We start from the raw sequence: 144,179 nt of genomic DNA on the forward strand, positions 1-144,179 counted from the left end.
GAACACTGAACAATTTGTAATCAGTAACGTATGTAGATAATGGTGGGAAAATAAAGTTTACACATAATTTTTTTCAGATTACTGATCTCTGGTTTCATTATGCATGACAAAGTATGTAACAAACAGGTTGGATGGATCTCCTGAAAATCAGTGTTTCTTTTGAATGAACCTCACTGGATGAAAATAGTCAGAGTTGAAATAGATCCAAAACTGGAGTCTAACCTGAATGATATTCACACTCGTGGTAATAATGTCGGGATTTGCAGTTGCTTCTCTCTCTCTCTCCCTCTTCTGAGTCCCTCATAGTTTCCACCTACCTGGGTGTGGCTGTTCCTGGCAGTAGAGCAGCACACCTGTGACTTATCACCAATGTCCAGACCTTCATGAGGACCAGCTTTCCACTATTCATCGCCAGTTCGTTTGTACTGCTTGTCAGTATCAGTACCTTGGCTCTCGTAAACTCGCACCTTGACTTTTTGGATAACTCTGTTCTCTCCATGTTTCTAGTTCCGGTCTGCTGCCTGTTGCCTGATCATTTTCCAGCCCACCTGCCTGCTTCAACTACCTACCTTCTGCCGACTCACCCGTTCAGCCTGGTCATCTGGTCCACTGTCTCTACACATTTATTGTCAAATCTCTTTTTCCTTTTACCTGACGTCTGCACATTTGGGTCCTACAATAAAACATGACAAATACCCCTGTTCCTCCCTGGGCGTTTCCCACAATGCTCTCTCTCTCTTGCCACTGAGCGCCCTTCACATTTAAACATTAAATGTATACTGTAAGCATGTTTCCATGCTGTATATTGTGTTTCAGTAAAACTGCATGGTAAGTCCATAATTTATGCATGGACCTGAGAAATATGTTCAGAGTGCCTGTACAACCTTGGGATATGAGCTTTGTAATATTTCGTGTTTTTTACTCTACCCCCTCCTTCAAGCCAAAATGACACATCATATAATTACATAAACATGTTGGGATGCAACAAAAGCTACCGAGCTCTTCCATGCTGTAAGGCTAACAAACCCCTTTTCCTTTAATGACCCAACAACATTGCTTTGACAGACAACCTCAGGAAAGCCCCCACATGCCTTTGAGGGGTGTAATGAAGCAGCAGCCAGTCGGGTCTCTGTGACCTGAATCACTTGAGTCCTGCCTGCACTGAAGTTTTCTAAAAGAAAAGTTCAGTGCAGGCAGGACTTTCTTCTTTCCTCCTGCTTTCCTTCACACTGCTAACCTTGACGGTGATGTTTCTCATTTGGCATAGCCTCTGCCAGTCCCTGTTCCATGTGACATGAGGACACTGAGACGGTGCCTGCTGTTCAGTGTATTCAGACCCCATGTGGGAAACGATACAACCACAAATGTCAAAGATGTGTTTTCTGTGTATTTATTGCCAAATGGAATTGCCATCAAACCCATTCTGAATTACTAGAGAGCCTGGTCCTGTTTAAACAGCATAACAGAGTCAAGACAGTACAGTTTTATGACTGGCCCTCATCTTACTCCAATTAAAACAAGTCTATCTGGCGAAAGACTGACCTGGTTATATAATCATATTTTATATAAACATAGATCAGATGGATTTAAATTTATTATATGGCACAGATATAAGGGGCGGCAGTGGCTCAGTGGTAAAGCGCGCGGTAGAGCGGGGATTCCCTGCGGGGATTCTAATCCGTATAAAAAAAAAGATATGAAAATAGAATTGGAAGCAATTTCATTAACACTGCTTTCACTCCAGTGTACATTTAGTACTATTATAAGCACCACAACAATACATTTTGGTGCCTTTCAACACCAAGTTGTATTTTAGCATCTTTTTGTTTTGGCTTGACAAGCATACAGCTTTTTTCTCTGGTTACAGCAGGAAGATGTCTGAACCAAGCCTTGAAACACCACAATACAACACATTAACGTTCACATGAACTGTGGTGTTGAAAGGGGAGTTAAGTAGATATTTTTATCAGAATTGCTCATCCTACTTTATTCTGATACGTGCCTTTCACAGTGCTTGATGATAAAACTTCTCTTTATCTAGTGGAGCGAAGTTAGAAAGTATCTGACATCACCATAATCGACTGGTTTCCTGTCTCTGTGTCACAGTTACAACTTTCATATTGTAACTAATCACCTTTACAGAATGTACCAGTCAACAACACGTCTACCATCCTTCCCAGGATTGTTAAAGGTATTTGGTAGCAGCTCAACAAAAGTGTGGTGTATGAAGTTCCTCTTTTGAAACAAAGAGCCTTTTCTCCTGTGGCTATCACATGATACTATGACGGGAATACATTAACTGGAGGATAGTTTGATGAATGGTGTGGACCATGCCATCATCCCACTGGTCCACCCTCCTTTCCAAGTGAACTCTTCTGCTGTGTTTTCCACATGGCTACTGGTGAGGCTCCTGTTCAGAACAGGCCCTCCTGATGGGAAGAGATCATTTGTTTGCCACTGGCCTGTTTCCCTTGGCAACACGATTTGAAAATCTCCACTGTGAAGGCTATTCAAAAAAAGTAAAGCCAACAAGAGAAGCGGTGAGGAGTCAGTTTTTGCAGTCACACGATTACCCCTTTTTCACAGCAGCCCCCATGTTCAACACGATCGGATTAAATAACACATATTCTCTTCTAAGTGTTTGTTAGAGTGAACTTGACCAGCCTGTTAACTACAGAAGTTACAGGGATGATCACTTGAATGTTTTATAATGGACATGATGTGAGTACTGTTAAAGCTGCCGTTAGAGTGGACTGACAATAACTTGTATGTTGCTCAGAGCATGTTCCCATCTGCCACTGCAGGAAAAAGACCAGGATTTTAGAGTTTTCTGATCACAGTTGCAGAACAAGTAGCTGGGCAGAGGTCTTTCATTTCCTCACAAGAGTAGATCAGAGACAAGAAAGACTGCAGAGTTCAACCACCATACTGATATCAGTACTGAATCGTGCCTTTAAAATTAAAGCCACACATTAACTAACATGTACACACTGACAGATTCATAGAGTACTCGGCAATATAGGTAACATATTTAATGCATTTATTCATTACATACTTTTAAATCTTTTCCTTTTTTGTAGAGGTGTGTTGTCCAGAGGACATGTCCAGAGGAGAGATAGTGAATATATTGGTAGAAGGATGCAGAGTTTTGAACTGCCAGGCAGGAGGCCTAGAGGAAGACCAAAGAGGAGGTTTATGGATGTAATGAGGGAGGACATGAAGGTAGTTGGTGTGAGAGAAGAGGATGCAAAGGACAGGGTTAGATGGAGGCAATTGATTCTCTGTGGCGACCCCTGAAGGGAAAAGCCGAAAGGAAAAGAAGAAGAAGAACCACCATCTGTCCTTCTGCATTCCTTTCCTGGATACCAAACCTGCCCATCACCTCCTCATCACCTCTGTTTCCTGTATCAACATGTCCATTGAAATCTGCACCAATTACAACTCTCTCACTTCTATGTATGCTCTGCATCAATTCATCAAAGTCCACCAGAATTTCTCCTTCTCCTCCAGCTCACATCCTATCTGTGGAGCATACCCACTAACAACATTGAACATCACGCCTTCTATTTCTAGCTTCAGACTCATCACTCATAGGTGAACAGCACCGATGGCGGTCGTTGTTAATCCGGGCCTTGACTGATCCGGTATGGAAGTCATAGATTTAATTTGCATGTTTCGTTTGGCAAAAATTTTACGTCGGATGCCCTTCCTGACACAAGCCTCTGTATTTATCCGGGCTTGGGACCGGCACAATAAGACACTGGCTTGTGCCCTCTTGCGACTACAGGGTAATGGACAGGGTAACAGACAGGGTAATAGACAGGGGTAACAGACATGGGTCAACTTCTAAACGGCGTTAGAGTTAGAAGGGGTTAGAAGGCTTTAGGGTTAGAAAGGGTTAGAAGGCGTTAGGGTTAGTAGGGGTTAGAAGGCATTGAGGTTAGAAGGGGATAGAACAATATTCTGTGCAAGTCCAGTTTGATCCATCTCACAATGTTATAAAAAGTTACATGAAATTCCAGGATCTCCCCTTATGGATATCTGATAATTATTAACAAATCTGATATATCCAGGAAGTTTTATGATGTAAGTATGAATGTGTGTGTGTGTCTACAAAACAGTTTTGAATGTATATGCACCTGAAAGGGTAACTGAAGCTGGCTAACTTTTTTGGAATAATGTCACAGCAATGAAGAAAAGGGCAGAATTCCTGGCTCCTTCAGAAGATATAATGACTTCTTTCCTGGCCCCTGCATCAGGTCAGTTTTTCCACAGAGCTAGTCAGTAATTAGACTTTTATTTTGAAACGTCCCACCAGTCCCTCACGCGGCGCCACTCGACTTGACAGAAGTGAAGAAGTTGGGCGCGTTCAGCGGGTCTGAGTGGATGACAGAGGAGTGTCGGTGTTACCGGATCGTAGCAGCCCGCCCCTGGGGTCCACAGCCGTCAGACAGGAGCTGTTTCTGCGTGGGTAAGGTGGAAGTTCGTAACCGCTCCAACTTTAACATTTCATCAGCTTAGCGGCTTTTAGCGTAACGGAAGGAGGAGAGAAGTCTGGAGGCTACAAATGCGGTAAGTTGAGGCTGACCGTGTTGCGTTACCTCCCTTTGAGCGACTCTTTCTGGTCGAGTTTAACGACTTCGAGACATTCTTAAATCGCTGTTGTCACGTTGAAACATTGAGTGTGGGTGACCTCATCCTCCCGTCAGGTGGGGGCTCCTCAGAGGGGGGGGGGGGGTCACACCAACCAGCTGGAGGTTTAGCGGTGCGTCCAAATCCATTTACAACCGGTGATACTGCCGACTTAGAGCCACAGTGGATGGTTTTATTATCAGTGAACGGAGGCCACGGCGCCATATAATGTTACCCCGTACATTACATCCAACACCCCGCGGCGGAGCGCGTCGGGGTGTGCGCCTCGAGGCGTGGAGAGGACGCGCAGCCAAAGCCGCAAACCGAAAGTTGATTGTCATCAAAAAAGAGGACAAGTGATGCGTGACTTAAGGGTAGCACGTGATCAGGATTTATTATCCTACACATCACGAAGCATTTACTGATGTCAAGTTGTTACGAACTGAGAAATTTGCACCCGGGATAAGCAAAGGTTTTAAACTCCAGGGGGCCCAGGAAAAGAGAAAAGAGAAAAGAGAAAAACATTTGCTAGGTTTGCCTCTCCTGTCCAGAAGCTAATTAGATGTTGTAGTTCTTCTGTCTGTCCACAGATATGACCGTGAGATTCTGCAGAGTTCTTCACCATCTGTCATCTGTTTTGTGAGAAGTTTAGAGGATGATGAAGAGGAATAACCGATAAGGAGTTTAGTTTCATAAATGTGTGCAGAAAATATAGAAAACCACCTGTAATATTTGTTTTTGTGATGTTTTTATTTGTCTTGGAATCAGACTTCACTGTACTGGGATTTGTGCAAAAACATGGTTGTACACTCAGTCAGTGTTTTCATCTTGGGTTGATGCAGAGTAGTAACACAGATCACACTACACACATGTGTTCACAAAGGGTGTTCTACTCACTTCTTCATTTCCTTCTCATTAAACAGGTAATCTAGATTTTAGAATCTGCCAAAATCCTGTGCTGCAACAGGAAGGCTGTGTTTTTTGTGCCACGCTTGGATGCGCACAGTAAAGCTAATCAGCAGCCATTCCCGTCCACTGAACCCTCAAACTGTGAGGTTACTGAACCCAGACGGGTTGTGACAACACTTGAGCACCTTGTGATTGATCTGTCTAATGACCACAGAGGGGAAGGACTGCTTAACCGCTTTGTGCTTTTCCGTCAGATGTGCGCCTTAAAACCAAGCCTTTTGATCATTATGCTGGTTTTCCTGTGGTGTATCTGTTCTGCTGCTCCCTTTGAATCATCCATCCGTCCACCCACCCACCTTCTTGTAGACAAGACAATTAATTGTCTCCTCTTCATCCGCATATCTGCCTTGTGGGTCACAGGTCAGCTGGAGCCTATCCCCTTGGCTATGGGTCAAAGGCTGGATGCACCCTAGATAAGATGCCAGCTCATTGTGTCGCCCTTTTAATTATAGAAAGAGGTACAGTTGTACCTCAAGATGCGAGATACGAGCAATCATGCTGTCCGTATTTTTGTTCAAGATATGAGTGAAATCTGAGATACGAGCTGTGCTTCAGAACACCACCAATAGTTGGCAGATGGATACAGTACCAGCTTAGATGGGATCTCTTGACTTTTGTGTTTCTTTTTACACTTTATCATTGTTTATGTAACCTACAGTATATATAATTAATTATACACAGGTAAAGTGTGCAGGTTTATTTGTTGACCAAAAAATCTTTCTTTTTCACAATTTAGGAGTTTTGAGGCTTTTTCACAAGGCTGGAACAGATTAAAATGATTATAGTTATTTTAGGGGCGACAGTGGCTTAGTGGAAGAGCACGCGGTAGAGCAGGTTGTCCAATGTTTCAAGATCAGCAGTTTGAAAAAAACACCCAGAGGTGATTTGACAGTGGGGGGTGTCAGCTCACCTCTGGAGCACTGCCGAGGCGACCTTGAACAAGGCGCTGTCCCCCTTACTATTTGCTCATTTGGGCGCACCATGAAGGAGCTGCCCGCCTCCCCTGCATGCGTACAGGCCCCCTGTGTGTGTTTGTGTGTTCAGGGCCTGTACACACTAATATATGCGTGATTCAACTAACTAGAGTGTGTCACTAATTTCCCTGCATGGATTAGAATCAGTATATAAAACTGGGCTTGCACTAGGAGGTAGTATGAGTAAGCCACTGTGGCTCAGTATAAAATAATTGAGTAAGCCACAGAAAGCCACATTCTGTGTCCAAGACAGTGGCTTGCTATAATAGCAAGTAAAAATTCCCCTTGCTTGCTATTTTATATGCCTTTTTAAATTGATATGAAAAATCATATTATTGAATTAAAAAAAAACAAAAAACTAAACTATGGCATACCAATGGTGTTGTCAATGGTAGTCAAAGTTAAAATGTATTTCAAGTCCAAGTAAAAGTTGCAATTAAACATTGAGTAATATTTTGTATGACTGCATCTTCTTCACATAGTGAATACAAGTTTTCAATTGTTGGGGGGTGTAAAACCATGCTCGACGTAGGGGTGTGTGGGGGGGTCTGTGGGGCCCCCCGCGGGAAATTTTTTAGAAAATGGGGTTGTTTTCCTGCATTCTGGTGCATTCTGAGGGCAAAATCTTCTATTCAGTTTACCTACAAAAATACACTGAAGTCAATAGTTCAATCTTAACTATCTTTATTTCTGTCCTACTTGATGCAGGTATAAATGTGAGATTCAACAATTGAAAACTTGCATTCACGATGTGACGGTATGGTATACCATAGTTTAGTTTTTAAAAAAATTTAAATTCAATAATATGATTTTTCATTTCAATATAAAAAGGCATGTAAAATAGCAAGCGAGGTGAATACACATTTACATGCATCGCTGGTTATTCCTGCCAGTCACAGAGATCAAAAGTCTAAGACTACAAAAAAGTATTGATAATATCTTTCATTTACCTTCTGATCGGTCTGTCACCACTCCTCACCCCTCTCAGCATTCACCATTTGTTGTTCAATTAGAATTTTAACGCAAAATCTATAAAACACTCTATTCTCATTTTCTTTAAATCGATCGTCCTCGCCTTGTTGTACACCAATTTGCGGGTTTAGCTTGCAAAAAAAGAATCCTGTTTTTTTATTGGGCGAGAGGCAGTCATGACCCGAGTGCATATTTAATGATCGGTAGCGTTCAGGTCACTTTGGCTATTTCCGTCGGCATGCAGAAATAGCAGCATGCTATTGTTTTCTTATGTTATCGATCGGCGATTTCGCGAGTCCAAAAAGGTTTTTCCTAAAAATAAGAATGCCACCGTGGCTATACAAGCTAAAAACCTTTGTTTTTAGCTTGGAACAAGAGAGTTCAGTCACAGAACGGACTAAACTTTTATCTGGAGGTTCTACCGTAATTTCAATAGAAAATCTAAATCACCGAACTGGTATTTATTACTGGGAGATGTTCACAGATCTGGGAACAGTTGGAAAACCCTTTTACTCTGCTTAATTTACAAATGCTGGATAACTGGACTCGAATCTAGAAACTGATGGAACATTAGTACACAGATAAATTTAAAAAAGTGCATTCCATTAGAAGGATTGATAGTAAACAGTAGAAGGGAACAATGAGCAAGAAGAGCAGATGCTACCATTGTTGTCGAAATGGAGGTGTGTGCATTCTTCAGTATTTCCCTGTTGATATATATAAACTTTCAATAGTATAGTTTTGCTTCATAGGAAATAAAACCAGGGGATTAGGAGACATTTCCTTCCTGCAAAAGTTTAGCACAAGTTTTTTTATTGATACAGTTTCTTCTCATTATTTTTGTGTTTTGTAGTTTTTGCCCAGTCTTACATATTTCATTTTCAGAGACAATTAACCCCGTGTGACCCAATCCTCCAAAACAAGATACAGCATTGTAATCCACTGTGTCTTGGAGAAATATTGCTGTTGTTTGCTGATTTTTGTGATGACTTTTGATGATGGATTGTTTTCAAATTAGGCAGGGATTGAAAGTATTCTATATTAATATGGAACTGGAATGAGAATCCCCCAGTAATAAAGCTGTGCACTGTCACCGCTCCTCTATCTGGATTGTCTCTACTCCAAATACGTGTAACTGAGTAAAGGTAAACTTTGACATGGTCTGCAAACACTGTTGACTAGCAAATAAGGGTGTGTAGCTTAGGCGAGGACCTGTAGATGTGGTAACCAGGTAGCATCAGTATGTCTCTGCTGTGTCTGACTGTTTGGTAGGGCGTCATCTGAATTTATATATGTGGCACCATTCTGCAGGTTTTTGTCCTTTATATCAGGAACAGAACTAAAATCCACCAATGTCTCGTTTTTTTCCTTTGGTCCAAATCGAACCATATAGAGTGCCTGAGAAAACTGTCACAAAAAAACATTACAGAATTACAATCCAGACTGAACTTCCAGACTGAGAAGGAAGAAACTGAAGGACTTACAGATAAGAAACATTACTTTTAGTGTTTGAACAATGCACTAGACATATTCAAGCCCAGTGCACCATTTTGTCAGCAGCAACAGAAGTGCTTGCACCCATGCCAGTGTTGGTCTTTTCGTGAGGTGTGGTCAGTTGCATTGTTGGTGTATTGTTGTCATTTGAGGCAGCAGGAAGCAACGCGGACCAACAGAAATAAAGCAGATGTGCCTGCAGTTACTCATCATTACTGCGACTTTGCCAGTCTAACCTTGTGTGCAAAAGGAAGTTTCCTCTGAATAACTGGTGTTTTTTGGAAGAGCCTCATCATGAACAGAGAGTCCTGTGAAGCAGAGCAGTATCATGTGAATCATCAGTTCTGAAAATGACATTAATTACAGTTTTCAGTGTGAGTATTCGCAGGGTCTTCACCTTGCATGATTCAGAGTGAGAAATTGCCTTCAGAGGTTTGTTGCATAAGCCTGTTGGGTGTTACATCATTGTTTTGGGGGGCCCTGTCCGGAGAGCAGGGGCGTTATTTTGGTCTGATGTGTTGCTGCCTCCCACAGACCCCTCCTGAGGAGGAGTAGGGAGGGTATTGGAAGCAGATGCTTAGTAAGTCTTCTACTGGGACACATGGCTCAGAGCTGGTGATGAAGTAGGTTCCACCTGTAGGTCATTGTTTGCTCATAAACTGGCCCGTGTTGGAGGAATGGTTTGGGTGGACTTGGTTGCCATGCCATCAAAGGAAAGACATGAAAAACAGAAATGATTTATGAGCCTGTGGTCCTTCGATGAGACCATCTCTTCTATTCACTGTCAGCAAATCAATGTAAAAAAATACAAATAAGATCTAGATAAATGTCCTGTTGAAAACAAAAGTTCGTCTGTGATCCAGAGGCAGACAGAAGGCATAAAGCCTGTTCACCTGGAACAACTTGCTTTTAGTGGCTGTGCGACCTTGTAGATGTTCTTGTGTCATTCTACACCACCAGTTTGGGCTCTTCTTTCACCATTAACATTCCATTCTCAGCACATAAAAATGTCTCGAAGTGCCATTTTAAGAGCATCTGTGAGGTCCAATGACCTAAGAAACTGGACTCGAGGGGTGTAAAACATGTAAAATTGTTGGCCTGGATCTATATCTGATACAAGTTCTTTGTTAGAAGACTTCCACTTTATCTCAGTCTCATTCTGTTGTTTGGAGGCTGGAAAGAAAACAGTTTTGACTAATTCAAAGCTTTTATCAACCTTTGTTGCCAGTTTGAAAGAAATGCAGCAAATATTGGTTGTAAAATGATTTAAATTTTCCCAAATTCTACCAGTCATCAGTATCGGATTGCTGATAAATTGATATAATAAAGTTCTCCTGTGGCCCAGGAGCCTCTCTGTGGTCTCAGTGTGGTCTCAGTGTCCTACACACAGCACTATCTGATTGGTAATAGTAAAAGTTTTTAATTCTTGAATCTCACATTTATACCTGCATAAAGTAATAATGATAATTAAGCTTGAACTGTTGACTTTAGTGTATTTTTGTAGATAAACTGAAGATTTTGCCCTCAGAATGTACCAGAGTGCAGGAAAACAACCCCATTTTCTAAAATTTTTTCCGGAGGATGGCCCCCGGACCCCCCCAGTGGGGGTATCCCCCACACACCACACCCCACACAAGTGTTGGTTGTCCGTGCATTGCGCTGTTGTCTTGGACACAGAGTGTGGCTTTTTGTGGCTTGCTCAATTCTTTTCCGGGGAGCCACAGTGGCTTCGTCATACTAGCTCCTAGTGCAAGTCCAGGAATAATGTGATTTGCTCTGATGGTCAGATCTAAGAATGAAGGATTGATTTCTCCAGATGTTTTAGTATATTTATCTGACTTTTCATAGCCCTACCTGGAGCAATTGAAAAAAGCATCATATCCACCCATAACTTCTGTGCAGCCAGGTCCTGCCTGACTTTACTCTGACTGGGCTACAACACTTTTGGAGTCACAGATCTGTCATCAGTGGCGTTCGTGTGTAGGCTGAGCGTAGGTCAAAGAGACCGATGCGGTGTTTACAGGCGTTAGATATGTGAACAACATTTGTTGGGGCCCTGTATGAAACTAATTCATATTAGTCAGGGACTTCACTGGAATTTACTGAGTAACATCCACTAGTTAAATTGTGCACATTAACTAGATACATGCTCCCGGTTAAGTAGCCTGTTTTGTACTTCTTCATAGAAGTGTAGTTTTAGCCCATTCCTTCCTTTAGGCTCAGATCACGGGAAAGTTGCTTTTTCACACAACATGATCAGTGTCCACCGTAGAGCTCCTTCTGAAGGACAAAGGAAGCTCACCGACTGCTTGAATTCCAGGCGGATATCTCCAGCCTGTGGTGATGAAGTTAATTTGTTTCCAGGACCAGGTGATGTTCTCGGACATGGAAGGAAAAACGTGGATCTGTGCTCTTCCAGAGGTCATCTTGTAAGTACACAACTTCAGTTGCTCAAAGCAGATCCTGCTGTCAGTGTTTCAATGCTTTATACAAAAGACACACTACTATGCATTGCTGAGTTGCATGGCCCACTGACCACAGCCCGAAGACACAGTCTGAGTTCTCCTCGCCTGGGGTCATGAGCTGACCTTGACAAGGCCTCGCTCATCCCCAGTCAGGGGTAACCGTTTGTCACCACATCATCTGTAGCTATGATGAGGTGCATCAACAACACACACTGCTGTGTGCAGACAATTCCCAACATTCCTCCCCTTGCCATGGTAACGACGTCTTGATTACATTTTCACTTTTGTGCAAATAACTGTCAATGACATCGACGTGACAAGAGTTGTTGTTCTGCTATAGTTCTGGTTTCTGCTGTACTTACATCTGTGGCAAGGTGCTGAACTACATGTGTGTGTGTATATATGTGTTTATCTATGTACACATACAGTATATGTATATGTATATGTGTATATATATATGTATATATATATATCTATATGTATGTATATATGTATATATATATGTATGTATATATGTATATATATGTATATATATGTGTATGTGTGTATATATATATAATATAGCACTTGTCTGGTGAACACTTTTAGTTCGTGCTGATGCTCTCATCCAAGGTGAAGAAAGCGACACCCTCTCTGTGGCATTGATGTTCTGAAATTCCACAGCTGATGTTGGTAGATGGTAAAAGATTAGACCTCAGCAACTGTTGTGTTGACACAAAAGGCATTGAGTTGCCAAGTGCTCACACACACACACATACAGACCTGAATGGCCTTAATGTGTTCAATAAACTGAGTGCTTTAACAGAGACCCTGGTGGACTTTGATCCACTCGCCAACATGTTTATTTCCACTTGACTAATTTTGATCTTTGCATCAAGAAAATTTTCTATTTAAGCAAAATCAGGGAGTGTGGTGTAAATTATTAACCTTTTTAACAGGGAGTTATGTCTCATTGACAATGTTTCTGGTTTCCTTTTTCGTTTCAGTTTTAGATCATTTTCAAAACTTTAGATCACCATTAAAAATGTTTCTTGTCTTTTACAGTATTATGCAAAACATGGAGATTAGTCAGGAAACTAACACATATCAAATCACTTTATCTTGTGAGCACCTATCCTGGGTGACTGGGAACCGCTTCAGAAAATCAACCTGATTCATCAACGTCTATGAGGCGTCCTTTGCCTCAGACTTCTTTAAAATTCTCATCTCAGCAAGGATTCCTGTTCAGCTGGAAACACCATTTTTTGTTTAAAACATGTTACCGGCTATCATGAGCAGCTCCAGCGTCCTGCGTTTTGTCTCACAGGCTCTACTTGGTAATTGTTTATATAAAATAGAGTCCTTGAAATCTTGAAGCGAAAGAGGGCCTGATGGAAGTGAAGTCTTGTGGTACCTTTCCACTATCATCTAGCGGAGACCTGTCAAGATTTAAATGTCCCATATTATACTCTTTTTAATTAATTTCACACAGCTGTCAGACATCTAACTACAGTGATACCTCTACTTACGAATATCTCTACTTACGGAATTTTCTACTTACAAAATTTCTCAGCAGGAAAATATTACCTCTACTTACAAAAGAAATTTCGACTTACGTAATGTAAAAACACAGTATCGGCTGATACTCAAATCTCCCACAGGTTCCTGAACACAACATTCTCATAGCTGCTCTCCCATTGGCTATTACCTATTACGTATCTTCCTGGCATCCCATTGACTAAGAGGGATGCCACTCCACCTCTGTGTGGAGCTAGAAGTGTTTATGGAGTGTCTTCGGCATTAGTCACTCGACCCGTGAGGTAGTCTGATAGTTTTGCGCAAATATAATAACTTTTTGAGTATTCGCTATGGAACCCCAAGAAAGTGACGGAGAAAAGAGGAAAAGAAAAGACGAAAGGAGTTTTCTTGTCCAAAAGCTGTTGAGTCGATCCACTGGACGTTAAGAAAGTCTAGAAGACGTTTCGTCTAGAAGACGTTTTTGAAGACGTTTCGTCTTCAAGAACTCCGACCCGAACCCGACGGTATTAAAGCCTGACCCGAACCGAGCCCGACGGTATTAAAGCCCGACCCGACCCGGCCTGAAAGTAGTTGTCGACTTTTCGAGCCCGACCCGAATTTCGTGTCGGGTCGGGCCCGAACTCGGGCTCGGGCGTAAGAACTTACCTCTCCTTCCCCACTATGACTGCAGTTGTAAATCTGACTACAGTAACATTTGTGTGTTCCATAAATGTATGTGTGTATGACATTTTTCATTATGGCATGTGATTGTAGCCCCCGCGACTTGATGAATAGCTCTACATACTGTGTTCTTCCCGAGGTTTTCGGCATTGCCAACAGAATACATAAAAGTACCTATGAATGAATGAATCAATCAATCCATGATTTATTTAAACAAATAATTGATTAATGGCATTTTATCTGTGGCTTGCTTGTAACCCATCCAACGAGGGATTTAAGGACATCATAATAATTACGAACATCACTAAGAAATATATTAACTGTGGCAAAAAACGTCTTCGTACAAGCTGTGCACCAGGATCCACCGGGTTCTCATAAAACGGATGGCTCATTTCCCAAGAGAACTGATTGGTCAGTAGGCGGAGCTCTTATACCCGCTGAGCTCTGATTGGTCAGTAGGTGGGGCTGTTACACCCGCTGAGCTCTTATCCTGAATTTATCCTACTCCGGAGCAGGTTAGTTGTTCAGCATAGGTTACCGCGACAACGTAGCCTGTTAGAAAGATAGCCACCTTTATTGTACTGAAAGGCCAGGGTTAAGCCTGAAGTTATCTCGCCTAGCCGTAATCCAGCTTTATGGTACAGGCCTCTGGATGACTGAGAACCTATACAGACAACAGTTTTCTTGTCCATACAAACAAAGCAAGAGATCATAGAAAGCATGAGAAAGGGATGCGTTTAGTTGAACTCTACAAAGAATATGGCCGTAATGCATCTACAATCGCCATTAAAACAAAAGGACGTATAATTAAGGAGTTTAAGGCATGCGTGGGTGGTTGGAGAAGTTCAAAAGGAGGTCTGGAATTCATTCTGTTGTTCGTCATCGTGACGCAGTAGCGCGTGAACCAAAGAGGGCAAAAAACAATGGGGACAGCTGTTAAAAGGTAAATCACTGACATTATTATTCTTGACTCTATTCTTTGTTGTTTACGTTATGCACAACTCTCATTTATTGTGTAATAATCTAATCGGACATGTATTTGTTACATGTTTTGATGCATTTTTATGCTTTATAAAACATTTATGTCTGAATTTTTGTGCACTTGGAACAGATTAGAGCATTTGCATGGAAAACGCGTCTCTACTTACGTAATTTTCTACTTAGGTAATTTCTTCCATAACCAATTTCGTACGAAGAGGTACCACTGTACACTGATCTGTGGTCCTGAATTTCAGATGTCTAAAAAGAGAGGGGCGTGTTCTTGTTATATCATGACAGGAGCTCAGTGTGTGAGCACTGTCTTGTGGGCTGAAGAGATGATACAGGACCCGTTTTTCTCAATGTAGGAGTTGTGAGGCTCAGGGAACTGCAAGGTAAGGTGAAACAGATACGTTTCACCATACCTTGCAGTTCCCCTTTCTGCCACAACCCCCGCCGAGCAGCACCGCTGCGTTCATGCATCTCCAACACTCGTCTCCCCGTCTTGTTGTTGTTTGTTGTTCTCTCTGTTAGCATCTCAGAGCGTCATGTTTTTATTCTCATTTATTGTACAATAGCATGATATTATGTGCTTTTGTTGGTTTTCTAGTGATTTTGAGAATCCAATATTTGTGGCAGACAGACGTTGAGTTCAAAGATGTAAACTTGATGTTTTTTCTTTTTTAAACTGATTCATAATCTAGAATGACCTAACTCGGAATGATGTAAACTGAGATGTACTTGTCTTTTATTCAATTTTTGTATTGTTTTAACGTCCTGCTATTGTTTCTGGTCAGGGAATAGTACTTTCTTATTTAGAGCAGTAATGACATTTAAAGGACCTCAAACGATGATTATAGATTGATATTTAATAAATAACGACTTATTCAATTCAATTTACTAAAAGCTTCTTAGAACCAATGGTGTTAGTATGTGGAGGACTACCTGTTTGTGAAACCAAACTCATTAGAACTTTATCATATCTGACTGAATGATGAACAGCAGCAGAAACCTGTCTACTCACATTAGTCATTTCTGCTGTCAAGTCTGCCCAGACTGTTTTAAACCTCAGCACTCTTTTACAAACCCTGACATTCCTCTAACACACAATTGCACTCAATCACCCAGTCCACCCACTGCCCTCCCTGTTAACAGTTTTAACATTTGTCATCAATTTTGAACAGCATTGTTTTCCTGCATCCCGCCTTGCATGTATTTGTGAAAGATTCCCTGTCCAGAATGACAAAGATGTGACTCATGCTCCAACAGGATACACCCAAAGATGGAATTACACGGAGGTTGAAAATAAGTTGTGAGTTCAAATATTTAAAATTTAGTTTGTTTAGTTCCAGCTTGCTGGTCTTAGCTATGTTCTTGTGGGGAAAACCAGATCCATCTGGTGTTCTGCTCATAACTAAAATCAAAGATGTGTACAGTATGTGTTTACCCATGTCTAACAGAGCATATCAGATGTCTTTGATGCTGCTGAATGAGTGAGGTTATAATATGGGGTGTTATCAGATGGTTCAGGGTGCTGGATACCCCACCACGTTAGAGATGGGTGATGAGATAAAGAGGAGCCGCCGTGAAGTCCGACTGTTTGGAGCTGACAGAAGGGCATGAACACACACCTACACCTGGTGCTGCTTATCATTGCTCCTGGTTCGACGCCATGTGCGAAGGATGGCCTTTTATAGGAAAGCATTCATACAAGATTCTTGGACTGGTGGGTGTGAACGACTGTGCAGACCCATACATGCCCTCCTGAAAGGGGGGGTTAACCTTGCTGCACATTCACAGTGCTTCTAAATTCTTGTCATTACATCACCTATACCATTTTATCTTATGTGATTAGCTTAAGGGACTTCTTACTGTGGTGACTCGTCAAAGCCTAATCAGGCCACCATATTAATATAAAATATACTGTATGTATATATATGTTTGTTTGTTTTTTCCGTTTCTTTTCAGCCCCTTAAAATCTTATAAAATCTATTTGGGATTGTAGTATTCATTTTTTTCCGGCAACACCAACACTAAAAACTTTTTCCCTAGCATCAAACATATGGCTAAAGTTGGCAGCTAGCTGCTAAACAAATCAGAGCATCAAGCAATGGAAAGCCAAAGTTCACAAGGAATAACTTGGTGTTAAAGAATGAAAATATTGGATATACTGCATGTTTCAATGAAAATCAGTGCCAATGATTTTAAATACCTGCTTGATATAATGCACCTTTGACCAGTTTTGAAAATTTCCTGTGCTCGAGGATAATTTTAATCAATCTGTGAAGTTACCTGAAACATTTTTTATAGACATAAACATGGTGCTCATGAAATTCCAACAAATCACTTTTAGTTTCAGGTTTGTGTTTCAGTATTGGCCTTTGGATGCCAGTTATAATCTGCTAGCTGGTGTTGGAAGTGTTCCTTAGTCGCTTCAAATGGGTAATTTATGGCCCAGCACCAGTTCAGCTCCGGCCTGGAGGAAAACTACTTCTCAAAGTGTAAGAAAGAGCAATTTAGCACACTCTTATACCCCTGATGGAAACTGCAAGGATGTTTCCTGTTTTTCTATTCATCAGTTCTGGCTGCTGCTCTTCTGCCATGTGGGAAAGTTGTTCCCTTTGTCTCTAAGATTCTCTTTTCTTGTTTGCTTCCCACCTCTCCAATCTCTTTTTCTTTCAGTGTAATGAGGACAGCTGTAATACATGTTAGCGCAGCCAGACCAGCTCCAGGTAGACGTGATCAGAAGGTCTCTCAATCCCATGCCAGGCCCATTCTAGCTTGTGCCTATTGTTGCCTGAATGGACCAGTACTTGTATAACCACCAAACCCACCCTGTGGTTTTGTGGACTGTGGTTCCTCAGTGCCGACAGTCACCTCAGTCGGGCCATGTGACTACTAGACTAGTACTTCCAGTCCTGCTCTCGACAGTCTTAGTCTGTCCTCTTCCTCCTACCTGCCTTTTTTTCATCACATCTTTCATTCCTGCTGATGATGAGGTGCTCAGACTGTGGATGTGGTTTTTACTAGGGATACTTCCAGAATTATGAAAGCTAATGTCTCCCATACATCTAACAACTCAATCTCAGCCTCTCAACCCGTTTTATCCATTTCGTCTTTGGTCCTTTCACTGGATCTGTTATCTCATTAAGGAGCTTTGAAAGCCTGTTTATCTGCCCAAATATGCTTTGGTAGAATTTGGGGTCTGGTTTGAGCAACAGCAATAATTCTGCCATAAACTAGATAATGTAGGTCAGGGCAGGGAAGTACGACAGTAGTGAAGCCATCATGCCATCATTGAAGGGTTCTGTCTGGATTTGGGGCTTGTATTTCGAATGAATCTGCTGTTGTGTTGTTTTCTGGTACTTTGACATCCCTACAGTTTTCAGACGTTCTTCCACATGCTAAGCTCTTTATCTAACCTTTTGAAGTTTCTTATCTGCTCTTGAGGGATCTATTTGTGGCTGCAGGAAACTTCGAAATCTTGCTGAAAGGTGCTCATGGGTCAACATTCCCCCTAAAACCTCAATTTGTGTGTGGGCTTGATGTGCAGTGCATCACAGGTAGAAAAAATGAGATGGTAAAATATTTTGTAAGAGAAAGAGTCCTTGATCAAACTCACCAGGGAGTGTCTGGAAGCAGTCTGCAAGACCACAGCGTGGTAGAATGTACTTTGTTGTGGTACTAATGGGAGTGAAAGAGCCACAAAGTCAAGGGGAGATTTTCAGGTCTGTGTGCCAATTGTTGTGTTCAATGAACACATCAAGCATTATCAGTTGTATCCTTTTGAAAATGGAACACAAAAACTTGTGGTTGTAGAAGAACGTAGTGTCCTTAAGGAGGGTTTTTTAAACTTCAGAATTATATGTTGTCATATACAGTATGTTGATTATATATTGACATGTTGCCATGACCTCATGTAGTAGGACTAGAACTAATAATTTTGTCAGCGAAACATTAAGTCCACAAGGGATCAGAAAATAGCCCGTCTTGTTTTTCCCAAACAATATCAAAGAGTTGCTGAAAGAAATGAAAAATTCAATGTTTGACATTTTGTTCTTGAAAAATTCCTTTTGGGATAAATCAGTGTTTTTGCTATGTGTGATACTGCAAAAACCAAACAAGTACCCTCCTGTCTGATGTCAGCTGGGATAGGCTCCAACCTAAACTTGTCACATAGGCCCTGATAAGACAAGATAATCGTCTTCAAGAAGGTATAATAGAAACAACTTACACTCATTTAATGGATGTGGAGTTTTTTCCAATTTTGCCTAAAGGTGAAATAAAAATAAATCTCAATACTTCTTGCGTACAATATTATGGCTTGTTGAATCATAACTGCTGCACCGTGAGAACAGATAAGTGTTCAGCTCCTTGTTTAGCTGCTTCAACCTGTTGCTTTATGCTTTGCTTTGCTCCCACTGTACTCATAGAGGCTCTAAAAAACTCATCAGGTCTGCATCACCCGACAGACAGGCTTGTTGTCAGTTGCTATAAAATGATTCTGTGACTAGATTGATGAGTGTGTATTATTAAACAGTTAATTATTCCTGTTTGTCAAATGTGAGATATGTTGTTTTTTCTGGATTATAGTTGGTTAAGTGCTGTATGTTTTCTAATGTTTTATTGAAAGAATTAATATTATTTAATTTAAAAAAATATGCTTAGTATAACAAAATTTGTTTATAACTTTTGTATTTTATTGGTTTCATTGACATTTCATTCTATCTTTTGACGACATTCATCTAAGTCATTATTCATTTGTTATTTCTGTGTTCCAGTATGATCACGCTAAGAAGCGTCTGTTAAGCTACTGGGGGTTGGTCAGTTTTCTACACTGCTGCTACATGTTTCAGGGCAATGAACTTTACTTTGATGTGATCGTTTGAACTCTTATTGTTTGAAGGGCATCAGAATGCCTGTGTCTTTTGATTTTTTTTCCTTGACGAAAGTCCTCCTCCTTTTTAACCCTAACCCTGCTACTGCTCTTGATCCTCTGTTCTAGCCTCATAATGAAAAATATGATGTTCATAATGAGTCAGATTATGTTCTGCAAATTGTTCTTTGACAGACTGATCTAATATGGTCCAGTAGTTCACTTTCCCATTTGTGATTTCTTCTCAACACCTTAAACAGACTATCAGTGACACAGGTGGTGCAGGTCTGTGTGTGCTTCTCATGCCACTAGAAGGCTTCAGGGCTGAACAGACTCATCTATACTAGTTTATCTCTTGAGTCTTCCAGGTCTGTGTTCATGGCTGTTGAGAGTCTTCCTTTGCAGCAAAGGAGCTGAGTGTGAGTTTGTCTGTCTGCCCGTTGTCCCTCATGAAAAGGAAAGGGTTTACTGGCACGCATATTTCCAGTTTTTCTGCATCCCGAGGCATTGTTGTGGTGTATCTGGTGAAACTGTTGATGGAAAAACAGGCGAAGGCTTCTACCCACAGTTGTCTGTGTGCTGACAGCTTAGAATTTTTTTGGGACATGTGAGCAATCAGCATTTAGCTGTTGCCTAACAAGAGGCAGAATTAAAATCATATTTGCTTTGACATTTTTTTAAATACTTTGGGACACGTAATATTCTGACTGTTTCTGGCAGTCATGAATCAATTTTAGGGTTTGGTTTTTACACAGTCATAAAGTATCTTGGAGAATGAGGTGGTGTCAGACATATAAAGCTGACACCATAGTTGTACTTCGTTTTCAACACTAGATGGTAGTCTTTACTACTATTGAGAGTATGTAACAGTTCCATGGCTGGTCTATTTGTTTGGAAAAAAACAATAAATTATACAATTTATAAATTTAAACAATTTATTATATAAAGTATAAATAATTGATTTATTATTATTCATAATTTATTTTGTATATACATTTTTTATTACAAGTTATATATAATTTATTGTAAAATATAAATAAGTTATGTAAATTATATAACATTTATTATATATGTTATATAAACCATACTATATGTGTACATACTATATGCTTTGGTATGTATGTGTATGTGAATGTGTGTGTGTGCGTCTGTGTGTATATACATATATGTATGTGTATATATATGAATGTGTGTGTGTGTATACATTAATATGTAATATACACACATATGTACTGTGTGTGTGTGAGTGTGTGCGCGCGTTTGTGTCTGTATGTATATAACATGCACAAGTGAAATGAAAACTATAAAGCTGATCCTTTTCTGTGTCCCTCTCCCCTCCCCCGTTTCCTCAAACTGGCAGTTTCCCAGTGTTGTTTGCTTTGCCCAGTTTATCCTTTGTTCAGTGTCCAGTTGAACCTCAGCCGTGTCTTTATCTTTAGTGTATGATTCCCTCCCTTCCTCCCCTCCATCTGTCTGTTGTCCTTCACTGAACCTCGACGGTATAATCAACTTGATAAATTAGACATTTGTCCGCTTGTGGAACTGTTCATGTCATTTTTTTATCACTTTGGAACTCTGACTGTCTGATTATTAATGTGCGACTGGATTTTACCCACCATGATAATCAGACAGTGTTTTAATGACATTAGTCTTCGGTGGTACGTCTTGTTGGTTTATTTACCTTACTCCTTATTTGTGTTTGTCCAGGAAGTATCACCCCAGTTGCATTTTTTTAATGCCAGAAATGGGGACACCATGATGGAGTAGTGGATAGCACTGTTGCCTCAGATCCAAAAAGGTTCTGGCCTTTTTTCATTTCTATGGATTTTGCATGTTCTCCCAACTATCCCATAACAAAATGCTTTGAATATGAGTGAGTGGTTGTTTGTCTTGTTTGCGTTGGCTCTGCGCTGATCTGGTGACTTTTCCACGACCTATCCTGCCTCACACAATTAGCTGGTGGAGCCCCCCTTTGACTCTGCACAGGATCAGCTGTGACAGGAAATGGTTTAATGGATGGTGATCAAACATTGATGGAATAAAGGAGCTTGTTGTGAAGAATATTTAATGTCAATAATGTCTTGATGTTCCAGTAAAATGACCAACTGTTACCGAACCAACAGATAATACATATTGGAACTGACCATTGTCTTTCTGCTTGGCTACCAACCTTTTGATGTTTGCCTTCAAAAAAAGCCTCTTGTCTCTTCAGTCACTGGGATGATCTGGCCCTGCTGTTGGAAAGCACCATTCTAAATTTATCACTCAAACGGCCACCCCTCGGGTTCATGCCTGCTGCTGATCTAACCCCGTCGCAAGCACCTCCAAAGGAGGGTTGTAGATAGAAAGTGGGTGGGGGGCGGTTGGTGTTAGCTGACAGGACTTCTGGACCTGTCAGTCTATCTTTATGTTCCAGTGCTTCTGTCCCACAAGGTCTGACCTTCTTGTGGAAGTCTTTCAGCTAACTTCTAACATTGTGAAACACTTGAACCGGAAGGAAACTTGAAAACATAACCACCATTTCAGGTATGTAGCTTTCTTTTGTCTGTCAATGTCAGGAAAATTGTTTTTAATGGACTTATTATTTGCTTTCTGGAAACTCTTGTTTCTGATGATACTTTCACGTTAATCTTTCTGACCTAGTGTAGCAACAAATCACAGCAAACCCTCCTTGTGTCACTGACTCATCACTAGTTCAGACATTCATTTTAAAATGTGAAGTTTATTCCAATCTCTCATCTGGAAATGGCTCGGTGGATATCTGCACCTTTCTAATTTATAAGTGTATATGTGAGTTGAGGAAATAACATGAGATTTGGATTTTGGGGCGTCTGAGTGTCTCCATCTGTGATTCATGTAGCGTTGAGTGACTACAGTTGTTCATTGTGCTGCACCTGCTCTCACTCTTATCAGGACAGACGGACAGAAATAGAGTCCTGCCCAACAAGCCGACACAGTTGGTGGGAAAATGTTTTCCTAGTTTTCCCACCAACTTTAGTCATCATTTGTTTATACTTGAGTTTCAGTGCTTTACTCAATATCTGATGATCTGATTAAATGTTATAATTTACCTTATTTCTCTTTTTAATGTGTGATTAATAATAGAATAAAATGCTAATTTTAGTTTCAGTGTTTATAATTAAATCTGACTCATGCATGCAGGTTTAGTTTTACCATCTGCTTCAGATATAAGGGTGCTCTATATCAGTGGTCCCCAACCTTTTTTGCGCCACGGACCGGTTTCATCTAAGACAATATTTTCACGGACCGGTCTTCATTTGCTCGATAATCGTTAATGACGACAGGACAGCTGTAGTCTAATAATAAAAAATCCGCAGTGGTTTTTTGTAAAATGCAGACATTAACAGACAAAAAGTAACCTTCTTTTCATAAATTGATAATCGATATCTCTGTAAACAAAATAATTGTAAGAAATAATTGTATTAAAAACTCGATTCAAGTGACGGCTTAAACTGATGAGGTTTATTTTGAAATATAGCAACTTAAAATCAGTGCATTCAATGTCAGAGAGATACTGATCATTTCCAATAAGGGTGAACAAGTCAATCAAATAATAATAATTACAATAATGACAATTAGTGGTGGGGGACCGCTGATCTAGGGGTAACGGGAGACAATGACGCCTGAAGTGTGTTCCGGATGTCCGGTCTACTCCACAGTTTGGTTTTCTTTACGGTCACTGCAGAAAATCCAGCACAAGAGGTTGGAAATGGAAGCAGGGTTTTGGATACTTTTTGGGCGATCTCAGGATTATCTGCCTTGACTTTAATCCAGAACACTGGCGCAGTTGTGGGCACTTAATTTAGTGATAATAGCTGGTAACCCGGGCGTGGCGTCGGCGCAGTGGGTAACGCTGTCGCCGCATAACATGGCGGGTCGGGGTTGGAGTCCTGCTCAGTTCGGAGTTTGCCTGTTCTCCCTTTGTCTGCGTGGGTTCTCTCCGGGTTCTCCAGCTTCATCCCACCTCCAAAAGCATGCGCCTCAGGTTAATTGGCTGGTCCCAAATTGCCCGTGGGAGTGAGTGTGTGTGTGCGTGGTTGTCTTTCTTTGTGTGTGGCTCCGCAGCACACTGGCGTCGTGCCCAAAGTGTCCCCCGCCTCACGCCCTATGCCAGCTGGGATAGGCTCCGGCTCCCTGTGACCCGCTGCTGTTGATAAAGCGGTAGAAACTGGATGGATGAGCTGGTAAACTGTCACGTGACCGAGACCTGTCAAGTGGGACAGACGCATGCATTCATCTGCATTCGTCCACACAGACGTCACTTTTCAGAATAAAACATCTTTAGACTGGTAATCAATAAAAAAAAGAAAGTCAAACGTTCTGTGCCGCCAGGTACCTAATGCCCCGCGACCAGGTACCCGGTCACGACCCGGTAGTTGGAGACCACTGACATAGACGGATGTAACGGAGAATCAGGTAATTTTTCAAAATAAAAAATCTTTTAGACTCCGAAATAAATAAAACGGAAGTAATGTAAATTATTTTTTCTTTCTTTGCGGCCCGGTACCGGTCCGCGGCCCAGGGGTTGGGGACCACTGCTCTATATCACACTGATTAAACCGGCTGAGCACTGGTCTGATTTCTGAATCTGAGGGAGTTGAAGCCGAGCAGTGATGTTTTCTTCTCTTCTGTCACATATTGTCAGTGGTTGGCTTCTACTCTGGATGCTTTCAGTTGTTTGTCGTGATGGCAGACTACCATGGAGGGAGTTGATTGGCTCCCATCAGAGCAGCTGATCTCTGACTGTGAGGTCATGAGGATTGATGTGTGTGTGTTTCTCTGGGTCGAGGTATTCACCATCAGAGTATGGTTCTTATTTCTGTGGATTTGAACTCAGGCGGTGATGTCTTATTTGCCTGTCAATGTGGAGGGCTGGTCTGTTTACCAGGTGCTGATTGATCAGACTGCAGCAGCGTGTTTGTAGTCGTGGAGTGAATGTGGATTAATATGTCACTATGGCTGGACATGCCTCACACTGCTGTTCAAAGCCTTAATTTAGCCTGAACGTCCTCTTGTCAACAGCAAGAGACAAGTAGGACAAGTTAAATAGGGCTCATACTGACCTAACAATTTGATTTAACTGCTCCGTTGCCATGGCTGGATCCACGTTGGGTTTCAGCTCTGTCTCTTTGCAGGGAACTTCACTTTTTGAATAAATTGCTCAGCTCAGATCTTTGCTGCACCAATTGGCAGCTACTGTACCAATAAGTGTGTGATTGACAGCACCTCAGCTAACAGCTGTATACATTATTCATATATATGTATATATACTGTATATGTATATTAGTGTTGTCAGGCGATTTAAAAATCAAATTATTTACAGGATTTGTAATTAATCTAATTAATCGCATTTTAATTTCATACCTGCAAAAGGCCCCCAAATAAAGAATTTGAATTCTAGGACATTACAAAATTGTAATGCATGACTAATTTATAGAATACACCGGGATGAGAAGATTTGAAATCCACATTTTTATTGGTTAAGTGTGCTTTATAAATGAAATTCAAAAGAAAAAAGGCCAAGCACATCAGCAAACCAATTAGGCCAGGTGCATTTCTCAAAAATGCAATACAAATACAGTTAAATAAAATAAGGCTGAGTCTCAAATAGGCACATAAGCAGACTCTCAATCAAAATGAATACTAAAGCTGACTCAACACAGCAATTTAAAATGAATAGTATAACATGCCTCTAAATAAGGCTAAAGGGTAAGCTAACGTTTAACTCTGTGTCCTTGACATGTTTTGCATTTAAATGATACTTTAGGCTGGAGCTGCTTCGATTATATGAAAATTTTTCAAAAGATACTAATAATAATAATAATAATAATAATGGATTAGATTTGTATAGCGCTTTTCTGGACACTCAAAGACGCTTTACATCGGATCCATTATTCATTCACTCCTCATTCATACTTGGTGATGTTAAGCTACGTGTGTAGCCACAGCTGACCTGGGGCAGACTGACAAGAGAAGTCTACAGCGTAGATTGGCAACGCAGAAAACTGCGTTTTTGTTGATAGTCCCGTCTTTGTTCTTTTTAGAAATAAACTTTCCGCCTAGAGGTCCGAGTGGGCTTCCCTCGCTGTCCTGTGTCGTGTCCATCGCTGTTCTCAGTAACTACTTTTGACTAGTGGCGCAGGTACGGTGACGTCACTGCAGCCTACGGGTCCCTCAATGGGCCAGATTTGCCACTCGCCACTCCGTGTATATATATCCGTATATATATTCATTCATTCATTCATTTTCCAACCCGCTTAATCCGCTAACGCAGGTCGCGGGGTAGCCAGTGCCTATCCTGGCAGTCTCAGGGCGTGAGGCGGGGGACACTCCGGGCACGACGCCAGTGTACCGCGGAGCCACACAGAAACAAACAAGTATTCACACACACACTCACTCCTATGGTCAATTTGGGACCGGCCAATTAACCTGAAGCGCATGCTTTTGGAGGTGGGAGGAAGCCGGAGAACCCGGAGAGAACCCACGCAGACACGGGGAGAGCATGCGAACTCCGCACAGAGCGGGACTCGAACCCGGGTCCGCCGTGATGTGAGGCAGCAGCGCTAACCACTGCGCCACCGTGCCGCCCTCCGTATATATATGTGTATATATATTTATATATATATCCGTGTATATATATGTATATATATATATATCTGTGTGTATATATCTATCTATCTGTGTATATATATGTATATATCCGTGTATGTATATATGTATATATATATCCATGTATATATATGTATATATATATCCGTGTATATATATGTATATGTATATACTGTGTATATATATGTATATGTATATACTGTGTATATATATGTATATGTATATACTGTGTATATATATGTATATGTATATACTGTGTATATATACATATATATGTATATATACTGTGTATATATGTATATATACTGTGTATATGTATTCTGTATATATGTATATATGTGTGTATATATACATTATATACACATTTATGTGTATATATGTGTATATATAATGTGTATACATATGTGTATATACAGTGGGTACGGAAAGTATTCAGACCCCTTTAAATTTCTTGCTCTTTGTTTCATTGCAGCCATTAGCTAAAATCAAAAAAGTTCATTTTATTTCTCATTAATGTACACTCTGCACCTCATCTTGACAGAAAAAAACAGAAATGTAGAAAATTTCGCTAATTTATTAAAAAAGAAAAACTGAAATATCGCATGGTCATAAGTATTCAGACCCTTTGCTGTGACACTCATATTTAACTCACATGCTGTCCATTTCTTCTGGTCCTCCTTGAGATGGTTTTACTCCTTCATTGCAGTCCAGCTGTGTTTAATTAAACTGTTTGGACTTGGGAAAGGCACACACCTATCTATTTAAGACCTTACAGCTCACAATGCATGTCAAAGCAAATGAGAATCATGAGGTCAAAGGAACTGCCCTAAGAGCTCAGAGACAGAATTGTGGCAAGGCACAGATCTGGTCAAGGCTACAAAAGAATTGCTGCCTCACTCAAAGTTCCTAAGAGCACAGTGGCCTCCATAATCCTCAAATGGAAGAAGTTTGGGACGACCAGAACTCTTCCTAGACCTGGCCGTCCAACCAAACTGAGCAATCGTGGGAGAAGAGCCCTGGTGAGAGAGGTAAAGAAGAACTCAAAGATCACTGTGGCTGAACTCCAGAGATGCAGTAGGGAGATGAGAGAAAGTTCCACAAAGTCAACTATCACTGCAGCCCTCCACCAGTCAGGGCTTTATGGCAGAGTGGCCAGACGGAAGCCTCTCCTCAGTGCAAGACACATGAAAGCCCGCATAGTGTTTGCCAAAAAACACCTTAAGGACTCCCAGACTATGATAAACAAGATTCTCTGGTCTGATGAGACAAAGATTGAACTTTTTGGCATTAATTCTAAGCGGTATGTGTGGAGAAAACCAGGCACTGCTCATCACCTGCCCAATACAATCCCAACAGTGAAACATGGTGGTGGCAGCATCATGCTATGGGGGTGTTTTTCAGCTGCAGGGACAGGACGACTGGTTGCAATTGAAGGAAAGATGAATGCAGCCAAGTACAGAGATATCCTGGAAGAAAACCTCAGGACCTCAGACTGGGCCGAAGGTTCACCTTCCAACAAGACAATGACCCGAAGCACACAGCCAAAATAACAAAGGAGTGGCTTCGGAACAACTCTGTGACCATTCTTGACAGGCCCAGCCAGAGCCCTGACCTAAACCCAATTGAGCATCTCTGGAGAGACCTGAAAATGGCTGTCCACCAACTTTCACCATCCAACCTGATGGAACTGGAGAGGATCTGCAAGGAAGAATGGCAGAGGATCCCCAAATCCAGGTGTGAAAAACTTGTTGCATCATTCCCAAGAAGACTCAAGGCTGTACTGGATCAAAAGGGTGCCTCTACTCAATACTGAGCAAAGGGTCTGAATACTTATGACCATGTGATATTTCAGTTTTTCTTTTTTAATAAATTCTAGACTTCTGTTTTTTTCTGTCAAGATGGGGTGCTGAGTGTACTACTGTACTGTATTACTGAGAAATAAAATGAACTTTTTTGATTTTAGCAAATGGCTGCAATGAAACAAAGTGAGAAATTTAAAGGGGCCTGAATACTTTCCGTACCCACTGTATATATACTGTATATATATGTACATGTATATATACTGTATATATATGTACATGTATATAGATAGATAGATAGATACTTTATTAATCCCGGAGGAAATTGCATATATCCACTGCTCAGGCATTATATATACAGGCATTATATATACATATATACTGTATATATATGTACATGTATATATACTGTATATACATGAAGGTAGTATGGTGTGAGAAAAGAGGATGCAGAAGACAGGATTAGATGGAGGCAACTGATTTGCAACTCCTGAAGGTAAAAGCCGAAAGGAGAAGAGAAGGAATGGCATAATGAAACATTATTGTTAGTCTTTGAACTGGCCTCTCCTGTTGATAGATTACAAGACTCGATTTTTACAAATTTTACTGTTCATACTATCCCAATAACTGTCTAAAAACAGGTCTGGGTGACTTACTGTCAACAGGGGTGCCAACATAAACAAATCAACACACATGTCAATCAATCATGACTCGTCAAGTGATAGACTGGTGATCTGTTTGCACAATCACTAATTATAACTGCAAATTGTACAAACCCAATCAATTGACCTGTCTTATCACTTTTGATATTGTTTACTTTTCGCGAATGCTGTAATTGCATGATAATCTGGTCATAAAAACATTTATGCAATACCTCCAGTAGCTCCAGACATGAATTCATTATCCACTAATCCTTTGGAACTCAGAATAAATACTATGGGTTGTCTGAAAATAATCTCACCTTCAAATTTCTTTCAAAATCATCTGGGGTGAAGTACTCATGGCAGTTTCTTGGATCTTTGGTCATTTTGACCCTGTTTATCCTTGCTTTCCATTGCTCTCCAATCTTTTCAGAAGGTATTTTGAAGAAAGATAGGTTCTTATATTTGTGTCTAACTCTTGTGGTGTTGGACCATTCTTTCACCTCAAAGGTAACCATGATTTTATCAGATGTATCGTTTCATTGATTGTATTGTGTTGTAATGGCTGCCCTGACTGATAGAGCGACAGGTGTTGTTGGTGACGCATGACCCCACATGACTCCTGCTGGGGAGCCCGATAGGGGAGCTGTTGCAGCACCGATTTTATGGTGTCCTGACACCAGAAATGATGCCAAACATCAGGAATTTTTTTTTCATGATAAACAAAATATATATTACTTTACAATCAGTTTCTTAAACCTTTTAAAGGATTATTTAAATTTAAACTGAATTTTTAAACACTAGTAATAATAACAATAATAATAACAAACTAGTGTTGATGCTTCTTGTCTCTAACCGGATCCTCGTCCATCAGTCTGTGTGAAGCCTCAGGCGTCCCAGTGGACCCCATGGTGCTGCTGTGAGCTCTCTGCAGCACCCGGTCTCAGGAAGATTAGACCCGGTGGTCTCACATGGGAAATTTTAAGTGCATATTTACTCTACCACGGCAGCTTCCATTTATTTTAAATCCAGCAGCCCCAGTTTAAAGTCCAATTAGTGGTAATTTATGATGAGCCACTAATAGCACATACATAGGACTTTGAGCTGGGGTTGCTACCCTTGACTTTGACCTCAGGTTTGGACTCTGACATGAACTGCTATGTTTGTGGATTCGTCAGACTGTGGACAGGCAAACATGACAACCACAAAATCGTGTTTGGTGTAAATTGAAAAAAAATCACACACAATAAAAAAGCAGCTTGTTTTGTGTTGACTATTTTTTGATCTCTCTTTTGCATGATGTTTTTTCTTCTAATTCAGGCACTGGATTTCTTCTGCAGCTTTTCAAATTGTTGTGAGTTCATGAAAAGTATATGGCACAGAGAGAGCTGACAACTCACCCTGTCAATAAGCAATGCATTCCTTAGATGTATCTGCAGAAAGGCTTGTTCAGTAAAACATTTAGGAACAATTTCTAAATTTTAAGCAGAATAAGGACTTCTGGCAGTCTATAAATTCTTGGCTTGTTAATTTAGCTACAGCCTCATCAATTCAAAAGTAGTTCATATGCTACCCTTTGGATTAGGAAGTAGGCCTCATGCTTGCTTGTAAACCATTCATTTTAATGGTTGCAGATTACGTACTAACCAACAAACACACTGTTTATTTCATAAGGCAGGGATTTGTCAAAGGATAAGACAGCGACACCATGGTCTCATGGCAACATGCCTGTCGTTCTTGCTGCTGAAGTTAAGCTGAAGATAAGCTAATGGGAGGGGTTTAATCAAAGATCAGTTTGAATTAATACAAGTTTACCTCTGCTTTCAATGAGTCATTTATTTCAACATAAAAACCAGCATCTTGGAGTTTGGTTCATGAAGTTCCCCAGCAAATGAATCTTATCAGTAAATGGGGCGGCAGTGGCTCAGTGGTATAGCGGGCGGTAGAGGGGGTTGTCCAATGTTCCTAAGATCTGCGGTTCGATTCCTGCTCCTGCCCAAAAAAACACCCGGAGTGCGAGCTGACAGTGGGAGGTGTCAGCTCACCTCTGGATTACTGCCAAGGCACCCATGAGCAAGGCACTGTCCCCCTTTACAAGTTGCTCATTTGGGGCGTACCATGAAGAAGCTGCCCGCCAAACTACCTCTCATTGCATGCCTATAGGCCCCCTTGTGTGTGTGTGCATGTGCTACAGGGGCCTGTACAAACTAACATGTATGCATGCGATTTAATTATTCACTAACTAGAGTCTTCTTCTTTTCCTTTCGGCTTTTCCCTTCAGGAGACGCCACAGCGAATCAATTTCCTCCATTTAACCCTGTCCTTTGAATCCTCTTCTCTCACACCAACTACCTTCATGTCTTCCCTCATTACATCCATAAACCTCCTCTTTGGTCTTCCTCTAGGCCTCCTGCCTGGCAGTTCAAAACTCGGCATCCTTCTACCAATACATTCACTATGTCTCCTCTGGACATGTCCAAACCATCTCAGTCTGGCCTCTCTGACTTTATCTCCAAAACCTCTAACATGTGCTGTCCCTCTGATGTACTCATTCCTGATCCTATCCTTCCTGGTCACTCCCAGAGAGAACCTCAGCATCTTCATCTCTGCTACCTCCAGCTCTGTCTCCTGTCTTTTCTTCAGTGACACTGTCTCTAGACCAAACAACATCGCTGGTCTCGCCACAGTTTTGTACAAAGTTATTCACTAACTAGAGTGTTCTCTTAATTTCCCTTCGGGGATCAGGATTAGTATATAAAATATTTTTTTTTAAAAATCATTGCAGCTTTCCATTGCAATTCCTCCACTCTATTAAGAATTCCCATTCTCCAAGATGACAGTTCTTGGGAAGGTGTCCGTGGCACCCGGAGATGGAAACACATTCCCTGGCGAAGAAATGTGGTGCTGCAGACTTCTCCTGACCAGATGTTCCACGTGGATCACTCTAAAGCCAGCACATAGTTATTTAACAGCTGAAGATTTGGTGTGCTAAGGAAGCTGTGCAGTCATCTTATTATAACTCAGCTGCAGATGTTCTCCATACAAATATCATGAAGTTTAGAAGCAGAAATGAGGCGGTAATTGAACTGTAAAGCTTTGATGATAACACTTTAAGATCGTCGTCATCAGGGCATCTCCTAAAACTCGAATGTCTTGAAGCAAAATCATGATGGCAATAAACATCATTTACTATCTTTGATTTTCTTTGTAATGCAGTGGTTTTGGACCAAAGGAACAGTAGTGTAGTGGGTAGCGCTTTCGCCTCAAAGTTAGGTTTTTCTGGTTCAATTCCTTTCTGTGTGGAGTTTGTATGTTCTTCCTGTGTTTGCGTGGGCCTTCTTCAGGTTTTCTGCTCTCCTCCAAACTCTAAAAACATGCAGCTCGGGTGAACTGGTCATAGCTAATTGTCTGTAGGTTTGATTGTGAAGACAAGATGATGCCAGTCATGTCTTCAAGAAGATGAATGATGGATGGTTATGGGCGACAATATCTTGCGCACAGGGCTAAGTCTTTGCTCCCTCTGTTGGACCACTTGGAGTCACCCAACTTAAGACTTCATATCTTGCCGTATATTTGGAGAGCCATGATAAGCTATGTTAGATGGTGTCTGAGTGTTAATGGGGTGTCCAATGGACAGAGATAGTCTGCAGTGGTTTGTCTATTAGCAGTATGTCTGTAGACTTGTAGGAGCTATATTTATTGACATATTTATGACATTTGAGTAATTCTGTTAAAACTGTTAAATATTGTTTTTGGTATGTCTGTTTTAGTACATTGCATTTCACCACTTTTTTTTAGAAGTGAATCAAGAGCTTTATGCACACTGGATGTGGTTATTCCTCAATTTGATTAGTTTGATTACCCGCACTGTATTTGATGGAGCCTTGCAGGAAAATCAAATGTCAGTGATTGATGGTGAGTAAGACAGCATATCTGTGTCCCCTATGTTTACTGTATATGAGGAGGAGGAGGAGAAGGAGGAGGGAGTACATGCACGTCTAAATTAAACGGGATGACATAAGGTATTAAAATGGATGGAGACTAGAACTATGATACAAATAAAAAAGGGATAAAAGTCTCAAGTGTGGAATATAAAAAGTAAAGAATAGACCTTAAAACATGAAAACAAAAGTTAGAAGGCCTTTGGTTATAAAGGAGTGTTTAACAGTGATTTAAATGAAGAAGAAGAAGATACACTTTATTGATCCCCTCGGGGAAAGATGCAGGTTTAGCAGCCCGAGGAACTCTTGCTAAATCAGCATTTTCTGTTCATCTTCACTAACATCATTTGTCCTCAGTTCTCCCATTTCCACTGACTTTTCATTGTCTTTTATCATTTAAAGATGAACATTTCTGTTTCATATTCCCTGACAAATCCCTTCAGGAATTATGATGTACTTGTTACACTGGCTCAGGTCACTCAGACACCTTTCTAACACATTTGTATGACTTAGAAAGTCATGTTAAACCAGGCCTACAGAGAACAGAGGTTGTTTCCCCTCAAATTTAAATATTTGAGGGACTTTCTTAGATCGGTGTGAAGGTCTAGAATAGGAGATGAGCTGTGCTAAAAGCATCAACATATCTCTCCTCTTTCTCAACCTTCTCTCTTCTGAAAGGCTTTCTGACTAAAATAGTTGTTCTTCCAATCAAAACTTTTCTCCTAGCAGGCCTCTCCTCATTCAAGGTCATTTAAAGTGCAAACATGGAGTGTCTGGAAGTGTTTTTCTAATAATGACCTACCGACTTCTTGCAAGTGTTAGCTTAGTGTAGAGACGTGACTTCACTATAATGATATCAAACATAGATTTATTTTGATAAGCCTTCAGTGTCTTTCTTGTCCGGATGTTTCCCTTTTTCCCCAGCGCCATCAGACCAGTGACTTTCTGTAAAGCTGCATTTTCAAACTTTCAGCCTGTTTTGATCAGATACAGATCAGATAAATCTCATATGGAATCAATGAAATAAAAGGAAATTATAAAGTGTTGTTTTGGTCTCTGCTAGCTGATCAAATATGAATATCAGTTTGATGTCTTCTTAAAATGACCACATTTTTAATTGAAAAACTTTGTTGGACTGAAATAAAAACAGATTTAATGAACACAAATATTAGTGTCTTCAATTTTAATCTTAGATCCTTTTTTTCTTTTCAGAAAATCTTTTCTAGGTGTCTATTGTCATCTGTGACATCTGAACCTGTGGTGTTTGTAATCTGTCAAATCATTTAAATGACATGTTTCTGGTTTCAGTGTTAAGTTTTAATGTCAAATTTGCAGGAGGTTGTGACTGTATTTTAACATGAAAATATCACCACTGAAGTTCTGAACAGCAAAAATTGTCAGTCGCCAGCTTTAATCTTGAAATGTTAGTCCTGCAAAGGTATTCAGATCCTTGATGGATCTCAGATTTTTCCTTAAATCTCTATAGATCTGACATGTCCATGTCATATTGTCATGTCTAATGTGTGGTGACAGAGTTGGTGTTGATTTCATCCTTGTTGCCCATTGACCCAGTTTCTGTGTGCTTTGACCTCTCTAAATATTGTAGACTGTTTTATCTACCTGCAAGTATTAACACAACCAAACTAAAATTTCAAGTTACGTTTGGTCAAAACTTTGTCTCTAATTTATCAGGGATTAGAAATAGCTTTTATAGTTGTGTTTATGCTCAAATTAAATGCTCAGTAATTTTGCACCGCTTATGATGCTTTTCAGAGAAAACAAATGTCCTCCAGTCATCAGTTTGAAGTGCAGCCTCTGTTCAACTCTGGCTCTTGTTTTGCTGAAATAGTCCCTTGTGATTCAGCACCACACACACTCACATTCCTCAGACTTGCTACTGCATACTTTCTTATTATGACTCATTATGTGAGCACAGGGCTGGATGCCAACTCAAGTCCTTTTCTATAGCTGACTGTATAATACGTCTCTTATGGAGATGCATGCTTTTCTTAGTGGCCTGCCTTACAACACTTTGTGATGAACTCCTACAATTCAACACAATGATCAGAGAACAGCTGTTGTTCATCGTCGTGGCGACCTGTAAGGTCTTGCCCATCCTTGGCAGGAAAGTACTCATCGCTGCTGATGACAGGGTGGAAACCGGCAGGCGGCTTTGTCATTCTGATGTCATTCTTGTAGTAAATGAGACACACATTACAATCGCTAGATGGTAGATGACAGATAAGTACAGACGTGTTCAAATGGTGAACACGTCTGGTCAGATATCGAATTCTGTTTGATTGCCATTTGACTAAAATTGTAAGCAAAATATATCTGGTCATTAAATCTGTTTATACTGTCCTTTTTTAAAAACTGCAACAGGATAGAGCCGGACATTGAGTGATTTGTTTTCTAAAACTAAAAGGATATGATGATTGCCTGAACCTCGTTTTAACATCTACACTTGAATTCTAAGGTGAATTACTCTATCTCTGTTTGGCTTTAGCAAACTGGAATGAGGGCCAAGTTGTGACTGCTACTTTATTGTAATGGCCTTTGAACTGTTATTGCTGTAAATCTAGATAAACACATTAAGAAATTTGATTTATCTGTATTTTTCTCTGAAAATGGGCAAAGTGTCAGGAACAGTAGATTAATATCTATTATCTTCCTTTTCAAATCGCTATACGGGTCTGCTCCTAAAATGGCAGACATCTGCGATTCTGTTTTTGTAAGAAAAAGAAATTCTAAAATGTCTATTTCCTTCATGAAATGTGACTCTGATTATTTAGTATTGTCATAACAACATAGGGAACGTGACAGGCAAATAATACTCAGTTTAATAACAATTTTAAATATACATGGTATTGCAATAATGCTGTTAGCTCCAATGATGTGATTATTCATGTACAGTATGTACTAGTTACTTTATCATCCCATGTATTTATTTATTGAGCTGTGTGTTGGACCACATATTATCACAACAACAAACGTGTTTGAAATTCATAGGAATGACCAGTTTTGGTAGAATAAATAGTAAATCTTGAGTGTTGTCCTCAAGTCAATTTTTACTACTATATATTTTTCTATAACTTTAAAAGAGAATGAATATATGTTGTGTCACATCTCCTCAATGTTTATACACTGTCAGCTATATTCTGCTACTTTAAATGACTGTTGGACCCACATGTCCAGGTCTAGTATCAGGTCCGGACCCGATCCAGCGTCCCTCTCGGCTCTGTGGACGCGGTGATCATGTGATCAGGAGCAGCTTCATTTTGCTGTTCCCACTTAAAGGTTTGTGACATGACAAAAAGAATGACAAAAAAAGTGAAGAACTCTGTGGCGGTGTGGGTGCTGCTGCCCATCTCCACCATCATCCCCTCATCTCCAGAGTGAACTGGGGTGTGTCCCAACCACACACACATCTACTCCGTCTACACTCCTGTGTGGATGCTGGTCTGGTTTTAGAGGGTTTACAATAAGCTTCACTCTTCCTGTTGCTATCCTCGCCACTCTGCAGCCATTAAATACACACACATTTTTAACCGTTTCCATCTCCTGGAGCTGCTTTATTCCAAAGCGTGGCTGTTTCGCTTTGACAGTTTTTCCTGTGGATGCTGCAGAAAGATAAGACACACGTCACTGAGGACCAGCTTTGGGCTCTGTGCCAGCCTCCCAGCAATGCAATCTCACTCCAGTGACTAGCAGGCATTGTTAATGCACAGCTGAGTAGGCCTTGAGTTCAAAAGCTTTTTTTTGACATTCACTTAGAGAATAATCATAGTAGGAAATGTGTTTAATCCCACTTGGACACGCTGGGAATATCACTTTATATGTGCTTTGGGACACATAAACACTTTTAATGAGGGTGTTAGGTGGAGGATTGTGGAGCAGTCAATAAATCAACCTGGTGTCTTCCCCTTTACAGATGTTCTGGTGTTAAGCTGAATGTTACCTTTACTCAGCAATCTGTCTCTTTCATTACCATTTGCACTTTCTCTCTTCCTGACTTCTCTTTTTTCCTCCCAACCTTCACTCCCTCTCTTTCTCCTGCTCTATTTTGTCGCTGTTTGGACTGGGATTTCTCATCTGGTTGAGAGACTTACTTTAACTTCCTCGTCTTTACCGGACCACTTTTATTTCCACTTCCATTCACCCTATTTGCTCAATCCCTTTTCCTTCCTCTTCTGGCTAGATTTCTTTGGCTCCCGGTTTCATTTGTTAGCCAAGGGGAGGCAGCGTTCTCCTGGGACACTCCTAAATATCTTGCTCCCTCACACATTCACGCTTTTTTTCTTGTCACAAAGCCTGTTAGGCCATTTCTGCACTATAGCATGCAGGACACTGTTCTATAATCTGTAATGGGGATGGGGCCTAATTTGTTTGACTTACCTAATGAGCTTAAGTGGTGCTGAGCAGCTTTTAGCCCTTTGGATTGTGGTAGTAGTTAGCTTCACCGTTAGCCAGAGCAGGAGCGAGGAGTGGATCTCACGAGTGGCAGCGCTGCAGTACAGCTTCCACACCAGGACCAACTCTACTCGAACCAGTGCTGCAGCTGGGACGTTTCTTCACACTCTCCCCTCCCTCCCTTCATCCCTCCCTCTTCCTTCTGCCTCTCTCTAACACTACCTGACACCTCTCTGCCCCTCATTATTGACATACTGCTTTTTGTTGCTGCATCACCTCTGAGGCAGCTGCCCCACTTTCTTCCCTATTTTTTCATCATTGTCTCAACTGAGCTGCAAAGATGTACCGGAACCCGTGGATCTCGAATTACCTTACTCACGTCAAGTTTTGCAGTCCAGGTAAGAGCAGTGACTTGGGCCTCTGCAATAGAGGGCAGAGCTGAGATTTGACAAGTGCTTTGGGGTCAGGTTATAGTCCTATCTCTAATCAGAAAGTGGCCAGCAGCAACCTGCAGCCTCCCATCCTCTCTGCTTAATGTCCTGCACCTAACTCGTCGTCTTCATATTGCAGCTGTAGCCTCCAAGGACACTTTGTCGCAGAGAAAAGGGACTCTAACAGCAGTGGGGCTTTTTTATGGAGGAAGCTTTCCACGGCTCTACAGCTATTTGGAGTCTGATTAAAGAAAGAGTTGTTTTATGAGATATTATGGCAATTAGCCGCATGAATTTACTGATGTCTGTTGTAACATTTGGAATATAATAGTTATTCCAGACATGTAGCAAAACCGCACAACATTCAACCTGGAAAATCTTTGCAGAAAAAAATATTTCTAAGAAACTGCTGCTAAGACTGGTTTTGACTATGACTTCAATAACTTGGAACAATTTGCATTGACTATCATCTTTGATAAAATCCCAATTAACCTTCTTTGATGAGCTACTCTATAGAATAAACAGAATTTTACATGAAGGATGGGCTTTTTCGAGGTGCATACCCAGATACCTGAGATACAAAGGACATGTTGTAGTAATGCTTTATACATTCTAATTGGAGGACATGTTTTAAGCCTTGCCACACTTCCAGATCTCTAGCTTATAGTGTAGTACCTTAGTGACTGATTAGTACAGTCACCATAAACTGGACACTCACAAGCATTTTGATCTATCATCTCTTTGGTATATTCATCTAACCATTATAAATCATTAATGATGCGTTGATAAAAATGTCTCCATGTCTCTTTTCACAAGGTCTCTCATTCCCACCTGTATATGTAACATATTATGAACGAGAAGTGAGCTGAGACCTGGCTTCCCTGTGCTGGGAATGGAAACCGGAGCAGGTGGCCCACAGTTGGACATGTTTTCAGGGGAGGGGGTGAGAGTTGAAGGCTGTTTTAGGGGTTTGATGTTAGACTTGGAGTTTTTTTTCTGTTTCCAAATCAGGTTGGTCCTTGACCTGCTTTATATTATAAAGCAAATTATAAATTATATTTTATATTGTTTAACGTGTCAAAGACACTTAAGTCAAGCTGTTTGTAACTATTGTCTCTAATTTTTGATCTTCCATCTGTTTTTAAATCCTTTACTTAATCCTTGAGGCTTTAGTTCCAATTTGAGGCAGAGTAAGTCAGTTACTGTTCATGTGATGTAATGCGGACAGTTCAAGAGTGACACATTTCCTCTGGAGCTCACCGTAATCTCAAGAATTGAAGTTAATCCTGTATCTCAACTCGGACATATGCTCATATATCTTGACCTGAACCTCAGGTTAAAGTAGGGTTTCTGTACTGATACTACTGCTCAGTCTTTGTGCTTCACACTTTTGATACCTTCACATGAAAGGCTTTTTTTTTCATGCTTCAGAGCCCAATTGACATTCCACTGAATCGTGAAATCAGTTTTATCCTCATGTTTCATCAGCGTCAAGCCACTTTTATGGCCTCATCAACACACTGAGGTTCTCTATGGGAGTGACCAGGATGGATAAGATCAGGAATGAGTACATCAGAGGGACAGCACATGTTAGAGGTTTTGGAGATGAAGTCAGAGAGGCCAGACTGAGATGGTTTGGACATGTCCAGAGGAGAGATAGTGAATATATTGGTAGAAGAATGCTGAGTTTTGAACTGCCTGGCAGGATCCTAGAGGAAGACCAAAGAGGAGGTTTATGGATGTGGTGAACGAGGACAAGAAGGTAGTTGGTGTGAGAGAGAAGAGGATGCAGAAGACAGGGTTAGATGGAGGCAACTGATTCGCTGTGGCGACCCCTGAAGGGAAAAGCCGAAAGGAGAAGAAGAACACACACACGGCATTCGGTACTGAGGAATTCCTCATTCCCTCCTGGATGTAGCAGCCATGGTGTTTCTGTAGATTATATCCATCAATGACTCTGAGACATCTGTCATCATTGTGGAGGTTTCTATTCCTGTGTCTGGAATGACACATGTCTTGGAAGGGGCGACCCAGATCGGTCACATGCCGGTATTTACAGACTGTATGAGGTGTAGAAGGAATCCAGGTCCAGGTTGTGGAGAATGCTCCAAGTTTGACCTCAGGATCTCCTGAGAGAGTTGCCCTTGAGGAAATGATGCCTTGTTCTGTTCACACTAGCAGCTGACCAACCTTTACTGTTGCATCTGTTTTTCGGTCTCACCTTTGCTCAAAGGGAAGTTCTGGAAATTGTCAAAATAATATCTTGTGAAATATTTGACCCTTAAGACTTTGGTTAAAGATAACATCTTGATTGCCACCTACATTGTAGAGATGTGGCAAACATGAATTGGTGAAAGGTGTCAGCAGTATGAGCTCCCTAAAGCTTTCCTAACACCCCATTTAGAGCAATTATCATGTGGTTTTCATTAAATCAGCATTTAAATTCTTTGTAGTGTAAATTTATTAAATAGTATTTATTACATCTGTTGCTGTTTAACATCCACATTTGCTAAATCAATAGAGAACTGTAGCTGCATAGTAATGTTAAAAAGGATTTATACCTGACAGGATGGAAGTAGAAACTAAGGTGACATTGGTCCTGTTCACAATTTAAGTTAATCACTTTACAGCTTTGTTTGTAATTCAGCATCTCAGATTCAAAGGTAAAGAGGGAATGAAATTAAATGCAGAAACATCTACTTCAATGATGATTTGACGAGAAGGGTGAAACACAAACAGATGGAGCTGCAACACAAACTCAAGGAGTCACGAGATAAAGGACAGACTATCTATCTGTGTTATAATGTTATTCAAAAAGGATCTGTTAAGAGATACTGTGGAATACTTATTATGATGTTCATAGAATCATTGATGAGCAAAGAAATGGGCTTAAATATGGGGCTCAGGCCAGAAAAGTATTTAGAATTACAAAAAACTACTAAATTCTAAATGACCATATATGCAATCCCAAGGGACAACATGTAGTTCAGCCTTTTTCATTGTAAAGGCAAAGGGTTGATGTGAAATATAGATGGTAATTTGTCCTATAAGTTTTATCACGTCTTCATGAGTTTTCACATTGCTTATAATTGCAGGTGTTACTCAGCTAACATGTTGAGTTTTTTGAGAGGCAACTTGTAACAGAGATTCAGCTCTGACATGACTAACTAAACAGCACTCGGATTCATCCGCCAAGGAGGTCAGTCTACCTGTTGTGTATGCACCTAAAACTAATAGTCCCATGATAGTTTAGGTCCTCATTATATGACTCCTTGACCATGACAGCTTGCCCCTAGAATGAAGAAAATCATTGATGTCATCAGTTTGATAATCATTCAACAATAACAGTTGAAAGTGGTGGTTTTCTTTTTGGACATGCACCAAATTTGACTCTTAATATTTCGCTGAAATCTGATATTAATTCAAGTGTGTCGTTATTGTCTGTTCTCACGCATTTTGTGTCATGAGATCCAGACCATTACTAGGATCCAAAATCAGATTCTGATGTTTAGTAGATCTAATGGAGAAGTCATGCTGTAAATTTTGTCCAGCATTTTAAACATTATTCATGGCATATGAAGCAATGATTTTATTATTGCTCAAGGCAAGCCCACAATGGTGAAGACTGGATCCAGATGATCTGGAGTGCTACCAAAATCCAAATGGTTTGTTCCTGTCACCAAACTGCACCTTGCCAAGAAAGGGTATTAAAGTTGACAAACAAACATACAAACGAATGCTGAGAAAAACATAATCTTCAATGACTGTATAAATTGGTGAATGCTATGTGTGCGGGATCTATAACTCTTATTCCACATTCCAGATACTGATTAGGATAGTGTCAGGCTAACCATGGGATCATCGTCAACAAAAACACCAGCTCAGATTAACAGGATTATCATTCAAGGCTGGGAAGGAATGAGTTGTGTTTTCATCAGCGGTATTCCATCCAGCTGAAACAATACACGACTATCTCCAAACATCTAGGCAGGCCACCCTCTCCAAATAAACCGTCTTTCTTCTCGGATCATGTTTTGTTTGAAAAGGAGGGATTTGTAGCATCAACTCAAACATCCTTAATAAGGACTAATAGATTGTGGAATGGGCTGTCAGGGGTGGTTGGCCTCGAGGGAGAAGTTAGGGTCCTGGGTGGAGTAATGGGACAGGCCAGGCCCGTCGTGTGGCCCTGAGGATGAACTCTGAGTGGATAGAAGTGGGACCGCATGTTTGTCCCGGGATTGCACAGTTCTGGCCACTCTGAGGTCTGAGGGCAGCCAAAACCGCACGTTTGAAGTTTGGAGTCAGTGACTGAGGCAGAAAGAGACATTCTTTCAAGGGATCTTCCAACGAACTTACATTTTTCACAACACTGTTTATGATTCCTAATTCCCACTCATGTCCTGTCATTCTGGGAATGGGCCTGTGTTTCTCTCTATCTCTGTGTGAAAGTCAGTCCCCATCTTTGGCCTTTTCCTAAGAGATACCAGACATTAGTAGCTTAGACCAGCGGTTCCCAAACTTTTCAGTCCGTGCACCCACTTCTACCTCCCGACTTAGCTGACGCACCCCAATGCCCAAAACATGGAAAAAAAGAAAGAAAAGGCGTAGTCTTTATAGTCATATAGATATCAAGTTTAATAATATAAACTCCTGTTAACACAGAATAGATTGTCCAATAATGGGCCTAATGAGCTCTCACTTTACAAATGGTGGAGAGAATAATAGTAACAATATAAAAATGACAATAATAATATTTTAAGTCAAAATGGTTGCCAAATGAGCCGACTACAGATGAGTGATGAACAGCAGTTATTACTATGCAGGGCTCGAAATTAACTTTTTTTCTTGGTAGCAATGGTGCTCCCAAATTTAGAAGTTAGTAGCACCAGCAAAGACTTCAGGAGCACCTACCCAAAAGCAAGGCAGTGACGGAGCGATAGAGACACTCCGTCCATCTCCGTTCCTCCTCTCTCCCTCGCCTAGGAGACCAGCCGCAGCTGCGCTCTCATTGTTTCCTGGCAGGAACCGCAGGAGCGCGGTCTCACAAACAAAGGCGCACCAGATTTTTTCCCCTAGTCGCACCGGTGCTCCCAAATATATTTAATAGTCGCACTGATAAAAATTTGGGCGCATATGCGACCAAAATGGGCACGATTTCGAGCCCTGCTATGTAACAAATAGACCTATTTAACAAACAGTTATTAAATGGTAACAAATATGCTACTCCGCCACAAAGAATCAAAATAACATAGGCCCGTGTTCAACATCATGTTTTCTGTTTCAAGTACGAGTCTTTGTGTTCTTTACCCTCTTTTCCCGATGAAGTGTCCGGGTGAGTTTTCTGTGTTCTGTGCTCCTCATTTTCAGTTTCCCCTGTCTCGTCATCATCACTCTTTTTCCTGCTCGATTTCTTCAGCCTGGTAGACTGCACAGCTCTCAGTTGTGGCCAATGTATCCTGTCCTCTTTCATTTCTCCTCCCAGATTTAATACCAGACAGACTGCCCGTTTTCAACCAGTTACGCATTTCGGCATATTATTGTTGTTGCTATCAGAACAAGCTAGCACGTAGCTAGGAGAAAGCCAAGTGCATTTTGGGTATTTTTCTTTTAATTTAAAATTTTCCCAAAACGTTTTTTAAAACGTTACAAATGAAAATTACAAATGATTTCCATGGATGAATTTAAATATTTAAACTGTTAACCCTCCATTAAAAGGTGTTCAAATTATTTATTTAATTATTTATGTATTTCAAGGTTCTCAGCTGCCATTACACTCACGCACCCCCTAGCGGCAGCTCGCGCACCACACTTTGGGAATCCCTGGCTTAGACTGTTTCCTCTTCATTGATCACATAGTGTCCTAACAGGGAGATTTTGCTTCCTCTGTCTGTATTTGTATACATGGCAGTGCTGCCCAGTTTCAATGACGTGCTTCCCTCAACTTTGCATTGTCCCAACTTCACTGCATTGCAAATTTGAAGTGTGATCAGATTTTACAGTTCCTACACACTGTCATCTGTCACGGCTTTTAAGGTACAATCTATTGCGTAGAGTCATAGACTAATACTTGAAATGGAGACAGTGAGAGTTTCTGGATGCAAGTGGGATGATTATTTGCATGGGGGGGTAGATGGAGGAAGGGTTGGAGGGGAGCAAGTCTCTTACATTTATTATTTGATGTGATTCAGTCATCGAGTTAGAGCACACATCTTTTCTCTGTGGAGGTCCAATTAATTAATGTGGTTCTTTCCCAAAGACATTAACACAGACTGGCTGCTTCACCTTAAGGTGTGTTTCAGTAGCACATGTCTGTTCATGAAAGGTGAAATTGAAGGGTTTGTTATTCAAAACTAAACTGGATGAATAAGAACTGACAGAAAATGTATGTTCTTCTCTTCTCTCTGCAGGACTTGGGAGCGAGACCCCTATTAAACCCAAAAATCCCCGACTGCTCCAGAGAAGAGCCTTAAGGTAAGTTGCATACGCGCACTTGGCGTGTTTCCCAGATTTTAGCAAACTACAAAGGCAACACTAAAGCTGTGCTTACTTAATATAGAGCAGCAAAGTCTTGTCACATTTATGTCCTCACACATATGTACATGTAGCTGTACTGTAACGTGTGTTTTTGACCAAATCCATGACATTCTGCTAATGCTTACACTGTCAGTTACAAACAATCCAGTTTCCCACAGCTCAACCTGGTTTCAATAACAAATGATATTTTTCCTGCACCCCTCAGCTTTCAGAAAGAATTCTCCATTGACAAAAAAGACGACCCTTCCAAAAGCATCAAGGATATAGATGTCAATCTCTTGGCTGGTCTTCCCAAGGGTGAGAAAGGTTTTTTTGTTGTTGTAAAGGATGTCGGCTTTCCCAGGGTATCTGAAGTCATTCTATGACAGCAAACCTTTTCCCTGTTAGATTCATGACAAAGCCAGTTTTTCTTGAAATCTTCCAATTTTGTTTGCCTCTGCACTTCATATTTTCTTGACATTATTTTCTAATTACTAGTACTAAATCCAGGTCCAATTAGTAAGTAACTTTTTCTGTTTACGGCCAGGACCTTTTTGGATAATGGGCTTGTCATTGTAAACAGCGGCCTGCTGCAGTTAATGACAATGCTATTAGCTTTGAAAGGGCATCCAAATGGTAGAGTTATAAATTTATTAACCACACGCTGAATTATAAGAAGCTTCAATTTGTTTGTGGACTTGTTTACAAGCCTTGTGAACTAAATTACAGCTTATAGCTATTGACAACATGTTTGACCATATTTGAGAAAATATTCTAATGGGCAGAGCTGGGATTTATGTCCCAATTGGATTTGATGAAGTACCCAAGGAAAACATCCTTGTTCAGCTCTATCTTCTGTTTAGACACAGTCGGTGGTATGGCGTAAGAAAATTTGAATAAGAAAATGTCCAATTAGATTTGAACAATTGTAAATAAGTAACTTCATGTAATTTAATTTAGTAGCATGTTGACTACTGGATTTGGATTATATTGTATGCTACTGAACTGCAACTCTGTCAATAATGGACAATGATGTTTTGATTAAAAACATTCCAAGCAAAAATTACATCAATAGAGTAAATGTCTAACAATGTGTTAAGTTTTTTAGGCTCAGATAAATTAATAGTTGTGTCCTTTTACTCAGCTGAGTTATGTTTTTTTATTCTTCTTTTAGTCTCTGAATTGAGGAAACGTTTTGAAGGCATTACCACAAGTGCAAGTGATTGGGAAATGAATAGGTGAGAAGCTGATAATTTGTCTGTAAAATGGTTAAAAAAAAACATTTTAGGGGAGTTTTCTGCTGATAATATAAATACAAGACTGAGATTCTCTCCTGCCGTTTTGTAGAAAGGAACGTATTGCTCGACGGCTAGAGGCTATAGAGGGTGAAGTGCACCCTTCTCTGCTACCGAGCTTGGTTGCCAACCGACTTTTGGAGGAGGACCTGCCACGATACACGAGGGCGTCTGACCCCTTTGAGCCCTGTGGTGGTGAGACAGCTTCAGTACATTGACATATTTTAAACCAGTTTTAGGTTTTTAAGGGGCCCAACTGACTTGTGTCCTCTCTGCTCCCTGTAATTACAGTTCAGCAGTATGGCACGGAGGGGTTTGAAGGGTCAGAAATGCACCTGGCAGCTCCAGAATACCAGTCCAGAGATCGAGGCAGGCTTGACTCGAAGTCTGCCATCCTTGCAGAGTCTCTTCACATTTCAGGCTCCACCATCAGTGCCCCAAACCTGGAGTCCAAGGCTGAACGCATTGCACGCTACAAGGCAGAGCGGCGCAGGCAGCTGGCTGAGCGCTATGGCATCTCTTTGGAGCCGGAGCCTGACCTGGACTCTTCCTCCCACCACAGCCGCACTCGGAAGGAGTCGGATGGCTCTGACAAGAGAAACAGAAGGGATGCAGTGAGGGAGGGAGAGGGAGGAAGAGACATCACTCTGAATTCCCACAACAGCACCTCTGTTACAAGCCCAAGAGTGGGTTGCACAGCCCAGCACCACAGCCATCCAGAGCTGGGTTATGAGATAGGCCGAAGCAGGGTGGACTCCCTCTCAGAGAGGGAGAAGCTGATGAACTTGGAGAATCAGCGCAGAGCTGCTGCTCCTCCTGAAGTACCAGCCTCTTCCTCTTACATGGATGTGTCCTCAGTCTCCAGAGGGCCTGCCAAGGACTACTCAATCTCGGGGATGCCATCCAGTTCACCCAAGCTTAACAGGGGCACCTCTCTCTCCTCGCCCAAACATGGAGCATCTCCTGGCGATCTGTTCATTGAGCAGCAGGCTCAGAACATCCTCAGCAGACAGGGGTAAGTGATATTAAGTAGTTGACCGGGATAATGACTGTCTGTCCTAGAGGTTTGTCTCCCTTGATTGACACATCTTCAAGGGTTAGAATCAGTAGTCTTTCTTTTCTCTAAACCCGCCCTAGGATCCGATCCCAGGTTACCCTCAACATACACAAAGGTCAAGCATGGCCTGCATGTGGCCAGAACACTGCTGTTTCATTCTGTTTCCTTCTGCACATGTTTAAGGTTGCAGGAACATCATGGCTACATGACTGTGATATGAACAGTCTTTGAACCCAAGTCTTGATAAGCACTACAGTTAGATTGTAATACATGGACATTGGAAATATGAGTACTGGTTGTTTGGTTTCCAGAGACTTGAGGTACTGCTGTTAAGAATATTAAATTACTGTTGTTTTAATATTACAAATGAACTGTAACTGACTAAACTGTTGCTTGTTATGAATGATGCTGTTAGGATGAAGTCAATCTCGTGCTTCTAGCTTCAGTCAGTCAGTTATTAGTTTGGGGGAGTTTGTCAGCTGTTGTATGAACACCCATTGGAGTTCCTTGTTTCCTACCAATTTGAAATTTTGCTGTGGTGAGGTTGTCCTGTTACTCAAGCTGGGTTATTTATTTGTATGTTCCACCATGACCAAAGTGAGAACAGCCATACAGGAACGGGATTGTTCCTTCCCATCCATCATTTAAATAAAAAATTCCTTCAACATCACACTCTACCTTTTAGGCAGTGACGACAAGGGGTCAGGATGGACCAGACCCAGGCGGCAGAAGCTGGCTTTGGGGATGTGGAATGTCACCTCACTGGCGAGGAAGGAGTCGGAGCTTATGTTGTAGGTGGAACATTACCAGTTGGATCTGGTGGTGCCTACCTCCACGCATAGCCTTGGTTTTGGAACCAAACTTCTGCATAAGGGTTGGACCTTCTTTTGCTCTGGAGTTGCGTCAGGTGTGAGGCGCAGGGCGGGTGTGGGGATACTCCCAAGCCCCTGGCTGAGTGCTGCTGTGTTGGAGTTTACCCCAGTGGACGAGAGGGTCGCCTCCTTACGGCTTAAGGCTGTGGGAGGGACAACTCTGACTGTTGTCTGTGCACAAGTCGAATAGCAGCTTGGAGTATTCGCCCTTCTTGTAGTCCCTGAATGAGGTCCTTCACGGGATCCCTGTAGGGGACTCTATTGTTCTTTTGGGGGACTTCAGTGCACACCGCGGCAATAATGGAGACACCTGGAAGGGCGTGATTGGGAGGAATTGCCTCCCTGATCTAAACCCGAGCGGTGCTATGTTGTTTGACTTCTGTGCTAGTCACGGATTGTTCATAACTAACACCATGATCGAACTCAAGGATGCTCATAAGTGTACGTGGTACGAGAGCACCCTGGGTCGGAGGTCAATAATTGATCTTGTGATCTTATCATCTGACCTTCGACCTTGTGTTTTGGACACAAGTGAAGAGAGGGGCAGAGCTGTGTAACTGATCACCACCTGGTGGTGAGTTGGTCCGTTCGCAGGGGAAACCTTTGGATGGACCTGGTAAGCCCAAACGATTAATGCGGGTGAACTGGGAACGTCTGGAGGAGATTTGTCCACGAGGCCTTCAATTCACACTTCCGAAGGAGCTTCTCATGCATCCCTGTGGAGGCTGGGGACAGCGAACCTGAATGGCCGATGTTCATAGCTTCTATTGTTGAAGCTCAAGCTGAGAGCTGTGGTCTCAAGGTCTTTGGTGCCTCAAGGGGCGGTAACCCTTGACACCGTGGTGGACCCCAGTAGTCAGGGAAGTCGCCTGACTGAAGAAGGAGGCTATCAGGAGCATGTTGTCCCTGCGGCAAGGATGACGATCAGCACCTCCAAATCCGAGGCCATGGTCCTTAGCAGGAAGCTGGTGGATTGTCTTCTCCGATTGAGGAATGAGGTCCTTCCACAAGTGAAGGAGTTTAAGACCTTCAGAAAACTAGGTCAAGGTCAAATTACAACTTTTGTACACTCAGAAACCTGATAATATAGAAAGACGAGGGAGAAGGCCAGTGTGAGTAAGACCATAGATCAAAGCTGGTGCTTTGATCTACCTATACACTGGCTTTGACCTACCCTGAAAGGTCAAAGCTATGCACTTGTCAGGTGCTACTTACACCGTACCCTGACCTACCCTTCGCGGGATGTTGCAGTCTGTGACTGCCTTGGTTCTAGTTCACCATATGAGTATGGTGATGTCGTGATGAGGAAGATGTTGGAGATGTGTTGGAGATGTGTGTATGGAGCGGTGCTGATGTGTGTGGTTTGAGGCGTGTGTCAGATGTGGTGCCTGCTTCAAAATATAAACTTGCAATATGCAATACAACGTTTTACGACATTAGTATTTGTATCTCCAGAAGCACCTGGCACATCATTCAGAATCAGCATACCTTATTGATCTCTCACTGGGGAAATACTTTTTGCTATGGTTGTACTGCCCCAGAAAAAAACAGAATGTCAGAATAAGGAGATTTTAAGAATGAAGAGCCATGAAGAAATTGTAGTTAATTGTGAAAATCAAAGCCAAAGTCAGTCAGTTTTATCGTCAAATGTACCATATATACATGACATACAGCACAGATGAAATTGCAGTCTTCTCAGGCCCACGGTCGACAGGCAGTACAACACAGGCGGTACAACACAGTCGGTACAACAGGCGTTACAACAGGCAGTACAGCACAGGTAGTACAACAGGCAGTACAACACAGGTAGTACAACAGGCAGTACAACACCGGCAGTACAACTCAGGTACAACAGGCAGCACAACATAGGCAGTACAACAGACAGTACAGCACAAAGTATAAGATGAAACACAAAGGGACGGTAAACATCTCTATACACTTTCTAATCCCATAGGGGAAGTGACGTGTGCGCAGTCCCTGAGTTTGCGGGGGGAGAGAGAGAGGTAGTCAGGAGCTGGGGGGGCAGGGTGAAGGTAGAGTTCAAGGTTGTGGCAGGAGGCAGAGCAGGGAGGGAGTTGAGCCTCCTGACTGACTGGTGAAAGAAACTGTCCTTGAACCTGCTGGTTTTGGCCCGCAGACTTTGCAGTCTCCTCCCTAGTGACAGCAGGCTGAAAAGGCTGTGAGAGGGGTAGGTGGGATCACCTGTACTGCCAATGGCTTTGCGGATGAGGCGGGTGTTATAGATGTCTGTGAAGAAGGGAGAGAGACACCAGTGATCTTTTCAGCTGCTCTCAGGATGCGCTGCAGAGTCGTGCGGCAGGAAACGGTGCATGCGCCGTACCATACAGTGATGCAGCTGGTCAGGATACTCTCGATGGTGCTTCTGTAGAAGGTGGGTATGATGGGTGGAGCTCTTGCACTTCTCAGTTTGCGAAGGAAGTAGAGGCATTGTTGGGCTTTTTTATCCATTGATGCGGTGTTGCTGCCCCAGGACAGGTCCTTAGAGATGTGCATACCCAGGAACTTGGTGCTGCTGACCCTTTCCACTGCAGCACTGTCGATGGTTAGTGGAGCATGCTGGGTGCGTGCTCTCCTGAAGACCACAACAATCTCATTCGTCTTCTCCAAATTCAAATGGAGATTGTTGTCCTTGCACCACATAGCCAGGCAGCTCACCTCATTTCTGTAGGCTGTCTATTTGTTGTTGTTGAGACCCACCACAGTTGTGTCATCTGCAAACTTTATGAAGAGGTTGGAGTTGTAAGTTGGTGTGTAATCATGGGTCAGCAGAGTGATGAGGACGGGGCTCAGTACGCATCCTTGGCGGGGGCCCTGTGTTCAGTGTCATGGTGCTGGAAGTGTTGCTACCAACTTGAACTGCCTGTGGCCTCCCTGTCAGGAAGTTCAGCAGCCAGTTGTATACGGAGGTGTTGAATCCAAGCTGGTCTAGTTTATGGATGAGCTACTGGGGGATGATTGTGTAGAATGCTGAGCTGAAGTCGATGAACAGCATTCTCGTGTATGAGCCGTTGGTCTCCAGGTGGGTGAGGGTCGAGTGTAGGGCGGTGGAGATGGCATCATTGGTCGAGCGGTTGGACCGGTAAGCAAACTGAAAAGGGTCCAGGGTTGAATGGAGGGCAGACTTGATGTGGTACATGACTAGCCGCTCGAAGCAATTCATGAGGATGGGAGTGGGTGCATCGTGGCGGTAGTCGTTGAAGCAGGGTGGGGGCGACTTCTTCGGGACTGGGATGATGCAGGTGGCTTTGAGGCAGGTGGGGACAACAGCCTGGCTCAGTGGATATTGAAGATGTTTGGGAAGTCATCTGTGAGCTCGTTAGCACAGTCTCTCAGGATACGACCAGGAATGTTGTCAGGACCTGGGGCTTTCCGTGCGTTGGTCCTTCTGAGGACTTTCTTCACGTTGTCCGGAGAAGCGTCATTGCCTGGTCGCCAGGAGAGGATGGAGTCTTCTGTGCCAAGATCCTGTTGTCTGCCTCAAAGCGTGCAAGGAAGTCATTTAGCTGATTCAGCAGAGTGGTGGAGCTGTCGCAAGACTGTGGAAGGGACTTGTAGTTCGTCATGGACTGAATCTCCTGCCACAGGTTCCTGGCGCCTCTGCTGTTGCTGAAGTGGGTGGCAATTCTCCTGGATTACTGCCTCTTGGCCACTCTGATGCCTTGTGACAGGTTGGCCCTAGATGTCCTTATGCCCACCTCGTCCCCAGCTCTGAAGGCAGCGTTCCGTGCCCTCAGGAGCCTGTGGACTTCCCCTGTCACCCATGGCTTCTGGTTGGCTCGAATGGAGATGGTTCTGGTTACCATGATATCATCCATGCATTTCTTCATGTATGCAGTGACGGTCTCCATGTACTCCTGTAGGTCTGTGCTGTTTTTGTGGGTGGCTGCATCTTTGAATACACTCCAGCAAATAGAGACTATATAAGAGGATAAAATGTATACACAGGTATGTACAGTCATTTAAATCTAAAATAAGAGTCATGAAGCTATCCCCTCAAAGAGTTGCTTTTTTTAAATTATCTGACAAAGACTACAACAGACAGCAATCCGTAGTTTAATTTCTGTTGCATATGTCAACTACTAGATGAGTTTTGTCTCTGCTGTTAATTACAGATAATAAAAGTGGACTTTAACCCCTAATCTATGGTTCTAACAGTCAAAGATGGGTCTATGCATCTCACTTTTCCACCATTCCAGTCAGATTTCAAAACTTTGTCTGTATGTGTGTGCGTGTGCCACGGTCAGTTTTCTCACCCACAGCTTGGCTTGATCAAAATTGGAGAGAAAGACAAAAGAGAGCATTCCCTCTTCTTCCCCTCAGGATATACAGTATGTGGAACAGGAATATCTCCAACTCATCTTTTTAACCATGTTCTCTCTTGGACTTGTAAGGTTCAGGTTTCACCTGGAACTTGTCTCTTATTTAAAACATTCTTACAGTTACAGTTTGGGGGTGCTATCTTTAGAGTTAACTGTGTCCTGTACATTGTTTCTGGTGTCTGTAGTGTAGTTATAGATCTTTTGAAAGACCATTTGTGGAGATTTATTCTTTGTAGTGTGAAGGATGTTCCATGGAAAAATGTTATATGTGGCATTTAGTAAAAAAGTAAGCTCACCTTTTTAAATTTTCAATGAGTAAATCTTACTCTCTAAAAAAATAGCCCTGAAAATAACTTACTCAGTGTAATGTCACCAAACGGCTGGAATGAGAAGCTTCTCTGCGGAGTTAAGGTAGTTTTCTTTGAACATCCTGTTGGTGGTAAGCTCAATGTGAAGTTAATGTTGTGTGTAATTTAGTGGTGATTTTTTTCCAACACAAAGACTGAGCACTGAATGTAGACCATGACCCACTCACTCATATCTCCAATGGGTTTCTATCGGTACAGTGTGAGGTCGAATCTGAGTACTGATTGGTTCCTCCAGACTGATGCTGAGGGCGATACCCATTCCCTCATCAACTGGCCTTCAAGGTACACCCAGGCTGGTTGTATCTCACTAACATCATGTGCTATGTTGCCATTCATCTGGATCAACCAACACCCATCCTCCTCCTCCTCACCTCATTTACAATCCGGCTCCTTGACTGATGAATATCTGCATGGAGCTCAGAGAGTCAGCTACCATCACATCACAAACTTCTTCATTAGCTCCTGTTCCCTTTGCTTCGGGCTTTAACATCACCTCACATGCATACATTGTTGTGTTCAGTTTCCGTTTTGCCATTCAAAAATATGTTTGAAGGAATATAAATGAAACTAACTCACAAACAGTTTGGTTTTTTTGGTTTAATTTTTCCAGGGATGATATAATGCAGATTGTTTTAGTCAATGAGACTGAAGAACAGCATCTGGATCAGATATTCATGTGCAGTAAAAATAGAAATGTTTGTTTCCCCAGTGAGTTGGTACATACATGTGTCAAAAACTGTGGACACTCAGTATGACTGAGCTACAACATGGCGTCATGCATGCATGTGTATGACATTTCTAAGTAACCCAAACAGCTCCAAAACTATTAATACATTGCATTTCTAAACATGACACCTTACGGGTATAAATAAAGGTGACTGACAATCGACCATGAGTTGAGATTAATTATCAAGTAGATCTAAGTTTCCAAACCAAACAGGAACATTATTTTGTTCCAGTTCAAAAAATACAAATGCAAATGAATATTTGGCCTTTTGTGATACTAGATGCTAAGAGCTACTTTCTATCATTTAAAGTTAAGGACTAGGACAGGTCCTCTATTCTTGCCATCAGATGGACACCAGATCATGTAGATGATTTATGAGAGTGAATCTGATCAAATCAGGCAGATGAGTTGAGTGATCCTTCAATCATACAAAGTACAATGGTCATGTTTTTCAGTGTAAGAGACAAGCGGTGTGTTTATTCATGCTGTGCTGGCCTAACTAAGCCTTTGTTTCCTTGAAGAATCAGAGTTAGGGAGAGGCTTGCCAGGGAGATGAGTCACAAGAGGAGTCCAGAGCTGGCAAAGGTGACAGAAAGCCCAGTGAACTGCAGACAGTTTCATCAGCCGACCCAGACTCACTATCGCACAGACCCATCGTGCACGCAGCAGGGTTACCCCCATGCTCATTATCGCTCTCAGGCTCAGCTCCACCGGACTGGGCCACTTGGAGGACCAGAAGTTGGGGGTCATCCAAGTTACTTGTGCATGACCTCTGAGCCCACATCCAGAGCCGGGCAGCAACAGGAAGACGAGACTGAGGAGACAGAGCCTGTGAAGACAGAGGGTCTTCTTCGTAGTAGGAAAGCAGTGCTGCCCTCTGAGATCCGCCGCAGGGAGAGGAGTACTGAGGACCCACAAAGAGGAAGGGCAGAGGAGGAGCTGGGGATGGCCAGAGCTTTGAGTCACAACCAGACACAGGAGGCGCATGGTCCAGCTCGAGGCAGAACTTGGCTGGATGAAACGGAGCGCACCTCTCATTTGCAAGTGTTTGAGAGGAGGCGCGAAGTGCGTGAAAATGCCATTTGTAGCCACAAAGGAGTGACCACCACCCACATCCAGCCCAGAGTGGATCATGCAGGAGCAGGAAGCTCCATCCCCAGCGTGAACACCGGGGATCTACGAGTGCAGAGTCAGAGGAACCAGCAGCATCAGGTCCATGACGCCCCAGATGCTCGGGTGTCTGTGGCCCAGCTCAGACATTCCTACATGGAGAGCACCACTGCCCCCCCAACCGGCATTAGGAATGAGCTGTAGGTGGTAAAGTAATACGCTCCTCATGGGCTGGCTTCTGTAGAATGCTAAGCGATGCTTGTGACCTAACATCAGCTGCCTTGTGAACGACTAACACACAACTAAGCCTGGACTGAATAAAAGATCAGCAATTATTACATCCCGCTTCAAAGTGGTGATGTATTGTAATGGTTAGCGTTCGTCTGTTCGTTAGTATGTCCACCAAATATCTTTGCAACTGTTGCAGGTAGAAAGATGAAACAAAAAGCAGATTACTCGAGCGTTAAAGGGGATGAAAATGAGATGACCTTGACCTTGAGAAAACTAGGTCAAGGCCAAATTTCAACTTTTGTACACTCAGGAACCGGATAAGATAGAAAGACAAAGGAGAAGGCCAGTGTGAGTATAAGACCATAGACTAAAGCTAGTGAGTGCTTTGATCTACCTATGCACTAGCTTTGATATACAGTGGTACCTCTACTTACGAATGTCTCTACATACGAAATTTTCTACTTACGAAACGCCGCAACAGGAAAACATTGCCTCTAGTTACAAAAGAAATTTCGAGTTACGAAAGATAAAAATACAGTATGGGCTGCTACTCGCAGCTCCCAAAGGTTCCTGAACGCAACAGTCTTATAGCTGCTCTGCCATTGGCTATTACCTAGCATCCTAGCATCCCATTTGCTAAGAGGGGCCTCTATGTGTAGCCAGATAGGTGTCTATGCAGCTTCCTCGTCGTTCGGCCCTCGACCCATTACGTGTTCTGATAGCGTTACACAAATATACAGTATTAACTTTCTGAGTATTCGCTATGGACCCCAAGAAAGTGATGGAGAAAAGAGGAAAAGAAAAGACGAAGAGTCTTTTGTCCATACAAAAAAAAAAGCGAGAGATAATAGAAAAGCATGAAAAAGTGATGCGTTTGGTTTATCTCGCTAGAGAACATGGCCGTAATACATCTACCATCGCCACGTTATTAAAACAAAACGAAGTTTAAGGAGTTTAAGTCATCACGTGGGTGGTTAGAGAAGTTCAAAAGGAGGACTGGAATTCACTCTGTTGTTCACAATTCTGTAGAAGAAACATTCATGCACCTGTCAGCATAAAACCCACTGTGGTGTTTCCATGTGTGCACGCTTTAAGGACAAGTAAACCCGCATGGCGTTTGTCAAACAAGAGAGGGTGGGGGTGACTGAATATGTTCTGTTTACATATCTGCTCGCAGTCCCTTTCCATCTCTCCCTTATCATACTCTATTTTTCTTTCCTCTGGGTGCTCTACCTGTTGGTCCCTGTCTTTGGATGGCCCAGTGAAGTTGAGGGGTACAGGGAGCTTGTGGGCTTTGAGGCCCCATGGAGAAGGGCCAGGGAAAGGGGACGCAAGCCCCAGCAGTATGTCTGTCCTGGGGAGAGTAGAAAAACCTCAGAGAGGTTTAGGACGCAGCCTGTCACGTCTGCTGAGCGCCAGGGGACTGATAGGTACTCTGCAAGAATGCATGACTCTGACTCAGAGTGATGCATGCTGGGAAACTTCCATGTGATCACGCATGTCAATTAAACTATAACAGACTGTTGATATATTTCTTTTCATATGGAATGTGTGATGATTAACCTTGCTGGTTAATCATCTCGTGTGCAGTAAATCATTCTGTAGAATGTTATAAATCCATAATCAGATCAACCCCACCATCGACCACGGGGCCGTGGGCGTCTCACACCCACTCTCTCCTTCATTTTGACCCTCACGCTAACAACATTAGCCAGCAGGGAAGCTTAAGGCACAAGGTCCATCTGATTGGTCCTTGGCAGTGGTTATTACATGTGACCGTAGCAAGGAGGAATGAATTGGCCCTTGTTGATAATCACTCCTTGAGACCATAGAACTGAGCAGAGCTCAATAATTCATTCTAATTCTCCAGCTTTGCATGTCTGGCTGGACGTTTTCATTGCTACTTGCTAACACTCACTGTGATGTTCCATGCCGTCGCTTCTCATTGCGTCTTCACCTCCAACACCTCACTAACTGCTAACATTGACTTCGGCTTTGTCTCGTCAAAGCTGCTAACTTTTTCTCTTTGCATTTCTGAAGGTCCTGTGTGAGTTCAGATCTTGCTTCTACTGAAGGTAAGACTTTTGTTCCAATAATCAACACAACCAGAATTTTTTCATAAATGTAATCATTAATATTTTAACCATTTTAAGCATTTCTAGTTGAGTGATGATCAATTACACATGAGCAGCAGTAAAGGTGATATTTGGTTTTTGTAGATAATGAAAAAGTAAGGGACAATGTTTTTGCTTGGTGGTGAAATATGGACAATTGATAAAAGACATGTTGATAGCATATTTAAAGTCCTAAATTTCAAATGTTAACAATGTTAATGTTAAGCTTGTTATTCTTAGACGTCTACACAAACATGACAGAGTAAAAAAGTGCTTGGTCGGGAGTTGTCTGTCATCTATCGCCAGATTCTTTGCAGTTCTGTCAATTCAGATTTGACTGAACTTGTTGGCTGATTGACTTCTGCTTTTTTGCATTTGTGTTTTAACATTGGTTTTGAATGTTCTTGTTGTGGGGAGAGTAAATGTGAGTTTTTCCACTGCTGCTCAACAGCTGTTTTTACCGTCTAGGATTTTCAGAACAGACTGTGTGAAATGACTTTTCTCTGACAGGCTTCTGCCTTCTGCCTTGTCTCACTTTAGTCACAGTCCTTACCAGAATACACAGATTCAGTTAGCTGAGGAGAATCATGTGGAATTATTTGGAATGTTTAGGGGGTGGGGGTGCTCTGCATCTTCTCACTCAAACTGTGGGAATTAATGAGATCATGGTGACATAAAAAGCACTCACTCAGCTTTATGGCTGTTGCAGGGTTTAGCTGTAGAAGTAGAGTCTATACAGCACTGATGCCCAAGCAGCCAAGGGTGGAATGTCTTCTCATGAGCGCACACAGTGATGGCTTTTAGTGGTGACAGCAGGGAAGGAACGGAACACAGTGCATCGGTCAAAGGGAGTAGTGATGTGATTGTGATGTCATTCTATATGTCTACATACGGTATGTGTGCAGTCATATTGCTCACAGCTCCCCAACGTATGACCTGTGAGACAGTTAAACGGTTTAATGCTCCTAGCTATAAAACAAATGAAGCTTTCATGAATTAATAGTATAGTAGAACCTCAAGATACGATGGTGCTTCTCAAATATTTTCTGTTGCGCCCCCCCTAGCAAGAAGAAAACGATTTGTGCCCCCCACTCTCTGCCGCGATTACAAATTATATCAATTGACTATAAAATTTTTAAGCACAGCTCTGCATAACATTGTATACTTATTGACATGAAAGAAAACAAAAAAGGAAAAAAGGAATATAGTTAAATTTATAAGAAAGAATAATTTTATTAACAGTATTTTTACTCTATAACAAACAAGTTTTAAGTGCTTCAATTTGCCTGAAATTGAAAAACCTAGTTTGAATTTTAAATATTTTTGACCAACTTATTGCACCATTTGATACTGAAAAATAAAATTAAATAAAATCAATAATAATAAAAAAAATTCAAATTTCAGTTCAGCAACATTAACTGAAGAGCAGAATATATAAAACACCTTAGCCTACAAAACAAAAATGAAAAACAATTTGTGGTGCTTTTTTTTTAAAAATCAAAATGAAGTCAGGATTAATGGCTACAATGAGCTCGTTTAGGCAGTGCACAGCTTTTTGGGTTTGAAGCATGAAACTGAACTCTCAGCTCCTGTTAAACGTTACAGCTCCTCTGCTATGGTGGGGGCTTTTTGCACTGAGCAGTTTGGTACCCCACCTTATATGATGCTAACAGAGATTACTGGTTTACTAAAGTAGAATTCACAAAGTCGAATGATGTCCGGCAATATTTTACACGTTTTCGCTGAAAAAACTCCAGCGACTTATCAGCGTGATTGGGGTGTAATGTCTTTACATTCCACTTTAATTTATTAGGCTTCATGCTGTCCGCTGCCAGCATTTTTAGACACAGTAAACACAGTGGTCTCTCCTCATCTCCCCCTGTAGTCATAGTCACGCCCACTAGCCCACGCTACAGACGCTTCTTCATTCTGTAGTTCCTCGAGCTACTACTCCCTGCACACACATGACAATGAGAGCGCCACAGCCAACTACTGTAGTGGATGTGCAATTACACTTTATTCTAGTACGGCAAAAAAAGCATGTTCAGCAGGGTCACATGCACACCCCCGGCATCGCACCGCGACCCCCTAGGGCCTAGGGGGTTAGGGTTAGGGTTTGAGAAACTCTGAGATACGAGCTGCTCAACATTCAAGTTATTTGAGATGGAAGCCGTCGCTCTGTCCATATTTTTTGTTTGACATACGGGCAAAATTTGAGATTACCGGTGTTCAGGACACCGGTTGTTGGCGGATGGATACAACATCAGCTGAGACCGGATCTTGTTCTCATTGGTGGAGTAAAAACGTAGCTCGTGTGTTCTCATGACTTTTACGTTTCCTTTCATACTTTTTCATTGTTTATGTAATTTATATATAATTGTATACAGGTAAAATCTGCATGTCTATTGGTTGATAAAAAACATGTTTTTTGTCATAAATAAGTGGGTTTGGGGATTTTTTCAAGGCTAGAATGAATTAAAATGGTGTTACTCATTTTAAATGGATAAATGTTCAGTCACAGAAAGGGATTAAAATCGTATCACAAGGTTCTACTGTTTACTGTACCCTCACATAAGATTAAACATTCAAACAGATAACTAAATACACACTGGAGAGACTATCTCTCCCGGCTGGCCTGGGAACGCCTTGGGATTCTCCCGGACGAGCTGGACGAATTGGCTCGGGAGAGGGAAGTCTGGGCTTCCCTGCTTAAGCTCCTTCCCCCGCGACCCGACCCCGGATAAGCGGAAGAGAATGGATGGATGGATGGCACTTCTTGATAAATTTGCTTGCACATAAAGAACAGTTCATTAAGTTCCTTTAAATCAAGTTCCTACCATAGAATCGTATTAAAGGAGCATTCAGTATATTTACACTAAGTCTACTATATGTTTAAATCCTCCAGGTGTTTCATGCATGTGTGCCACGTTTAGCAAATTCATTCTCTAAGGACTCACCTAACAGTGTAATGCTGTTTTTTTATCACATGCAGAAGACACATACTAATAATAAATGGACCTTAACATTTTCATGCATCTGTTGTTGCAGCTAATGAAGAGAAACTGGATGAACTGTCCAAGCTGAGCGTAGCAGCCAAGCGATCGCTCTTCAGGGTGAGCCTCAACTGTTTCTGCGCCTCCAGACACACAGATTTTTCTTTTCCTTCCTCTCATTTCTGTGAGAATTTAAAAATACACATAATTGGGCTTCTGAAGCATTCCACTGGAACAGACACTTTAATGGAGTGGATCTGAGAAATCGACCTCAAATATGCTCTGAGTTTCAGTTTTTACTCAGTTCATGCTTTGTTGTTTACCAAACCAAACAGTAAATATCCTTTAAATTGACTGAACTGTATGTTAATCTGCTCCAGCAGCCAGCTCAGGAAAAGTCACTATCACTGAATGTAAATGTTGTTTGTGAAGCCTGTCTCAAATCAGTTTGATTATATTAAAGGTGAATGTTTTTTTGTTTTCCATGTTTTTCCCAATGTCACCCTTGAGGAACTGGAGAAGAGCTTTGATGGCGGAGCCCCTAAAACCAGGTCTAGGAATTCTGCGGTGGACAGGAGACTGAGACGGACACTAGACCGATCCAGAACTCAACCTGTCACCACCGAGGAGGTAGTCATCGCTGCCACGTGAGTCTTTCTTTATTCAAAGTCAGAGGACTAGCTTAGTGGTCCATGAGGAGGAAATATACCTCTGATTACTTAGAAGGTTGATCTGGCTATTGCTCAGATTAATAGTCAGCACATGCAAGAAATGTGACATTGATTGATTATTGATGATGTTGATGTATCTTATCAGCTTTGCTGTTGTTCAATGTTTAACTAACTTTAAAATCAGATGTCTCTACAAATGTGTAAAATAAACAGACAAGACAGTGTGTTTTTATATCAGTCTATACCTGGTAAAACCTGTGTGTGTGTGTGTGTGTGTGTGCGTGTGTGTGCGTGTGAGATATTAATTTATGTGCCTTAAAAAGCCTCCATGCGACTCTCTGAACCCCAACAAGTGTCATATCCTCCCTGAGGTCCATTCCCGTCTGTCACCTGTGTGTTTTCTCTCGTCGGTCTTCTCTCTGTTTGACTGTCCTCCCTCCTCTGCAACTGTAGCGCCCCCACTCACGTGACACAAACACTGAGTGTTCACACTGCTGTAGCACAAGTCCCCAGCCCGACCCTAGTTTACAGCACTGTCCCTGCATACAGGTACATGGCATGGATGTGAACGCTCACCATCAGTGTGTGACTAACGTGACTGATTCTCACTGAATGCTGCTCAGTCTCGACACAGTGTTGCTGCCAGAGTGCTAATCCCACTAGGACCTGAATCAGGTCCTAGTAAAGTGTGTTTGTTTGGGTTGTGGTGCCCTCCTGTGTGACTGGAGGAAACTACACAAAGCAATTGTTAAAAGAAGATTTAATACAAGTGTTTTAATGGTAGGCATGACTCACTGTATTTGTAACAGCCCATTTCTAGCTCTATATCAGTGTCATTAAATGCACACAGTGCTGCCTGCTGTGTAGCTTGCATGAGCTCCAGCCACGGTTACCAGATTTCTACTTCCTCTTTGTCTCTTGGGTGTTATTTTGATCTCAGCCTGCAGGCATCCTTGCAGCAGAACACCAACACCCAGGAGCAGGCGAAGGAGGTTCAGGAGGTCAAGGAATCTAAGATAGCGACCACAATGGAGGGCAAACACAGGAGCCAGGACCAGGACCCAGAGGAGCCCGACCTCTGCACTCTCAGCTTGGCAGCGAAGATGGCGCTATTCAACAGACTGGCTCAACCCCCCACAAGGGTGACGCGCACCCGGGGGGACACTCGCCAGCGCAGGGCCAACACTCGCTACCAAACACAGCCCATCACGGCCGGAGATATGGAGCAGGTAGAGATAATCCTTCAGATGAACGTATTTCTGCTATTTCACCGGGAGTCTGTTTTAAATCAGATTATTCTGACACATCCCTGTGTCAAAGGTAATTCTACATGTTTGGGCTTAATCTGGACAAGAATCCAGATTTTAAAAAAACAAAAACATAATTCAGATCCAACCTGGAGTCTAATCACTCTGAGAGCAACATGCATTAAGTAGAGACTTCAGGAAGTAGCTGCGCCCAAAAGTTCCACACATGACTCCTTGTCACAACAGTTGGATTATGTTTTGTGCCGCAGATGCAACAAACACAGATAAAGACCACTAATGTGTAGAAGTGTGTGACAGGTACAGTACGACCTATGTGTTTACAGTGGAGGGCACCTCTGTAGCATGTACGTGTTTCTGCTGCAGGACTCTTCAGACATAGACGTCAAGGATGAGCCGGACTTGTCTCACAGCCCCGTAGAGCTACAAGTAAGGTTCCCTGGAAAACAGGCACCACATTTGCTCTTCACGGAGGATGCTGACTCAGCTCAGAAATCAGCATCCATTTCTGTGACTGTCACATGCTATACGCATAAAACATTGGACTTCCGGCCCGTAAATGTTGTTTGATGTTATTACAAGTTGCCTGGTATCTGAGTAAGTTGTGACTCAGGCTTCATCTCGCTGCTGTTGTGTGTGGACGGGTGATGCTCTTAGTGATGCTCTTAGTGATGACGGTGATGCTCTTAGTCGGGGATGTGAGGAGAAAAGACTGTCTTCAGCTCGCCTTCATTAACTGGAAGCAGCTACATTCATCAGCTTGTTTGAGTCAAGAGTAAAGTAAAGAAAGAAGAACCAGGCCTGAAAGGATTGTGCTAGATTTTTATTAGTAGTCTTGTGATTTCCATGGATGTTACTTGTTGCTTTTCTTTAAGTACTCAGGAAAAATGTCAGGTTGGTTCCCATTTTTCATATGAAGTACGGGTTAGAAGTGTGTTCTGGCTGCAGAGGCATGATGGAGAGGTTTGGCATGGCTTTGTAATACAGTGGACTGTTGTTTGATAGTTGAGAAGTCCAGTGAGTCAGCAATCAGTGATTAGTCAGTGATTTGTTTTTGACCTCTGTGGTAAACTGACCTGCTCATTCTTTTCTCCTTCTGTGTCGTTGTTGCTCAGCTTCACGTCAGTACAGCCACCGGTTCAGGACACATCCCTTCTTCATCACCCTCCTCTTCTCTGAGAGCAGGAGGCACCGTCTCTACTGACCACGCTGGAGATATCCACCTCATCAGAGCAGCCCCCCGAGTGGAAACCCTCGCTCCCTCCAGCTCCGACATGTTTCTGCCCCCTCGTCACTCAGACGGTACAGCCTGGAGGTTCCAGAACTCCATGGATTCCCAGAGGTATCGAATTTTTTCCCAGGAAGATGATATGGGAGGAGGGACGCTAATGCCGGCCTCTCCTGACAGAGAAATCCGGCCTGCTGCTCCGCCACAGACCGGAAGAGAGTGGGGGGGGCCGGACGAGGAGGAGCAGCAGTGGATGGCCAGAGAGGGGGACGCCCAGCAGGGCTCAGACAGATACATGCCCCAGGAAGAGGGACAGTATACAGACGTTCAGAGGAAGAAGGTCCTCATTGGAGGTAGGAAGGAATCATTCAGTAACTTTCTTATTATTGTCATCAGACAACTTGTTTGTTTTTGTAGGAACTCTGGTTTGCTTCTTCCAGCTGAGCCTTGAATTTCTGTTTGGAAATTTAATGCAGGGGATTATTTTTATAAGTGATGCTTATGCTTGGCTTCTCATTGATTGTGAGATATCTTTCTTTACAAAGAATCATAATCTACATTCATGGTGACATTATCTATTTAGCATAACCTAATGTACAAGTGTACAAGTATAAGTGTACAAGTATATTTAGTGGAAAGCAAGCATGAGGTATCTTTCAGAGACATAACAAATGTGTTGTTGGTCAGGTGAAGGGGGATAAAGGCTAATTTGATGCATTCTAAAAACACTTAAGGCGTGATATAAACCATGTAATGGTCTAAAATCTGTAGTGTGAGTTATTTCAGTGTGTGCACTCAGTAAGGGTTGATACTTACTCTTTGAAACATTCATGGGTGTCTTTTGGACACGACATGAAGTCAATCCTCAGTGACATCTCCTGTGCCATTTAAAAGACAGGCTGACCTGCAAAGCATTACAAAGAACACAGTCACATTGGTTGTATCATAACTATGAGACTGGACAATATTTGATTGTGGGAAATACACTGTAGTTAAATCACTAATGAGGAAACTGTTAATTTTATAAATGCTTCACTGCTGGCTGTGCCATTTATGCACAAGGGACATCAGAGAAATGAATTTGGTGAGCTGTCCTAAGAAATCATGTTCTCTCTTTCTCTCTATATATACAGTATATGTCCCTACCTTCTGTATATGTTTGAATAAGCTCACTTGAAAACTTCACACTGTCACACTTAACTCCACCCACTACCTGCTCAACCAATCGCAGAGCATCTGCCAGAAGGAATCACATGAACAATATGGCGTAAGGCGTCGGGCAGCGAAGCTTTTTGTTGCGGTTACGGCTTTAGTCCACACGACAACGCAGATATCCGGGATGAGAGCGCTGGCCAAAATGAATTTTTTTTCAAAACGCCGGGTCTGCGTTGTCGTGTGTATGTGTGTGTGTGTATACTGTATATATGTGCAAACATTTGAAGTTAAAAATAATTTCCCTATAGGAATTAATATTTTTTTATTTTTTTATTTTTTATAAACAACTGTGTTTATAGTCCACTGGGACTGCCATCACTACAATGTACATGTTTTGTATACTTCCTTATTTTGCTGACAGTTTTATTCACAGGCTCTCTGCAAAATGCCACACACTTCAAACTCATGCCAACTGTTATTTTAGCATCCAGTAGACATCGTACTAGAGCAGTGGTTCTTAACCTGGGTTCGATCGAACCCTAGGGGTTTGGTGAATCGGTGTCAGGGGTTCGGCAGAGATGGCGGTAAAGACAAGGTGTTTTTGCCGAACATACACGAATCACTGTGTACTTTTGACACATCGTGTCAATTCGTGATGACACGCCCCCCTTAGCCATCACTGGCTGCAGGTGATCACGCTACATCGATTAGCCTACCTGTGCTACATGGGATTTTGCGCACTCAGAAGTCGATTTATGGCTGTCATGATGGTACGTCATCTGATTGCTTTCTTAATATTTTAATTCATAGTAACTATGTTGGGCAAAAAAAGAAAGTGGTCGGACGAATATGTGCAAAGTGAGTTTACATGTACTGTACTGTATAATAGAACATGATGGGAGTCAGCGTTCTGCATGATTTGCAGAACGCTGAGCAACTCTAGTCTCGCACTGGCAAAAATAAAGGAACACCATCCATCCGTAATCTACCACTTATCTGGGGCTGGGTCGTGGGGGCCACAGTCTCAGCAGGGATGTCCATACTTCTCTCTCCCCAGACACCTCCTCCAGCTCCTCCGGGGGGAGCCTGAGGCGTTCCCAGGCCAGCCGAGAGACATAGTCCCTCCAGCATGTCCTAGGTCTTCCTCGAATTCTCCTCCCAGTAGGACATGCCTTGAACACCTCCCCAGGGAGGCGTCCAGGAGGCATCCGGAGCAGATGCCCGAGCCACCTCTGCTGGCTCCTCTCGAGGCGGAGGAGTAACAACTCTACTCCGAACTCCTCCCTGGTGACTGAGCTCCTCACTCAATCTCTAAGGGTGTGCCCAGCCACTCTATGGAGGAAACTCATTTCAGCTGCTTGTGTCTGGGATCTTGTCCTTTCGGTCATGACCCAAAGCTCATGACAGTAGGTGAGAGTAGGAACTTAGATTGACCGGTAAATCGAGAGCTCAGAGACTCAGCTCCTTCTTCACCACGACAGACCTATACAGCAACTGCATCACTGCAGAAGCTGCACCGATCCGTCTGTCAATCTCACATTCCATCCTTCCCTCACTCTTGAACAAGACCCCAAGATACTTAAACTCCTCTACTTGGGGCAATGACTCTCCACCGACCTGAAGAGGACACACCACCCTTTTCCGGTCGAGAACCATGGCCTCGGATTTTCCTCATCCAACTTGCGTCACACTCCACTGCAAGTGCAACGCTGAAGGTCCAGGTTTGAAGAGGAACACTTCCATGGAAAGTAAAAGAAACAGTCTTTGCTGTGAAAATGACATGAGAGTAGCACTTGCCAAGGTTAAGCCATGCATATGGTCTCATTAACAACAGCAGAAGTCTCACTGATTTGCAGGTAGGTAATTTCATGTGAGTTCATGCACTGTCTTGGTTTTGTTCTTTGAAAAAGGTGACATTAATGCACAATTCATTAAATACACCAATGAAACATATACTTATGTCTTAAATTTGATTTTTTTTTTTTGTACTAAAGAAGGTTTCGGTGAGTGAGCATATGAAAGGGCAGGGTTCGGTACCTCCAACAAGGTTAAGAACCACTATACTAGAGCAAATGAATCCTCATAAAGCATCGAACCGCAGTTAACCGATTGGGATCAAAAGCTTCAATATTTCAGGGGCTTCTTCATCCCATCACTAACTATATCCACCATCTAACATAATGTTTTGAGAAGAGAGTCCAAACAGCATGAACGACACAGAAAATGGAAACAAATTCTGAGTGAAACCAGCTGGCTAGCACGAACAGTCTGTCCAGCTATGGTTCCTGTTTGGAATGGGACAATCGATGTAGTATCCAAAATGCTCCTCGGGCATCTGACAAAAACGGTCTTTAAGTAACTACATACAGTTCTGTTCATGTAGTCAGCTAAGAGAACTATCACTTCTCTAAAATTTCTTTTCCACCTGCTCTTTTGACAGGTGCCTTTTCCTTTAATGTTAGCTCCTTTCTCAATCTCACAATTAGCTCTCTTTGTCCAGTTAGCCTGCTAACATTAATCTACAGCTTCGCAATGCCCACCTAGCGCAATCCAAGATTTGTCAACACAAAATGGTTATGTCACCATGGATAGAAAAAGTTTCGCTTACACGACAACACAGACCAGGCGTTTTAAAAAAAATCACTTTGGCCATCGTTTTCATCCCGGATATCTGGGTTGTCGTGTGAACCATTGTGGTTGCGTAACCGCAACAAAAAGCCTCGCTGCCCAATGCTTTACGCCATATTGTTCACGTGATTCCTTCTGGCTGGTGCGCTGTGATTGGCTGGGCGCTGTGATTGGTTGGGTGCTTGACAGGTAGTGGGTGGAGTTAAAAAGCGTGAGAGTGTGAGGTTTTCAAGTGAGCTTATTCAAACATATAGGTAGGGAGATATATATCTGATAAACAAATTCTTCCTGCATCAATAAATATTTGGAGTTTTATCCTCATCATCATGTCAAACACAGCTCGTGTATCCACAGCGCTCATAAACAAACAGCCTCAGCCTTTATTTACAGCCTAACAGATATTCACCGTCACCAGCCAACATAAAGCCTGCATGTGAAAAACCTGTCTGTGACATAATTACGTCCTGTCTGTAAACATATGTTATGGTCGCTACTGATTTTTGTCCCATTTGCAAAACACTGTGTTTTAAATTCTTCGCAATGTCTACTAGTCAATAGGATCAACCCATGTGTTTACATAATGAACAAGGGAGTCACATTCGGCTGAGAAAGCGGCTAAATGCTCAGCGCAGAGAAATCAACAGTTATCAACAAGAAAGTCAAACGCAAGAAAAATAATAGCGGAATACGTAGTAACGAAGTTACCGAAAGAAAAATTTCAGACTGCTGACCGCTCCGACCCTGGATCAAGACAAACGCCTGTTAACGCGTGCGTGGAGGGAGTTGTTGATAGGGAATTCTCAAAGGGGAGAAAAGGGTGGAGATAGGGAGCTGAGAGCTATGCCCTTTAACAAAGAGCTTTTCAGGGCGGAAGAGATTTTATTAATATTCAATCAAAGAGGACTACGGATGACCTTGGGACAGCCGCACTCATTCGTCTGTGTGTCATTCTGCACAGACGTCACTTTTCAAAATAAAACATCTTTAGACTGATAATAAAAAAAAAGTCAAATGTCATTCATTCATTCAAACAGTATTTAATGCCCCGCGATCTGGTACCGGGTCGCGAGCTGGTGGTTGGGGACCACTGATGTAAACGTATGTTACAAAAGAATAGGGTAATTTTTCAAAATAAAACATCTTCCAAACTCCAAAATAAATAAAACAGAAGTAATGTAAATTATTTTTTCTGTCTGTGCGGCCCAGTACCAAGTGGCCTGGGGGTTGGGGACCACTGATATAACACAAAAACATTCAGCTACGCCTCAAGAAAACATCCTGCCCTGGTGCAGTCAGGACAGGAAGGGATAAAGCTGTTTAGCATCTCGCATATTGGTTAGCATGACAGATGTGTGTTGGTGTCGCTCACGTCACACTATGAGAATGATGACTGGACCTTACATCAAAACCCTGTTTGAGTTGGAGAACTGGATATATCTGCACTGACTGCACTGTAAATCTCACCCATGATGTAGTGACAGTATATTATTGATTTTGGTTCTTTGTCTGTCTGCTGGTGCTCACAGACTCCACTACAGTACCCTCCAGAGCAGCGTCTGGTTCACCCGGGAGTTTGCATCAGCCCCCATTGGCAGATGACTCGGGTCAGCCTGAGGACGGAGATGAGCTGAGCGACATGATGACAGCCCGACACATGTCCATCAGAGAGAGGTGAGTCCTCCCATTTGACCTGCTGGCTTTCACTTTGAATTGCTATTTTCCTGTTTTGGGACGTCTAAATCAGTGTTTTCCTCCATGAAAATTAATGTTTTAGTCTGATTCCTAAAAGGACTCACACTATCATCTTGGTCTGAAATAATATTTTCCTGTTTCAATTGGTCAGTAAGTAAAGGTAACAATGATGTGAAAGAAGAGAAGATTCAAGTTTATTTTCTGCTAAAATTCCAGGTTTTATAGAGGCAGAAAAGAAGATAATAAGAAAAAAGAGGTTGTTAATTTCAGGCACTGGAAGAAAGAAAAGCTTGTTGGATCTGCAACAGAGAGAATGGACATTTGTTTTCTGAAACTCTTATATGCTAATAAACTCAAACTATGACTCTTTAGTGAATTCAGTGATGATGATTAAATCAGTGAATTCCTTGATGATGATTAATATTACTGGTAAGTTTCCCCAGAAAGAGAACAGTTCTGTGTGCCTTGCAGTCAGAAACACATGTTGGTCCACTGGGAACAACATGTTGATTAGGAACTCAACAAACATTTAAAAGAATACATTGCTGTTATTTTCACGCACCCCCAGTTTTCACTGAAGCTTACCCCTAATGACCAAAGCGATTACATAAGACTGAGTCGCATGTTAACAAGGTCAGTCTGCTGGTGTGACACTAAATGGATTGATGAAATAATGGAGGCTTTAAAGGTTTAAAAGGGCTCCCAGTCTGCTTGTTGGCCCTTCACTCTCTTCCAGTAGGTCAGGACATCTCTGTAGGGTTTACCACAGACACAAGCTGTCCCATATACAGCTGCATTGAGCCCCGGAGATAGGACAGGGCGTCCCCTCAATGGGTCACAGAGGGGTTGTTGTGAGACGGACAGAGGGCAGCGACACCACCCGGCCCGTTCATTATGGCTCTCGTCTGCTTCCTGCCCCGATATGAGCACTCAATAATTGAGCCTGTGTTCTTGTCATACTGCTCTTCAGCTTGTGCGTTCTCTGATCCTCCATGTTGGGGTTTCCAGCTCTGTCTAAAAGCCTGTCTGTTCAAACGACGAGTATTTTTTTTCTTTTTTTTTTTGTCTGCATGTATTCTCATAGTTTAACCCCATAAAAGGGGGTGAACGTTTTATGAGGTCAATGCTCGTTTTAGTCTTGCAACAAAATCTTTTATATATTTTAATCCCAGTATGTGACCATCACCGGTCCTCTCTGGGAACTAAGATGTCAGTCTTTATTTGAATTTCCTATTGTGAGCCAGAGAGGGAAGTGCTGCACCTTTGTGTGTTAGTAGGGAAACCAGACAGAGAGAAAACACAAACATTGTAGTGGATAGAAAGGCAATGCTGTTGGAGTGAAAGAGATTTTAAATGATTTCATTATTTCTCAGAACTAATACCTTAATACCAATGTTATAAGACACCAGATTAGCGGAGGTCCTGATAGACTAGGCCACCATAGAACAGTGCAGAAGGTAGATAGAGGGCATGAGATTGTGATGTCTGAAGAGAGAGTCATCACGTTCTGACGGGACTCAATGGTTCTCATCAATTGGACTTGACAGAAGCTGGTAATCCCTGAGCCAAAATGCATGGCGATGGAAACTAACTCCCAGAGAGGCTACCAGAACCCAGCAGGGCCAGGCTAGCAGATGACCCACAACCCCGGGCAGCCAGGAGCATCAAGAAGACATCACCTGAAGAGCTACCGGGGGAGCTGAGACCCACGTAGACCCAGAGACCAAGAGGAGGCAGCGGCTGCCACCAACAGGTTGCCCAGGACAAGCCCAGGGGGCATGGGGTACAGAGGCCCACCGGCCACCTGCCATCCACCCTCTCACCCCCCCAAACTCCCGCCCACATCCACCATGCCCACATCAAACCTGACCACCCAACCCCTAGGATACAAGAAGGCACCTATGCCCATCCCACAAGCAGTCCAGAGATTGGTCCACACCAACCCACCAGATACAGCAGAGATCTCCAGCAGGCTGCAAGCCCTCCCGGTGTTGCCACCCACGGAGGCGAGCCGACCAGAGGTGGCTAGCCCCGGAACACCACCGGCTACCCCAGCCAGCCCACGCCAGGCCCCATCAGAGGCCCTCCGCAGGCAACCAGCCCAAAGGAGCCCCCACTGAGCCCTGCCTATACCCCAGGCTCATCGAGATAGCAATGCCGACGCCAGCCCATACCTCAGCGTACAGCAAAATGAACAGACGACCGGCCACCAACTGCCGACCCCTGGCCAATGGTGGCAATACAACCCCAGCCACCGAGCCGACTGGCCAGCAGATGAGTATTGCAGCACCCAAAGCCAATCAGGAGGCAAGGTCCGCGGGAAAGAAGCCAAGCCACCCAGCGACCATCCTGCCCTGAAACGCACCACAGGATCTCCCACTCACCCCCCGAGCCAGCCACCTGTAGCTCGATCCCTGGGCCAGGCCACACGGCCCATACACCACCCCAATCCCACAGCAGGCCTCGACCCTGCTCACTACCGGCACGGGGCAAGACAATGGCCACGACAGACGACTAGCGACCCCCAACCGGCAGCCGCCAACAACCATCAATAACCCCCAAACACCCGCAACCAAGCCGAGGACCCCAATAACCCCACCGGGGCTGAGCCGAGAGCCCAGACCAAGCAGCCAGTCCCCAACGCCAGTCCCCAGCTACAGGTCCCTGGCCCCATAGGGCTGAGCCACACCAGAAGTGACATCACATGTGGAGTCACCACTACCCTCCCTGTTAATGTTTCCCCGAATCCCGACGAGGTAGCATTCTCCCTACCCTGTGCTAGTAACCTGTGTGGAATGTGGTGCATTAAAAGTCTGGAGGGAAGCCCAGCACTCTCCAGACTCCTCCAGACATCGCAGGGCCCCCTCAAGAGTGTGTGTGTGTGTGTGTGTGTGTGTGTGTGTGTGTGTGTGTGTGTGTGTGTGTGTGTGTGTTGCATTAAAATTTGAGGGGGGTGGGGGTAGTGGGTCGTATACGGGGATGATGCAGTGCCCTAGAGCACGCCATCCACCCCACAATAGAGCTCACTGTTCTCTCCCCCACCCGTTCTTAAATCCCTAATTATGGTGTCCCAACATGTGCCTATAAGTTTCTATATATAGTGCAGTGTTAGATATGTGAGGTGAACATTAGGAGGCAATCTAGTGTGGGTCCGGCCTGCATGGACAGGGCCTTAAAGGGGACCGGCATCACAGCCGGCCAAAATCAGTCCAAGCCCACAACCCGGCTCGGCCACGACCACCAGGGCCCCATCACAGCCACAGGCGGCCAGTGATCAGCAACACCATCAACCAGTCCAAGCCATCAACCCACCCCAGGTCAACAGCAACCTGGAGATGCTCCACCACGGCACCACAGCGGGGAAGGAAGGCGACGCATAGCCTGCTCTACCAGGCCCGGTTGTGGGGCCACAGAGGGTCAGCCCATCAGCACCGAGGCCAGCCAGCAGCCCAGAGCCATCGCACCATTCAGGGGTGGCAGCCGCCGAACAGTCAAGTTCCCCCCTACGACTGACTCCGAACCAACCCCCGGTGCCCCAGCACCACAGCACGCGCCCATGAACCGCCACCACCGGCGGACAGCCAGCAGCCGGTCCACCCCTGCCGCATTGAGGTACTATGCAGCGCCACCATTGGTCCATCAGCCAAACCAGAGGCCGGGCGTAGGCCCAGCCAAACAGTCCGTGAGCCGAGTGAAGACGGCGGACCACCAACAGAGTTCGACCCCAAGCCAGCTTCACCAGCTGGCAGTTCTCCAACCCCTGGAGCATCCAGCCGACCTCCCACCGCAAACCGCAACACGGAGACCGAACCAACGGCCCTACCGGAACCCTTGCCGCATCCATACTGCCAGTACAACCCTCCCACCCCCTGGCCCCCCAGACCCACAGAAAACCAGCCCGATGCAGGGTGAGCCGCTAAGCCCGAAATCTGGGCCGCACGCCCATGTCCACCGTGGCCCCCACATCAAACCAGGGCAGGCTCGCATACCCACCACCCACAAATCGGTGGGCCGGAGCGTCCCCCCCTTCTGTTTTTTGATAATAATACTTGACTTATAAAAGTGCTACTACATACTGTACTATTACACCATTGTGATGGAGAGATCATAATGACTATAAGGTTTTGTCTTTCTTCCTGCTAATGCTTGTCTGGAGGTTTGGGTGTGATTTTTTTTAAACAGGTGTGTCTTCGATGTTCCCCCTGCCTCAGCTACAGCGGCAGACGTCTCTGAGGGATCTGTATCTTTGACTGTACTTTAGTGGTCACTAGTCTCTTTATCTGATCAGGACCTGTTTGCTGAGCATCAGTCACCTTCTCTGTAATATTCCCGTAGACTGGGTGGCGTGGGGCCGGCCTTGTTTTTTGTTGCCTTTGGTGTTTTGACAGGTTGGAGTAGAAAAGCAGAGCTGATGTTTTTGTAAATGCTGACCCTCCAGTGACCCTCAGTGCTGGCTGTCCTTACATGCACCGCCATATCTGATGACCACATGGGCTGAAACTAAGTGTATTTTTAAAAATATATTCCCATCACTGGGCGGCATGCTGCTGCAGTGGGCAACACTGTTCTCCAGCGTCCTCACACCACTTAAAACATGAAACTTGAATTGGACAAGCTAAATTGTGAGTAGGTGTGAATGTGACCATGTTTGTATTCATGTCTGTATGTGGCCCGACAAAACTGGCAACTCATCCAGGGTGTATCCCGTCTCTCGCCGGTAGCCAGCTGGGATACACTTCAGCAGAACAGATGAGTTGATGTCTCCCACCACAGATGTAACATAGACACCAGTTATATACCATACAGTACTTTACTGCACTCAATGACTTTATCCTGATGTTATTATAGTCCTTTTTTTATATTCTTAATGATATTAATGATCTTATGTCGGCTGTTTCTATTAGAATAGTTTTTACTTTATCTCAGGTCTTCTGATTATTCATAAATGCGACACTGTTGCCTTGACATTCTGTGTTTGTGTTGTGTTATATACATGAGATGCATAAAAAGATGCCATGTCCCTCTGCCACTGCAAATCAAATCGCTCTACAGGCATAAATAAAAGAAACTTTGAACTTTGATTTCTGTCTGCTTAATTCTTATAATACAAGGCAGAAGTCCCAAGGGAGAAAATGTTTTAGAAAATGTATGTGTGGAACGAATACATAGAGATAGACAGATTATTTAGATGGATGGATGGATAGATACACTACAACTACTGTAAGAAGTAGAAGATATATACAGAATAAGAGAGACCTATGCTGATTGAACATTTTATTTGTTTTTAATGAGTTTTTTAAAATTTCATTTTCAAACTGTTGTGTTTTGGAGTAATGGTGGCCCCACAAATGTCATTTGGTGTCACTCAATCATGCTGTGTGTTTGAGCAGCTCTCATCAGTTATTGCTCCCTTCTCTTCCTCCATCAGAGTGGCCTTGTTGAAGAAAAGCGGTGAGCAGGACTGGAGGAACAGGATCAATAAGAAGCAGGGGGGGGGCCAGGTGCACGTGATCGACCAGCAGGCTCAGCTCCAGGAGGTGGAGCAGAGTTTCAAGACGAAGGTAACCGCCTGATCCTCACACTCACTGCTGAGTGAATGTGTCTACTTTCTACTAAAAAATTTGGAACCCTTCAGAGATCTGCTCTCCACCATTCCACTTTAAACCCACAAACCTTGAATTCACCATTGACATAGTGGAGGTGGAGACTTGCTGAATGTGGTCTTAGGTACAGTGTGACATCATGACATCCAGTATTAGCTGTGTGTCTGAGTTGTGCAGCAGAACGTTGAGACCAGTTTTGGTATCTCTAAACAGAGAGGTTCTTCATTGTCCTGTCTGTGTTTGTTTCACCTGTTTCTCTTTCCTGTTGCTCTGTTTCTAGCAGTTGTTGTTTTTGTGCTTGGACAGTTAATCTGCATGTAGCTCTGAATGCACTCTGCTGTATTTGGATAAGTCAAACACAGTTTCATGCTCCAGTGTTGCTATGGATATGAAAGTGTATTGCTACCAATATCAAAATGAAGGACAATAATGTCATTTATTTGGAATGCCTTTCATTCGTATGCAAATGATGTATGATATCACAAATTGTACGACAATTAGTGCTTTTTATTTCCAAGTATTTATTCAAAATATTTGTCCAAATATCAAAATGAAAGTTTAAAAAATTGGGTTTGGAAAATTTTGAATATTAATTACTCATGTAATTTTCATTAGTTTTACTTTCATTATTAGTACACTGAAAATAATTTACCATTGGAGTTCAATTTAAATTTTTTAAGCCCTGAAATTAATTTTAAAACTGTATTTTTGCCCTGCATCATCTGTATAGATGCAAAAATATTTTTAAATGTGATCAAATTATGTCATTTCAATATTTAAACCATAAACCTGTAGTTTAATTTTGCTATTGAACATCAGAAATTATCTAAATCAGTGCACGAAGTCAACTTTTAAAATCTAATTCTACTAAATTAATTTATACATTTTTAAATTTGTTGCTTTTTGTGTTTGAAACCTGTTTTCCTGTCACTTCTCTGTTTTTTCTTATGTAATATAATTCTTCTGTCATGTCTCTGTTTGCATGTACTTCATCCTCTAAACAATAAATCCTATTTCACCCTCTGCATGTCGGCTTGGTTTCTTTTCCTGAAAAAAAAAAAGGGGGGGGGGCGGGGACGCTACCTCTCTGTTTAGATATATCAGTTGGCCTCGGTTTCCTCCAGGGACTTAGCTCTGAATTTAAACATTCAGACTTTGTTTCAGGTCAGAGTTTTACTATTGATTCTTGATGCTGATTGGCTGTTTTAATCTGCCTTTTCTTGATGTTTTCCATTTCATTAATTAGATTTAACTGGTTTTTTATATCAAGTTGAGCGATTGCGGTTTTTTATCCTCCAATTCACAAATGGGAAAGCAAGAAGGTTAAAACAAGAATGCTGTTGCATTCATGTCTCTTGTTCCATCATACTGCAGCTTTGATATTTTTTCTCAACACACCTCCTCAAAGGGGAATTAAAATGGATGGAGCTGCTCAGCAAGTCAAAATGTTTAAGATTTTAAGATTTTCTCTGCCATCACTCATTGTTAACGGGTTACAAAGAGATAGTTCATTATATGGTCCTCATTGATGACCAAACCTTCAGGAAATGTCCCTTCTCTACTGTGGCTGCTTAACTGTAGGATGAGGAAGGCCTCACGAGGATTGATTACTTTGCAGTGTCTGACCAGCTATGGGTAAGGATAAAGCTAAAGGACCAGTCACACTCTGAGGGTGTATTTATCAAGTGTGCTCATGTTGGATTAGCTCAGTCGTCCAGGTTCTTCACATGACCTGCAGCTCCTAACAGGCTTGATAAATACGCCCTGGTGTGACCTGTGTGCACATGTGGTGGTCTGTGTGTGGGGTTGTGTTCCTCTAATTCATCCCAGCTTTGGTTTCAGAACTATTACTGCCTCTAGGCATTCCTACAGTCTGACATGCGGAGGTGTGGATGTGTTTGTTCTTTGTTTCAACATAAGCTGTTTGAGAGCAGCAGTAGGTCTTCAGTCAGGTCAAAGATCAGAACTGTAGTTACATTCAAACTCAACCAGTTGGGATCACAGCAATGGGGTTGTACTTGTGTGGAGCTGTTGTTTCATGGGGGGTTCTACTGCCTTTGGGCTGCACTGAGCTCATGTTCGTGGGGAGGTTGCTCTGGATACAGGGTTTCACATTTAAATAACACTGGTCGAAGAAGGAGAGGAGGAAAGTGTGTTTGCACGAAGAGAGAAGAGGAGCGCCAAGAGTGTAGGACTAAGAGTAGGGATGTTGAATGTTGAAACTATGACAGGAAAAGGTAGATAGTTGGTTGACATGATGCAGAGGAGGAAGGTAGACGTACTGTGTGTCCAGGAGACCAGGTGGAAAGATAGCAAGGCTAGAAGTTTAGGAGCAGGGTTCAAGCTGTTTTATCATGGTGTAGATGGGAAGAGAAATGGAGTAGGAGTTATCTTGAACGACTTTGTTAGGAATGTCCTGGAGGTAAAAAGAGTGTCGGATAGAGTGAGTCTGAAGCTAGAAATAGAAGGTGTGATGTTCAATGTTGTTAGCGGGTATGCTCCACAGGTAGGATGTGAGCTGCAGGAGAAGGAAAAATTCTGGTTGGATTTTGATGAAGTGATGCATACCTAGAAGTGAGAGAGTTGTCATTGGTGCAGACTTCAATGGACATGTCGGTGCAGGAAACAGAGGTGATGAGGAGGTGATGGGTAGGTTTGGTATCCAGGAGAGGAATGCAGAAGGACAGATGGTGGTTGACTTTGCAAAAAGGATGGGAATGGCTGTAGTGAATACTCTCTTCCAGAAGAGGCAGGAACATAGAGTGACCTATAAGAGTGGAGGTAGGAGCACACAGGTAGACTACATCTTGTGTAGACGGTGTAACCTGAAGGATGTCAGTGACTGCAAAGCAGTGGTAGGCGAGAGTGTAGCCAAACAGCGTAGGATGGTGGTGTGTAGGATGGCTCTGGTGGTGAGGAAGAACAAGAGGACAAAAGCAGAGCAGAAGAAAACATGGTGGAAGCTAAAAAGGGCAGAGTGTTGCATGACTTTTAGGAAGGAGTTAAGACAGGCTCTGGGTGGCCAGGAGGTGCTTCCAGATGACTGGAAAAATACAGCTAATGTGATCAGGGAGACAGGTAGGAGAGTACTTGGTGTGTCATCTGGAAGGAAAGTACAGTAGATAAGGAGACTTGGTGGTGGAATGAGGAGGTACAGGAGTGTATACAGAGAAAGAGGTTAGCTAAGAAGAAGTGGGACACTGAGAGGACTGAAGAGAGTAGACAGGAGTACAGGGAGATACAGTGTAAGGTGAAGTTAGAGGTAGCAAAGGCCAAACAAGAAGCTTATGATGACTTGTATGCTAAGTTGGACAGTCAGGAGGGAGAGACTGATCTAAAGAGGTTAGCAAGACAGAGAGACAGAGATGGGAAGGATGTGCAGCAGATTAGGGTGATTAAGGATAGGGACGGAAGTCTATTGACAGGTGCCAGTAGTGTGATGGGAAGATGGAAAGAGTACTTCGAATAGTTGATGAACATGGAAAATGGGAGAGAACAAAGACTAGAAGAGGTGACTGTTGTGGACCAGGATGTAGCAAAGATTAGTCAGGATGAAGTGAGGAGGGCATTAAAGAGGATGAAGAGTGGAAAGGCAGTCGGTCCTGATGATATACCTGTAGAGGTTTGGAAGTGTCAGTACAGTGGCAGTAGAGTTTCTGACAGGATCTTAGATAGTGAGAAGATGCCTGAAGAATGGAGGAGAAGTGTGCTGGTGCCCATTTTTAAGAACAAGGGAGATGTGCAGAATTGTGGCAACTACAGAGGAATAAAGCTGATGAGCCATACAATGAGGCTATGGGAAAGAGTAGTGGAAGCAAGACTAAGGGCAAAAGGGAACATTTGTGAGCAGCAGTATGGTTTCATGCCAAAAAAGAGTACTACAGATGCAGTATTTGCTTTGATGATGTTGATAGAGAAGTACAGAGAAGGCCAAATGGAGCTGCATTGTGTTTTTGTAGATCTGGAGAAAGCTTATGACAGGGTGCCCAGAGAGGAACTGTGGTAATGTATGAGGAAGTCTGGAGTGGCAGAGAAGTATGTTAGAGCAGTGCAGGACATGTATGAGGACTGTACGACAGTGGTGAGGTGTGCTGTAGGTGTGACAGAGGAGTTCAAGGTGGAGGTGGGACTGCATCAGGGATCAGCTCTGAGCCCCTTCTTGTTTGCTATGGTGATGGACAGGCTGACAGATGAGGTTAGACAGGAATCTCCATGGACTATGATGTTTGCAGATGACATTGTGATCTGTAGTGAGAGCAGGGAACAGGTGGAGGAGAAGCTAGAGAGGTGGAGGTACTGGAAAGGAGAGGAATGAAGGTTAGCCGCAGTAAGACAGAGTACATGTGTGTGAATGAGAGGGACCCAAGTGGAAGAGTGAGGTTACAGGGAGAAGAGATCAAGAAGGTGGAGGATTTTAAGTACTTGGGGTCAACAGTCCTGAGCAATTGAGAGTGTGGAAAAGAGGTGAAGAAGCGTGTCCAGGCAGGATGGAACGGGTGGAGGAAAGTGTCAGGTGTGATGTGTGATAGGAGAGTTTCAGCTAAAATGAAAGGAAAGGTGTACAAAACTGTGGTGAGACCAGCGATGTTGTTTGGTCTAGAGACAGTGTCACTGAGGAAAAGACAGGAGACAGAGCTGGAGGTAGCAGAGATGAAGATGCTGAGGTTCTCTCTGGGAGTGACCAGGATGGATAGGATCAGGAATGAGTACATCAGAGGGACAGCACATGTTAGAGGTTTTGGAGATTAAGTCAGAGAGGCCAGACTGAGATGGTATTGTTTTTGTTAGGATTCCAGCTTTAACATAACAAACAAGGCAGTCAGAGACTGCAACATCTCGCGACACCCCTGAATTCAAAATTTTACCTTGAACTACTTGCATAGGTCAAAGATCAAAGCTAGTGCTCTGATCTACTGTCATAATAAAGCACTAGCTATGGTCTCACACTAGCATTCTCCCTCTTTGTATCTCATCCGGTTCCTGAGTGTACAAAAGTTGAAATTTGACCTTGACCTAGATTTCTCAAGGTCATAATCTCACTTTCATCCCCTTTGCTCGATTGGCAAGAGTCTTCTTCTTTCCTTTCGGCTTTTCTCTTCAGGGGTCGCCACAGCGAATCAATTGCCTCCATCTAACCTTGTCTTCTACATCTTCTTCTCTCACACCAACTACCTTCATGTCCTCTTTCACTACTTCCATAAACCTCCTCTTTGGTCTTCCTCTAGGCCTCCTGCCTGGCAGTTCAAAACTCAGCATCCTTCTACCAATATATTCACTGTATCTCCTCTGGACATGTCCAAACCATCTCAGTCTGGCCTCTCTGACTTTATCTCCAAAACCTCTAACATGTGCTGTCCCTCTGATGTACTCATTCCTGATCCTATCCATCCTGGTCACTCTCAGAGAACCTCAGCATCTTCATCTCTGCTACCTCCAGCTCTGTCTCCTGTCTTTTCCTCAGTGACACTGTCTCTAGACCAAACAACATCGCTGGTCTCACCACAGTTTTGTACACCTTTCCTTTCATTTCAGCTGAAACTCTTTTATGACACATCACACCTGACACTTTCCTCCACCCGTTCCATCCTGCCTGGACACGCTTCTTCACCTCTTTTCCACACTCTCCATTGCTCTGGACTGTTGACCCTAACTACTTAAAATCCTCCACCTTCTTGATCTCTTCTCCCTGTAACCTCACTGTTCCACTTGGGTCCCTCTCTTTCACACACATGTACTCTGTCTTACTGCAGCTAACCTTCATTCCTCTCCTTTCCAGGACAAACCTCCACCTCTCTAGCTTCTCCCCCACCTGTTCCCTGCTCTCACTACAGATCACAATGTCATCTGCAAACATTATAGTCCCTTTGCCACCCAGGTAATGTGCTTTTTGTGTCATATTTCTATCTGCAATGGTTGCAAAGAATTTTGGCGGACAAACGGATGGACAGATGAACTGACGACCACTGACAATCGCAATACATCACTGCTTTGAAGCGGGATGTAACAAGGCAGACAGATACTGCATTAGCACTAACTATAATCTATGGTCTTACTCACACTGGATTTCTCCCTCTTTCTGTCTCATCTGGTTCCTGATTGTACAAAAGTTGAAATGTAACCTTGACATAGTTTTTTCGAGGTCATCATCTCATTTTCATCCCCTTTGCTGCCCGAACGAACGGACGAACCCTGACAATTATAATTCATCATTTGAAGCGGGATTTACGAACAAAGGTGACATCTTCTGCTAGTTCAGGTTTATTTTTCCTAATTATACGTCAGTTCTATAAAGGTCAAGAAACACAATCGATTCTCAGTGCTCTCGTTTGCGTTGTGTCTTTGACATTTTTTGACAGGGACGCACGATCGTCCCTGGAAGCACTTCCATTCAACAAAAATATTCACAATTTTTTCTATTTTGCCACTTAAATTTTGAACCTGCAAATTGCCATTGTGTTTGGATCTCGCGCAAATTTCTCTTCATGAGACTCACTTGCATTATTCTGCCTTATTAAAATCTACCAAATGCCGTCTGGCAAACCGCAACAGGATGTCTGCTCATTTTACGCGCTGCAGTGAGAGAGCAAGGAGTTAGCTAGACTCTCCACAGCAATAGTGTCCTGTTGGGCTCGTCTGTCTGTTAAAGCGCTTTGAAATGTCTGCTGATGTGATTGAGCGCCTGACAAATAAAGGTTGATTGATTGATTAATTGATTATCACCATGCCTCCAAAAAAGATTCAAAAGTTGGGAGAAAAAAGCAAGTGATGATGAGTCCTTTCTTGCATAAAAAACAGTCGAAAGTTAATGAAGAAAAATAAATAGATATTACTGACTGATATTATTGAAATGTGTGTGGAGAAGGCTCTGTCAGCTTTGTGCAGTGTCCACAGGAGAATAAAGTGCACTTTAAATTAATTAAAGACAAAGAAAACCATTGAGTGAAAAGCAACAGAGAAAAAAAACTTTATTACATCTTTATTTCTAAAAAAAGTTTTTAAGTGACTACCAGGCTTTAACATTTTGATAAAACTAATGTATAATTTTACTCTTTTTTTCTTTTTACTTAAACAGTTATGTTATTAATAAAAACATTAAAACTAAGTTTAGTTTTTTATATTGCACTATTGGCAAAACTCAATCTTTGCATAAGCTTCTACTGTATATTCTCTTATTACATCCCGCTTCAAAACGGTGATGTATGTGATTATCAGTGTTCCTGTGTTCATCCGTCCGTCCGTCTGTCCACTAAATATCTTTGCAATCATTGCAGATAGAAAGATGAAAGATCTGACAGTGGGAGGTGTCAGCTCCCCTCTGAAGCACTGCCGAGGCGCCCTTCAGCAAGGCGCCGTCCCCCTTACAAGTTGCTCATTTGGGACGCACCACAAAGGAGCTGCCTTCCACTCTACCTCCTCTACATGCGTACAGGCCCCATGTGTGTGTTTGTGTGTTCAGGGCCCGTACACACATATACAGTATATGCATGATTTGAACTAACTAGAGTGTGCCACTAATTTCCCTACCGGCATTATAATCAGTATATAAAATAAAAAATAAAAAGAAACAAAAAGCACAGTAGGTCACAATCAAATTTCAACTTTTTTACACTCAGGAACCAGATAGGATAGAAAGACAAGGGAGAAGGCCAGTGTAAGACCCTAAATCAAAGCTAATGCTTTGATCTACCTATGCACTGGCTTTGATCTATGGTCTTACACTGGCCTTCTCCATATGCAGTACTCTGCACTAGTCAGGTACTACTTTCAGGGTACCTTGACCTACACTGAAATTAGGTCAGGGTAAGTCATGGGATGTTGCAGTCTCTGACTGCCTTGTTACTTTTGGGATGCATAAACGTCATGTTGGGATGCACAAATTTTTGTCGAAGCACATTCCAGGAATGCACTACTTTCTTGAGGTAAAATGAATCTGTACTCTAGTTCTTGATTAAGTTATTGATTACCGTGTAATTTTTGAGAGAAATATTCCACTCCTAATATTTTCAGCTCTCATGCTTTAACCCTCCATCAGATCCTGACACCATATCTATGATATAAATATGTAGGGGTGGATAATGGGCAGTGTGTGTGTGTGTGTGTGTGTGTGTGTGTGTGTGTGTGTGTGTGTGTGTGTGTGTGCGTGCGTGCGTGCGTAGGACTTGGTGTTTGCCTCTACCTTCTCTCCTGATCCACCCTTCCCAATTGCTTCACCTGACGAGTCAGACTTCCAGGTAGGTTGTTGCATTGGCTGCTGCTGCATGCACCCCCCCCACACACACACACTCTGGTCGTCACCTGCTTCACTGCGCTCTCGTAATAAGACACTTCACAAACCTCATTGTATTTTCTCCATTCATACCGATGTGGTCAACTGGTTCCTGTCCCATGAAAACTTCACATGTGCTCTGCAGTGTAGCCACCCTGACGGCAAAGCATGGCAGCTCCTGCAGCTTCTGCTGTTTGTGCAAAGCATGGATATTTTCTACCACCCTTTCATCCTCATCACTCCATCCTCATCCTTTCTTACCTTTCTCATCCATCCCTGTGGTTTGAAGGCCACCAGATTCCCCCAAGCTATGCAGGTGGATGAGAGACACCCCTTGAGATGGAAGGTGACCCATACTGTATGTTCATACTGTATGCAGTGTTCTCACCAATGGCCAAACTCTCCTCTATAGTGGCAGTGACACACATACACACATTCACAAACACACACATAAAGTAAATTATACCACAGTCACATACTAAACAAGGCAGTCAGAGACTGCAACATCCAGCGGCTGACCCTGACCTACTTTAAGGGTAGGTCAGGGTCAAAGCTCCAGGGTAGGTCAAAGTTATGCACTAGCTTTGACCATAGATCAAAGCTGGTGCATAGGTAGATCAAAACAATAGCTTTGATCTATGGTCTTACACTGGCTTTCTCCCTCGTCTTTCTATCTTAACTGGTTCCTGAGTGTACAAAAGTTGAAATTTGACCTTCACTTAGTTTTCTCAAGGTCATCATCTCATCTTCATCCCCTTTGCCGCCCGACTAATGTGCTTTTTGTTTCATCTTTCTATCTGTAACGGTTGCAAAGATATTTGGTGGACATATGAACGAACGGACGAAAACTGACAATTACAATACAATATATCAGCGCTTTGAAGAGGGATGTAATAAATATTCACTTGGTGGATTAACATGTCTTCACCTCTAAAATGATGTGACGTTAGACCTTGTTGTGTGGTTTTTTTCTTTTCTTTTAGTTCGACAGTACAAAATTCTCTTATATAACTTATGACGAAGGGGACTTGTTTTAGATTAAAATAAACAAAAACAGATCAAAAACATTGACCAGTTCTCATTGATCTCTTTTAGTGCTGTGCTGTATACTTGTGTTCATGCTTGTATACAAGAGAAGATGCCACAAAACAGTTTCAGCTTCCAGGAGTTTACATTAAAAGGCGTAAAAAGATCTTTTTAAGCCTGTTTTGGATCTCAGTGCTATAGAATTGTTGTTTAGACCATATGAAATATATACAGTCTTTTGATGTTTGCTTTCAGCTAGTTTCCCGTCACAAACATCAATTAATTGCCACACACACTTTATAGAAGCTCAAGAGGAGTGGATTTGAACTGTTTTTAAGTTTTGCTTGCTTTCACATTTTCAGGAATATTTTCACTTCTGCGATTTCCATTTCCGGTTAGACATCCTCTGTGATCCCCCTCAGTTTTTCCTGCAGCATTGTTCAAGAGTTAAATATCAGCAAGGAAGTTTATAGACAATGACAACAAATGAATACTCTCCACTGGCTGACCTTTTCCTTTAGGACCACAACACCACCTGATCATCTTCTCCTCTCTTTCGTGTATTTTAAATTTTAGTGTCATTTGTCCTCATATTTTAAAAGAAGCTTTTATGTTGCCCAGAAAAAAATCACAAATTACTGTTGTGGTATGAGAGTAAAGCTGTCTTCAGAAGAGTCCATAAGTGAATTATTCCATCTGTCAGGTCCAAAGGGGTGTTCAGTATCTTTGATGCTGCCTCTCTTTTCTTAGAGGATAGCTGAGGCTGAGATGGACTCCCAGAGCCTGGAGACACACATGTCCATCCAGGAGAGGAAACAGCGGATCGTTGCACAGGAAGAAGCCTGGAGGAGCCGAGGCCACGGAGCTGCCAACGACTCCACACAGTTCACTGTGGCTGCCCGCATGGTGAAGAAAGGTCTGGAGACTTCGCTTTAGTGTGAAATGTAACACCATTATTGTACAGACCGCTTTTTCATTTTAACCTACTGGTCTACTGATGATGTGGTAAATGGGGGCCCATTTCAGATCAAATTAAGGGGGGCAGGCAAAAAAGTGAGGAGCACTAGTGAATGAGGGGTAAGGTTAAAAAGAGGAATTGGGATTGGGCATAAGTGTTTTAGTGGCGTCCACATTTGTGCCCAGACTGTCAGGTTCGGCCACAGGAGAATACTGGTTATTTTTTGGGGGATAGTATATGGTTTGGTCAGATACCAGCTTGTGATTGGTATGAGTGGCACAGGAAGGATCAGCACTGGAAACATACTGGGACAATAACGTTGACTGGATTGCTGGATGATCGAGCTTGTCTGTGTTCACACCTTAGGGTTGGCCTCCCCGACAACCCTTCAGTCTTCAGTGTCGTCTAAAGCCAAGAACAGCAGCCCTGCCATCTCTAAACCTCAGGAAGGTCAGTCACACGTCTGTCTAGCAACCACCTCTGTTCTCCTGGTTACCGGTTAACCAAGTTAATGATGAATGAAAGACACTGCTGCTTCAGTATGATAAGCCGTCACATCCTTGTCTCTCACCAGCTGCACATTTACCAAATCCATTTCTGCGCATTAAAGGAAATGTTGTCCAACAGACGGGCAAATTCCTTTGTGTTCAGAGCTTCTGATTAAGCTGAACCCACAGAAGATCATGTGTTGTGCTGTCATATCTTTGCTGTGATCTGCTACATCTGTGTGTGTTTGTGTGTTTGTGTGTGTGTGTGTGTGTGTGTGCACGTGCGTGTGTGCGTGTGTGTGTGCGCGTGTACAGAAATCAAAGCCATACCAGATCTGAACCTGGAGTCCGACCTGAAGCTGGATAAACTGGAGTCGTTCCTGGGGAGGATCAACAGTAAAGGTCGGTGTTGTCAGAGACACTGAGTCAGCGTCACTGAATGTAGTATCAGGAAACACAATCCATCACTTTGTTTTTCCACAGAGGTTTTTGCATTAACTTAAACCTGTGGTGCCTCTCGGTCATAGTACAGACAAATGAATGTGTTCAAAGATCGAATATTCTTTAATGAAGTGATTTCTTAATTTTGTGAAAATGAAATAAATCAGCTCAGTAAGCTACAGAACATCATAAAGGGATCTTTTTGTTCCAGATTATGGGAAAAAAAATCCGCCTTTAAGATGTTAAGAATAGGAGGGATGTTTAGATCCCAAAAGCCAAAGTTATAACAAGTGAATTTGAAAGAAAATGCAGATAAGGGTAAGACTTTCAGTTTAAATGTCATCAGATGTTCTCCAGCTCCCTTCCATGCAGGCGGTGAAGATCATCTATAAGATTCTTTGTTCAGTACCCGTCCACTTATGTTCCGTGTCATTCTTCTCTTCTGTCTGTCCTTTGACACATTTCTCCGGTCCACGTTTGGAAAAACACATTAAGGACACCTCTAAAAATATGCTTAAATAAATAAAATAAATGAGCAGAACAAATCAACACACAAGCTTTGGCTCAGTCATTTTTATTTCCTGAGGAAAAATGTACACAACCTTCTTGATCAGGTGTTTTTATCAGGACCTGACCAAACATTTAAGAAGCTCTTTCATCAACTTGTGTCAGTTACAAAACCTGTCAATAAAAAAGTAAGATTTCTTCTTTTTTGCAAGTAAAGAAAAGACAAATGAAACGCACCAGTTACATTTTGGATCATTCATTATTATTACATAGGATAGAAAAACTAGGGACAGTGTAAGACCGTAGATCAAAGCGCTGGCTTTGATTGTTGACCTATGCAAGTAGGTCAGGATAAAATTTTTAATTGTCACGGGATGTTGCAGTCTGTGACTGCATTGGTTTCTTGTTTTCTTCACGTTTTTCGTAAACATGTGCTGTAATTGACATGAATATGTCCTATTAACCCAGTAGAAACACATGAACCCAGTGAAGCTCACACTGAGTTTCTTTTAGAATGAATGCGTCATCTCCTCCCTCCTCAGCCTCCGGCCTGCCAGAAGCGACCATCACTGTAACGGAAAAGAAGGTGAAGGAAGTGATGACGCTTGAAGATGAGACATTTTCCAAGTTTTACCGTCAAGTGGAGGAGCTCCCTGCCACCACCAACAAGGTGGAGATATACGACGATTTTGACGCCATCTTTGGCTCGCAGGTGCCAAAGTAAGCTCTCAGGTCATTTCTTTAAAGTAAGCAGACGTAAGTGAATCATCACTGTGAGAATTTTAACTATGTACGTTTTCACACCCCGACCATCCCTTAGGCTGACCTCGGAGATGGTGCAACATAAGCGAGCGGTGCGTCCAGTGCGAAACGTTCAGGCATCGAGGAACCCGATGAAGTCGCTGGCTGCCAGGGAAGACATCCGACACGAGTACACTGAACAGAGGCTCAACGTAGGCCTTCTGGAGAGCAGGAGGATGAAGGCTGAGAAGAGTGAGTGAGGATGAGGAGCTGCTAGAAGCCAAAGGCTCACAGATACTGCAATGTGTGTTAGAGCAGTGGTCCCCAACCTTTGTTGCGCCACCGACAGGTTTCATCTAAAACGATATTTTCACGGACCGGTCTTCATTTGCTCGATAATCGTTAATGACGCCAGGACAGCTGTGGTCTAATGATAAATCATCCGCAGTGGTTTTATGTAAAATGCAGACATCAACAGACAATAAAAACCTTTTTGTCATAAATTGATAATCAACATCTCTGTAAACGAAATAATCTTAAGAAATAATTATATTAAAAACTCGATTCAATGAGGCTTATTTTGAAATATAGCAACATACAATCGGTGCATTCAACGTAGGAGAAATACTTATCCTTTCCAATAAAAGGGTGGACAAGTCAATCAAATAATAATAATTACAATAATGAGAATCAGTGGTGGGGTATCGCTGATCTAGGGGTAACAGGAGACAATGACACTTGATGTGTGTTCTGGACGACCGGTCTACTCCGCAGTTTGGTTTTCTTCACTGTCACTGCAGAAAATCCCGCTCCACAAAGACAGGAATTTGGAAATGGAAGCAGGGTTTAAGGTACTTTTTGGGTGATCTCAGGATAATCTGCCTTGACTTTAATCCGGAACACAGGATCAGTTGTGGGCGCTTAATTTAGGGGTAACGGCGGTAACCAGAAACGTGACAGAAACCTGTCAAACGGTACAGACGCATGCATCATTCCACACAGACGTCACTTTTCAAAATAAAATATCTTTAGTCTGGTAATCAATAAAAAAAAAAAGAAAGTCAAACGTCCTGTACCTAATGGCCCGCAATCAGGTACCGGGTCGCGACCCGGTAGTTTGGGAAAAGTGACGTAGACGGATGTAACAGAGAATCGGGTAATATTTTAAAATAAAACATCTTTCAGACTCCGAAATAAATAAAACGGAAATAATGTGAATTATTTTCTCTTTCTGTGCAGCCCGGTACCAAATGGCCCACGGACCGGTACCGTGGGCCAGTACAGGTCCACACAGGAAGAATACAGAACTTCTTTTATTTCTGTTTTATTTCTGATCTGATACAGAGCAATAATTGTTTTGGAAAATTTCCAGATTCTCTCCTCCATGTCTGTCTGTGAGTCACTCTTGATGCTTGTCAAGATGCTTGCCTCGGTCACATGATTACCTTCTTAAAAGGGCCGTTCTGGCCGCTAGCACAGAATACATTACTGCTAAACTGAAAAACCAAAAAAAACAAACGTTGGTGTGATGTTACGAGGACGCTGCTAATAAAGTTGATACACAGTGGATTCATGTTTATTAGATAGATAGATAGATACTTTATTAATCCCGGAGGAAATTGTATATATCCACTGCTCAGGCATTACATAACAAATAATACTGGATAAACACCAGGAGAAAAAGAAACACTGACATCACAGGACATACCACAAGACATACACTACACTAACAGACACATGCAGCATTAACAGGACTTATATACTAAACTATAACTAAAATATAATCAGTATAAAATTAAAATATAAGCAGTATAGAATTGAATTAAAATATAAAACAGTATAAAACAGTATAAAAAATTTTTTTTTTAAATATAACAGTATAAAATTAAATTAAATCCATTCAACCCCGTGCTGACCTCGCCATCCACCCCTGCTCCTCCTGAGAGAGTCATTGTACCCCCTGATGGCACGGGGCAAATGTCATATATTTAGAAAAAAACGTTTTTATGCTGGTTGTATCATTTTATTTAGTTGTATTTATCCTCCACAACTTAAAGGCCAGTCTGTGATGTCTGATGTTTAACAGGTCTGTGGTGTTAAAGAGGTTGGACACCACTGTTGTATCATGTAACTCCTACAACTTACTTCTTCATGTGTTAGCAGTGGTAACCTTCCTGGGCTTGCACTAGCCATTCGCCACGTCGCCATAGGCAAAGTTCATTCCATATGGCTACAAGATTTTCAGCTTGTGTAGCCACAGTGGCATTCTTATTTTAAGGAAAAAAAGGCTAAATCGTACAACTTTTTTGGACTCGCGAAAATCCCCGAGCGATAACGAACCTTTTCTCTCGCTAGCACCGCTATTTCCGTCGGCGCATTTCTGTCTTCTAGTCCAAGTAAAACTTACAAGTAAACATTGAGTAATACCAAGAATCAACTTTATTAAAATCAAAGTGTGTGTGTGTGTCTCTGTGTGTGTTTGTGTCTGTGTGTGTTTGTGTCTCTGTGTGTGTCATCGGCATCGGGTCACTTCGGCTATTTCCGTCAGCTATTTCCGCATGCCGACGGAAATAGCCGAAGTGACCCGAACACTCCCGATCATAACATATGCACTCGAATCATCACCTCCTTTCGTCCAATGAAAAACAAAATGATTCTATTTTTACAAGCTAAACCCGCGAATTGGTGTACGACAAGGAGAGGACAATCGATCGAAAGAAATTAAGAATCCAGTGTTATATGGTCGAGTTTGTGTTAAAATCCTAATAGAACAACAAATGTTGAATGCTGAGAGGGGGGAGGAGTGGTGACAGACCGATCAAAAGGTAAATTAAAGATATTATCAATCCTTGTTTGTAGTCTTAGACTTTTAATCCGTATGACCGACAGGAATAACCAGTGATGCATGTAAATGTGTATTTACCTCGTTTGCTATTTTTCATGCCTTTTTAAATTGAAATGAAAAATCATGTTATTGAATTAAAAAAACTAAACAATGGCATACCAATGGTGTTGGTGGTGGTCAAAGTTAAAATGTCTTCTAGTCCAAGTAAAACTTACAAGTAAAAATTGAGTAATACCAAGAATCAAATTTATTAAAATCAAAGTGTGTGTGTGTGTGTGTGTGTGTGTGTGTGTGTGTGTGTGTGTGTGTGTGTGTGTGTGTGTGTGTGTGTGTGTGTCAAAGTTAAAATGTCGTCTAGTGTAAGTAAAACTTACAAGTAAACATTGAGTAATATTTTGTATGACTGTATCTTCACATAGTGAATGTAAGTTTTCAATTGTTGAATCTCACATTCATACCTGCATAAAGTAGGACAGAAATAAAGATAGTTCAGCTTGAACTGTTGACTTTAGTGTATTTTTCTAGGTAAATTGAACAGAAGATTTTTCCCTCCAGCATTGGTCGTCAGTGCGCTGCGCCGCTGTCTTGGACACAGAATGTGGCTTTTTGTGGCTTACTCAATTCTTTTACACTGAGCCACAGTGGCTTGGTCTTACTACCTCCTAGTGCAAGCCCAGACTTCAAATGTCCAGACTGTTCTGTATATAAACACTGCAGTGTCTTAAAGTTCTGGCTGTGTGTTGGAGACGATATGATGACTGAACGCTGTGTTGTGTCGGTTCCAGTGAACAAGAACTCAGGCTTCTCAGACGTGGCTCTGGCTGGTCTGGCCAGCAAGGAGAACTTCAGCAACATCAACCTGCGTAGCGTCAACATCTCCGAGCAGATGTCCAACAACAGCGCTGTGCCTTACAAGAAGCTCATGCTATTACAGGTCAAAGGTCAGTCGAGGAAACAGTGTTCACACAATTGTTTTTCATCCATTTCATTATTACTGTCATACTGATGTTTGCTCCTGTCGTAGCTCAAATTATTTTTTGAACTAACTTTAGAGCTAGCTGTGCCATAAAGTTTAACAACAGCCACGGTAGCACCTGTGTGAAACGGAAGCATCAATGTACTGGCATGCTTACAATGTGGAAACATGCTGAGGTAGGAGTAGCAGTGAGCCAAAGCAGCTAATATAAGCAGATTTAATATTAATACCATAGAAATACAACGGATAAACAAGGCAGCTTTGACCTTTCAGGGTAGGTCAAAGCTATGCACTAGCTTTGACCACAGATCAATGGTTGGAGGATGCAGCTTCCTCTCCCGTTGTAGATATCCCTTCCAGAGGATACCTATAATGGGAGACGAGTTGGGTTATTTCAGTGTCTTTGTGCCTCTTCCACATGTGTGCTAATGACAGCTGGCGTTTCTAAATCATTCTCTCCAGGTCAACACACACCACACTGGGTTGATCCTCCTCCACTGACAAACATCCAAAAGAAATTCTGTCCAGTAGGGACCCCACTGTATGGTGAGGTTGGTCTCAGTTGCCACCTGAAGAGTTACTGAGGTCTAAAAACCTGCAGGCCTCTAGGCTTTAGAATGACACATTATATACTGCTCTGACTAATTGAATAAACTTCAAGGAGTCTTTACTGACAGGAGAGAATGAAGAGTGTTTGACAAGGCAGATTAATGTACAGACGTGTTCAAAGTCAATAGATGGGTGGCACATGATTTCCAGCACACCCTGCTTTAATCATCCAGGCGTACTGACAGTAATCAGAGCTGTTATTGGTCAACTGCTCTCATTTATGTTACCAGGCCGACGACATGTGCAGACCAGGCTGGTGGAGCCCAGAGCATCCTCCCTGAACAGTGGTGATTGTTTCCTCCTCCTCACACCGCACCACTGCTTCATCTGGACCGGAGAGTTCGCCAACGTCATTGAGAAGAACAAGGTCTGGTTCAGAGCGCCAGAAGTGTCGGGAGGAGGAATTGAGCTGTTTCGTAGGGTGTTATGTAGGGCATGACTTCACATCCAGGATGTAAACATTGCTCTGAGAGGAAGCAGTAGTGACACAGCACAGGAAGAAGTGTGTGATGACTGAATTAAAGGAGTGTATTGTGTATCTGTATGGGAGGAAATGGATAAAAAATAAGGTTTGGTCTGGCTGTGACCTTGATTTAACTAGAAAGAGCACTGACGTCAGCTGAACAGAAAAAGTTCTGACATGTTATTTTATGAACATTTTCTGTGTTGATTCCAAACAGCTCAACAAATATCCAAATGTTGTCACCATACAGTCTTTATTGTTTCTTAATTCTTTCCATGTCAAAATGTTTTGTAGTTAAAAAATTAATTGTAATAAAAGTTTTTCCACCATCTTCTCTTGCCAGGCTTCAGAATTAGCCAACTTCATCCAGAGCAAGAGAGATTTGGGTTGCCGAGCAAAATATGTGCAGGTCATCGAGGAGGGTGTCAGTGCACACAACCATGCTACCAAAGAGTTCTGGAAGATTCTGGGAGGACAGTCGAGTTTCCAGTGTAAGGAGTCTCTTCACATGAACCGAACCTGGAGGGGGACGTCTGACAGAAACCAAATGCAAGCTTCTGTTTGTAGCTGCAGGAACTCCAGATGAAGACGAGCTCTATGAGGGGGCCATAGTGGAGACCAACTGTATTTACCGACTGATGGATGACAAACTGGTTCCAGATGATGACTTTTGGGCCAAGATGCCACGTTGTTCCCTACTCAACCCCAAAGAGGTGACATCAACCACACTTTAGTTGAATATTTTTGCATGGGCTTTTATTGCCGCGGAGACAGCAGCAGCCACAGGTGAAATAAAACCCTGTGTTTCCATGCAGGTGTTGGTGTTCGACTTCGGCAGTGAGATGTACATCTGGCATGGGAAGGAAGTGACCTTGGCACAGAGGAAGGTGGCCTTCCAGCTGGCCAAGCACCTGTGGAATGGCATCTTTGACTACACAAACTGTGACATCAACCCACTTGACCCGGGAGAGTGCAATCCTCTCATACCCAAGTATGGAAACAGACACTTTTCATTTGCTGCTTTTATGACAGATATCCAAGAGCCACACACGGAGAGGGTTGAACTTTTCAAAGGAAAGAGCTATTTATCAAAGGGAAATCCTTATGGTTGACTAGGAGTAGAAGTAGAAGGTCTATCTGGTGAGCAGTAGGCTTCTTCCACTAGTGTAGGAACATTAAATGTGCCCATTAGCTGAATTCAATGGATTAGTTGTGCTACTGGAAAGGAAAGTTTTTGAGGGGTCTGGTTAGGGATGAGCGAGTACACCACCATCTGTATCCGTATCTGTTCAACCATCTAAATTATCTGTATCCGTATCTGTACTCAGAATGTGCGGGCCTTAAATCGGAAGTGGGTGGAGTTTGACTGGAAATGGGTGAGGCTTAAATTGGTACATTATTTTGAAATTGATATGGATTGATCAGAATTTGCTATATTGTTTATTTTAAAACTATTTACAGAACAACCTCAAAATTGAGATTCAAATCAATGTTTTTGATCACAAAAGTAAGCGAACTATTGACAGAACAAGTTTTTTATTAACTCAGAACATGAATATTCTTAAGTGTTTTTTTAAGTGGATGAATTAATATTTACATAACAGCCTCAGAATTAAGATTCAGTGCTTTTGATTACAATAGTAAAGGAACTATATACAGAACACATTTTTTATGAACTCAGAACATCAAGTGCATTACTACAAAGTATGCATGAACAAGAATTGTCTTAACACAAATGTAATTTTTTTTTCTTTTTTTTTTCTTTTTATGATCAATTTTTTTTTTCACTTAATTATTTTTACCAAAAATGGCAAGAACATTAGTTCTTGCCATTTTTTTCACACAAAGTTAAACAAAGTTTATTAAGGTGTGTGTGTGTGTGTGTGTGTGTGTGTGTGTGTGTGTGTGTGTGTGTGTGTGTGTGTGTGTGTGTGCTCGCGCAATGTAACAGTTAAAATATCTATTCAGTATATTAATTATTAATTTTAGTTTTCAGCTCTGTCTGGTCAAGTACGTGCAACAAAACAAAACAAGAAACAAGTTCACCAAGTAACCTTCAATAGACCGAAATAGAGACAGGCTGATGAAAACCCATGGACAGCAACATGAGCTACAGCGAAGCCACACACAGAGAGATCAGTCAATGTCTGCGTGTACGTGAGAGTGTGGCAGCGTGACCCTGTCGTGCCTCTGCAGGGAGGGACAGGCGCTGTGTGTGACCGGCGTGAAGATGGTCAGTTCTGTGGATTTTCCTTCAGCTATGCCAGCTGGGATAGGTTCCAGCTCCCTGTGACCCGCTCAAACGGATGAAGTGGTCAGGAAAATGAATGAATGAATGAACGAGCACGAGTATTGACAAGTTTTACTCGTAGCATGCTTGTACTCGTCAAAAAAAATGCGTTATCCGTACCAGATACTCGTCTGAAACGTGTACTCGACTCAACCCTAGGTCTGCTTGTGCTCTGTGGACCACCAGGTGAACCCCACTGATACAGATCATGCACAGGACTGGTCTTAGCACAGAGTGCAGAGTGTTCTTCCCCTTTACAAAATGAGTGCTTTCTGTGCTTTCAATCGGTACCGGGCCACACAGAAAGAATACAGAACTTACATTATTTCTGTTTTATGTATGATCTGATTCTGAACAATGTTTCTTTTGATAATTGACGAGATTCTCTTCCCCACATCTGTCTATGAGTCACTCTTGACGCTTATCAAGATGTTTGCCTCAATCACATGACTACCTTCTTAAAAGGGCCACTCCGGCTGCTAACACAGAATACATTACTGCTAAACTGAAACTCCGAAGCTAGAGAAACCAACAAAAACAAACGTCGGTGTGACGATACGAGGACGCTGTTAATAAAGGTGATACACATTGGATTCTCGTTTATTATTATATTTAGAAAAAACAACAGTTTTTATGCTGGTCAAATTATTTTGTTTTATTTTGTTATTTATCCACCACACCTTAAAGAAAACTCCGTGAAAATATTGTCTGATATTGGTGTTGAAACCTCGCATGTTTTATTGTTTGGAAATAAATATTAAGCAGCAGACTGATAATATGAATCAGTAACATCTTTAAACTAATCCACAGGCATTGAAGGTATTAGTCATGTCTGTGATTTTAAAATAATCTATATATGTAAGATGTATGCTTCTAAAATACATGCCATAAATATTTTGATGGGCTTAGGACTAGGTAGCTGCTACAGCAGCAGTATATTGAGAATGTTTCCATGATGGTGATGTGCCTGGTTTGCTTGCAGGAAAGGTCAGGGCCGGCCTGACTGGGCGGTTTTTGGCAGACTCACTCAGCACAATGAAACCACCTTGTTCAAAGAGAAGTTCCTGGACTGGAACGACTCCAGGAAAACCCCCAGTCCCATAAAGAACAACAACGACCATGTGACTGATCAGAAGGTGTCAGGATTTAGTCTGTTACTCCAGCATTAAAAACATGAAGTGTGAATGTGTGACTCACTTTGGTATTTCCACAGGAGCAGGCTTGCCAGCCCCACATGTACGATGCCTCCCTGATGTTGCGCCTCCACCAGGGGCCCGTCTGCACGCGACTGGACGGGTTTAACGTGGGCCGGGGCTATGGCCTGGTGGAGGCAGAGGAATGGCGGCGCTATGAGATTAGCACGCTGGCGGTGGAGGTGTGGCACATCCTGGAGTTTGATTATAGCCGCTTGCCACGCCAGAGCATTGGTCAGTTTCACGAGGGCGACACCTATGTCATGAAATGGAAGTACATGGTCAGCACTGCAGGTATGGGAAATCTATTTATATACACATTTACACCCATAGAGAGCAGAGCTCCAATTATTTCCTTTTATCGAACGATGATAACAAGTACAGTAGAACCTCAACACACAAACTACTCCACATACGAGTTATTTGAGATACGAGTCGTTGCGCTGTCCGTATTTTTGTTTGACATACCAGCCAAAATCCAAGATATGAGTGGGACATCAGGACACCACAGCTAGTTGGCGGATAGATAGAACATCAGATGAGACTGGATCTCATTCTACTTGGTGCAGTAAAGACGTAGCTCCTATATTCTCATGACTTTTGCATTTCTGTCCATACTATATCATTTTTTATGTACCTTGTATACAGTATATAAAGTCTGAATGTCAATTGGTTGATACAAAATATTTTCGGTTTGGGGCTGTTTCTACAAGGCTGGAAAAGATTAAAAATATTTTAGTTATTTTAAATGGGGAGATGTTGTTTCACGTATGTGTTCAGTCAGAGAATGGATTAAACTTGTGTCTCGGGGTTCTGTTTTATATGTAATATTGTCTGCATAGCTTGAGGATTAATGCATTGGTATCTGTCTTCTCAGTTGGGAGGAGACAAAACCCAGAGCAGCTGAAGATGTCTGGCGCTGGGAAAGAGAAGTGCTGCTACTTCTTCTGGCAGGGGCGCAACGCCACCGTCAGTGAGAAAGGAACGTCGGCACTGATGACGGTGGAGCTGGACGAGGAGCGGGGAGCACAGGTACAGGAACGATTCTCTAATGCTCCAAAACCATTTTATTCTGATTTAACCACCATCATGTGGTCACGAAAGTTGTTAGCGTTAATAATTGAGATATTCACCTTTTGTAGTTTAGGGTAATGTAGCGGCAAGAGGACACAAGCCAGTGTCTTATTGTGCTGGTCCCAAGCCCGGATAAATACAGAAGGTTGTGTCAGAAAGGGCATCCAATGTAAACCTTTTGCTAAATCAATATGCAAATCAAAACCATGACTGCCATACTGGATCGGTCGAGGCCTGGGTGAACAATGACCGCCATCGGTGCTGTTCACCTACAGGGTGCCGATGGAAATTGGTCTACTGTTGGTTGAAGAAGGAGAGGAGGAAAGTGTGTTCCTAGGAAGAGAGAGAAGAGGAACGCCAAGAGTATAGGACTAAGATTATGGACGTTGAATGTTGGAACTATGACAGGAAAAGGTAGACATTTGGCTGATATGATGCAGAGGAAGAAGGTAGACATACTGTGTGTCCAGGAGACCAGGTGGAAAGGTAGCAAGGCTAGAAGTTTAGGAGCAGGGTTCAAGTTGTTCTATCATGGTGTAGATAGGAAGAGAAAATGGAGTAGGAGTTATCTTGAAACAGGAGTTTGTTAGGAATGTCCTGAAGGTAAAAAGAGTGTCAGATAGAGTGATGAGCCTGAAGCTAGAAATTGAAGGTTTGATGTTCAATGTTGTTAGTGGGTATGCTCCATAGGTAGGATGTGAGCTGGAGGAGAAGGAGAAATTCTGGTTGGACTTTGACAAAGTGATGCAGAACATACCTAGAAGTGAGAGAGTTGTCATTGGTGCAGACTTCAATGGACATGTTGGTGCAGGAAACAGAGGTGATGAGGAGGTGATGGGCAAGTTTTGGTATCCATGAGAGGAATGCAGAAGGACAGATGGTGGTTTGTTCTGCAAAAAGGATGGAAATGGCTAAAGTGAATACTTTCTTCCAGAAGAGGTGGGAACATAAGGTGACCTATAAGAGTGGTGGTAGGAGCACACAGGTAGACTACATCTTGTGAAGACGGTGTAATCTGAAGGATATCAGTGACTGCCAAGTAGTGGTAGGTGAGAGTATAGCCAAACAGCATAGGATGGTGGTGTGTAGGATGACTCTGGTGGTGAGGAAGAAGAAGAGCGCAAAGGCAGAGCAGAAGACGAAATGATGGAAGCTGAAAAAGGAAGAGTGTTGCATGACTTTTAGGAAGGAGTTAAGACAGGCTCTGGGTGGTCAGGAGGTGCTTCCAGATTACTGGAAAACTACAGCTAATGTGATCAGGGAGACAGGTAGGAGAGTACTTGGTGTGTCATCTGGAAGGAAAGTAGATAAGGAGACTTGGTGGTGGAATGAGGAGGTACAGGAGTGTATACAGAGAAAGAGGTTGGCTTAGATGAAGTGAGGAGAGTAGGCAGGAGTACAGAGAGATGCAGCGTACCGTGAAGGTAGAGGTAGCAAAGGCCAAACAAGGGGCTTATGATGACTTGTATGCTAGGTTGGACAATAAGGAGAGAGAGACTGATCTATATAGGCTGGCAAGACAGACAGAGATTGTTTGGACATGTCCAGAGGAGAGATAGTGAATATATTGGTAGAAGTATGCTGGGTTTTGAACTGCCAGGCAGGAGGGCTAGAGGAAGACCAAAGAGGAGGTTTATGGATGTAGTGAAAGAGGATATGAAGGTAGTTGGTGTGAGAGAAGAAGATGCAGAAGACAGGGTTGGATGGAGGCAACTGATTCGCTGTGGTGACCCATGAAGGGAAAAGCCGAAAGGAGAAGATCTTTTGTAGCTTAGGGTCTCATTTGTGGACTTCACTCTTGCTGGATTTCATCCTCCTGCAGGTTCAGGTCCAACAGGGGAAGGAGCCTCCATGTTTCCTCCAGTGCTTTAAAGGAGGAATGGTCATCCACTCAGGGAAGAGAGAGGAGGAGGAGGAAAATGCTCAAAGTAAGCCTTCATCAGTGTTCCGTGAGACTCATCACTAACACCAGCAATCAGTTAGCTCTCTGTCGATGCAATTTCTCTACACCCCACAGCCCTAGGATCAATGACAAGTTAGTTTTTAATATGGTTTCTCTATTGGTAAACATGTTAGAAACTAATATCTTACAGCGACCAAATCCATTATTCATATCTGGGGCATTTGTAGAGAATTGTAAGAGTCATACCTTCACTTTTTTGCTGTACTGTATCAACGGTTCTATGCACAAGACTTATAACCGATAATTTAGTATTTGGTTTAGCTGTACACCAACCAGCCATGACATTCTGACCTTTGACAGGTTAAGTGAACTTGTCATCCATCAGTGAGGTGGGATACACTGGCAGCAAGTTGTTGTGCAGAGGCAGGGAAACTGGGAAACTGTAAAGAATTGAGTGAATTTGGGAAGAGTAAAATTTTGATGGCTGGGCGACCGTGTCAGATCGTCTCCAGAACTGTAGCTCTGGTGAGGTGTTCCTGATATGCAATGGTCAGCAGGAAGTGGTCCAAGGACGGAAAAGCAGTGAACCGATGACATGGCCATGGGTGGCTGAGAATATGAATGCAAAGAATATTCTCTGATGCCTAGTGGAGGACCATGCCTCAGAGGGTCAAGAGCATTGTCTGTTAATTTTGGTTTGTGGTCTGTGTTCCACAAAATGATGGATGATCCATTGTTACTGAACGTATTTTCCCTGTCGTTCCCTTAGTTGACTGGCGTCTGTACTGTGTGCGTGGGGAGGTGGAGGTGGAGGGCCACCTGCTGGAGGTGGCGTGTCACTGCAGCAGCCTGCGCTCCCGGGTCTCCATGGTGCTGCTGAGTGTTAGCCAGGCCGTCATCTACTTGTGGCATGGCTGCAAGTCACAGACCAGCACACGGGATGTGGCACGCAGCGCCGCCAATAAACTCAAAGAGCAGTGAGTTTCATTACAGATCAAAGCAACAGAAGATGTGGAACGACAGATAACTACACAAAATATAGAGAGAGACACTTGTTAACCTGCTGCTATCATGAATGAATGATGCCTTTGTGTTTGTGCAGCTGTCCATTGGAAACAGGCCTCCACAGTAGCAGCAGGGTCACCATTCTCGAATGTGATGAAGGAGCAGAGCCCACAGCATTCTGGGAACCCCTCGGGAGGAGAGACAGGAAAGCATATGACTGCATGTTGCAAGGTGAGGGATCCAAAGAGCATGAAAAGACATGATAAAATAGATATTAACATCAGATCTGTGGGTGGCATATTTAAGAGCATCTGTAGTTATTTGTGTTACTTGACCTTTAACCCCCAGACCCAGGCAGGTTTAACTTTACACCACGTCTGTACCAGCTGAGCAGCACGTCGGGGGAGTTTACAGCGGTGGAGTTTCTCTACCCAGCTAGGGACCCTCAGAGGGTGAACTCCATGCCCTTCCTGCAGGAAGACCTGTATGCAGCCTCCCAGCCAGGTACACTCGCCTGGTTGTGTTGCTGTGTTCATGCTTTTACTTATGGGATGTTTTTAAGAACATTTAGTTTACATTTACGTCACATAACATCTATGGCTGACGACGGCTGTTTCTCTGAAAGTTGGAAGCTCTGATAAAATTAATTATCATAAGAAAAATGTTAGCATGCAAACACAATACAGTAGAACCTCAAGATACAAGTTTAATCCGTTCTGTGACTGAGTTCATAAGTCAAACAACATTTCCCCATTTAAAATATCTTAACAATTTTAATCCATTCCAGCCTTGTAAAAAAGACCCAAACCCACTGAATTATGAAAAAAACAAAACATTTTTATCAACCAATGCTGTATACAGTATTTCCACACTATAAGGCACACTGGACTATAAGGCACACCCTCAATAATTAGTTTTTTTTATAATTTATTTCGTATATAAGGTGCACTACTGGATTATAAGGCGCACACAATAAAAATAAATAAAATTTATTTGATAAACTGCAGCGGCTGTAGTTGCGCAATCCGTCCACTAGATAGAGCCGCGCTGCTCAGTCATAATTGCATTCATGACTTCCTGACTACCTTTGAATGGCCCCTATTGTTGTCAGTAAGCCATTCTGAGCTTCATCAAGGAAACCTGATCACTTGATCACTTTGCCATCTTAGAAAGAAGTCAACACGCATATTAAAAAACCTGACATTAAAAACTGGTTAAATTCATTACGAGTGCAGTCAGTGCGAACAGAGCGGATTATTTCCTGATCTGAAGTTCGAAGCAGATATTTAAGCTCCAACGTTCGTCTTTGTTTATTAATTAAATATTGTTTCGATCGATCAGTAGTCCAGTCGGAGGTGAGGTGCAGCTATTTTCTGCTGTGTGTCCTAAACAATTTTTAACTAGTTTTTAATGTCAGGCTGCTAATTTACTATCAAATGTGACGCTGCTTTACTCATAGAACTGACTTTAACGTCTGTGTCTCACCACCGTGAATCTCACAGCACGTCGCTGCAGACAGAATACACAAGCCTGAATGCACCCCTCCGACGCCAACCTGGAACTATCAACTACATTTGTAAATCAGTAGCATCACACCTGTTGGCACCTTTGTCTAGCGGTGACTCTGCTCTTGAAATTTCAGAAAAGGCTGGAAGTTCAGCTTTGAGGGTCTTTCATTCACCTTTATGCCAGTTTCTCCGTGTGTTTCCACAGACTAATAGAATGGACCGTCACTAGATTCCAGATGACAGCACAATGGCATTTTTAAGACCAATTAAGTTTAAAGTGGGTTATATCCGACACCAAATAGTTAGTAAATACTGAGATCAGTCAGTCAGTCAAACTTTATTAATAGAATTGTTGAAAGTTCCTTATGTTTTGCTACGTAATCACCGGTGCTCTTACAGTCTGCTCTACAATCTGAGAGCAGCTCAGTCAGAGCCGGGACTTCGGTGATGCCCCTTGACTACCGTTGTTAGGGGGCGCAGGCCCGAGTGCCTTGTGAGGGTGCTCCTCTGGTGGGGGAGTGCGGCATGACTGGTGGCCAGATTGCTGGCTTTTTTTCAGCGATCATGTTTTTAACCAATAGCAAGGCTAGAAGTTTAGGAGCAGGGTTCAAGTTGTTCTATCATGGTGTAGATGGGAAGAGAAAATGGAGTAGGAGTTATCTTGAAGGAGGAGTTTGTTAGGAATGCCCTGGAGGTCAAAAGAGTGTCGGATAGAGTGATGAGTCTGAAGCTAGAAATAGAAGGTGTGATGTTCAATGTTGTTAGCGGGTATGCTCCACAGGTAGGATGTGAGCTGGAGGAGAAGGAGAAATTCTGGTCGGACTTTGATGAAATGATGCAGAGCATGCCTAGAAGTGAGAGAGTTGTCATTGGAGCAGACTTCAATGGACATGTTGGTGCAGGAAACAGAGGTGATGAGGAGGTGATGGGCAGGTTTGGTATCCAGGAGAGGAACGCAGAAGGACAGATGGTAGTTGACTTTGCAAAAAGGATGGAAATGGCTGTAGTGAATACTTTCTTCCAGAAGAGGCAGGAACATAGAGTGACCTATAAGAGTGGCAGTAGGGGCACACAGGTAGACTACATCTTGTGTAGACGGTGTAACCTGAAAGAGATCAGTGACTGTAAAGTAGTGGTAGGTGAGAGTGTAGCCAGCATAGGATGGTGGTGTGTAGGATGACTGTGGTGTGAGGAAGATCAAGAGGGCAAAGGCAGAGCAGAAGACGAAATGGTGGAAGCTGAAAAAGGAAGAGTGTTGCAGAACTTTTAGGAAGGAGTTAAGACAGGCTCTGGGTGGCAAGGAGGTGCTTCCAGATGACTGGACAACTACAGCTAATCAGGGAGACAGGTAGGAGAGTACTTGGTGTGTCATCTGGAAGGAAAGTAGATAAGGAGACTTGGTGGTGGAATGAGGAGGTACAGGAGTGTATACAGAGAAAGAGGTTAGCTAAGAAGAAGTGGGACACTGAGAGGACTGATGAGAGTAGACAGGAGTACAGGGAGATGCAGCGTAAGGTGAAGGTAGAGGTAGCAAAGGCCAAACAAGAAGCTTATGAGGACTTGTATGCTAGGTTGGACAGTAAGGAGGGAGAGACTGATCTATACCGGTTGGCAAGACAGAGAGATAGAGATGGGAAGGACGTGCAGCAGGTTAGGGTGATTAAGGATAGAGATGGAAGTCTATTGACAGGTGCCAGTAGTGTGATGGGAAGATGGAAAGAGTACTTTGAAGAGTTAATGAACGTGGAAAATGAGAGAGAAAAAAGACTAGAAGAGGTCACTGTTGTGGACCAGGATGTAGCAAAGATTAGTCAGGATGAAGTGAGGAGGGCATTGAAGAGGATGAAGAGTGGAAAGGCAGTCGGTCCTGATGATATACCTGTAGAGGTTTGGAAGTGTCTAGGAGAGGTGGCAGTAGAGTTTCTGACTGGGTTGTTCAACAGGATCTTAGATAGTGAGAAGATGCCTGAGGAATGGAGGAGAAGTGTGCTGGTGCCCATTTTTAAGAACAAGGGAGATGTGCAGAGTTGTGGCAACTACAGAGGAATAAAGCTGATGAGCCATACAATGAAGTTATGGGAGAGAGTAGTGGAAGCTAGACTAAGGGCAGAAGTGAACAGCAGTATGGTTTCATGCCAAAAAAGAGTACTACAGATGCAGTATTTGCGTTGAGGATGTTGATAGAGAAGTATAGAGAAGGCCAGAGGGAGCTGCATTGTGTTTTTGTAGATCTGGAGAAAGCTTACGACAGGGTGCCCAGAGAGGAACTGTGGTATTGTATGAGGAAGTCTGGAGTGGCAGAGAAGTATGTTAGAGCAGTGCATGACATGTATGAGGACTGTAAGACAGTGGTGAGGTGTGCTGTAGGTGTGACAGAGGAGTTCCAGGTGGAGGTGGGACTGCATCAGGGATCAGCTCTGAGCCCCTTCTTGTTCGCTATGGTGATGGACAGGCTGACAGACAAGGTTAGACAGGAATCTCCATGGACTATGATGTTTGCAGATGACATTGTGATCTGTAGTGAGAGCAGGGAACAGGTGGAGGAGAAGCTAGAGAGGTGGAGGTTTGTCCTGGAAAGGAGAGGAATGAAGGTTAGCCGCAGTAAGACAGAGTACATGTGTGTGAATGAGAGGGACCCAAGTGGAAGAGTGAGGCTACAGGGAGAAGAGATCAAGAAGGTGGAGGATTTTAAGTACTTAGGCTCAACAGTCCAGAGCAATGGAGAGTGTGGAAAAGAGGTGAAGAAGCGTGTCCAGGCAGGATGGAACGGATGGAGGAAGGTGTGATAGAAGAGTTTCAGCTAAAATGAAAGGAAAGGCGTACAAAACTGTGGTGAGACCAGCGATGTTGTTTGGTCTAGAGACAGTGTGACTGAAGAAAAGACAGGAGACAGAGCTGGAGGTAGCAGAGATGAAGATGCTGAGGTTCTCTCTGGGAGTGACCAGGAAGGATAGGATCAGGAATAAGTACATCAGAGGGACAGCACATGTTAGAGGTTTTGGAGATAAAGTCAGAGAGGCCAGACTGAGATGGTTTGGACATGTCCAGAGGAGAGATAGTGAACATATTGGTAGACGGATGTTGAGTTTTGAACTGCCAGGCAGGAGGCCTAGAGGAAGACCAAAGAGGAGGTTTATGGATGTAATGAGGGAAGACATGAAGGTAGTTGGTGTGAGAGAAGAGGATTCAAAGGACAGGGCTAGATGGAGGAAATTGATTCGCTGTGGCGACCCCTGAAGGGAAAAGCCGAAAGGAAAAGAAGAAGATGTTTTTAACCAATATTAATATGAATATTAATCCATATATAAGACGCACCGGATTATAGCACTACAGGTTTATTAGAAAATTTTAGGCTTTTAGGTGCGTCTTATAGTACAGAAAATAAGGTAATTAATTTTATAAGACTTAGGTAAATAATGATAATGATGCTTTTGGTGTCCCAAAGCAAGGCTTGTATCTCGGATTTTTGCTCGTTTCTCAAATAACTTGTCGAGCAGCTCGTATCTCGAGGTTTTATTGTATGTTTGTAATACACAAAGTATTTTTAAGTGTATTTACTTTCACTAAACTTTAGAAGTTTAGAAGATGTATTTTGAAAAGGCAGAAAACACATTATGGAAAGTCATTCCAAAATGTGTTTTGGAGATAAATGTATTTTCCTCACTACTATACAGTACAGACTCCATTACCACTGCAGTGTGGCTAAAGGTTCTAATATGTTCTTCATTAGTCATGATCTTCAGAACCTAAAAAGCCACTGCATGAACTCATAAAACAGCTGAACAATTGAACTCTCCTCACTATGAAAACCTAAAGCATCATCCTTGTTTTATATCTGCCCTCCAATGTCCAGCCCTGTTCCTGGTGGACAACCACCATGAGGTGTATTTGTGGCAGGGCTGGTGGCCTCAGGACAGTGAAAGCACCGGCTCAGCCCGGATCCGCTGGGACTCAGACAGGAAGTGTGCGATGGAGACTGTGTTGCAGTATTGCAGAGGTATCACTTCAGTCTTCTTCTGACTACAAATGTTCTTTTTTATCTGATGTCAGTGGAAAGCATTCTTAGACTGACCACTCTGTCTGTTCAAGTTCTTCGTCACAGAACAGCTTCATAAACTGCTGCCTGGGTTTTAAGTGTTGCTGTTTTGTTTTTACAGAAAAGAATGAGAGGAAGTCTCCGAAGGCCTACCTGATCCACGCTGGTTTGGAACCCCTCACCTTCACCAACATGTTCCCCAGCTGGGAGCACCGAGAGGACATCGCTGAGATCACTGAAAGGGTGGGTCTGACATCAATTAGTATGGCTGAGCATGTGTTGAGCCGCATTTTGTAATCACGGTGCATTTTGTAATAAACATCGAAAATGTCATGTTATTACACAATGCGGCAAAATTTATTACAAAATGCGTTGGGGCTGTTTATTACAAAATGCGGTACTTTATTACAAAATGCGGCTTTATTACAAAATGAAATGAAAAAGTTATTACATTTTGGACTATTTATTACAAAATGCAAAATACAAAATTTATTACAAAATTCGGCTCAACAGCATGTCTTCCTGCAGCCGTGATGTCTAAAATGGACTCAAACACATTTAGTGTAGAAGTGGAGACTTTCTTTGTCACATCTTGAGGTCAGGATGTTCTCCCTCACTGATGTACAGTATTCATCTGTTTCTGCCTTGACTACATTATTAATTGTGTGTGATGTCAGGAGGCAGAGGTGTGTAACCAGATCATCCTGGTGGAGGATGTGTTGGCCAGGTTGTGTCAAACCACATACCCTCTGGAGAACCTTCTGGCCCGGCCGCTGCCTGAGGGGGTGGACCCTCTCCGCCTGGAGGTCTACCTGTCTGACGAGGACTTTGAGGTAAGAACAGACAATCTCTTAAAAGTGCTCCATGTTTCTATATCTGCATCATAGCTGCTTAAAATATTCAGATGGTTTGGGTGAATAATGAATAAAGAGTCTGAGGTTTTAAAACTACGCTATGAGAAACAGTGACATGTTTGTAGTGTTCAGCTTGTACTGCCCCCGAGGGGCTGAAAACTGGTTAGTGCTGCTTTAAAATACATCTAATTTAACTTCGTCCTTATTGGTACTTAATCAAATGAGACCAAAATAATTAGTTGTGTCTGGTTTTTAATCCTCAAATGTTTTTGTTGTATGATTCTTCAGTAAAAACGAAGAAGATATATACTATAAATTTGTATGGGTGTGGTCGGAAAATATTGTACTGCATTGTGGGAACTATATCCAGTACCTTTAATCCAGATTATGTGCCCTATAAGAAAAGAAAACACTACTCTTGAAGTTGAAATAAAGAAAAATTGTAAAATCTTTCCTGAAATAAGACATTCAGAATGATTCTTGACCAGATGTGTCATCATCTGTAGCGGTGAGAATATTTCCTGAAATGTTTGACGTTCCTTCCTTTTCCATGAGTGTCGACCTCTCTGCTTCCTCTTGTATTGTTGATCTGACTTTACTCAGTCTTCTTGCATCATGTTTCACCATCCTTTCTTAATCCTCCCGTTTTTTTGTGAATTCATCTATTTCATTCATTCCACGCTCCAGGGTGAAGGGGCTTATGGGAAGGTGAGTTATCTTAGTTGAGCATGGATGACTTGAACTAGTGCTCCTGTTGCACAGCATCTTCACTCAACTCTACCAGTCACTTTCTTTACCACACTGCTTCAACACACTTTTACGTTCTCTCTACTACAAAATGTCTGACATGTTTTTTTAGCATGACTTTTGCTCACAAGCCTGTTGTGGAAAACCACACAAATCCATGTGAGCACTGTCAGCTGTTTTCATCTAATGTGCACAAGAAAGCTAGAAATTCCTTCTGGCACATTGATGCACATCTTGAACACGTTTACTTACGCTTTGAACTAAAGCACGTTGGGTTGGTTTCAGTTGTAATGTTGGCAAGGAAGTGGTCAAATGCTATCTTTAGCTATTTTAGCTCTTAGCTGGATGCTCTTCCAAGTTTTCTCCATCTAGTTTGATGTGAAATTATGTAACACATTACATTTTGTCAGGTTCCTTGTATTTATAAATTATAATGTGTTAGTTTGACATTTTAATTTTCTGAGCTGAGCATGACCCCAGAGGGAAACGGCGACCATGTGGTTGATGCTCCTAACCTCACAATGCTTGAGTGTCTTCTCAAAGGGAAACATTCCTCACAGAGAGAGGGGCTATTGGCTTGGAATTGTGATCAATCTCTAAAACTATCATGTGACTTTGAACACATTAAACTAACAGCGTACCTCTCTTCTTCCACAGAAAGCCCTGGAGATGACCAGAGAGGAGTATGGAGGTTTGCCCAGCTGGAAGCAGGTGAATGTGAAGAAAGCCAAAGGACTATTTTGAATGCCTGAACTTGAACACTGATCTGAAAGCATGAGAAAAATCCACTGGGAGGTTTTCCCTCCTCTTCAGTTCAGGTCAGGTCAAGGACTGGTTCTCCTGAGGCGACTGGATGGGGGAAGTTATAAAGGTGTGAAAGAGGTGGTCATGAGAAGTGTGCCAGCTTCTTGTGCTGCAGATTTTCTTCCCATTTGACTTTTGTATTTGCTTGTATGAGTAGGAGACAGATGTAGGTGTGCGCACCAGTTTTATATTTGTACATATTTACAGTTTGCTGCTGCATGAGCACCCATGCAGCCTCAGTGTAGAGACGGACCTGTCAGCCTGTTGAACACACACTTTGGACTTTGTGCAAATAATTGATATCAAATCCATATAGGATTTTTAAAAAAATAAATATTCACCGAGCTAAAATAAATGAATGAACTGTATAATGAATGTGTTCATGAAAACTACAGAAGTAAAGTTGCCATTTACAAAAGAAAAGGTGCAGCTCCGTGTGGGTGTTGTGGTATTATTGTTACAGACAGATCTAAAGGTACAGGTTCCATTAAAGGCAGAGCTAGAATGAAGATGATTTATATGTGGTTTTTACATTTACAGTGTATTGTGCCTTCTTTGTGTACAGTTTATATACAGATCCTAGATCCTACAGATCCATTTGAAGACTTTTTGTGATAAATATCTGAGAAATAAACCCATAAGTTTGATATCCAACCGTTTGTTTTTCTTTGTTGTTTTCAGCTTGTTCAGAGCTATGTCAAAATGAACTTCCTTGGTTCCTGAAATGTATTGTAGTGTAACGACAGCGTTCTGTCCAGTTGAGGGCAGTAAATGCTCACTTCTGTGGAGTCTACTGACCACAGCTGAATTCATGCTTTAAGACATTTATAACTGTTAGGGTCAAATAGGAGTGAACAGAAAGTCTTGTTTGTGAAGCCCTCCTTTATGCCTTCTACGGTAAAATTGAACAATGATGAGTGACTGAAAATTAACTTAAATCATGTAAATAAAAGGTAAAAATAAAACCAAAAGAAAAGGCTAAATTAATGAAAATAAATTAATCAAACTCTTCTCCAAACACATATCTTGTGTTTATAGATATTTATCAACGCATTATGTCACTTTTTTATACATTATGTCACACATAAGTTTTGAATATATACAGTAAAAGCATATTAAAGTACCATTTTTCTTTTCTTATTTTTCTTTGCTCGCGTTTCTTTTAAATTATTGGGGATTTAATGTCAGAATAAAAAGTACAGTATTAGTTTTCAAATGAAACTAATAGTAAGAGTGAAAAAATGTTTTTTGGTGAAAGATTTGGGTTACCTGAAGTGTCAGACATTTTAATTTCATCACAAAAAAAACCACTCAAAATTCACTCTTTTTGAGCCGCATTTTGTAATAACTGCATTTTGTAATAAATGTCCAAAATGTAATAACTTTTTCATTTCATTTTGTAATAAACTGCCGCATTTTGTAATAAACTGCCTCAACTTAATTTGTAATAAATTTTGCCGCATTATCTACTGTTATTGCATTTTGAGAAGATTATTACAAAATGCACTTGCAACTTCTTTATTTTCTAGGAAATGTAGTAACATGGTGCATTGTGTAATAATACCTGTTATTGTTTGTTAATGAATTTATTCAAGAGTGACTGTTGTTTTTTATGCAATTTCCCTTAGAGCTATGTAGCCCAATAAATCTGTATGACAAAAAAAACTCCAAATATAACTTTAGTTGCCTATTTGAAGTTTGGAATTGTACAGGCCAATAACTTGTGGCCAAATTCAAAGGTCTACATGGTCTCTCACTCAGCCAGGGAGGGGAGGGTGGGCTGTAATCTGATTGGCTAACTCCATCAGTTCTACAAAGATCATGCACTGCTTGCATGCTTAACTGAGACAGCCAACATGTTCAGCATGATGCCAGGTATGAAAATACTGTGCCAAATATTATCTGTGTAATTGAATCTTCTTCTTTTCCTTTCGGCTTTTCCCTTCAGGGGTCGCCACAGCGAATCAATTTCCTCCATCTAGCCCTGACCTTTGAATTCTCTTCTGTCACACCAACTACCTTCATGTCTTCCCTCACTACATCCATAAACCTCCTCTTTGGTCTGCCTCTAGGCCTCCTGCAGTTCAAAACTCAACATCCGTCTACCAATATGTTCACTATCTCTCCTCTGGACATGTCCAAACCATCTCAGTCTGGCCTCTCTCACTTTATCTCCAAAACTTCTAACATGTGCTTGTCCCTCTGATGTACTCATTCCTGATCCTTATCCTTCCTGGTCACTCCCAGAGAGAACCTCAGCATCTTCATCTCTGCTACCTCCAGCTCTGTCTCCTGTCTTTTCTTCAGTCACACTGTCTCTAGACCAAACAACATCGCTGGTCTCACCACAGTTTTGTACGCCTTTCCTTTCATTTTAGCTGAAACTCTTCTATCACACATCACACCTGATACCTTCCTCCATCCGTTCCATCCTGCCTGTACACGCTTCCTGACCTCTTTTCCACACTCTCCATTGCTCTGGACTGTTGAGCCCAAGTACTTAAAATCCTCCACCTTCTTGATCTCTTGACTTGGGTCCCTCTCATTCACACACATGTACTCTGTCTTACTGCGGTTAACCTTCATTCCTCTCCTTTCCAGGACAAACCTCCACCTCTCTAGCTTTCTCCTCCACCTGTTCCCTGCTCTCACTGCAGATCACAATGTCATCTGCAAACATCATAGTCCATGGAGATTCCTGTCTAACCTCGTCTGTCAGCCTGTCCATCACCATAGCGAACAAGAAGGGGCTCAGAGCTGATCCCTGATGCAGTCCCACCTCCACCTTGAACTCCTCTGTCACACCTACAGCACACCTCACCACTGTCTTACAGTCCTCATACATGTCCTGCACCGCTCTAACATACTTCTCTGCCACTCCAGACTTCCTCATACAATACCACAGTTCCTCTCTGGGCACCCTGTCGTAAGCTTTCTCCAGATCTACAAAAACACAATGCAGCTCCCTCTGGCCTTCTCTAACACTTCTCTATCAACATCCTCAACGCAAATACTGCATCTGTAGTACTCTTTTTTGGCATGAAACCATACTGCTGCTCACAAATGTTCACTTCTGCCCTTAGTCTAGCTTCCACTACTCTCTCCCATAACTTCATTGTATGGCTCACCAGCTTTATTCCTCTGTAGTTGCCACAACTCTGCACATCTCCCTTGTTCTTAAAAATGGGCACCAGCACACTTCTCCATTCCTCAGGCATATTCTCACTATCTAAGATCCTGTTGAAAAACCCAGTCAGAAACTCTACTGCCACCTCTCCTAGACACTTCCAAACCTCTACAGGTATATCATCAGGACCGACTGCCTTTCCACTCTTCATCCTCTTCAATGCCCTCCTCACTTCATCCTGACTAATCTTTGCTACATCCTGGTCCACAACAGTCACCTCTTCTAGTCTTTTTTCTCTCTCATTTTCCACGTTCATCAACTCTTCAAAGTACTCTTTCCATCTTCCCATCACACTACTGGCACCTGTCAATAGACTTGCATCTCTATCCTTAATCACCCTAACCTGCTGCACGTCCTTCCCATCTCTGTCTCTCTGTCTTGCCAACCGGTATAGATCAGTCTCTCCCTCCTTACTGGCCAACCTAGCATACAAGTCATCATAAGCTTCTTGTTTGGCCTTTGCTACCTCTACCTTCACCTTACGCTGCATCTCCCTGTACTCCTGTCTACTCTCCTCAGTCCTCTCAGTGTCCCACTTCCTCTTGGCTACCTCTCTCTCTGTATACACTCCTTGTACCTCCTCATTCCACCACCAAGTCTCCTTATCTACTTTCCTTCCAGATGACACACCAAGTACTCTCCTATCTGTCTCCCTGATCACATTAGCTGTAGTTGTCCAGTCATCTGGAAGCACCTCCTGACCACCCAGAGCCTGTCTTAACTCCTTCCTAAAAGTCATGCAACACTCTTCCTTTTTCAGCTTTCACCATTTCGTCTTCTGCTCTGCCTTTGCCCTCTTGATCTTCCTCACCACCACAGTCATCCTACACACCACCATCCTATGCTGTTTGGCTACACTCTCACCTACCACTACTTTGCAGTCACTGATCTCTTTCAGGTTACACCGTCTACACAAGATGTAGTCTACCTGTGTGCTCCTACCGCCACTCTTATAGGTCACTCTATGTTCCTGCCTCTTCTGGAAGAAAGTATTCACTACAGCCATTTCCATCCTTTTTGCAGAACAAACCACCATCTGTCCTTCTGCGTTCCTCTCCTGGATACCAAACCTGCCCATCACATCCTCATCACCTCTGTTTCCTGCACCAACATGTCCATTGAAGTCTGCTCCAATGACAACTCTCTCACTTCTAGGCATGCTCTGCATCACTTCATCAAGGTCCGACCAGAATTTCTCCTCCAGCTCACATCCTACCTGTGGAGCATACCCGCTAACAACATTGAATATCACACCTTCTATTTCTAGTTTCAGACTCATCACTCTATCTTTCACTTTCATCAGTGTTGAAACATCATCAGCAACATCCGAAAAGAAAAAAAAGCGTTAACGGGTAGAAGCCATTGGCTTGTAAGATTCCCGTCCCCTAAATTATCAAAAAACATCTCTCTCATTAGAATATGTAATCAACAAACTCAGACATTAAAAGTCTTTAACCAGCTCATATATTGAATTTTGACAGACGTTCATACCCGTATCCACTTCCAGATATTAGCCTTTTACCCTAGCGTATATGTTTACATTGTTTACATGTTTACATTCTTCCTAGGAACACAAGGTTTCTTAACATCATGGATAGTCAAAGCTAGATGTTGACCTTGCCAGTGTTCTCCACAAGAATATAATGATCATATTAACCTCTTTCAGCAGACAGTGTTTATACGAGAATTAACCAGTTTGTTGCAGACACTTTAACATTTTTACATGGTATTATATTGTCAAAAGATATCAACATGCTCTTTCAAGTCTCAAGTTAATGTTATCCCATGTTATCACAAATACATGTTGTTGTTTTTTGTTTTTGCTTTTTTTGATTTTTTTTCATTAGTCCATGTTTCTGACATCGACTGTTCCATGAAATACTTGACGTGTCCAAAATTGTAGAGCTCCCAGTATTGAAGTGACTCTGTTGTACTGATCTTTGATGTAGTAAGAATTCTTGTCCGGCTTTATTACTCATATTTCACCAACTCCTCTGCACTCCTGATCACGTTTGTTTTCATCTGGTCCGGAGAAAGCCCCTTTGTTCTGATGAAGATCCTGCAGTTGTTGATCCAGGTGTTGTCGATCAGCCCATTCTTCTTCAGTTGTCGAGCTTTTTAGCGACTCCTGAAGCAGTTGCAGGGTACCGACGAGCAAAAAGGTCTGCAGCCTCGGCTGTGATGGAGGCAAACAGAGGTTTGGGAGGAGTTCGGAGAGGCCATGGAGAAGGACTATCGGACGGCACCAAAGCTGTTCTAGACACCTCAGGATGGGGAAACGAGGGACCATACAAGCTGTATATGGCAAGGATGGGACACTGTTGACCTTGACTGAGGAGGTTGTTGGTCGGTGGAAGGAACACTTCGAGGAACTCCTGAAACCAACTACCCCAACTGACCCGTCCTCTTTTGCAATGGCAGAGCTGGAGGATGATGGGGGAGATTTGAGTCAATCTCTCGGGCCGAAGTCGCCGAGGTACTTCAAATTGGTAAAACCCTGGGATTTGATGAGATTTGCCTGGAAATGCTGAAGGCTCTGGGTGTTGAGGGGCTGTCATGGATGACACGCCTCTTTAACATTGCGTGGAAGTCTGGGACAGTGCAGAAAGAGTGGCAGACTGGGGTGGTGGTTCCTCTTTTTAAAAAGGGTGACCAGATGGTGTGTGCCAACTACAGGGGCATCACACTCCTCAGCCTCCCTGGGAAAGTAGTCGAGGTGTAGTCGTGTTGAGGAGGGGTTACAGTTTGGTGGCCTGAAGATCGCATCGCTGCTTTTTGCAGATGATGTGGTCCTGTTTGCGTCATCGGCCTGTGACCTGCAAAACTCACTGGTCCGGTTTGCAGCCGAGTGTGAAGCGGCAGGGATGAGGATTAGCACCTCCAAATCTGAAGTAATGGTCCTGAGTAGGAAACCGGTGGACTGCCTTCTCCGAGTGGGGGATGAGGTCCTTCCACAGGTGAAGGAGTATCTTGGGGTCCTGTTCACAAGTGAGGGAACAATGGAGCGTGACATTGGACGGAGAATTGGGGTAGCAGGAGCAGTATTGCAGTCGCTTTAACGCACTGTCGTCACAAAGAGGGCGCTAAGCCGAGAGGCAAAGCTCTCCATCTACCGTTCAATCTTTGTTCCTACCCTCATCTGTGGTCATGAGCCCTTCGTCCATCCCTCATGACGAGATCGCGGATACAAGCGGCTGACATGGGCTTTCTCAGGCGGATAGCTTGTGTCTCCTTTAGATATAAGGTGAGAAACACTGCTGTTCGTGAGGAGCTCAGAGTACAGCCGCTGCCTCCGGGACGCCTCCCTAGGGAAGTGTTTGTGGCACTTCTAGCTGGGAGGAGACCTCGGGACAGACCCAGGACCAGGTGGAGGGATCTCGACAAAGTCAGAGCTGGTCGATATAGCCGGGGAGAGAGAGGTTTTGGGCTCTCCGTTGAAGCTGCTGCCCCCGCGACCCGATTCCGGATAAGCGGTGGAAGATGGATGGATTGAGACAAATCAAGGACTATAACATAAGATCAACATTCATAAAGCAATTTGAATTATGGTACTGTGTTGCTGCAGGTGGTGGTGGGTTATCAAAATTGTAATAATTAAAATACTTTCTGAAATAGTAATTCAAGATAAAAAATTTTAGTATGTGAAATGAAATTCCACAAATAAAATAAAAGTGCAAAAAAATGGCACGAAATGCAGTTTTTTGGGAGTTAAACATTTTCCCTCTTTTATCACCCTTGTAGGTCTGCTAATTATATCCCTGACCTGCACCCTGCTGGGGCTCATTGTAGGCCATGGACAAACGCAAGAAATGACCAAGGAAATTTACAATGTCATAGCTCGCAAGTTGAGAGGAGAGTTTCATGTTCCAGTTTCTGAATGCACAAGAATTCAACAAAATGCTTTGGTGCGTCTCTGGAGAAATCAAGGGGGCTATACTCTCAGTGAGGATGGGTAGACACTACTGAGTGCCGGCAAGCCTGTCATGCTACAGTCTAATGTTGTTTGTGTTGTTAAAAAGGGTACTAAGGGTTCTGGAGCAAGAAAGTTGAGCAAACGACTGAAAATGCATCATAGTGACATAAGTGAAAGAAAAGTGCAGGAATTCTTAAACAAAACTGAGTGGCACCAACTTGAAAATGCAAAGTTTCTGAATAAGCCCCCTTTGATGGCCATTCAAGCCAAAGAAGTGCAACATCGACACCAAATTGACCTATTGGACATGGGAAAAATTAAAATTAGTTACGGTGAGGCTTTACACTGTTACATTCTCACAGTGATGGATGTGTTCAGTCGTTACATGTGGCTGAAACCATTGAAAAGAAAAAGTAGTGTTGAAATTGCCAAACACCTAACAAGATTTATCATGAACATGGACCACCCAAAGTGTGGACCACCCAAAGTGTGTCATGTTGTAACATGACAAAGGGACTGAGTTTAAAGGGGCGGTGAAAGTTGTAATGAGATCTCTGCAAGTGAAAATGATTGAAAATTCAGCACAAAGCCAAGGAAAGGTTGAGACGACACATAGGTGGCTAAGAAAGAAGATTATGTACGATCTGGTGAAATTTCAAGGGAACAGAGTTAACTGGGTCAAGCACCTACCTGTATATACAAGAGTGCTAAATAAGGATCCTTAAGAAGTTTTAGGATGGAGGTCTCCATTTGAAGTATACTAAGGAAGAAAAAGTAACAGCATAAGGCATCTCAATCTTCTGTTCAGAAGGAGTCTGTGAGGAATCTACAGTCAACTTTACCATCGTTGAGACATCGAGAAAAATTTGATACTAAACGAAAAAGGGTGAGAAGAATGGCAGGGAACGCCCCTGAGCACTGTGCTAAACTAGTGATCAAGCGTGCATTCAAAGTCAAAGTCAAGTCAAAGTCAGCTTTATTGTCAAATGTACCATATGCACGACATACAGCACAGATGAAATTGCAGTCCTCTCTGACCCACGGTAGACAAGCAGGACAACACAGGCAGGACAACACAGGCAGGACATACATCAGATGAAGTATTAGACGAAACACAACGAACGGTAAACATCTCTATACACTCCTTAATCCTGTAGGGGATTTGACCTGTGCATAGTCCCTGAGTTGATGGGGAATGAGAGAGTGTGGTGGAAAATCCATCTTCCACCGCTTATCCGGAATCGGGTCGCGGGGGCAGCAGCTTCAACAGGGAGCCCCAAACTTCCCTTTCCCGGGCCACATCCACCAGCTCTGACTGGGGGATCCCAAGGCGTTCCCAGGCCAGTGTTGAGATATAATCCCTCCACCTGGTCCTGGGTCTGCCCCGAGGTCTCCTCCCAGCTGGACGTGCCAGAAACACCTCCCTAGGGAGGCGTCCCAGAGGCATCCGCACCAGATGCCCAAACCACCTCAACTGACTCCTTTCCACGCGAAGGAGCAGCGGCTCTACTCTGAGCCCCTCGCGAACAGCAGTGTTTCTCACCTTATCTCTAAGAGAGACACCAGCTATCCGCCTGAGAAAGCCCATTTCAGCCGCTTGTATCCGCGATCTCGTTCTTTCGGTCATGACCCATCGCTCATGGCCATAGGTGAGGGTAGGAACGAAGATTGAACGGTAGATGGAGAGCTTTGCCTCTCGGCTTAGCTCCCTCTTTGTGACAACAGTGCGGTAAAGCGACCGCAATACCGCTCCTGCTGCCCCAATTCTCCGTCCAATCTCACGCTCCATTGTTCCCTCACTCGTGAACAGGACCCCAAGATACTTAAACTCCTTCACTTGTGGAAGGACCTCATGTGGTGGAAAATGTTTAATACAAATAATATAATAATATAAAATATCATTTCATTGAACCAAAAATCTAGATTGTTGTTTGTGTTGTTTGTGTGTCAAATCTTTCAGCACTCGGGAGAAACGGCCCCGAAGTCTCGAGGTCATGAAAGATTCTGCAAGAATCTAATCTGTTTTTAGAAATGTCTGCGTAAAGTCAGTATCTTTTAATAATTTTGTCTGCACTTAATTCACCGCGTGAATGATTAGGTTATGTCATCAGCCATGTGAAACTGTCGACTTGATGTCTCTGCTAACATCTTGAGGTCATGATGTACCTACTGAAACTGGGGGAAAGATTAGTGGAGAGCAGAGGGGCCGAAGTTAAAAAACTGATTTGCACCTCCCATAGTCACGCCTTTAGAGTATACAAAGATATGTGATCCATTTCCTAGTATGTACTTGAAGTTTTTTCCTGTACCCAGAATATTCTGTAACAACACATCGGAGGACTTTTTCATCGTCTCCAGAGCTCTCATCATGCTTACATAAGTATTTGTTGAACTTGTCTGTTTGTCAATATCATCAATAATGTTTATCGGACTCATACTCAAACCAGTGATGATATTATTGTACTGCTACTCAACTTTGATTTGAATTGACAAAATAAACATCTTGTGTTTAATACACTGTGTCCCGTCTTAAGAGAAACAAAACGCCCACCACAAGAGATAGGTAGTCAGGTGCTGGTGAGAGGGCAGGGTAGTGTGAATGTAGAGTTCAAGGCTATGGCAGGGGGCAGAGCAGTGAGGGAGTTGAGCCTCCTGACTGCCTGGTGAAAAGAAACTGTCCTTGAGTCTGCTGGTTCTGGCCCGCAGACTCTGCAGTCTGCTACCTGATGGCAGCAGGCTGAATAGGCTGTGAGAAGGGTGGGTGGGATCACCTGCAATGCTGATGGCTTTGCGGGTGTTGCAAATGTCTGTGATGGAAGGGAGAGAGACACCAGTGATCTTTTCAGCTGTTCTCACGATGCGCTGCAGGGTCTTACGACAGGAGACTGGTGGACTGGTGCAGGCGCCGTACCACACGGTGATGCAGCTGGTCAAGATGCTCTCGATGGGGCCTCTGTAGAAGGTGAGTATGATAGGGGGTTGGGATCTCGCTCTCCTCAGTTTGCGGAGGAAGGAGAGGCACTGTTGGGCTTTTTTGGCCAGTGATGCGGTGTTGCGGTCCCTGGACAGGTCCTCGGAGATGTGCACATCCAGGACCTTGATGCTGCTGACCCTTTCCACAGCAGCACCGTCGATGGTTTGTGAATGCTAGGTGCGTGTTCTCCTGAAGTCCGCAACAATTTCATCTTCTCCACATGTAGATGGAGATTGTTGTCCTTGCACCACATGTAGCCAGGCGGCTCACCTCATTTCTGTTTACGTTTAACAGAGTGTCTCAACATTTTAAAGACATTGCAGATCGATTCCATCCATCTTAAGTGAAACATTAAGCCGAAAGCCTTGGGTTGGACGTCGTTGGAAAGCACACAGTGTACAAAGGTTGTACAAAGCAAGCAGGGCACTTTGGTGGTGTGGCATGAAAACTCAAGGAGCTGTTTGGGAAACATTCCAAGTGGTTTATGGCTTTGCTAGTAATTAGACATATTAGACATGAACAATTTGAAATTATGGATATATTTTTGGAAATAGAAATTTTCCAAAAATCAATCTGAGTGGAGAAATTTGCAGGTCACAGCAGCTCTCTAAACAAGCAGAAGACACTTGAGTTGTTTAATGTAGAATTTATATTCATTGGTTCATTATTATTTTAAATTGGCCACAAGCCTGCATGTGTTGGTTGCATTTATTGTTGTTGAAAGGTTCTATAAATAAAGCTGTTCTTTACCTATCCATTAGCCTTTCTATTGTGTACTGTATGTGCATATGTTAATGTTTACGAATGGATTAAATTTTGATACACAGAGTTTTTGTCTGTATTATAAGAAGCATAATAAGGTTTGTTGGATGTTTATAACTATTCATGATGTGGTTTTGGTATCCAATAACAAAAAATCTGGAATTTACAGAATATTCTCTGTTAATGCAACCTTTGAATAGTGTACTGATAGTAATTGCTAAGTACTGCTGCTAGGCTAATACAGTGATACTAGTAATAGGCCTAGCTTTTACAAATACTTTAAAGTAAAATAAAATACAGTTAACAAACAAATAAACTATGCTTTAGCATTGTTATTACGTAATGCAACATGTTATTACATTTTCTAGAGAATAAAAAATGGCAAGTGCATTTCGTAATAATCTTATCAAAATGTAAAAAGTTATTACATAATGCGGCAAAATTTATTACAAAATTCGTTGGGGCAGTTTATTACAACATAAGGCAGTTTATTACAAAATGCGGCATTATTACAAAATGAAATGGAAAAAGTTATTACATTTTGGACGTTTATTACAAAATGCACCGTTGCTACAAAATGCGGCTCAAACACTCTTCCAAAACAAACTTTTCGCGAAACTGGTCTCCAAAAAGCTAAATAACCGACATTGTGGATGGTGAAAATATCCAGTCTATGAGATAACTGAATTAACCTTGGTAAACTGGTTCTGAAGCCCCTCTGTTTACCACCGCCCCTCGGGATCCAGTAACACGTTCCCATTAAAACCTGTGTTCCTCACACATGGCAGATTCGCGGACTCTAAGGTGCATTTTGGATGTACATACAGGCTGTCCTTCAACACACACACACGCACACGCACACTCACACACACACACACACACACACACACACACACACACACACACAGACACACAGTGGCTAGGAGCTCAGATGTTGTCAATACCAGCTGTTGGACTGTGCAAATTGGAACGGAATTTCATGCAATCACAGAACAATGTACATGGCAGGTTTGCGCTAATCCAACCGTTGCTTCATATTTACCAGCCTCACTGACAGCCTGCCCTGACACAGCAACAAAAGAAAAAGCTGCCGCTTGGCAGGCCTGTGCATGGTTCTTGCTATTTTTTCATCTGCCCCCCATGCTAAATTGTTGGATTGCAAGTCTGGATTATTCAGTTCCACATGCTACCTCTTAACTCCTCTGCCCTGCGAGGAGTAAGATGTGTGGCACGGTGTATATCTGCCCACCCACCCGCTCCTCTTCCTCAGGGCACAGCCTTCTCACCGCCCTGGAATGCTCTCCATCACTCCCTCTCAGTATCCAGGAAGGTGTGGTTCAGATTCTGAGTCAACTCTAACCAGCTTTTCTTTTCATGCGATCCATTTGGGATGGGTAAGACATGAATGAAAACACAGTGACACACACACATAGTTTGCACGGCTTGGTGTGTAGATTCTCACAGGAGCTAGCAGTGATGTCATATTCCTATGTATAGAGAGCGTACTGGTGGTGCTACCAGAACAGAATGCGAAGTTTGGATTTCACCAGAGCTTTGAACCGGTTCATGGAACGAAAACGAAAACCGGAAACTTTTGGTATTTTGGCAGAAACGAAAATGAAACTAGAATTTTTTACCAATCGGTTCGTTCTGAACAGAAGCGGAATTCAGAAGCGTTTCTGGTTTTGTGTTCCACCCATTAACTGACGTTCCCGAACCGGTTAGAACAGAAAAAAAAAAGTACCTGAACCGGTTAACAACGCTCCTTCTAAATATAAATATGTAGGTGCCGTATTTAGAGAGAGTGACAGATAGGCCAAATAGAATTTCCAGTCCAAATTGTGCTGTTGTCAGGTTCAAACAACTTAGAACATTTAAAACACACTCACAAAAAGGAGGAAACAACAGATTTTTTACTGGCGAGCAGAACGGACAGAGATGTGCTCAGTTTCAGATCTCCGCCCCGTTCTCAACATGTCTCTACCGAAACCTCCGTTTATTTCAGTTGGGCAGTCCCCGTTTACAATGTGTCCTAAAGGATGGGGGACAAAAATATCGGCAATGCACCATGCATGGTATAATGTCACAGGAGTAACCTCTTCATGGTACTGTCCTTTTTTCTGCAGGTCAAGGTTTACATCTTAAACTAGTGATCAGCTGCTACCTCAGATGTGACCTTTCGACCTCTGCCTAAACATAACTCAGTGCATAGCAAGACACACACAAACACATACACATTTATATGCTCATGGTATGCAGTATAAAGAATAAAAGAATGTAAAGTAAATATGGAATAACATGTACATTATTCTAACAGCTGCAGTTCGTCAGCCTAATAGTATTTCTGCCTAACTCATTTTTTTGCCAAATTGAGATATTGGCCTAACTCTACTCTCCCATCACTGCTGCACCACCCTGTATAACTGCCTATATCCTCAGCCATTTGGAAGGCTTGTAACATTTAAAAAACACTATCTGTCTTAGTCATCTAGTTGACTCGGGCATTTTTGATGGCATATAAAAATGTGCCCAAGTCAATCCAAATTGACATGACTGCCTACCATTCCATCCCATTACTGCCGCCATGTTCCCTCCTATCAAGACATGAAGTATCTGGAGCCTGGTACAGTTATTTGTGACAAAGAATACTGTAAAGCTGTTGGTGAGAATGGAGCACGGGTTGCGAGTGAGAGGTATTTCCGCCAAGTGTTCCGTGAGTTGAAATACTCTGTGTTCATACCACGGAAAGACCAGTGTGATGTATGTGTTGGTGCCAAGGCAGGAAATATAGATCAGGATACCCTTAATGCTCATTTGAAATTAAAGGCTGAAGCTCAGGCTGAAAAAGCTAAGGATAAACAGGAATCCAGTGACAAACTCTCAGTGTGGACAATAGACCTGCAGCGTATTCTTTTGTGCCCCAATGTATTATAAAACTAAATTGTAGATGCACAACTTTACTTGCTTCAACCTGTGTAACAAAGATGGCTATTGTTACCCCTGGGAGGAGCATGAGGGCTCCCTCGGCAACGAGGTTTTTGCCCATCTCAGTCAGTCTTAGAGGCCAACTCAAACATTAAAAAAGTCATAGTCTGGAGTGATGGCTGTGGCTATCAGAATCGGTGTTGCACCATTGCAAATGCCTACCTTGATCTGGCCATGAAGCATGATGTCACCATTGAACAAAAATTTCTGGTTGCAGGGCACACGCAAATGAAGTGTGACTCCATGCACAGCTGCATTGAACGCCGTATCAGGAAAGACATTTACACTCCACGTGATTACATTGTCATTTTTGAAACTGCTCGTTTGAACCCCTCCCCATACAAGGTCACCCAGTTGTACCACATCGACTTCAAGAAATTATCTGGCTACATCACAAACATCCGCCCAGGTAGAAAAGCAGGGCTCTGCAGTACTTGGCAGATGGTACGATTCGCTATAAATTAGCGTTTGCGTCAGACTGGGAGGTCCTGCCTCAGCGAGTGACCATCCCCAGAGAACCCTTCCCCTGGGTCCAACTCTTTCCTACCCAATTGCCGCTTACTCTGAGAAAATTCCAGGACTTGCAGGCAATGAAGCTGGTTCTACCAAGAGTGGTCCATGACTACTATATCAACCTGCCTCACCAAGGCAAAATAAAACAACCTGGGTTCGGCAAGTGAAATATCTTAGTTAAAGTTAGTCCTTAACATTAGTTAAGATAAAAGTTAAATGGTTATGTTATGGTTAGTTAGGTTATGTTAAGGTATGTTAAATGTTATGTTTAAGGAAACACATTGGAAACATATTTGATGGTTTAATGTTTTTATAAAAACTGCCTAAGTCAAATTTAGTTCCCTGCAAGATTTGCATAAGTCAGTTTTATATGTTATATAATAGTTATTGTGTCTGTTTTTTTATTTCAAAATTGTTCACACATCTGGTAGGAGATACCATTAAAATATAAATAAAAAGTTCTTACAACTTGCTGAAAAAGTGTTTTTTTATTCTTTTCCAAAAACCTGAAAAAATGAGTTAGGCAGATATGCTATTAGGCTGACGAGTTGCTGAGGTGGCGGTGGGATTTCCAGGCCTTTGGATTTCCTGTTTTCCATGCTTATTTTCCACCTGTCGGGCAGAAGTACAAAGACAGCAGCAGTATCTTGCTTGCAAGATACTGCTGCTGTCTTTGAGAGAAATGGGACTTTTATTACCCTGTCAAAAAAAAAATCACAGGTTGTGACATATGAAGGAAACAAGTGTTCCATGTCATTTTCATGTCAATTTTGGTGAGAAGATCATTGTTGAGAAATTCTGGACTGGTTTCCATCTGATAACAAGTTATACCTTAATTTCTTGACCAGCTGCATCACTGTGTGGTACGGCACCTGCACAGTTTCCTGCTGCAAGACACTGCAGCGCATCGTGAGAGCAGCTGAAAAGATCACTGGTGTCCCTCCCTTCCCTCACAGACAACACCCGCCTCACCCACAAAGCTATCCGCATTGCAGGTGATCCCACCCCTCTCACAGCCTTTTCAGTCTGCTGCCATCAGGTAGGAGACTGAGGAGTCTGTGGGCCAGAACCAGCAGGCTAGAGGACAGTTTTTTTCACCAGGCGGTCAGAAGGCTCAACTCCCTCCCTGCTCTGCCCCCTGCCACAACCCTGAACTTTACTTTCACTCTACCCTGCCCTTCCCCCAGCACCTGACTACCTATCTCTCTCTCCCCCCGTCAACTCAGGAACTGCACACACGTCACTTCCCCCTGCGGGATTAAAGACTGTATCGAGATGGTTGCCATTCCTCCTGTTTTGTCTCGTACTTTGTGTTGTACTGTCTGGTGTTGTACTGCCTGTTGTACTGTCTGTGTTGTACTGCCTATTTACCGTGGTATGCAATTCATCTGTACTGTATGTCGTGCATATATGGTACACTTGACAATAAAGCGGACTTTGACTTTGACTATAGATGCTTTGGTAGTCGGTCGGCTGTTGATTATGGAATCCACCTCACAAAGAACTGTGAAGTTCCTCTTCATCCAGATTTTGCACATTCACAGTAGAATTTAGGACTTTTTTCAGAGACCTGATTAGCCGCTGCCAAGATCCTCCACAACACATCCTACTGCGAAACAGCAGGGAGGTTAAAGGTCAATTTAATTCCTTTCTGAAGAAGTGCATTATTGATCTGTGACTGGTTCCACTGCTCAATGGCTGTTCTCAACTCATGCTCTGCTCCAATGAAGTTTGTCCCATTGTCTGAGTGCAGTTCCTCGACTTGACCTCGTCTTGCTACAAAGCGTCCGAGTGCAATTATGAAGGAGGCTGTGTCCAGTGAAGGTGCCATCACCAATGTGAATTGCACGTATAACCAGACAGGTAAAGATAACGCCATATCTCTTCACAACACTCCTTCTGCTCTTCACTTCACACGGTCCAAAATTGTCACAATCCGCTCCTGGTTTTCCTCTCATCTGCCCAGCTCTACCTGCCTGTCACTCCCACCTCATCAGTGCAACTACCTTCACCTGTGTTTCCTCACCTGATTATCACCTGCCTGTTCAGTATGTATACCCTCCCATTCCTCCCAGATTGTCTTCGTATCATGCAAAGCTCTCTCGCGTTGATCTCCGGACTGCTTCCTCGGTTTCGACCCTGCCTGTCTTCAACCCGTCTTCCTCATCTCTGCCACGGTAATCTGACCAGCCTTCTGTCCTTGACTACACTGCCTGCTCGTTCCTTGTCTGCTACCTGTCAACTGGGATTACTGTTTTCTGAGACTGTTTTTCTGGAATATTGCTGCCATTCCGTGCGAAGCTCAGAATAAACTGTTGGACTATTCCTGATCTGGTCTCAGTCTGTGCTGTACTTGGGTCCTACCTCTGACCTGTTACACAAAATAGTCTACTCTAACATGAGTAAATGGTGGCTCATCTGGAGTCACTCTTTCAGCAGGTAGATCTGCCATCTGCTGGAACAATGGCTGAGCTGTCTACGACAGATGACACACTTGGATAAAACTCTTCTTATAGCTGTAACTAGTCCCAATGATCCATTACTTCTTCTGCAGTTTGGCTAGCATGTGGTTACGCACGCCATGTCCGATCTCTTGGATCAGAAGCATGTCTGAGATATGGAAGTCTCTAGCCAGTATTTTGGGATGTTTAGCCTCCGCTGGCATAGATCTTACTGCTCACCTGACCACCGACTCTCAGAACACCATCTTCGACACGTGGGCAAAGTTTATAATTGTGGCTATGGCCCTTAATACTTTCAGCATTTTGCAGCCTGAGGAATTCCTTTGGAAACCTCCCTTGACAGAACCTGATGATTTCCAGTTCAGCCTTCACCAGCTCCTCCACTGACACACAACTTGGAACTGTCTTCCTCTTGAAAGCATCCATATCTTTCTCCAAATAACGTCTTTGTGGCGTCACATCCAAATTGGACCGTGAAAGGCCAGTGTTCAACTGTTTCCTCTTCTGGCAACAAGCCAAGAGCCAGTCTTTGAATCTCAACATCCAAGCCACCGACCTCTTCAGATCCATCCAAGATGAAAAGTAACTGATGTGAGTCACAGCATTACTCTCTTCTCTGGCCTGTACAGCATTCACAGCAGCAGCTTTCTCAATCTCAGAGTCATCTGGTGGAACCTGATGAACAACCTTGGGATTAACAGGCCACATACACCCAGGTTGACAGAGAAAAGGCAGACCCAAAACCTATGTTAGATTTTTGAGAAATACATCCACTTTCAAACCTCGAGAGGCCACTTCAGCTGGATTGCTTGCAGTGTCTACATACCTCCATTGAGAAGATTATGAAACCTTGAGAATTTCTGAAACTCTGTTGGCAACAAAGACTTGGAAACCTGGAAGTCTAATTCTTGTCTGCCCAAAACACAGAATTGTGAAGTACCATGTGCAACTTTCTCCTCCATAAGACATCAATGTGGCTTGCTATGGTGGCAGCAATGAGCTCCATATGAGGGATTGGTAACCAACTTTAAGTGGAGCTACCCTAGCGTCCCATGTCCCATGACAAAAGCACCCGATAGAGATCATCAAACCTCCAGAGACCCTGATGGCTAAACTGAGGCAGCTGACATGGGAGAGGAGTAGCCAGCGAAGGGGGCACCCCACTCCAGACCAGAGTTAAACTTCAGGGAGAGATTACAATTTCTCATGCAGGCCTCACTTCCAACAACTTAAATTGACTGGTCAGGTTTTTTGGTAAATGACACCCCCCCTCCCCCCCTTTTTCTTTCTTTTCTCCTTCAAGCTTTTTTTCCCTTAAATGTCTGTTGGCCCAGAAAGGTGTCTTTACAAATATAAAAAACTAATTATAAACGGGGATATTGATGCTGATGTTTGGTCACCCTGGCCAAACATGTTGAATTAGAAACCGTAAATATAATGACCTAGAACAAATGACTAGAAAATAAACACACAAAAAATAGGGGCTGGATTTGCCTTATTTTACACATACATAATTTTGTTATACTATTTGTTTACATGTTTTTTATTTATGGTTTAGTATTTCTTTTCCCTGTCCACTCCCTGTCAGTTCCTTCAGGAAGGGGGAGCTTTCATAGGAAATACGGAGATTGATTCTTGTTTAAACCTGTTCAAGATAAAACTTTAAAAGTAGCCTCTTTTAATGTCAACGGTATACATGGTCCAATCAAACGACGGAAAATTTTGTCCAGACGAAAAAAAGAAGAAATTCAAATCACTTTCGTACAGGAAAAACATTTGAGTAGTACAGAGCATAATAAACTACATAAAATGAGTTTTACATGCATTTACTCATCTTCGAATAAATCAGGACGTCGCAGGGGAGTGGCCGTATTGATATCTGGTCAAGTTAAATATGAACGTGTCAGATATTAGGGATAAGGAAGATTTGTTTTTGTTACTGGGAGAGTTAATAATACCCCCCTGAATGTCTATAACCCCCCCGGGAAATGACTGGTTATTTTATAACAACCTATTTGAAATGACGACTACAAAAAACCAGGAGGGGACTTCAACATTCGATTGAATCCCAGATTAGACTCTTCTAACGGAAAGTCTGATTCAAAAGTTATCAGTAAGAAAGTAAATGCCTTGATGAAAGAAGTGGGAATTGTCCCATATACATGTCAATAAATTAAGATAATGAACCAAGATCATTACCTTGGTGCCTGAATTCAAATCTTCTAAATAACCCACAAATTAAAGAAAAAATTAGAAAGGAAATCAAAACATATTTAGAGATGAATGATAATGGGGAGGTGACATCATCTGTGCTCTGGGATGCGCTCAAAGCAGTACTCAAAGGGAAAATAATAGCTATCTCGTCGTATGAAAGGAAACTCAGAAAAGAAATGCTTAATTTAGAAGGGAAATTAAAGGAATTACAAAGAGACCGTGCATAGACTCCGAATAAGGAAACTAGATCAAAAAGGAATAAAATAAGGAAATAGATTAAATCAATACTATAGAAAAACAGAAAATGCTGTTATTTACAAAACAATATTATGAAGCCGTTGGAAAATCAAACTTCTATTTTACAGATTACGTAAACAACAAGCAGACAATTCAATATACAAAATAAGAAATCCTTACTCAGGGAACATTGACACTAATACTGAGAGAATTCAGCAAAGTTTTGAAATGTATTATAGAGCATTGTACTCCCAGCCAAAAATGAATAATGACCTTCAGATCGATTCATTTTTAACCACTCTTAACTTACCTACCGTCCACAAATGAACAAAATGACAAATTATTGTCTGACATAAAAATAGGAGAATTAAATGCAATAAGTAAACTGAAAACGGGAAAGTCGCCAGGCGCAGATGGATTTACCTCTGAGTGGTACAGGACTATGAAAGAAACACTCCAGTATTATTGAGAACTTTCAATTGGGTGTTCAAGAAGAAAGAAATTCCAACCTCCTGGAGACATGCCATTATTTCTGTATTGCCAAAGAATGGAAAAGATAAGCAATTATCGACCAATTAGTGTGTTGAATATAGACTATAAATTATTTACAACTATACTGTCCAAAAAAATCAAAACCATATTACCAGAACTAATTCATTTTAACCAAACTGGCTTTGGCAAAGGCAAACACAGGATAACATTAGAAATTTGCACGTAATAGATCAGATTATCGAACAAGGAGTAGAAACAGCCTTGACGCCGAAAAGGCTTTTGATTCGGTCAGGTGGTCCTTTTTGTATAAAATTCTAGAAAAATTTGGTTTTCATAAATCTATTATTGAAGTATATGATAAACCCTCTGCAAAATTAAAATTAATGGTCACCTACCTAATCCATTTATCCTTGAAAGAGGAACGAGACAAGGCTGTTGCGCCTCACCTCTCCTCTCTATTTATCCAACCTTTGCCCAATGGATTAGACAAAATACAGATATTGGCGGAGTAGATATACCATCAGGAGAAAATAAATTGGCCTTATTTGCGGACGATTTGCTGATATATTCATCAAAAACCTACACAGTCACTTCCAAAACTGATGGACCTGCTAGAACAATATGGATATAACTCAGGATATAAACTTAATATACAAAAAACACATAATCACTTTCAACTATAACCCACCTAATCACATCAGAAGCAAATACCAAATGAATTGGGATGCGGAATCAATTAGATACCTAGGGGTAAACCTAACAAAGGATATCACAAAATTGTTTGATTTGCATTAAGGGTTTATAAAAAGGTGTTGGGTTAGCAGAGATTCAGTTGTTAGAAGGCGTTCGGGTTGGAAGGGGTCAGATGGTGTTAGGATTAGAAGGTTTAGATGGCATTATGGTTAGAGGGGTTAGAAGGTGTTAGGGTTGGATGGGGTTAGAAGTTAACCCACCTCTTTTACCCTTTCTTTTACCCCCTTGTCTGTTACCCTGTCTGTTGACCACTGTCTGCAAGGGGGCATAAGCCAGTGTCTTATTGTGCCGGTCTCAAAGCCTTGTTAAATACAGAGGGTTGTGTCAAGAAGGGCTTCTGACGTAAAACTTTTGCCAATACCAAACATGCAAATCAAACCTATGACTTCCATACCGGATCGGTCCGGGTTAAAAACGACCACAATCGGTACTGTTCAGCTAAAGGGTGCTGGTGGAAATTGGAGTGCTTGTTGGTCGAAGTAGGAGCGGAGGAGGTGTGTTCGTAGGAAGAGAGGAGGAACGCCAAGAGTATAGGACTGAGAGTAGGGACGTTGAATGTTGGGCCTATGACAGGAAAAGGTAAGAGAGTTGGTTGTCATGATGCAGAGGAGGAAGGTAGACAAACTTGTGTGTCCAAGAGACCAGGTGGAAAGGTAGCAAGACTAGAAGTTTAGGAGCAGGGCTCAAATTGTTCTATTATGGTGTAGATAGGAAAAGAAATGGAGTTATCTTGAAAGAGGAGTTTGCTAGGAATGTCCTGGAGGTAAAAAGAGTGTCGGATAGAGTGATGAGTCTGAAGCTAGAAATCAAAGCTGTGATGGTCAATGTGATGGTATGCTCCACAGGTAGGATGTGAGCTGGAGGAGAAGGGGAAATTCTGGTTGGACTTTGATGCAGAGCATATACAAGTGAGAGAGTTGTTACTGGTGCAGACTTCACAATGGACATATTGGTACATGAAATAGAGGTGATGAGAAGGTGATGGGCAGGTTTGGTATCCAGGAGAGGAACGTTTGGTGGGGGTTTTGTTTCTCTTAAGACAAGATACAGTGTATTAAACACAAGATATTTATTTTGTGAATTCAAATCAAAGTTGAGTAGCAATAGAGTAATATCATCACTAGGTTGAGTATGAGTCCGATAACATCATCGATTATATTGACAGACAGACAGGTTCAACAAACAGACAAGTTCAACAAATACTTATCTAAGCATGATGAGAGCTCTGGAGACGATGAAAAAGTCCTCCGGTGTGTTGTTGCAGAATATTCTGGGTACAGGAAAAAACTTCAAGTACAAACTAGGAAATGGATCACATATCTTTGTATACTCTAAAGGCGTAACTATGGGAGGTGCGAATCAGTTGTTTAACCTCGTTCCGTCTGCTCTCCACTAATCTTTCCCCCAGTTTCAGTAGGTACATCATGACCTCAAGAAGTTAGCAGAGACATCAAGTCGACAGTTTCACATGGCTGATGACATAATGTCATCAGTCACGCGGACATTTAGTGCAGACAAAATTATTAAAAGATAATGACATTGTTTGCGACATTATTTGTGTTTGCGTAACCCTAACCCTAACACTTCTAAAAACAAATTAGATTCTTGCAGAATCTTTCATGACCTTGAAACTTCCTGGGGCCGTTTCTCCCAAGTGCTGAAAGATTTGACAGACACAACTCTAGATTTTTGGGTCAAGAAATGATATTATTTTATGATTTTATTATTTAAATGATTTTATTGTTTTATTTGTATTATTTTATCGTATTAAAAACTTTCCACCACAAACGCACAAGGATGGATGGTGGTTGACTTTGCAAAAAGGATGGAAATGGCTATAGTGAATACTTTCTTCCAGAAGAGGCAGGAACATTCGGTGATCTATAAGAGTGGAGGTAGGAAAACACAGGTAGACTACATCTTGTGTAGACGATGTAATCTGAAGGAGGTCAGTGACTGCAAAGTGACTGATTTTACTTTTGAAACTGCTCCAAAAGAGTGAGAATAGCGTCGTTGAACATGTTTGGACTGGGTTCATTTAGAAAACAGCAGCTTGATTTCATTTTAGCTGTTTTATTGGGAAGTTGAAACCTCTCGTGTTGAGATTCATACAGGAAACCTGCGTTACAAGTCATTATTATATGTAACCAGGTGGTAAAACTGTGCATTTAAAGATACTCAGGGAACAAAAAAACCACTGTAATTCACATTAACACGTGTGCTACCAATGCTCAGTATGTTTAAACTAGTTAAGAGACTGATGGCTAGTTCTGGATTCTTGCTGATTTCTGTCCAATGAAATCAGCAATATGGACATGATTTTTTTTTTGTTTACTGAAATACTGTGTTGTGGTTGTCAGGGCGATAATATGAGGGGAGCCACTGTTGTATTTTTATATACTCATGTATTTTTATGTACTTTTATGTTAAAGGGACAATAAATTTAATTTTAAGTGGATGGGGAGCACGGATAAACCGGGTCAATATGACCAAGGATGATTTCCAAAGAGATTTCAGGTAAGATAATTTTCTGACAACCCATATTATTTATTCTTAATTTCCAAGGTTTAATTGATAATTAATTAATGTCTGGAGCTACTGAAGTTACAGTAGTACCTCTATTTACAAACGTCTCTTCATACGAAATTTAAAAGTTACAATACTCCTCGACAGGAAAATATTGCTCGTGTAATGGAAATTTGTATTGTGTGTGTCCTGATTTGACTCTTATCATGTCATTACTGAGAACTTGCTTCAAAACCTCTCCATGCAACTGCTGGGCTAAGTCACATCTTAGTTTGTTTGGACAAAGAGGTCACAGCAGGTCACAGCCCATCCAACCAGATGGAGAACCAAAGGAGAACCGATGGAGAGGAGATGGAGACCTGTTTTCAGTCAAGGTGTAAGATGTTTTATGGGTGCATGAAAGCCTTTACATTACATTCCAATGTGTAATAAAGATCTCTTAGTTTTCTTAGTTTTGGTGTGATAGGTTTGGTGCATTCCAAAGGTGTAAGGTCTCCTGATACAGATGGTTTACGAGTGCGTGAAAGCTTCCTACACTGCATTCTCGAGGGTGGTGATGTTTATTCCTCAGCGGGGGGTACCACCAAAAGGAGGGCTGCCTGAGAGCTGGAATTGGCCATTCCTGCTCGCATGCAGGCCTTTCTTCTTAAAAAGGTATAAAAGGTGAGGAGTTTCAGTCTCAAGGAAGTGAAAAAGAAGGTAATAGAGAGAAAGATAGGAAGATAGAGAGAGTCAGCTGCGGGTTACATACGGACGCCCAGCCTGGTTGAAGCTACTCTGCCTGGGTTGTAGGCTCTCCTTCCCTGTGTCAAGGTAAGAGGCCAAGCATATTTGGAATGCCACCATATATTGCCTTAGCTCAACCAACTATTTGTTTGTTTCTGTGCTCTGTGGGGAATTAAACTACAAGTTTATTCTAGCATCATAGAATTGTTTCTGTGCTCTGTGGGGAATTAAACTACAAGTTTATTCTAGCATCATAGAATTGTTTCTGTGCTCTGTGGGGAATTAAACTACAAGTTTATTCTAGCATCATAGACTTGTTTCTGTGCTCTGTGGGGAATTAAACTACAAGTTTATTCTAGCATCATAGAATTGTTTCTGTGCTCTGTGGGGAATTAAACTACAAGTTTATTCTAGCATCATAGAATTGTTTCTGTGCTCTGTGGGGAATTAAACTACAAGTTTATTCTAGCATCATAGAATTGTTTGTTTGCATTGCTATGCGCTGCGGGGACTAAACGACACATTTGGTCTAGCATCATAGAGGTCTTTTGACTTATTGTTTGTTTGTTTGTTTGTACTTATTGTTTCTTAGTATTTCTATTCTCTGCGTGTAATAAATCACACATTCATTATAGCCCTAGAGGAGTGGCTTGATTCATTGTGTGAGTGAGTTTTCTGTGTACCCACCTCCTACGAACCTATTTATTAAAGTTTTTCACAAAACAGCTCGTTACGGAAGAAATTTCAGGATACGAAAGGTAAAAATACAGTTTCCTGAACGCAACATTCTTATACCATCGACTATTACCTAGCATCTTCCTGGCATCCCATTGACTAAGAGGGACCTGTGTGTGGCTAGATAGGTGTCTATGCAACATCCTCGTCATTCGGCCCTTGACCCATGAGGTGTTCTGACATTTTTACGTAAATATATTAACTTTTAGACTATTTACTATGGAACCCAAACAAGTGATGGAGAAAAGAGGAAAAGAAAAGAAGAAATAGTTATTTTGTCCATACAAAGCAAGAGATAAGAGAAAAACATGAAAAAGGGATGAGTTTGGTTGATCTCGAAGAATATGGCCATATTCAACAGTTTGATTTCATTTCAGTTGTTTTAGTCCAAAACAGCTCCAAAACGACTACTATCAGCTGAAAAGTCACATGTATGAAAGAAACGTATGTACAAGTCATTTTCATTTCAGTTTTTGTGACAAGATCATTGTTGAGCAATTGTGGACTGCTTTCACTCTGATAACTGTTGGACTTCATTTCAGCTATTTCTGTCACAAACTGCTCCAAAACATCTATTTTCAGCAGAACACCTGTGTTACAAATCATTTTCTTGTCATTTTGAGTGACAGTAGCATTGTTGAACAGGTTTGGCCTGGTTTAAGTCCGAAAACAGCAGCTTGATTTCATTTCAGTTTTATTTAGAAACTTGTTTAAAATAACTCAAGTTGAAACCTCACATGTTGAGATACATGCAAGGAAGCCTGTGTTATCAGTCATTAATGTGTCACTTTCAGTGGGATTAGCACTTTTGAACGTTTTGCCACTGTTTTCAGTGTGAAATCAAGTTTGATTTCGTATCATCTTTTTCAGTCCAAAAATGCTTTATTTCAGCTATTCAGTCAGTAGAACATTCACATCTTCAGATATGCAGGACACCTGTGTTACATGTAATTTTCTAACTAGAACAGAGGCGGGTGCAGAGAGCCACCGTCCTGAACAAGTTCTTCAATAGGTTAAACCCCCCCCCCCAGCACCCCCTATCACCCTCCACTCTCGCAACCTCAGCAGCAGCTCACCAGCCTCACCCCTATCCCATGGCCTCCCTCCCCCCTCCACAGCAGCGAAGTGGCCCCTCTCCACTCCCCACCCCTCTCCCTCCCCCCAGCCCCCCCTCCTCTCATTCAACCTCCCCCCACAGCCTCCACACATCTGTAGGTACAAGGGAGCCCCCCCCACCATCCCTCTTCCAAACCTACCGACTCCCCCTCTGCAGCAGCGGAGCAGCCCCCCTCAGCCTCCCTTCCCACGAGTACTCCTCCTCTCCCCATCCAACACTCTATCCTACCTCCCTCAATCCCACCTCCACCTATCCTAGCTCCCCCCTCTCCTCCCTCCTCCAGTCTTTCACCTGCAAGCCCTCCTCGAGGCACACGAGGCAGCTGTACAAGAAACCACAGAGCAAGGATGTACTTTCTAAGGAGGCTGAGGGCATCCAGCATCTGCAGGTAGCTGCTGTAGATCAGTCTGTGGTCGCCAGCGTCCGGTCGTATGCTTGTAGTGTGTTGGGGAGGGAGCGTGACCAAGGCGGATCTTTCAGCGCTGGAGAAGCTGATCAGGCGCGCCAGCTCAGTGGTTGGGATGAAGCTGGACCCTCTGGCAACGGTGGCAGAGAAGAGAACCTTGGACAAACTGCTGGACATCATGGACAATGTCAGCCACCCTCTACTCACCGTTGTCAACAACCGGAGAAGCCTGAAGAGCCAGAGGCTGCGCCTTCCACTTTTTTCATTATGAAATCAACAAGGTGATTTCATTGCAACTGTTTCAGGCAGAAACACATTATAATAAACTATATATAAACTAAACTTTATATATAACTATAAACAGTCGTTTAAGACTGTTTATAGGTGAAACTTCACGTGCTAAGATCTATTCAGGAAACCGGTGTTTCAAGACTTTTTTATGTCAAATTGAGTAAACAATGGCAACGTTTAACCTGTTTCCATTTGTCTCAGTCTGAAATCAACAGTTTGACCTCATTGCAGCTATTTCAGTCAAAAACACGTCTTAAACAGTAGTTTTTCTCTGAAAAAGTCAGAGGCCAAGTTTGGAGACAAAGTCAGAGAGGCCAGACTGAGACAGTTGGAGCATGTCCGAGGATAGTGAATATATTGGTATAAGGATAAGATCAAGAAGGTGGAAGATTTTAAGTACTTAGGCTCAACAGTCCAGAGCAATGGAGAGTGTGGAAAAGAGGTGAAGAAGCGTGTACAGGCAGGATGGAACGGGTGGAGGAAAGTGTCAGGTGTGATGTGTGATAGAAGAGTTTCAGCTAAAATGAAAGGAAAGGTGTACAAAACTGTGGTGAGACCAGCGATGTTGTTTGGTCTAGAGACAGTGTGACTGAAGAAAAGACAGGAGACAGAGCTGGAGGTAGCAGAGATGAAGATGCTGAGGTTCTCTCTGGGAGTGACCAGGAAGGATAGGATCAGGAATGAGTACATCAGAGGGACAGCACATGTTAGAGGTTTTGGAGATAAAGTCAGAGAGGCCAGACTGAGATGGTTTGGACATGTCCAGAGGTAAGATAGTGAATATATTGGTAGAAAGATGCCGAGTTTTGAACTTCCAGGCTGGAGGCCTATAGGAGGATCAAAGAGGAGGTTTATGGATGTTGTGAAAGAGGATATGAAGGTAGTTGGTGTAAGAGAAGACGATGCAGAAGACATCCTGGTGTGGATGGAGGCAACTGATTCGCTGTGGCGACCCCTGAAGGGAAAAGCCGAAATGCAAAGAAGTAATGATGTTTAAGCTAAAACCTCACGTGTTGAGATACACTATATGCAGGTAACATGTCTTACAAGTCATTTTCTTGTCATTGTGAGTGACAATAGCAGCGTTGAACAATTTTCCACTTATTTCAGTCTGACATCAAGTTTGACTTGATTTCAGCTATTTAGTCAGAAACGCGTCTAAAACGACCATTTGTAGTTTGAAGAAATTCTAGGTTTATTGTTTTTTTTCAAGGGACTTGCATTTAAACCCTTTGATCATATTTTCACCTTTAGGTTTGTTCTCCAGGGTTGTTGTTCTGGCTTATTTCTGAGGTTTATTTCATAGGAAATACTGTTCACATCAGAAGCAGCTGGCCAGATCATTTCATATACTGTACTTGAAATTAGAATGAATGTTTCTGCACAGGGTCATCCAAAGAATGTTTGCAGCAGATATGTCCTCACAGGGTTCGCGTGACTGATTATATTATGTCATCAAATAGTTTCGTGAAACTGTCGACTTGATATTTTTGGTAACATCTGGAGGTCATGACGTACCAACTGAAAGCCCGTAAAGAACTGGTTGAAAGCAGATGGGCCGAGGTTAATACCTCCCCCTCGTCACGCCTTTAGAGTATATAATGATATGTGATCCATTTCCTAGTTTGTACTTGAAGTTTTTTCCTGTACCCAGAATATTCTGTAACAGCACATCGGAAGACTTTTTCATCGTCTCCAGAGCTCTCATCATGCTTAGATAAGTATTTGTTGAACCTGTCTGTCTGTCAATATCATCGATGATATTATTGGACTCATACTCAACCTGTGAATATTATTTTACTGCTACTCAATATATACATGATTTGAATTGACAAATAAATAGCTTGTATTATATACACTGTCTCCTGTCCTTAAATTAAACGAAACCCCCACCGCAAACACTTGCTAAATAACGTTAGTTTCCTAGTCTTTGATTGATGTACTTAATGGACATTGGGGTTATCATGCATTCACCATTTGTCTGTAACACTGTCCCTTCACCGTTTGTTTTTAATTACCGTAATTGATTCCATGTAAAAGAGTCATGTAACATCATGCCTGTCCTCAACATTGTCTTGAGATGAGAACTTGTCCTTCTCATACCGCATTCACCATTGTTCTGTAATATTGGAGAACGACCCAGATTTCTGTAAGTAAAGTACCATGAACTTCCAACCATTGTCTCAGGAGTCATCTGTATGCCCTGATTATCTAACGAACGTGCTGCGGAGCTAGTAGGTCGGACTCCGCTTCAAGTTGAATCCTCATGTGTTGAGATATACAGTATGCAGGAAACCTGTGTTACAAGTCATTTTTATGTCACTTTGAGTGAGATTAGCATTGTTAAACGTGTTTGGACTGATTTCACTCTCAAAACAGAAGTTTGAATTCATTTCAGCTGGATTAGTCCGAATGAGCTGCAAAACAACTGATTTCAGCTGAAAGTCACATATTTTGACATATAAAGGAAATGTGTTACGGGTCATTTTCATGTCAGTTTTAGTTGAGCAATTTTGGACTGCATTCACTGTGATAACAAGTGTTTGACTTCATTTCAGCTATATTAGTGAGAAACTCCTCCCCAACATCTGTTTTCAGCTGAAAATTCACATGTTTACATATGAGCACTCTGTGCTCACACACCTGGACAGTAACACACGGATATTGTTTATTGACTTTAGCTCCGCATTTAACACTACCGTCCCCTCCAAGTTAATCATTGAACTTGGTGATCTGGGCATAGCACCTCCCTCTGTTACTGGCTTTCTGACTAAGCCATATTGGTGAACTTCTACCGATGTGAGATTGAGAGCGCCCCTGACCAGCTGTGTCACTGGGAATTGCTCTGTCGCAGACCGCAAGATGCTTCAGCGGGTGGTGAAAACCGCCCAACGCATCATAGGGACTCCACTACCAGTCACTGAAGGACGTCCAGAGGAAACGCTGTTTACGTCGAGCTCGCAGCATCCTCAAAGACTCCTCCCGCCCTGTCCACAGACTGTTTGTCCTTCTGCACTCCGGCAGGCGCTTCAGGAACCTCCAGACCAGAACCAGCAGGCTTGAGGAACAGCTTTTTCCCCAGAGCTGTTTTTCCCTTCTGAACTCTGCCCCCCCCCCTTCACGCATCTCCACACATCTTTCACCCATCTGTAAAATATGTCCCCATTACTTAAACCTGTATAGTATGTTCACACTACAACAAACTGTTATCCATCTGTATAATATACTCAACAAAAATATAAGCGAAACACTTTTGTTTTTGCTCCCATTTTTCATGAGATGGACTTAAATATCTACAATTCATTCCAGATACACAATATTAACATTTCTCTGAACTATTGTTCACAAATCTGTCTAAATGTATGATAGTGACCACTTCTGCTTTGCTGAGATCATCCCACCTCACAGGTGTGCCATATCAACATGCTGATCTGACATCATGATTACAGCACAAGTGTACCTTATACTGCCCACTATAAAAGGCCACCCTGAAATGTGCAGTTTGTTTTTTTTCTTGATTGGGGGTCTGGGGACTCAGAACCAGTCAGTATCTGGTCCAACCACCATTTACCTCATGCAATGCAACACATCTTCTTCGCATTGAGTTTATCAGATTGTCAATTGTGGCCTGTGGAATGTTGGTCCACTCCTCTTCAATGGCTGTGCGAGTTGCTGAATATTAGTGGGAACTGGTACACGCTGTCGTATACGCCGGTCAAGCACATCCCAAACATGCTCAATGGGTAACATGTCCAGTGAGTATGCTGGCCATGCAAGAACTGGGACATTTTCAGCTTCCAAGAATTGTGTACAGATCCTTGCAACATTAGCTGCATTATCGTGTATTATCTTGCTGAAACACGAGGTGATGTTCATGGATGTATGGCACAATAATGGACCTCAGGATCTCATCACCGTATCTCAAAAATCAAAATGCCATCAATAAAATGCACATGTGTTCTTTGTCCATAACAGATGCCTGTCCATACCATAACCCCATCACCACCATGGGCCACTCGATCCACAACATTGACATCAGCAAAGCCCTCACCCACACGACGCCACACACGCTGTCTGCCTGAACAATGTAAACCGAGATTCATCCTTGAAGAGAACACCTCTCCAATGTGCTAGACGCAATCGAATGTGAGCATTTGCCCACTAAAGTCTGTTACGACGACAATCTGGAGTCAGATTAAGACCCCTATGAGCATGACGAGCATGCAGCTGAGCTTCCCTGAGATGGTTTCTAACAGTTTGTCCAGAAATTATTTGGTTATGCCCGCGACCCGATTCCGGATAAACGGTGGAAGATGGATGGATATTTGGTTATGCAAACCAATTGTTTTCAGCAGCTGTCTGAGTGGCTGGTCCTAGACGAGGTGAACCTGCTGGATGTGAAGGTCCTGGGCTGGTTTGGTCTGCGGTTGTGAGGCTGGTTGGATGTACTGCCATATTCTCTGAAACGCCTTTGGAAGACGGCTTATGGTGGAGAAATGCATGAGCAACAGATCTGGTTGACATTCATGCTGTCAGCATGCCAATTGCACGCTCCCTCAATGCTTGTGGCATCTATGGCATTTTGCTGTGAGACAAAACTGCACATTTCAGAGTGGCCTTTTATTGTGGGCAGTATAAGGTACACCTGTGCACTAATCATGATATCAGATCAGCATCTTGATGTGGCACACCTGTGAGGTGGGATGGATTATCTCAGCAAAGCAGAAGTGGTCACTATCACACATTTAGACAGATTTGTGAACAATGTTTGGAGAGAATTCGTAATATTGTGTATCTGGAATGCATTATAGATATTTAAGTCCTTGGCTCTTGCTCCGTCTAAGGAAGAGAAAAAAATAACAAAGTTAGAACATATCAAACAAGGGCAAACACATGGTCAAGAGCAACTATAACAAAACTGTAACAAGGTCTGTAACAAAGACTAACAAGGACTGGGAAACAAGATAACAACATAAGCCAAAAATGAGAGCTGCCAGCTCTCTCCACAAAGCAAACAACTAAACCTATATAGAGAACCAGGGGAGAGATGAATGGTGAGTTCTTGATTGATGATGAACTGGTTTCAGCTGTGAAGGCCTCTGTTGATCACAAAGGTGAAACCTATCGAGAGGGACTGATCAGTGAACACAAACACAAACCAAGGGGAAACATAACACCACATACCTCCACCCGTAACACATGTTTCCTGCATATATCTTTTTCTAGATGAGAACAGTCGTTTTGGAGCATTTTCTGACTGAAAAAGCTGAAATGAAAAAAAGTTTTATTCACAGTGCCAAACATCTTCCAAAATGCTAGTCTCATTCAAAATCACATGAAAATTACCCTTATCGCAGGTTTTCTGCCTATATCTTAATATGCCAGTTTTCAGAAGAGAACAGTAGTTTTGGAGCAGTTTATGACTGAAAAGCTGAAATGAAGTCAAACACTCCTATCAAAGTCAAATCTGTCCAGACCTGTTCATAAATGCTATACTCACTCAAAACCACATAAAATTGACTTCTAATGCACATTTCTTGCACATACTGTATCTTAACATGTACTTCACATCACCAGCTGACATCATTCGTTATTGAGAGGTTTCGGACTGAAAAAGCTGACGGAGTCAAACACTTATTTTCAGAGTGAAACTAGTCCAAACGTAGTCCCAAAATCCTATTCTCACTCAAAACCACCTGGAAATGATGTGTAACGCAGGTTTTCTGCATATATCTTAAAATGTGAATTTTAAACTAATCAGTCGTTTTTGAGGTTTCTGTCATGAAGTCAAAGCACTTCTTTTCAGAATCCCATAGAAACATAGTCCAAAATGCTCTTCTCACTCAAAAGCACCTGAAAATGATGTGTAACGCAGATTTCCTGCATTTATCTTAACATGTGAGTTTTCAAATGAGAACACTTGTTTTCATGTTTCTTCATGTTTTCTTGTTTTGTGCAATTTCTTCCAGGATTAATATAGCCAGCCAGCCAGTGGAAGGTGTCAGCTCACCTCTGGAGAACTACCGAGGTGTCCTTGAGCAAGGAGTCATTCCCCTTAGAAGTTGCTCGTTTGGGCGCACCACAAAGAAGCTTCCCACCACTCTACCTCTCCTTCATGCGTACAGGCCCCTTGTGTGTGTTTGTGTGTTCAGGGCCAGTACATACATATATATACACACAAACAGTATATACTTGATTGCAACTAACTAGTGTGCCACTAATTTCCCTGAGGGGATTAAAATCAGTATATAAAATTTAAAAAAGAAAAGTATTAATTCATTTTCTGTATTCAACAATTAAATACTTTTCTCATGATTAAATACTCATAATCCTTATAGATCAGGCCTCATGGTTGGTTGTTGTTAGGCTGTTGGTTTCAACTGAATTGCCATTTGACCTGTTTTCTGTCTGAAAACATCAGTTTTACTCAGTAATCACTTATTTTACCAAGACACTGTTACTATATGAACCAATTCTTGGTGGTACCTTGCTGAAGGGCACCTAGGCATTGCTCTGGAGGTGAACTGACACCTCCCACTGCCAGTTCGCAGTCCAAATGATTTGTTCCACATCGGACCTTGAACCAGCGACTTCCAGTCCCCAGTACAAGACCTCGTGGACTGAGCTACTACTGCATCAAAACCTGTATTTCAAGTTATTTTCATGTCATCTTTAGTGAAAATCAAGGTCTTGTTTTGTAGTCACTGCCGCTAACGAGGCTGTTTTCAGCTGAGTTCTTCAAAGATTACTTACTTTCAGAAAAATGGTATTTCAGCTCATTTTGATGACCTTTATTAAGAAACTGCTACTAGAATCCTGGCCTTTATCACACCCTGCTATTAGAAGACTGCTTATAGATGATTTTATCAATAGATTCCTTTGGGACTTACAGTATGAAGCCATTAATAATTTAGATCGAGAATGGTACAACACACGCCTGCTTAGCATTGAAATGATTTGTGCTCATGCACAATACCTAAAAATGCTACCTTTTTCATGAAGTATTACGTTTTCTAACTCTTCAGAATATTTTGTCAGGCAAAGTGGGCAGGGGCAGGAACAAACTAAAGGTTACTGTCATTAGCAGCATGGTGTGGCAGTCAAAAAAATTATAGGACTTTTTAGAAAACAATATACACTATTTCTGACAAACACAGTGATCTTGCTTTTGTGATATTTTTGTTTTCTGTCTGCGGCTCCGCGGTGCACTGGCGTTGTGCCCAGAGTGCCCTCGCCTCACACCCTATGCCAGCTGAGATAGGCTCCAGCTTCCTGTGACCCGCTACGGCGGATAAAGCGGCAGAAGATAAATGATTTATTCTATTAATTTTATTAAACATCCAAAATTAATTTTACCTCAAGGAAGTGCATCCCTGGGATGAGCTTCAAGAAAAATTTGTGCATCCCAACATGACGTTTATGCATCCCAAAATAACAATATACATTAAAAGCTTATGCGACGATTGAGTTTTGCCAATTGTACAATATAAAAACAAAAACTTAATTTGAACGATTCTATTGATGTCATAACTTTAAAAGAAAAAAAAAGTAAAATTATGTACTGGTTTTATCAAAATATTAAAGCCTGGTAATAATTTAAAAAAAGTCTTAGAAATAAAGATGTCAGTTGTTTTTTTCACATTTGCTTTAATTCATATATTTTCCTGTGGACACTGCAACCAACCTGACATTGCAGTACAGTAATATCTAAGTAATTCAGTATGTGTAGAGAAGGCTCTATCTTTTTCATTAACTTTTGATGTTTTTTTATTCAAGAAAGCACTCATTGTCACTTGGTTTTTCTCCAACTTTTGCATCTTTTTTGGAGGCGTGGTGATAATCAGGCATAAGCGACAGTTTATGCTTGCTCTGGAGGGTCTAACGAACTCCTCGCTCTCGCTTGCAGCGTGTCAAACGAGCAGATGTGTTGCCATTTGGTCGATTTTAGTAAGGCAAAATCAGGCAGGTAAGTCTCGAGATGAGAAACATCAGGGCGATTTATTGGTTCGGAATTAAAGTGGAGAAATGGAAAAATTGCGAATAAATGAACTTCCATTCAACAAGACTAAAGTTTGAGTCCCAGGTACGCATGCTGTCTGACGTTCGTGCGTCCCATGCAAGTACGCACACAAATGAGAAAATATACATCCATTTTCTTGAAGACAACCATAATCATGTCATTTTCAGCCGCGTTTTCAACTTGCAGATTTTGCTGGAGCCTATCCCAGCTGGCTACAGGCGAAAGGCAAGGTATGCCCCAGGTACATCGCCAGTGCAACCATGCGGCCACTTAAAAGTCAACAAATTAAATTATATCAATTAAAAATATGGTTGATAGTCTTCAGAGTATCTAGAGTTGGATGCTTTGTTTTGAACTGCCAGGCAGGACGCCTAGAGGAAGACCAAAGAGGACACGAAGGTAGTTGGTGTGAGACAAGGGGATGCAGAAGACAGGGTTAGGTGGAGGCAACTGATTCACTGTGGAGACCACTGAAGGGAAAAGTCAAAAGAGGAGGAGGACTGTATCTAGAGTAATATGTTACATATACAACAGAAAAATCAATTTATAAATCAGGTATCTCAATAAAATGTATTGATATTCAATGTAAACACCATCATCAAAGCACTTATATAGATGCCTTTATTAGTCCACACATATTAGAAATATAACAGGAGCATACTATACTGTTACTTCTTTGTCATTCCAATGAAGTCATTTACTTCCAGTCACCTGACCCTTCATAGACCAGGTCTGAGGTCTCAGGGGTGAGGTTAGCTTTTTCCCTACTGGAACTGGACAACCCGGGATCTAGACGGAAGCAACCATTCAGACTCCGAGGCAGATTGAAACTGCCAGTCGCGTCTCAGGTTATCACTACAACTCCTTATATGAATGGTGATTTGATGACAGTTCAGTAATCCCTCGTTACTCATGGTTAATGCATAACAAAATTCAATATTGCGACAAACTTTACTGTAATTTAAACATTTATGAACCCTCCTTATACTTAGGATGCAGAAGACAGAGTTAGATGGAAGCAACTGATTCACTGTGGCGACCCCTGAAGCGAAAAGACGAATGGAGAAGTGGACGATGAACCCTCCCTATACTTATATTAAACCGCCTTACATCTGTATTACCATTTCCCACACTCTTTTAGACTGTTTAAAAACACTTTTGTATCAAAGAAAAGTGTTTTAGTACACAGAAGTGCAATGCAATCCATGAGTCTCAGAACGCAGCGCACTTCTGGATGCTGTCGGCCAATACCATGCGTGTATATTATCACGTGATGACCCACAAAAAATCCGCGACGCAGTGAAGTCGTGCATCTTGAAGCGCAAATAAGCGAGGGATTACTGTATTACCAAAAAACACACTTTTATTTTGGTAACACTTAAACAATATTGAAGAGCAACTGACTAGGGTTTTTTTTTTGCCTTAACAGTCCACTTCGAGGTCTGGAGCTGAGCCACTACTAAACTTAAAAGTAATGGAAACATCAAGTTCAGCTGATGACTTTCTTTAGGCATTGTCGTTTTGAGCACTACGTTATGCCTTCCCTAGATCATCTATCACATAGCTGAATGTTCAGTTGTTCCAATAATGAACATGGTGGAACATGGAACTAAACCCTACTGTCTGGATGCACGCGAGTTAATGAAAGCATCAAGACAACACATTTGAATGAGGGATGTTGAGTTTCAGAGAGTTATTACAAACATGGTTTAAACAAATAGGCACTACTGTATATATACACACATTGTAGATGAGTGACTTTGTAACATGAACTGTGCATTTTTCTGTTCACCTGGCAATAGCTGAATAATTGTTAATGACTGTGCCAGTGAGATAAACTCAAATGTGTTCAAGATGTCATAGTACTTACATAGCCTTAATAATATTTTAATAAGCATTTAACAAGGACACATGAGTTTTATTCCTCATGGACTATTACACATTACAATGAGTTCAGTGGAACTTTATGCAGGGTTTTTCCAAGGAAAAATAAGAACTTATAATCTGCATTTTACTATTCCACTCTGTTCAGGACATTTGCTGCCATCAAAAGACATTTATAGATGACTGCTTACATGAAGATGTTTAATCGTTAGGTTATCATCCAATGAATAGCTGAGTACTGATTGGAATAATGCCTTAACTGCTACCCATAATACAATTCAAAAAATGATACATGAAACTGGTGACGTAATGAGATAGAATACAACCTGGTCCAACTCGTACTATAAAATTGACAACAGATGGCATTCATCAAATATTTTACATGACCATGCTGATAGACGGGAAGAATATCAAATGGTTGAATTGACCAATTACCTATAAGAAGTGATGTAAGGACAAACAAGATGCATTTGGGAGATCAGGGCGGACTGGCACGGAAAGTAAGGAGGCTGTGTTGAAAGTCCTGTAACCTTCTCACTGAAAAAATGTGACATCCACTGATCTGATTGGAGGAGGACCATTTTAAGAATGTTGTGGAAAAATAGGTCTTCTTGGTCCGGACAGGTCAAGCCTCAGCCCTCCCTTGCTGTCACACGAGGTTCAGCCAGTGAGTTGTGGATGATGTTACTAATTGACTCCACGCCCGCGCCTTCCAGAAAGCTGCGGTGGTCGCCCTCGATGACATGAACTGAGACGTTGCCATCACATACCTGAGAGAGACAGAACACCTTCATTAATATATACAGAGCCACTGATTATTTAAATCGGTTATTCTGGCACCTGACTGAGCTAGTTGCCTTTTCAATGCTCTGTCTGTTTTATTGGACTTACTTTTCATCCCCATATTGAGTCTTTGGTGAAAAAGCTCAGACTTAAGTTAGGTTTTTACTTTCGGAATAAATCATGTTTTTCTTTTGAGGTGAGAAAAATACTTGTTTCTGCTACTTTTCTTCCTATGGTGGATTATGGAGACATTCTTTACATGCATGCTTCTAAGGCTTCGTTGCGTCTGCTGGACTCTGTACAGTATATCATGGTGCCTTGAGGTTTGTGACAAACTGCAAATCACTAACTCACCACTGTGTTCTTTATCAAAAAGTGGGATGGCCATCCCTTACTCCACGCAGGTTGAGTCACTGGAATGTTTTTATTTATAAGGCAATATTGAAACTGCTCCCAGGCTATTTATGTACATATATTGTCCAGCAGAAAAATACAACTTACAGTTTTCGCTCACAAAACTTGTTTTTACTAAATGTAAAAAAGACTCGTACTTAATCTGGTAAAAAAGCGTTTCAGTTCGCAGCCCATATGGTGTGGAATAAAATGAAATGCAGGGGCTCATCTCTTTAAATGCTTTTAGAACAATGGTTAAGGGTAGGGCAGATGCTGAAACATGCAACTGTTTCTCCCCATAGCCTATGGCTCAAATCACTTGTTGTTTGTTGTTTTTATTGATGTCTATTTTAACTGTACATCTCTTATCGGTAAAACGTTGCAATCTATTTTTTATCTGTAATGATCTGATGTGTGTCTGACTTTTTGTTGCCTTCTTGGCCCAGGTCCCTCTTGAAAAAGAGATTATTAATCTCAATGAGGCTAACCTGGATAAAGGTTAAAAATTATATATATATATATATATATATATATATGCACACATATATACACACACACATACATACTGTATATACATATAATACATACAGTATATACATATATATATATATAGTACAGTGTATATATCAGGGCGGTCACTTTAACACTTTAATTAGATTAATTACGCTGCAAATTAACGCGCTATAAAAATTAACGCAACTAATCTTGAGTGGCAAGTCAATGCGCAAGCATTTTAAATTTGTACCATTGAGGGACCCGTAGTGACGTCACTTCCTACCTACGCCACTAGTCAAAAGCAGAGTGACTGTCAACAGAGATG

The 144,179-nt window shown here is 42.4% G+C and overlaps 2 protein-coding genes across 13 annotated transcripts in view; one reads left to right on the forward strand and one right to left on the reverse strand.

Moving 5' to 3' along the window:
- The first annotated feature begins 4,338 nt into the window (after positions 1–4,338).
- On the forward strand, positions 4,339–106,640 carry svila (supervillin a). 11 transcript variants are annotated; one of them, XM_068343978.1, is made up of 42 exons: positions 4,339–4,471; positions 11,406–11,470; positions 43,798–43,861; positions 44,130–44,221; positions 45,078–45,141; positions 45,251–45,393; positions 45,490–46,213; positions 52,034–52,117; positions 53,084–53,872; positions 55,166–55,333; positions 55,944–55,978; positions 59,066–59,130; positions 59,521–59,657; positions 60,135–60,230; positions 60,622–60,910; positions 61,313–61,375; positions 62,062–62,527; positions 67,484–67,628; positions 73,078–73,210; positions 74,834–74,887; positions 81,409–81,483; positions 83,295–83,460; positions 83,869–83,952; positions 84,306–84,392; positions 85,481–85,658; positions 85,759–85,931; positions 89,310–89,465; positions 90,340–90,476; positions 90,916–91,063; positions 91,140–91,285; positions 91,388–91,563; positions 93,845–93,998; positions 94,076–94,349; positions 94,933–95,087; positions 96,952–97,057; positions 97,802–98,009; positions 98,135–98,268; positions 98,386–98,541; positions 103,399–103,542; positions 103,703–103,824; positions 104,259–104,414; positions 105,840–106,640. In XM_068343978.1, exons 5-42 carry the CDS (start codon positions 45,134–45,136, stop codon positions 105,924–105,926), a joined length of 6,621 nt encoding a protein of 2,206 aa, XP_068200079.1. In that variant the 5' UTR covers positions 4,339–4,471; positions 11,406–11,470; positions 43,798–43,861; positions 44,130–44,221; positions 45,078–45,133; the 3' UTR covers positions 105,927–106,640. The 11 variants fall into 11 exon arrangements, with proteins under 11 accessions (XP_068200079.1, XP_068200078.1, XP_068200069.1 ...); XM_068343977.1 differs by having other exon boundaries at positions 4,347–4,572; XM_068343971.1 differs by lacking the exon at positions 11,406–11,470 and having other exon boundaries at positions 4,369–4,471; positions 62,062–62,288; positions 62,355–62,527.
- Positions 106,641–140,903: 34,263 nt separating this feature from the next.
- The window catches only part of fasn (fatty acid synthase), a 64,446-nt gene continuing 61,170 nt past the window's right edge, over positions 140,904–144,179 (reverse strand). For both annotated transcript variants that reach the window (XM_068343579.1, XM_068343578.1), the window contains exon 42: positions 140,904–142,953. In XM_068343579.1, coding sequence (XP_068199680.1) covers positions 142,816–142,953 — 138 coding nt within the window. In that variant the 3' untranslated portion in view covers positions 140,904–142,815. The remainder of the gene's footprint in view (positions 142,954–144,179) is intronic.

This window comes from Antennarius striatus, chromosome 20 (genome assembly GCF_040054535.1).
Source record: "Antennarius striatus isolate MH-2024 chromosome 20, ASM4005453v1, whole genome shotgun sequence".
NCBI lineage: Eukaryota > Metazoa > Chordata > Actinopteri > Lophiiformes > Antennariidae > Antennarius > Antennarius striatus.

What these genes read in the sequence shown, in the direction of transcription:
- svila (XM_068343968.1), top strand. Translation starts at nt 4,387, where the DNA reads ATGACAGAGGAGTGTCGGTGTTACCGGATCGTAGCAGCCCGCCCCTGG. An exon ending in AGCACTGTCCCTGCATACAG is followed by an intron (nt 60,231 to 60,621) that starts GTACATGGCATG and finishes TTTTGATCTCAG; the next exon opens with CCTGCAGGCATCCTTGCAGC. An exon ending in ACCATGTGACTGATCAGAAG is followed by an intron (nt 93,999 to 94,075) that starts GTGTCAGGATTT and finishes GTATTTCCACAG; the next exon opens with GAGCAGGCTTGCCAGCCCCA.